Source organism: Myxocyprinus asiaticus, chromosome 16, assembly GCF_019703515.2.
Source record: "Myxocyprinus asiaticus isolate MX2 ecotype Aquarium Trade chromosome 16, UBuf_Myxa_2, whole genome shotgun sequence".
Lineage (NCBI taxonomy): Eukaryota > Metazoa > Chordata > Actinopteri > Cypriniformes > Catostomidae > Myxocyprinus > Myxocyprinus asiaticus.
In genome coordinates this window covers 26,247,877-26,386,912 of record NC_059359.1, presented here as the reverse complement: position 1 = coordinate 26,386,912, position 139,036 = coordinate 26,247,877, and the positions used below count along the sequence as shown (strand labels likewise).

At 38.5% G+C, this 139,036-nt stretch overlaps 1 protein-coding gene and 1 long non-coding RNA gene across 2 annotated transcripts; both read left to right on the top strand.

The window, feature by feature from the left end:
- The first annotated feature begins 8,813 nt into the window (after window positions 1-8,813).
- Window positions 8,814-16,154, top strand: LOC127453864 (uncharacterized). The gene is made up of 4 exons (XR_007899460.1): window positions 8,814-8,854; window positions 13,111-13,371; window positions 14,124-14,159; window positions 15,194-16,154. It is a non-coding gene; the product is annotated as an uncharacterized LOC127453864 (long non-coding RNA).
- A 9,669-nt stretch (window positions 16,155-25,823) lies between these two features.
- LOC127453858 (ephrin-A3-like) lies at window positions 25,824-92,532 on the top strand. The gene is made up of 5 exons (XM_051720598.1): window positions 25,824-26,522; window positions 79,395-79,681; window positions 81,823-81,888; window positions 83,553-83,630; window positions 88,566-92,532. Exons 1-5 carry the CDS (start codon window positions 26,416-26,418, stop codon window positions 88,685-88,687), a joined length of 660 nt encoding a protein of 219 aa, XP_051576558.1. The 5' UTR covers window positions 25,824-26,415; the 3' UTR covers window positions 88,688-92,532.
- The last annotated feature ends 46,504 nt before the right edge of the window (window positions 92,533-139,036 follow it).

Here is a 139,036-nt window from a genome sequence, read left to right as displayed (position 1 = left end):
GTCCAGCATCAAGATTGGTTCGCGGTGGTAGACCTGAAGGACACGTACTTTCACGTCTCGATTCCACCTCGACACAGACCCTTCCTGTGGTTTGTATTCGAGGGTCGGGCATATCAGTACAAGCTCCTCCCTTTCGGTCTGTCCTTGTCCCCTCGCGTCTTCACGAAGGTCGCAGAGGCAGCTCTTGCCACTGACCAATAAGTCAGATACACGGCAGCTTCACCTCGTAACTTACAGGACTTGAAGGATCTGCTGCCAATTTCTTGGTGCCAGATACCACAGCACACCTTCAGGGGTCTTGTAGAGTCCATGCCTCAGCAGGTCGGCACTGCTTTGTTGGCACGCAGAGGACCAACAGCATATAAGGCCGGTGGTCATAATGTTTTGGCTCATCAGTGTATATCTGTAGATATCTGAATATTTTGGAGTAAACCTAAATTATATTGTTTCTGTACTTATAATCATCAACTTAAAATCAATAGTTTTATATATGTCCATTGTTTTTTTTATTCGATAACTTCATTTGCAAGGCTTCATGGGATTGTAGTTTGCTTCAAATACACTTTTGCAAATTTGTAATGTTGTGATTCACCTCAGAGCTGGTTGGTTTGGTTCTTGTCTTAGAACTCTTTTATGATGGATTTTATGAAAAGCCTATGGAAAAAATGAATAGGAAAAATATTTCTAGAACCCAGACGACTGAAAAACTGGGCAGGCACTTTTGCACACACTATAGAGAATCACAACAGTACAAACTTTGAAGTAAAAAAAAGCATTGTCTATACCATCGATTAACAGCCTCTGAGCTCATGGTATGTCGGACTTTAAAAGTTTATAAGTTATCGTTGAAAATCAATTAATCTGTGGAAAAAAATAATGGGATGCTGCAATCTATTGCATGGCTAAAACAAATATAATCCTCAAAATAATACAATAATCCACAATAATATTTCAGTATTATAAAAATCAACTGGGTTCAAAACATTTGTAAAGTTAGTAAAGTTCACACCTTGTTTATTCACAGAAAATATGTTTTAGTAAAAAATATATGTTGGTAAATAATGCATTTTGTTACTGTATTGTTGTACTGTATATTTGTGCATTTAAAAGAAAATGATTAAATACGATCACTACTTGTGTTAAAAACAGTCAAAAACAGTGGAAAGAATGCCTTCATTATATTTAACTAGATTTTTTATTTAATGCATTTAACATTTTGAATCTACTTGTCTGGAATGTCTGTTTGGTTGAAATGATGGTTCCTCTTAAGTAATTTCAGAACAAATACATAATTATCCAAATAAATATAGAGTAGGCAAATTTTTGTATACTAATTTTGTACCAATATCGCCAAGCCCTACTTTGTTTTGTTTTCATTTAAAAAAGTTGGTTTGTTTTTCAAAGCCCATAGAATGGTTTTCCATGATTTTTGTTCCAGCTTTTTCAATTGCTAAGCTGTGAAGTCTTCAATTCCTCAGGATTTGTCACTGACAAGAATTTCTTACAGTAATGAGATACACTGCCAATTCTCTTTATAGGGTCCAGCAGCATCTGAATTTGCTTTGAGTGTTGTTTTCATTTTCCCAATGTTTCACATGCAGTTTAAATGATGATGTGGATAATGTTTATGTTTGTATCAGTCAATGGTGCTTCTATAGGAGACAAGTATTTGTTTAGAGCTGGGTTAGGGAGTTTTATTGCTTGCTGTCATGAGAGTTTTTTTAGGGTCTAGTTTGTTTATATGCTGCACTTTCCATTGAAATTTTGTTTTATGTGGGATGTTTCCAAAAGTTGAGGGATCCTTTTTTTATTTTATTGTATTCAGTGCTTCAGTTATTTTGAATTTTCTAATCTGAATAATGAAGGTGAAGTGTGTAATTTGTATGTCATGAATGGCACAAAATTGAATAGCACAAATACTGTTTTTTTTAAACACTCCTACCACCCATTCTGCCCAGCCACCCTTCTGCCATTGTTTAGGCAAAGCCACTATAGGTGAATGACACCTTCAGTTAAATTATACCACACTGAATTGTTTTTATTTTTATTATTTTATTGTATTTTTCGGTTATTTTTATTTCGTATAGAGCCCCTATGGCTTTTTGTACAGTCCTATCGAAACCTCTCAGTGCCATAATGAGAAGGCTTTGTTACAGCAGAAATGTTGTGTTGTGTGATAGGGATGCATCGGCTAGGTTAAACTGGAATCAGTGTTCCTGAAATCTGGGCTTTTTATAATATATCTCTCTATCTCTGATATCATACATTACGCCAGCTTGAGAACAACAGTCGGTACAAGGCTTTGCCACACTACTTCAAAATTCTTAAGGACTCACAGTGTATGGGTGTTAAATATGTTTGTTAGAACAATAAAATAACACTAGATCTATTTACTTAGAACACTAGAACTATTTACTTTCCTTCTTAGACACTAAAATGTGTGTTGAATTCAAAAAATCTAAGTTCTGTTATAATTTACTCACCCTCATGTTATTCAGAGATGCGAACCCATCTAATTTTCATTCTTCTGTGTAAAACAAAAGGAGATGTTAGGCAGAATGTTAGCCTTAGTCACCATTCACTTTCATTGCATCTTTTTCTATACATTGAAAGTTAACCGTTACTACTGAATATAAAATAATTAAACAAACTGTGCTTGGTCACTTTACATGTTGGTCAGATGGTCTCCTCTTGAACAAATGGATGATTTTTGGCCGGAATAAGCTGCAATGTGGACCAGACCGAATACCTTTAGTCAAATCTGATTTGTAAACCTTGGAAGTCAGAGTAAACCGTCTTGGTTACTTGTGTAACCTCCGTTCCCTGATGGAGGGAATGAGAGGTTGTGTCGATGTAGTGACACTAGGGGTCACTCTTGGGAGCCCGAGACACCTCTGGTCTTTGATAAAAGGCCAATGAAATTGGCGAGTGGTATTTGCATGCCATTGCCCCGGACATACGGGTATAAAAGGAGCTGGTATGCAACCGCTCATTCAGGTTTTATGCTGAGGAGCCGATATAAGGTCCGGCCATTTCAGCGGGTAGTTCAGCGTTGTGGCAGGAGGGACACAACGTCTCGTTCCCTCCATCAGGGAACGGAGGTTACACAAGTAACCATGACGTTCCCTATCTGTCACTCACTCAACGTTGTGTCGATGTAGTGACACTAGGGGTCCCTATACGAAACGCCACAACTGGCTGAACTGTGTTACGTGAACTGGCGGTGTGTGGTGGGCAGACTACTGTGTGCCTCATAGCCAGCACACCAGGTCGACACATAACCTCCCCCAACATAATTATGAGTGTCGAATGGCCCTTTTTGGGGACAAGTCGACTACCCAAAAGACAGAGACAGGCTTAACCCATTCATGGCCTCTTTTCCCCTTCTTTTTTTCCACTCCCTAAAAAGGAAGGGGGATTATCCGACTGGGCCGCCAGGTCTAGTCGGGGGGTGTCCCTCCCAAGGGGAAGACACCGCGGAGACCACACCTCGCCCAAAGAGAGGGGGGGGATATTTAAGTGGAAGAATACGTCACATGGTCTTTCCAACCATGTGGAAAGTCTTCAAGGTAGATCCTGCCCAATGGGGGAGGAGTTACTACAAACATGGAGACTGGGTCAGAGGGGCTCTGCCCAAGGAATACGCAGTTTGCCAACAGGGAAACAAACTAGCGGAAGATATATATCGCATGGGGTTAGCCTTACAGGGAACCGCCACATGCGGAACACCTACCCCAGAACAGGCCTCTTAATTAGCACGTGTACTGGGCCGGCAGCGAGTCTCTCCAAAAACTCGACTGCCACAGGGCTTGGAGGAAGTCAACCAGGGAACAAAGTTTGTGAACACTACTGGGAATTAATGGCGCATGTCTTCAGCTCCAAGGGAGGTGGAAGGCGCTATGTGCAAGCGATACACCCGGCCAGCTATCCCGGGCTTATCCGCTTGTGTTGTGTGCCACTACCTGGGACAAAACCGGTTCCACCCGGAGGTTGTAGAACCTTGCAAAGGTGTTGGGTGTTGCCCAGCCCGCTGCTCTGCAAATGTCTGTTAGAGAGGCACCTCTGGCCAGGGCCCAGGAAGCTGCTACACCTCTGGAAGAATGGGCTCGTGGCCCTACCGGGGGCGGCATGTTCTGGGCGAGATATGCCATATTTATGGCGTCAATGAGCCAGTGGGCAATCCTCTGCTTGGAGACAGCACTTCCTTTCCGCTATGCACCAAAGCAGACAAAGAGCTGTTCAGAGATTCTAAAGCTCTGCATGCGATCCAAATAAATGTGTAAAGTGCGCACCGGACACAGCGACGACAGGGCTGGGTCTGCCTCCTCCTGGGGCAGCACTTGCAGGTTCACCACCTGGTCCCAAAAAGGGGTGGTGGGAACCTTGGGCACATAGCCCGGTCGGGGTCTCAGGATCATGTGAGAGTAACCCGGACTGAACTCCAGGCACGTTTCGCTGACAGAGAACGCTTGCAGGTCACCTACCCTCTTGATGGAAGTGAGCGCAGTCAGGAGGGCAGTCTTCAAAGAGAGTGCCTTAAGCTCGGCACTGCAAAGGCTCAAAGGGGGCTCTCTGTAGACCCTGAAGAACTACGGAGAGGTCCCATGAGGGAACGAGGCACGGTCTGGAGGGATTCAGCCTCCTGGTGCCTCTTAGGAACCTGATGATCAGGTCGTGCTTCCCTAAAAACTTATCATCGACTGTGTCGTGGTGTGCTGCTATGGCGGCAACGTACATCTTCAAGGTGGAAGGGGACAGCCTCCCTTCCAGCCTCTCCTGCAGGAAGGAAAGCACTGATCTGACTGCGCATCTCTGGGGGTCTTTGCGTCGGGAAGAACACCACTTAGCAAACAGACGCCACTTAAAGGCATACAGGCGCCTTGTAGAGGGGGCCCTAGCCTGAGTGATTGTGTCTACCACCGCGGGTGTTCCGTGTCCCGTCCAGGGCCCAGACATGGAGATTCCAGAGGTCTGGGCGCGGGTGCCAGAGGGTGCCCCGTCCCTGAGAAAGAAGGTCCTTCCTCAGGGGAATTCGCCAGGGGGAGCTGTCGCAAGGAGCGTGAGGTCCGAGAACCACGTCTGGGTGGGCCAGTAGGGTGCTACCAGGACGACCTGCTCCTCGTCCTCCCTGACCTTGCACAGGGTCTGTGCAAGCAGGCTCACTGGGGGAAACAAATATTTGCGTAGGCCTGGGGGCCAGCTGTGTGCCAGCATGTCTATGCCGAGGGGAGCCTCGGTGAGGGCGTACCAGAGCGGGCAGTGGGAGGATTCTTGGGAGGAGAACAGGTACACCTGTGCCCGTCCGAATCGACTCCAGATCAGCTGGACCACCTGAGGGTGGAGTCTCCACTCTCCCCTGAGGGTAACCTGCCGTGACAGTGCATCTGCTGTAGCTTTGAGGTTGCCCGGGATGTGAGTGGCTTGCAGCGACTTGAAGTGCTGCTGACTCCAGAGGGGGAGACGGCGGGCAAGTTGTGACATATACCGAGAGCGCAGACCGCCTTGGCAGTTGACATATGCTACCGTTGCCGTGCTGTCTGTCCGAACTAACACGTGCTTGCCCTGGATCAACGGCCGGAACCTCCGCAGGGCGAGCAGAATTGTCAACAACTCGAGGCAGTTGATGTGCCAATGCAGTCGTGGGTCCGTCCAGAGGCCGGCAGCTGCGTGCCCATTGCAAACAGTGCCCCAGCCCATTTTGGAGGGCATCTGTCATGACCACGACGTGCCTGGAGACCAGTTCTAAAGGAACACCTGCTCATAGAAACGAGAGGTCGGTCCAAGGGCTGAAAAGATGGTGACAGACCGATGTGATGACCACGCGATGTGTCCCGTGGCGCCATGCCCATCTCGGGACTCGAGTCTGGAGCCAGTGCTGAAGCGGCCTCATATGCATCAACCCGATCGGGGTGGCCACCGCCGAGGGTGCCATATGCCCCAGGAGCCTCTGAAAAAGTTTCAGTGGAACCGCTGTTCCCTGTTTGAACGCCTTCAAACAGGCCAGCACCGACTGGGCGCACTCGTTCGTAAGGTGCGCCGTCAAGGAGAATGAGTCCAACTCCAATCCGAGAAAAGAGATGCTCTGAACTGGGAGGAGCTTGCTCTTTTCCCAGTTGACCCGAAGCCCTAGTTGGCTGAGGTGTGAGAGCACCAGGTCCCTGTGTGCGCACAACATGTCTCAAGAGTGAGCTAGGATTAGCCAGTCATCGAGATAGTTGAGAATGCGAATGCCCACCTCCCTTAACGGGGCAAGGGCAGCCTCTGCGACCCTCGTGAAGAAGCGAGGGGACAAGGACAGGCCGAAAAGGAGGACCTTGTACTGATACGCCTGACCCTCAAATGCAAACCACAGGAAGGGTCTGTGTCAAGGTAGAATCGAGACGCGTCCTTCATATCTAAACTAGACGGGGTGCGGGATCTTGAGCTGCGCCGGGGCAGGATATGCCGGATAGCCTCCATCTGTTGCTCCACCGTCGAGAACTGCTGGGCAAAGTCCTTGACAGTGTCGCCGAATAGGCCAGCCTGGGAGATGGGGGCAGCAAGGAACTGTGTACTGTCGGCCTCACCCATCTCGACCAGGTTGAGCCAAAGGTGGCGCTCCTGGACCACTAATGTGGACATCGTCCGCCTGAGAGACCGCTCGGCGACCGACCTCGCTCTCCGAGTGACGGAGGGCAGAACTACCCTCGTGCAGTTCCTTTAGCGCCTTGGTGGACTTGCAGGAGAGCCATGGCGTGCAGGGCAGAGGTGGCTTGTCCAGCGGCACCATAGGCCTTGGTCGTCAGAGACGACGTAAACCTACAGACCTTGGATGGGGGCTTTGGGCACCCGCGCCAGGTGGCGGCGTTCTGCGGGCATAGGTGCACCGCGAGCGCCTTTATCCACCGGGGGATTGCCGAATAGCCCTTGGCTGCCCCATCATCGAGGGTAGTGAGGGTGGGGAAGCTGAAAAGATCGGGACCAGGCAGTAAAAAGTGCCTCCCATGACTTTGTCAGCTCTTCATACACTTCCAGGAAGAAAGGAACGGGGGCGGGTCGTGGCTTTGAGCGGCACCGCGAGCCCAGGAACCAATCATCGAGTCGCAAGGGTTCAGGGGAGAGCGGAGGTTTCCACTCTAGCCCGACACTCGCGCCGACCCGGGAAAGCATGTCGTTATCTCCGCGTCAGCCTGTGACCGGGCGACTGCACCCGAAGGGAGGAGCCCAGCTGAGGCTTCCGAGTCCGACTGGACGAGCTCACTCTCCGATGCTGCGCTCGAGAGCTCATCACTTTCGCGGGCTCCAAATAAGAGGTCGAACTCACCGTGAGACGAGTCGGGGACTTATCCGGAAGCCCGATCGGGGCAGACGAGCGTGCTGGGGAATGGGAGGTCTGCGGGGGGATACCCGGCGGAGGCGGTCCCATTGGGGTCCCCAAATCGCCCCCAGTGCTAGCCGCGCTGGCCTCATACCCGTGGGTAAAAGGACCAAGGCGGGGAGCCTCTGGGGTGGCTTGCTTTCTTACGAAGGCAAGTCGCGATAGCACCGTTGCCATGGACATGTCCTCGCAATGAGTACATGACCCATCCACGAACGCTGTCTCCACGTGAGCAGTGCCCAGACACGAAAGACAGTGATCATGACCATCAGAAGGCGAGAGATAATGAGCGCAACCAGGTATAACACACAAGGAAAGACATCTTTAAAAAAACGCGTTTTTAAAAAGATGTTCCATGTGTGCCGCTCTTTTAGAGAAATATATTATCTTTTAGAGAAATATACTCTTATTTCTGCCGAAGCGCCCAGGGGCATTCTCTGCAGTGCACCAGTGCAGAGGAGGGAGAAGCTGCTGAAATACACCGTCAGATCCAGCAGAGGTGAATGAACAGTCGTGGGAATTCAGCTCAGAAAGCATGACTGTTCGGCTCCGAAGAGAAAATCTGAATGAGTGGTTGCATACCAGCTCCTTTTATACCCGTATGTCCGGGGGAATGGCATGCAAATACCACTCGCCAATTTTCATTGGCCTTTTATCAAAGACCGGAGGTGTCTCGGGCTCCCAAGGGTGAACCCTAGTGTCACTACATCGACACAACGTCGAGTGAGTGACAGATAGGGAACAATGTATTCATAAGGCAAGTTACATAACGCAAGTTACGCCTATTACGATTAACGCATAACTTAGTTCAAGTTTACCTGTTCATTTGCTTCACTGTCTGTGCAAATGTAAATTGTAATATTACATATATGCTGTGGATATAGCGATTAATCTAATAAATATAAATACGATGCGTTTGAGTGAGGTAATTTACCCGTTTTATATGGAGACAGAATGATCTCAAAAATATTATATATACAAAATACAATTCATAAATGCACAGCACAATTCACATTCTCAAAATCTGATTCATATATTCAAAGTACAATTCATAAATACAAAGTAAGAGCACAGATATTTCCCCGATTGCCCACACAAATACATCTCACTTTAATAAATTCAAATTTATATTTTTACAAATATGTATCTATCAAGTTCTTGAATTAATTTGCGTCAAATATGTGTGAATGTTGTTACATTTATTAATGGATTGTTGAATCTGCATTTGCAAATTGTCACATGTGTGTTGATCTCTTTGAATTTGTGTGTGGCTATTTTTGAGACCATCATGCCAGGTTGTGATTCACAAATAGTGTTTTTTTGGGAGAAGTTCTCTTTAGCCAATCACACTGAGCTTTTAATCCACCAATCATAACACGCTGAGCTAATCTGATTTAAGAAGTATAATGTTATGTTGTTTTGAGCAATGTGACTGCATTAGTGCACAGAGAGGGACATTTTCAGTGTTTCATCATTGCAGCAGACAACACTCCACGAGTAAGTAAAACAGTCTTTCTATTGTATGTCTCATGGCATTTTATAACTCATAATATATTATGAGGTTTGTTTTTAATAAGTTTGGCATTTGCAGAGCTGCAAAGCTAATGCTAATGACTGGTAGCCGCACTTTCTGAAGAGAAGCCAGCTATCTTTAAAATGAAAAGAAACATATTTTAACTCTAGCATTTGTAGGAAGGTCGTAGTAATCACAGGTAACACAAGAGTGGGGAAAACTGTGAATAACTTGGGCTGCCTCTGAAATGTGTTGCCAAACTACTGGGAGTCTCTTGAATAACATTGTTTAGGAAGTTGGCAAACAACATGTCAGTAAGAGCATTGTATAGCACCTGTACAGATGATGAGCTGTCGACAGAGGTGAAGAACTCTATACCAAATGCTGGATAACGGATGGTCCATGGGGCTGTTTTGACACCAACCACAAACTAATCAGGTATGTCTGCATGCCATTCTTTATATCACAATTGTAATGTGTATTCACATTGTGGGAATGAATGCAAAGTACTTTCAGAATGTAGATGGTAAAAAATAAAAAATCTCTCATTTTCAGGTACAACAAATACACACTACTGCTGTTTACACTGGCTTTCTGACTCAACACCCTGAGATGCTATGAACTCAACAGTGTGTTCTCAGGGAAAATGTGTGTCATGTTTGTGAGCAATTTATTTCTTGGCACTTTCAATGTTTCAAGGGATGTCATGTTTTATTAGGTACAACATTATAATCTTTGGGGGAATAGATAGTTATTTGTGAAAGGTAAGATTTTTCTTGTTTGTGCTATTTGCACTATCTGTCTTTAAAGAAGTATTCTCTTACATGAATTTACATCCACACCTGTTAATATTTATTCTACAGATAATGTACCTAAAGGTAGCAAACAACAGTCATTCTGACACCAACTTGGATTGAGGCTGTGAGTGAACATGGGTTTTCACTGAGGTAACAGTATGTATTAAAATAGAAACTTATATATTTGCCAACCTTTACTTTTGTCACACAATACTGCTGTTATCTCTGCTTAACCTGCTAGTCTATAATCAATTGTGTGTAACTGTAATACAACGTAATGTTTGATGCTTTGTTTGTAGACTGAGAGGTGATCATGGAGGTGAAAATGTAGAAGCAGCACAGCTAAAGTTTTCAGTTCGTAGAACTGACAACAACAGCTTCATTGCTAGTAAAAGTGTTCATTATCAGAGGTGATTTAATTTATATGTTGGTGTGCTAACAGCATAAGTTGTGTTTTTGTTTGTCCTTTCATTGTCATAAGGGCAGCTGATCTAAGATGTGTGTGGAATGTCAGAGCTTTACTATTGAAATAAGTATATCTCCTTTTCCATATCGTTATTTCCATAGTAAAGATACATTTTCACCTCCATGATCACCTCTCAATCTACAAACATAGCAAAAAGAAAAAAAAAAAAAAAAAAAAAAAAATCAGAATTAAAACATTGGTTGTTTTAATGAAACCAATAAAATTGTTACATTTATTAAACCATGGCAAAGAGGAATTATTCACAGTTTTCCCCACTCTTGTGTTACCTGTGATTACTACGACCTTCCTACAAATGCTAGAGTTAAAAATATGTTTCTCTTCATTTTAAAGATAGCTGGCTTCTCTTCAGAAAGTGCGGCTACCAGTCATTAGCATTAGCTTTGCAGCTCTGCAAATGCCAAACTTATTAAAAACAAACCTCATAATATATTATGAGCAGGGTTGGGAGGGTTACTTTTGAAATGTATTCCACTACAGATTATAGAATACATGCTGTAAAATGTCATTTGTAACATATGTTAGATTACTCAAGGTCAGTAACATATTCTAAATACTTTGGATTACTTCTTCAGCACTGGCAGATTTTTTTAACTTGTTTTGACTATAAAAACTCTGCCAGTACAGTAAGACACAATACACATGTTAAAAATACATTCTCTGAAAAACCTAAATATCTTATGCAGTGTTGTTTCTAAAACAAGATGAATCAAATTGATCTTGTTTTAAGGATTTTTAGATAATTTTACAGGAAAACAATAAAAAAATTATTATCAAGAATATGATTTTTGCCCTAATATCAAAGGTCTTACTAGAAAAAAAGAAATTATGATCCAACGTGAATTTTCTTGATAAAAATATGATCGTGCCTGGTAACTTGTGCATGTAAATGGCTAGAAATAGCATTTTAGCTTAGCGTGAAGCTGACAATTTACACAAGGTTTATTTCTATTTCTTCTGCTCCAAACTTACTTCAAACTTAGTTCTCTGTCTGCTTGTATGAATGTAACACATCATAAGAAAGTGTTTCACCGCTGTTCAAATGCACTTTTGATCACATCATTTATATGTATAAATGTTTTCCATCTGAAAGGACTAAATATTAAATGAAACAAATGACAATAAAATGCAAAGTAATCTCTTCAGTAATCAAAATACTTTTTGAATGTAACTGTATTCTAAATACCAATGATTTAAATTGTAACTGTAGTGGAATACAGTTACTTATATTTTGTATTTTAAATACGTAATCCCGTTACATGTATTTTGTTACTCTCCAACACTGATTATGAGTTATAAAATGCCATGAGACATACAATAGAAAGACTGTTTTACTTACTCGTGGAGTGTTGTCTGCTACAATGATGAAACGCTGAAAATGTCCCTCTCTGTGCACTAATGCAGTCACATTGCTCAAAACAACATCACATTATACTTCTTAAATCAGATTAGCTCAGCGTGTTATGATTGGTGGATTAAAAGCTCAGTGTGATTGGCTAAAGAGGACTTCTCCCAAAACAAAACACTATTTGTGAATCACAACCTGGCATGAAGGTCTCAAAAATAGCCACACACAAATTCAAAGCGATCAACACACATGTGACAATTTGCAAATGCAGATTCAACAATCCATTAATAAATGTAACAACATTCACACATATTTGATGCATATTAATTCAAGAACTTGATAGATACATATTTGTAAAAACATTTTGAATTTATTAAAGTGAGATGTATTTGTGTGGGCAATCGGGGAAATATCTGTGCTCTCACTTTGTATTTATGAATTGTGCTGTGCATTTATGAATCGGATTTTGTATATATAATATTTTTGAGATCATTCTGGCTCCATAGTTTTAAAGTGGTTAATTTACCCGGTGTTCAGCACGTTTAACTCACAGCTCGAGTGGGGGAATCCTCAACAGAACCTTTCTATCCAGGGAAGCCTACAAGCCTGGCATAAAATAGCATAATGGACATTCTAGGGGCTGTACACTGGCGAGGAAACAAGAGGCCGTTTTTGCCTGTCTGCCAGTTTTTAACAAGTTTACACTAAACAATCCTTTTGGAACTATTTGTGAAGTTTACTAAGATAAAATTTCAGTTTTATTAAAGACACAGAGAATTTTGCGACAAGTAGGTGTCAGTTTATGTCTCTCCACATTCATTTGTATGGTATCCACAAATGGTGACTTGCTGTCGTAACAAGCTACTTGACCGTTACGCTTTCTCTCATGGTAAAAGCGCTGAGGTTGTTATCTCAATAAATAAAAGAATCTCTGACCCTCATCATACTGGATTAGAATAATATCTTCTATAAACAGATGTTTCTCTAGATGTTTCTTCTTCTGTTTATATTTTGCACTGTTAATACCTTGAAGTGTTATTTTTCTCTCATCATATTTCCGTCAACAGTAGGACTATGCTTTAATAAAAATTGTTTAATTATTGTCTTGATGCGTCTTTTTAATCTAGTATTCGTTATCAGCGTACATTTTCGTTTGTGATATTGTTTTGAGGAGATTAACACTGGCCCCTAGTCAACAAAGCTCATCTCTATGTCCCTGTGGTCCTTAGATGTGTGTGACTGCTATTCAGTGTAAGTCTATTGGATTTTTTTAAACCCATTTTATCATCTGTGAGGTGAAAACTGTACGTCCAATTGTTTAGAAAAGTAGCACACAAAAACATGTTGATTGATCAGACAGAAAATATCAAATCACAACACATTTTGAGTGAAAAACTGAATCATAATCTATTTCCAGTTTAAGAAATGTATTTTTAAATCAGAAGGGCAGAAAGTTTGTGTTTGACTAATAAGTAACTAATTTCAGGTGAGAACATACAGTGCATACAAATTATTTTGATTCAGAAGTACTAATGGAAAAGTATTATTTTGTCCCCTAACTAAAAGCATTTGAGCAACTCTTAGTGATCCACTTTGTTTTTGGCTTTACAGCCGTGATGTTTTACAGATGAAGTGGATCTCACCACCGGCCACTTGCCCTATGATGCAATGGCCCAGTGAGACCAGCACACTCAACACAACAGCTGGGAGATGATGCTATAAACTGCCTTACAAATCTCAAGCTGTACTGCAGCATGCAATTATAATCAGGATCATTGTCACACATCCATTGCATTTTTCTTTCTGTTTTTCCATCCATCCATCCATCCATCCATCCCCATGATGTCAAGCAAAGAGGCACTGAGTTTGAAGGTAGGCCTTAAAATACATCCACAAGTACACCTATCAGAAGCTAATTGTCTAAAGGCTTGACATCATTTTCTGGAATTTTCCAAGCTGCTTAAAAGCACAGTTAACTTAGTGTATGGAAACTTCTGACCCACTGGAATTGTGATAGTCAATTAAAAGTGAAACAATCTGTCTGTAAACAATTGTTGGAAAAATAACATGTGTCATGCACAAAGTAGATGTCCTAAACGACTTGCCATAACTATAGTTTGCTAATATTAAATCTGTGGAGTGATTAAAAAATTAGTTTTAATGACTTAAACCTATGTGTATTTAAACTTCTGACTTCAGCTGTATTTATATATATATATATATATATATATACAAATATCAAGCTGATTATCACTGAAAATGAGAACTCAGAAGCCATTCAAAGGGATAAAAAGAGAGTGCGTGAGAGAGAGAGTGAGTGTGAGCAGAGTCATTGTCTCATATTGGCCAATCAACCTGTTATTACATTAAGCAGCCAAACAGATTGCTCAGGCTCTTTGAACACTGACACAGCTAGTGAAAAGTGCAGACCGGAGACATACTGGAGAAAATTATTTTTATTTGTGTACTGAGAACCCAACTACAATGCTTAATCATGTCAAAAGCAAATCACCTTTCTCTGTTATAAGGACAAATGTAAAAAAATAAAATAAAATAAAAAACAGGAAAGTGAAGGGTGACTGATGCTAACATTCTGCCTAACATTGTCCTCTTATGTTCCACAGATGAAAGACAACCATGCAGGTTTAGGAAAACATGAGGTGAGTAAATGGTGACAGAATTTTCATTTTTGGGGGGAACTATCCCTTCAAGTTTGAATTCAACTTTGGTTTAACACTTTTAAGGAAACAACACCACATGCAAACAAAATAGTTTGTTACCAGAGTAGCTGCTCTTACAGTCACATGATAATATCATCATTGTAGTACATCAAGCTAATGAGTTTCATAGCAGCTTAAGTAATAAAAAGATTTATGATCAGTTCTGCTTTTACACACACACACACACACACTTAGAAGCTTGCGTGACAACCTAGCTGTTGCCTGAAGCTATCTGGTCTCTTAAGGGTACATGAACGTCAAATACTGTGCTGCTTTCTCCCCCTGCTCTTCACACACAGACACACATGCAGACATGGTCAATTCACATGTGTCATTATGGTGTGAACTGCTGACCCAGGCTTTTAGAGAGTAAGGAAAGGATGCTATTGCAGTAAAGGGCATGACTTCTCAGAGTGATGTTTCAGCAAGAGTAGTAGTACACTGTAGTTCACTTTTCACACACTGACTGAACACACTAACCCTATATGGCACAGTGTAGCCATGTAGCAACAATTTATTTTCTTTTATGTCCTCACCTTTTAGAAAAAGCTAAAACTTAACTCTAATACATTAAGCCACATGGCATTTGATTTAGTCACTAAGACTGTTTTTCCAGGGGTCACCAGCTAAAGTGCTCCACAATAACAACACATTTAGGTGTTTTTCTTTTACTTCATTATTTTGTATGCATCTTTGATAAATTAATTAGATGTTGATGTTAAATGATCAACTTCATATAACATAGTTTTACAGAAAATTGAATAAATATTCAAACGCTATATCACAATGAAGAAATTGTTGTGTTGCCATATGGCAACTGTACGACAATCTAATTGCACTAATGCATTTTCCCATTAGGAATTTTTTAGGTAGTGGCATCTATTATATTATTGCATTTATTTGGAAATATTGACCTATAAATATATAATTGCATTTATGCATAAATAACACAATCCTGGTTTTCTTCTTTTCAGATGAAAATTGAACACATCAATGTTTTATGGAAAGGGTTAAAAGAGTGCACAGTGTTCACGTCTGATTAACTAAAGTGAAGATGTGCAAGGATTTAATGACAGTGAAATGAATCGACAATACTGAAGAACCCATGATAATGATTCACTCAATTTTAGTTTGTAGGATTGACAAGTGTATAAATACATCAAATGATTCAAGAAATATTATTTTAATTTAAGGAGAAATTGATCATTTTTAGGGAACCTAGTTTTTTGGCCATTGTCCATTGTGGTTCAGAGTTGTCATATGGCAACATTTCCTTTTTTGTTTTTTCTCTCTTCTTTTTAAAAATAATTTTCCTTTTCAAAACGAATGAAACAAACTTGTTAATTCATTCACAACATTCATAAGCACATTCCAAATCATCTACAGAAGTAATTTGCCTTTTCTCAGTAAACTGAAATGATTCTAATGAAGTATAGATAAAATTGTATTAATAATATACATTTCTGGTCAAGTTTTGAAACACTTGACTGAAATGTTTCACAGGATCTTAAAAATCTTTTGATCTAAAGGTCATATGCTTAAATGTTTGAAATTAGTTTTGTAGACAAAAATATAATTGTGCCAACATATTAATTTATTTCATTATAAAACTAAACTGTAATTAAAAAAAATTTGTTTTGAAATTGATTACTTGGATTAAATAATAAAGAAAAGCAGCCAATAAGTGCCCAACATAGATGGGAACTCCTTCAATACTGTTTAAAAAGCATCCCAGGGTGATACCTCAAGAAGTTGGTTGAGAAAATGTCAAGAGTACATGTCTGCAAATTCTAGGCGAAGGGTGACTACTTTGAAGATGCTAAAATATAACACAGTTTTGATTTATTTTGGATTTTGTTTAGTCACAACATAATTCCCATAGTCCCATTTATGTTATTCCATAGTTTTGATGACTTTACTATTATTCTAAAATGTGAAAAAAATTCTAATAAAGAATGAGTAAGTGTTTCAAAATTTTTGACCAGTAGTGTATGTATATTTTTTACGCCATGGGCATATAAATGTTTTAAAAGTGTTTTAAAGACTATAAATGTAGAGAAAGTGTGGAACCATGACATTGCAAAGATCTGGATGTCCTACAAAATTGAGGGGTGGGCAAAGAGAAAGCTTGTTAGGAAGGCCAAAGGCAACCTCAAAAAGCTGTAAAAAATTATTGCATTGATTGGACACTCCCTGCATTTTACAAGAGTTGTGGGGGAGGAATTCAGGACTGAAGCCATTTCGTCTAACAAATAGCACACAGGCTCATATAAATTCTACAAAAGGGAACAGCTCAAAACCATGGCAGAAAATCCCAAAGAAATATACGCAAAACCATCACAACTCATTTGAATATTGTCCCCACTCTCAAGCACGGAGGTGGCAGCATGTTTTGAGTTTCGTCTCATTGGCAGAGACGGGAACTAACCTAAAGGCAGCTGTGCACAAGAGACCTATAGGCTGTCAGACTGAGCTGTATGAACAATGAGAGAAAACTGTCCAGGTGTCTTGGCTTAACAGAGACTTGCACTGTAAAAAGTGTAAAAACGTACCTTAAAAATTCTTACATCAGACTTTCATTGGTGGAACTTAATGTAGACAGGTTTAGTCATTTTAAATCAGATTTTTTTACTTGAATAAATTTAGATGTTAACCCATTAAACACAAGTAACATGACCAAACATTGTACAGTGTATCCAAATGGACTGGCTGCACATGACCAAAACTTAATGAAATGACCAATTTATATACTCAAAGCAGGGGCATAGATTCTGTGGGGATGGGGGAGATAACCCCCCAAAAATCAAGACTAGCAAGGACAACACCCCCCATTTTAATGAAAGTCATTTTAGATTAAACATGATTCATTAATTTTTAATTCAGATTTTTTTAATTCATGATTAATTTATATATTTTATACATACACTGTAAAACATGTTTTGTCAAGTAAACATGTGCTTCATGTTGTAACATCTAAATTAACTGGTTTTATTAAAGTCAAAAATGTTATTTAATCTGACTAGGGATGTCCCGATACCATTTGTTTTGAGAATGAGTGCAAGTACCAATACTTTCTTTCTGATACTCGCCGATACCAAGCCGATACCTGTTTTTATTTATTTATTTTTTTGTATTTTTGTATTTTTTTGTATTTTTCATTTTTTGCTTAACTCCATATCAACAGATTATTTCAATTTTATAATCAAAATAATATTTAAATACATTAATCAAATTAAAATATAATTTTTTTTTAACATTTGTATCTTTTTTTTTTTTTTTTTTTAATCTAATCAAATTAAGTGCTTATATACTGAACCCCACAGCACAATCCAAAATACAGCATTGGGGATATATTTTGTCAGATGAAGTGCTGCATAACAGAGCATCACTAATGTGAAATAGTGGTTAAATATAATACAATTAACTTTGATTTATTATTATTATTTGTAGTAGTAATAGTAGTAGTAATACAGTGAATATTACATAACTTTACAATAGTGAAATATGTCATACTTTTTTCATTTAAATTAAGCTTTTATTTTGACTGAGCTTTTATTTTGAAGTGTTTCTGTGTGATGACGGTAGCTTTTCAGTCCGAAAAAGCCGGTAGCTATGTGTCTCAAAGTGATTATTAAACTGCAAAAGTCTGCTATTTAATTAAATAAGTGTGTACTCTTTATGTGCCTCATGCTACAAAGTGAATTTGCACTCTGTTCATTGTCATCTGCTACAAACAGAGCACCTGATGCTCATGACGGTGTTTTCCCATTATGAGCCAATGATGCGCTTTAAAGGTACATGCGGTGGAGCCGGCGTCAGCACAACAATGTCTCCACACATTCACTAGAGCTCTGCTCACATTTGAAGCACGCTATATAAACGCTATATTTATCTCATTAAATTGCAGCTTTTGTGGTTAAATAATCTCACTAGGACCTAAGGTGATTCTAATTTTTGTTATCTGAGCATTTTTACCAGCATGAGTACGAGTACATGAGTGTGGTATCGGACCCGATTCCGATACCAGTGTCTGTATCAGCACATCCCTATATCTGACTAAAAGTAAAAATGGATCTTTTTTTTATTATTTATCCCATTTTCTCCTAATATGGAATGCCCAATTCCCTTTTCTTAGTAGGTCCTCGTGGTGGCACGGTTACTCGCCTCAATCCAGGTGGCGGAGGACAAGTCTCAGTTGCCTCCACTCCTGAGACAGTCAATCCGTGCATCTTATCATGTGGCTTGTTGTGCATGACACCGCGGAGACTCCACGTGTGGAGGCTCATGCTACTTACCATGCGCCCCATTGAGAGTGAGAACCACTAATCGCAACCACGAGGAGGTTACCCCATGTGACTCTACCCTCTTTAGCAACCGGGTCAATTTGGTAGCTTAGGAGACCTGGCTGGAGTCACTCAGCACACCCTGGATCTGAACTCGTGACTCCAAGGGTGGTAGTCAGCGTCAGTACCCACTGAGCTACCCAGGCCCTGTAGAAATGGATCCTTGAGGTAAAAATTGCAGGTTACCATTTTTTCAGTGTATGTTTCTCATAAAGCAAGTGCAAATGTGTTGCCTTACCTACTCTTCGCAATCTCTCTGTCTCATAAACACACAAACAGGAAGGAGAGTATATTCCTGTTGGGCAATAAGGTTGTGTTGGACAGAGGAACACTTAGAAATCCAGCGCCCAGTCCATCAACTGATCACTTATCAGCACTGCATCAGCAGCAGGCCAGATCAGCTGCTCTCCCCTGTTAACATCCACAATCCTAGATTTATCTCCACTGATCGCAGTCAATAATTCACTTTCTCACCAGCTCTTTGTGCTGATTTGGTTATCCAGCCAGAAGTTTCTTCAACACTAAAGAAGCTTGGTAAAAGTCAATAAAGAGTCTGGCAGGGGAATTAAAACCCAATTTGAAGGTGTCAGTTTAAGCAGCAAGTCAAAAACATTCAGATGATTATGGGAAGCAGATCTACCATTCTTTCATGGAATTCTGAGAGGAAGTCAAGTATTATAAATGAATAATGTCTTAAAATATTGTGTCTATGAAATGTTAGCCTTTAGCTCACTGCTGGAAGCAGTGCTGAATTTCAGGAGAAGCTTGGAAGACACAAGCAGATCTGTACTGTAATCTGAACAAAACCTGCCAAACATTTCAAATTTGATGGGAGAGAGAGGAGAAGATCAGTAAGGAAAGAGAGTTCAAAGCAAAAAGAGAGTGGAAAATTGAAGGGGAGAGAGAGAGATTGGAGGGGGAGGACTGTTGGGAGAGAAGAAAGATGATGAAACACTTTTTGCAGAGTAGTATTTTCAACAAACTCACACCATTCATCCACATATATCAGTCATCAGAATCCAAACAAATGTTTCACTCTTTTTCTTTTTCTCCAACTCTCCTCACGGCCCCCAGTCTACCTCTGCAGGCAGGACTTTCTCATTAATCCATCATTTCCAAAGTGCTCTCATTCTCATTCTTCCATCTCTTTTCCTCCCTCCATCTCGCACTCTCCCTCAGCGAGCACTAAACAACGATTGTATTTGTCTCTATCAGTCTCTCCATTTTCCTTTACTCTCTCTTGTTTTCTTGCTCCCTCGTTCAATATTTCATGTGGATGAGAGCGTATCTATTCTAAGCTTGCTCTCTGCCTCCTCCCTTTCCTCTCTGTCGTTTAAAAAAATCATTTTTCTCTAAACATCATTCTTTCTTTTATAAATGTTTCTCACTCTCCCATTTCATCCCTGATGTTCTATGTCCCATTTTGTTCACTTTCTCTACCCCTTTTCTATGACTGGACAATTTCCATTTATACAGAAAGGTTCTTAGCTAGCGTACCTTCTCTGTCTTGCCATTGTTTGGTATAACACACACACACACACACACACAGGCTTTTCTCTTTTTGTACCTTTTATGCTATTTTTTCTCCTCTGCCTCTCTGGTCTTACAAGACCTCTCCTCCTACTTTATTCTTGATCTCCTCTCTCTCTCTCTCTCTGACTCTCCCTCTCTCATGTGCGCTCTATCTATGTCAGTGTTGTTTTAGGCACAGCAGTGGAAGGTAAACAGTGAGATTGAAAATTCATGTCAGACAGATGAGTGAGAGGGAGGGAGGGTGGGAAGGAGAGTGACAGAAAGAAAGTGTGTGCAGTATGTGTTTATATGGGGGCCCTTTTTGATTTTTAATTTTGACACAAAAAGATAGAATATGTGCTGCAAAACCACAAATGTTGGACATAAAATAAATAGAATTTACTCAACCTCTGTTGACAGCATATGTGGCCTGCTGTTGTTTACTGCAGAAAATAAATTGTTCCTATAGTTTATTAAAAAGAATTTCAATACATTAACAAATCTGAAATATGGAAGTATTTGTGAACATTTCCAGATGAGACATGAAGCTTGTGTTTTTTTTGTGTTTTTTTTTTTTGGGGGGGGGTTATTTTTTAAAGCACATGAATACTTCAGTAAAATTTGATGTAAAATGATCTCAATTGTCCTGTTTGGTGGGACAACTTTTCTAGGTGGATGAACTTTTAAACAACATAATTCCTGTGGGTGTGTTCCTTTATAGGGGTCGTTGTTAAATAAGGTTTATACATTTTCTAAATATATTTAGATATTTTTATATATATATATATATATATATATATATGTATATATATACTGTAAATATATATATATAAAATTATGAATAACATGAATTTCTTCTTCTTTTAAGGTTACTCCATTTGAGTTGATCAAAGTGTGTCTTTTTATAGAAATGTCAAACTATATGATATTTTTTTAAATAAAAAAAAAAAAAAAATTAAATAAATAAATAAAAAAAACTTCTAAAGGGGCCCTCTTCACTGTAAAACATTATAGCCCCATTAAGTTATGTTACCTTATCTTTAACTCCAATTGTCATGACCAGTTTTGGATATTGAACTCAAGTTTATACGTTTTTTAAAAATGAACTTAAAGTAATCCATTGTCTTGACTACTTGTGAGTTTTGTCTGGTTTTCAATGTTCATTTAACTCATGTTTATAAGTTAGAAGTTGAAAAAGGGGGAGGAGGAGGGGTGATACTGAATGGGAAATAAAGAGAAGTTGCCGCCTTTTTGAGTGAGCTGAAGTAGCTGAATTTCTGTTGAGTAACACAAAGGCGGCAAGAAGGTTTGTATTGTTTTATTTGTGTTGATAAAATGTAATAACCTTGCCAATTTCTTGCGTGGTGAAAAGTTCAGCACATTGACGTGCTCTGCGAATGTGACTGCACCAGTTCTGTAAAACATTGGAGAAACCTGGATATTATTTTGATGAATTGGATGTTTTTACAACCAGTCTTTATTAGAACCATTTGTCCAACTAGGAATGAATTCCCAAGCCAATGTTAAAGCTTGCGTAACATTGTTCTTGTTAAAATAAATTTTATATTTTTGAGCAGGTAAGTTGTAAGTTCATTCAGTGTAAATAAGGAAACTGGCAAACTTGCCGTTATTAGTCAAGATGAGAAATACATTTAAGAAACAATTTAAAAACATTAGTGCTCTTAACATAATGATGTTCATGAGCGTGTGAGCTGAAATAGTGAGGAATTGTATGTTTATTTGTGAGAGTGTTTTCTTGAATTGATAATGTAACAGTAAGTTGTTTTAACTCGGAGTATCAAGTTGAAACAACAAATGAACATTAATTAAACAACTTGTAAAACGTACCTATTTGAGTTGAAACAAAGGTTATCTTCAAGATGAGTTTACTCGCGTTTTTAAGGCAGCAGGTGAACTTTCATTTATCAGTTGAACCAACTTGAAATGTTTTACAGTGTGTGTGTGTGTGTGTGTGTGTGTGTGTGTGTGTTTTCAGATGCAATAAAATGTTGGTTACACCACCTGACATTGGTTTAGTAACAAATATTTTTCAAATGTTCTGAATATTTTTATATATATATATATCTTTTTTTAGGAAAATTATTTTAAAAGATTATTCCAAGCTATTTATGTGAACATTTATTTTTTCAAGAATTTCAGCTTTTAATGTTTCTTTTATTTATTTTTAATAGATTCTGACTAAAAATAAGCATCATGTCACTGGCCCATCACTTGACTGAAATGTTTCTCATGATCAAAAAATTTTTTTTATCTGAAGGCGTATGCTTAAATGTTTGAAATTAGTTTTGTAGACAAAAATATAATTGTGCCAACATATTAATTTATTTCACTATAATACTAAAATTTTATTTAAATAAAAAAAGTTTTTGAAATTGATGACTTGGACCAAATAATAAAGAAAAGCAGCCAATAAGTGCCCAACATAGATGGGAACTCCTTCAATACTGTTTAAAAAGCATCCCAGGGTGATACCTCAAGAAGTTGGTTGAGAAAATGTCAAGAGTACATGTCTGCAAATTCTAGGCGAAGGGTGACTACTTTGAAGATATTAAAATATAACACAGTTTTGATTTATTTTGGATTTTGTTTAGTCACAACATAATTCCCATAGTTCCATTTATTTTATTCCATAGTTTTGATGAAGTTACTATTATTCTAAAATGTAAAAAAAAATTATAATAAAGAATGAGTAAGTGTTTCAAAACTTTTGACCGGTAGTGTATATCACATGCGTTTCATAAGCCAATTATCCAAACATTTTATTGAAACACTTCCTGAGCTTTACAGCAGTAACCATTAAGGAAGACCATAAAGTAGTACTATAATTTATTCCTAAAAAAAAGAAAGAAAAAAAAGAGTTCTCTAATTTTTCGTAGCAGACTCCAAAATGTCATCCCAAACATCTTGAAGATAAGCGACAATTCTGGAATACCTATTGGGATCCTGCCATATTACGCATTTTTAAGTAGAGTTTGAAGGCTCCCTCTGATGGAGGCGCACCACACAAAGCGGGGTGCTTGGATGGCAAAATGTTCAAGAGGGACCTTCTTTAATTAGCATTCAGCAAAATAGGTTTAAATTACATTTTGAGATTTGGGAACATAGGCAGATGCAGGCAAAAATGAGACTATATGCGTATATTACAGTCAACAGAGCCTATTCCAGTTTGCCCTGGTACTTTCAGCATGTTGGTGATGCGTGTCACCTCCCAGTCCCAGGGTGAGAATGTCTTGTGTCACAGGATCACCCAAGCAGCCTGGTGTGTTTGTGTTACAATTTGATAGTTTATATCTGAAGCAAATCAAAGTTGGACAAGAGCTGACTGTTCTATTAGATTGAAGGCTATGAGTGTGTGGAGATTGGATTTGAGAGAGAGAACTGGGCATGTGACAAATAGAGCCGAGCACGAACTCCCTGAGCTAAATGTCATAAGGGCCATGGAGTCACGGGTCTGAAAATGATAAACTACCATTTTTCATCATCTGCTCCTGAGACAGAAGGGCACAATTGAATTGGGAGGCAGTATTGCAAATGAAAGATGTTTTATGAAAACTGACAATGGCCCGTCACAGTTATATAAAATGGTTTGAATCATTGTAAATAAAGAAATGGAAAAAGGATGGAACAGAAAGGATATGCAAATCTCTCACTCTAGGGGGACCACACAACTGACTTGTGTGAATATGACAATTTAGAAGCTATTTATGATTGCAAATTTTAAACTCAACTAGTGTGTGTGTGTTGAAAAGAAGAGTGAAATATTTTGTTGCAGCCATAGAAACTGGCAGAGAGAAAGATGGCAGGCCGATGAGAATGAGGCACACAAAGAGATGACAGAGGTAGATCACGAGAGAGTGAGTGAACAAAAGCAGTAAAGAAATAGACTTTGAAAGAGTCAATGTAGCTTGACACAATGGGTGTAGGGGGAAGACAGGAGGAGCTGGCAAATGTAGAGTGGTGGTGGTGGGGTTCTATGCTTTACAAATGGGCAGAGGGATAAAGACAGGTGAGAGACAGTAAAAAACAAAAAGAGTGAAAAGACAGAGGGATTCCCCAATGATAACTAATCTCTTCCTCTCTTTCTCACTGTCCTCTTTCCCTCTATTCTCTTCCTTTTCTCCCAATAAATCATTTTGACTTCTCCTTAACCAACTCATTCCCAGCAGACGGGAGGCAAACTGCAACTATCCCTCCTGCTCTCTCTCTCTTTCTTTTTCTCATCTCATTCTCCAAAAGAAAAATAATAACAAAAAGATAACTATCACCAAGGCAACGTGTCTTAAGGCATCATGACATTGAACTTCATGTAATAAATATTGCATTGCACTTTCCTTGTAACTAATCTATAAATTGATCTATAACTAATTCGGTAACACTTTATTTTACAGGGTCCTTGTTACAAATATTACATGTATTGACTACATTAATAACAGTCAATTATGCATAATTACAAACAACTAACCCTAAGCCAAACCCTTACCCTAACCCTAAACCTATAGTAAGTACATGTTGATTAGTATTAATCAGTAATTACTTGTGTAATTACACTATAACAAGGACACTGTAAAATAAAGTGTAACCACTAATTCTGTACCTTATCTGTATCAATATTTTCATATACTGCCCTGCAAAGGAAAAATGACAATAAACCTGACTTTGACTTTGAGATTGTACAATTGTTTGAGATGGACCTCCTCCACCCTTAATACACAAATCAACAAACCTCATTAAGTTAAAAAAGATGAGCTCTTAACATCACTACACAACAACTGACTAACAGTGATAACCAGGGCCGTTTCTTACTATTTTTGCCCCCTAGGTGAGATCGCTTATTGTATGTATGCGGGGAACTCACAAATCAGCAACTCTGTTAGACTAGTTGGGGCAACACTTGGGGAAATATTGTTAGTCTAACATGTCTTTATATAGATGCAAAGTAATTTATATTTTGAGTTTCTATGACCCCAAAACCCCCATAGGCTTGATAAAATGAAATTTAAAATTTTCTACCATATATAATATATTCACAACCGTATGTGTGACATGAGAAGATGAGTAAAGTGGAGGACGGAGACACAGATGAGCCGATCCATCAATGCATTCACCCTCCTAAGAGGATTTCCCATAATTATTCTATATTAGAAAAGGCTTAGTGCCTGAAGAGAGTGAGTATATGAGAGAGAGCAGGTGTGCAGAGAAGGATGGAGGTTTGCGGATAATAGGGTAGAAAGCACTGCACTCTGACAGACAGTAAGAGGATTGTGGTGATAGGTAATTAAAACTGCACTGGCAACTGTCCCAGTCGTAATTGTTTAGTGATATTTTTCGCTAAAATAAAGTTTTTTCGTCCGTCATGAGAGCTGCGGTGCAAGTAAACCTCCCTGAAAAGCATCTCTGAGAATGAGACCTGGAGCTGACAGAGGCGCGCTTTCGCATCCTGGGCATGAGGCGGAGCTGGTGACTGAACGAGCACAGCCTACCAAACATTTTGTTGTGGGTGGGTGGGAGAGAGAGAGAGAGAGAGAGAGAGAGAGAGAGAGAGAGAGAGAGAGAGAGAGAGAGAGAGAGAGAGAGAGAGAGAGAGAGAGAGAGAGAGAGAGAGAGAGAGAGAGAGAGAGAGAGAGAGAGAGAGAGAGAGAGAGAGAGAGAGAGAGAGAGAGAGAGAGAGAGAGCTGTGAATAGGAACAAAAAGAGCGAATAAAACTTGCTCCGGCACTTGCTCGTCACACATCTGTAAGTGTGAAACATCCCGCAGTAGCGCGCGGGATTCTCCACGCGCATCCAACCAGATACAATAACACACAAAACCATCACAAACAAAAGAGAGTATAGTTTAACATTCAAGGAGCATGTAAGGTCAGAGCGAGGAGTCTCGAGGCGGTCTTCCGTTATTTTTGTTGCAGGCGCTCAGCCGTGCGTCTTTCTTCAGCGCGGAGCCTCTGATCGGCGCTACGGGGAGGACACACTTCCCCTCTCCCGCATTTCTACCTTTATCTCCCCGCTCCATCCACGGACATCCGTCAGCAGCACCCGAAGAGCGGGGGTCTCGTATCCTCTGTATAGGACCATTGGATTTAGGTTGGGGACAGAGGGAGGGGGTCTTCACCATGGATTCTGACTTTTTAAACACTTAAAATCCTACACTTTTAGAAAGCCTGTGTTTAATTAGTTAGTCGCGTGCTTCGGTTAAGGTGTTATCTTTTCCGATTCTTCTTTACAAAACGGGATGGTTCCAGTGCAACACTGCGTGGGGTGAGAGTGTCTTGAAAGACTGGGAAGAAACGCAAAGGGAAGGGGAGAGAAATAGAGATCGAGGGATTATGGCTCTCGTCGCGCTGTATCTCTTTATTCTGACGCTCACTTGTACGAACTTTGACCTGATGAATGCGGCTAGGCACGCGGTACACTGGAACAGCTCAAACATACTGTAAGTCGCCTTTACATTTTCAGTTCTCTTTAAATAAAGATTAAACAAAGACCTAATTTAGGGAATTTATATCGTAGTAATTCATGCTGCTGTACAAATTACCCATATGAATACATATATTGGCTTCATGACCAACAGTAAACCAAATGTCATTAGTAGTTATTTCAGCTTATCCAGATTCATTGAGCTTTTCTTGTGGGGCTGGTGCCACAGTAGTTGGCCAGGACAGGAGAAAATGTGTTGTATTAAGATGTTTTTGTGTGTGTTTTGTGTACTTGTCTGTCTGATAATATTCATGTGAGTGTATTTGTTTGTAGCAGTTTATTTCTGTATATCCATTTTCTAATGGTCTGCAGGGATAGGCTCACTTTTTACTCTTGGAAAGCAACCACATGAACCATATTAGGTGACCTTTCAAACACATCACCTAATGACCTACACTTTTAACAAAAGTAATCGACAAAATGCAGCTTTACAGAGTTTTACACATAAAGTCCCCATTATAGCGTCAAAGTCACCGAAATGACAAAGGAGGCATGATCACTTGAAAGCCACGATCTTTAATCCTGACCTGACTTAAACTAAAAATATGACTCCAGTATAGTTACATATCTGTCGTACGTTGTAGTAATGTTTTGTCCTCATAGAACCTCTGGCTCTCTTTCTCTCTCTCCGAATGTCTCTCGTTCATCTTCTGCATATTTCTCCAGGAAGTCTCAGTCTGTCTCTCCCCCTCTTTCCTTTTCTTCTCCTCCCGCTCTCTGCATCTACATGGAACCCAGTCTAGTCCCCTGATTCTTTTCATTCCATCTGCTGTAATTAGCAGCACTTTTTCATAATGACCTCAATATGCCTGCATTGTGTCACCGGTCAATCTTAGCCACACACACACACACACACACACACATACATGTTGGTGCGGCTATCCTTATGAGGACTCTCCATAGACATAATAATTTTTATACTGTACGAACTATAGATTCTATCCCCTAACACTGCCCCTCACAAAAAACTTTCTGCATTTTTACATTTTCGATAAAACATTGTTTAGTATGTTTTTTAAGCAATTTGAATTATGGGGACACTAGAAATGTCCTTATAAACCACATTTATAGCATAATACCCTTGTAATTACCAGTTTGTAACCTAAAAAAATGTATGCTGTTTTTTCCTTTCTAAAGCTCAGTCACTCACACTTCATACACTTACCAGAGCTTATCTGTGATTATATGAAGATCTTAAACTTTTTTAAGGCATAGGAGTCATAGATTACACATACTGTACTTACACCTTAGATGTTTGGTGGACGTCCTCATATCTGTGCTGCCATGTGTGTTTTCATTCACACTGGAGTTCATACTGAGCAGTGAAGGGAAAACTGTCTCTTCCATGCAGCTTAAACGTACAGAGAGAGCTGCCTAACTGCATTAGCATCGTTAAAAGCACAGGGAAGATATGCTATGTGATAAAACCAAATTAAACTGGATTATTTTCATGGATTGAGTTTAATAGGACATCTACAGCAAATGCTGTTACACTCTGTTGGTTCACTGCACAGAAGAAAGTGTGCTCTCTGGAAAACACTGGAAGGAATTTGGGAATAAACCCCATATTTTTTAATTCTGCTTGTGTTCCCCATAATGTTTGGAAGATGTGTTCCAGGAAGTGTGTTTGTTTTGGTAAAAAGTGTGTGGGAGTTAGCCTGTGAGCCAGCATTATATGTATGTGTGTAGACTTCCCTCGCTCTCCATTACTGCTCTTTCAACACTGATGACACTCTGTTACCTCATCTTGGCCTAGTTACACAGCACAGAGAAATATAAAGAGAGAGAGAAAGAACGATTTAGAGCTGTGTCGTGATATTTAAGCATTGTATGGCTGAATGTCATTCTTTATTCTTGCAGTATAAGTGTGCTTATTCTCTAGAGTCAGAGCCCGAATGTAGCACAACAGGCTAATAGCAGTGATGGTTTTGGTCAGTGTGGTGTAACACGACGCATGTGTGTGAGTGTTCTACAACTAAATGTCTTTGTTTTGAGCTGAGCACATTTGGTGTAAACAGTAAGAGAGGCCCTGTCGGCTACGAAATAAAAAACGAAAACAAAGCAACCAGACCACAGCCTCCTCATTCATCTTCTGTGAGAGTTATAGCTGAGAGTGTACCTTTACATCTCACACACACATATACACACACGGACAATTACTGAGTGCGGAGTGGGCAGTGATCCTAATGCCCCTACACTCACGCTCCAGTAATGCGAATCCCGGAAAAAATACTGAACTCTCTTAGATGCATAATTGAGGAACAGGGTTGAATAAATACATACGAACCACCCGTTTTCTCTGGCATACGCATGCACACACACGCACAAACACACATATCTTAGCTGAACAAAAGCACATATTCTGTTTTCATTTTCTCAGCAAATCCTTTATTCAGTTATTCATTATAGTCATACTGGGGAAGTTTCATAGTGCTTTGGTTTGTAAGTAATGGAGAAAATGCACTGTAAACATGTGAAAGGTTATGCGTTTGTACTACAGGGGAGATTGACTCTGCACTGTTAGAAAACAATTGCAGAGCAAGTGAGTAAGAGACAGCATTCTAACTGCACTGAACAGTAAAGGTTGGGGTATACTTTGTTTTTCTGCTTTCTGGATCGGGACTGTCTTCGTGTTGAGAAAATCTGGACTGCTTACGTACAGTCTGCATAGACTGTGCTGATGACGAAATTTGCATCACACATACTGTGCAGGAAGCGATCAGCAATGCCAACAACCAAAGTATACTTTGGCCTTAAGACTGTAAAAAGACCACAAATTACTGTTGTATGAATCTGTGTGGTCATGAAAGTAAACAATTATAAAAGACCCTAGTCTGCAAGTGCACTTCATTAAATGGCACATTTAAAAGGTGATTCATGGGGTTATGTTACTCAAGTTCCCGCAGTGAAGTGGTGTTGGATCACTGTCGAACCACTAGAACCAGAGTGGGGGACCAAGCACCAGTGAGTGCATTTAGATGCACAGTCATACACAGATTATACTTAATAAGCCGACAGCCTGTAGGGTCATGTGAACGCCTTAAACGGCATTCCGTCATCGAGTTCAGTGTTAATCTCGTCCATGATATTACTGACAAAAATATTTGTTAATGAAGGGTTTTTTTATTTAGTCAGTGATGAAAAGACGCATCATGACAAAAATCTAATTATTTTAATTTGAACATACTGTTGACGAAAAATAAGTTGCAGTGAGCTAACAGTGTATTTTTTCGTCTTCTTTATTTTCAAAGAAAAAACTAGAAAGAATTTTGTAATGGGGTTCACAGGACGGGCAAGGAGGAGGCAGGAACCGGCAGAACAGTCAACATAATTTTAATGACATAACTGAACTTAAACAAACATAAACACACACACACACACAGCGGCCACGTGTGTCTCTTTCTCTCTAACTGGCACCTTCGGCTCGTCTTTATCCCCCGGGAGGGGGACAATTCAGCACCAGGCGTGTGTCCACATGGTCTGACCACGCCCTCCTCCTCGTCACACTCCTCCACCACCCGATTCAGGCCGGGGAAACACGCGGCTTGACGTACTCCCCTCCCTTCCTGGAGGGGAGGTGTTGCCCTTCCTGCCATCCTTCAGCCGCTGGTCTTCCCTGCCTCTCTGGAGCCCTGGGAGAGATGAGGGGAGGGAGAGGGAAAGAGCGAGGGGGAGAGACAGAGAGAGACGAGAGAGAGAGAGAAAAACTTGCTTGCCGGACACGCCGTCGCCTGGTCTTCAGCCACTTCTCCACCCTCTGGTGGACGAGAGCTGCTCCTTCCCTGGTGGACAGTAGCGAGTCATCTGACCCCTGGCAGACGGTAATGGTTCCTTCGCTTCCTGGCAGATGGCAGCGGTTCCTCCGTCTCCCGGTGGCTGACAGCGACTCCTCCGTCCCCAGGCAGATGGCCGCGGCTCCTCCGCTTCCTGGCAGACGGCAGCACCGAGGACTTCACGACAGTGCCTCCCTCCTCCTTCCCAAGTTTCGGCACCAATGTAACAGGGTTCACAGGACTGACAAGGAGGAGGCGGGAACCGGCAGAACAGTCAACATAATTTTAATGACATTAATCAACTTACAACAAACATAAACACACACACAGTGGCTGTGTGTCTCTCTCTCTCTCGAACTGGCGCCTCCGGCTCATCTTTATCCCCCTCCTGGTTGATTAGGACAATTCAGCGCCGGTCGTGCGTCCTCACGGGCCAGCCACACCATCCTCCTCATCACAAATTTATTTAAATAATCAACTCATAGAATGTTGGGGATGTCCTCTCTTGAACACCAGTAAATCTGAACTGCTTCACAAAAAAAAAAACTCTCTATCATTTGGTCTTTTACAGTATGACACATTTTTGTTTTTTACATTATTGTCAAGTAAAATGTTATTTTTGTTGAAAAATTATATGCCATTTTAGTCAGAGTAAAATTGACTAAAATGAGTGAATATGACTTGACGATATATTGACTAAATTTAAAGGAAATTTCCATCAAAAAACAAAAATTATGACTAAAATATAGTGTTTAAAAATTAACACTGATCGAGGCAAGGCCATATATGGTTTCAACAAAAAACTACTGACACTGGTAGATTTTTTAACCATTTCCCCTGATTTCGCTCCGCATGTTAACACTTTTACCATGTTTTTATCGCCATATTCAATGTCGGCAAATATTGTGTGCATGACTGTTTACATCTTGTCATCAAAGCAGAGAATAATCTGATGATTCCTTGTCTCATGTAAATGTGGTTTTCTGTCATTGTAAATTTTTTAAAGATGATTTTTGGTAGTTATGGATCACCGCACTGATGTGCATGTAAACGCACTCGGTGTTAAATACACACTCTGGCTATGTGATTTGTGTGCAAGGCTTAAAAATAAAAAAAATATTTTGTGCTTTACATTTTTTTTATAATAGCCCCAAATAAATAATTATACCACCCTAAATACATAATGAAGAATTAATTACTGTTGGATTTGAAATGTAACAGGGTAAAACCTTCAGAGTGTATGCCATATGTAATTTGAGGTGAATAAAAAGAAGGCTATGAGGAACGGAAGTACAGTCCATTTGATATGTTGAACTATTGTGTACCTTGTTATTGATATTTCAGCTGACACAACATTGAACACTTTTAGTGGACAAAAAACTCATTCAGCATTAGTTGTTAAAATGAGATAGGACCTTAAGATATATTGCACAGACTGTACGTCTATCCCTCATGGTCTCATTTTCATTTGCATCAAATTAAATATGGTGTCTGCTCTAACTAAGGTATATTGCTTATTGCTTTGGGCATCACTGGTGTTTAGCTCGTATGTGAGTATGTGTGTGCAAGAGGTAGCACAGATGTGTCCAGGTGTTGTGCAGATGGCCCTCAGACTTGCAGGTTGGTTCAGGTAAGGTAAGCTTATTGCATGCTGTATGCAGGTTAAAATGTCTGGGATAAGCAGCTACATTGCTTATTTCCTTTACTGTCAGTATGAATGCATAAACAGGGGATTTGATTGGTTGGTGGATGGAGAGACTGAAGCGCAAAACCCATAAATCAGATAACAGTCTGAGGTTTACATATGCAAATTGCCCTGTGCATATTCATGAGTATACAGAAAATCTATCTAAGTGACAGTGAAGACCCGGTTCTCGTTCATCAGCATTGTGTTATCATTGAGGTGGTCCATCTGCCAGCCTGGTCTCTGTGTGTGTGTTTGTGGGTGTGTGTGTTTGTGCTTTACGATGTTAGTATCTATTTGGAGAACAGCAGTCTTAATAAATAACACCAGTTGAACTGAGTCTGATGAATGGAGCAGTTGTGCATATTAACCACACTTATCACAGAAGTCACTTTTGTTTATTTATGCTTCATCATGGTGAGAGGTTGCAATGAATACAGTGAAGGGAATACAATGTCATAGAATGTTCTGCATTCTCTTCTCTTTTCTATAGCCTAGCGCCAGTTACGTACTCAGTAGTTCATAATCACACCATTTTTTCATTTAATGTTTTTGAATACACACCCTCTCCCACCTTCATGGCCTGCTTGCTCTCTCTCCCTTTTATTTATCTCCTCTCTTCTCTTCTGCTATCTTTTTTAGTAATTTAATTCTTATTACAAGCCCCCTCCTTCCCTTCATTTATTACCTCCATACATATTATTATCTCCAAAAAGTGTGACACTCCAGCTCTCCCAGCGCATGATGGAGTGGTAGGAGGGTGTTCATTTTGTATTTTGGAGAGAATTTGAGGATGTAAATGTAAATGTTGTGTATTTCTGGCTCGCTTCAGTTTCTGATTATTCACTTCAAAAGCAGGTCAGATTTGACACAAGTTTCATTACGACGACTCAAGATGATGAACGAACAATGCCTCTCGACTCCTACTGCTTTGTTTCACGATAAATAAATGTTTTACATAGAAACAGCCATCTCTGTGGTCTGTTTTGATCTTCATCCCTCTTTCTGAGAAATGGCTACAATTCAGTTCTCACATAAGTGTTACTTTTCTTAAAGGAATGGTTCACCCAAAAATTAAAATTCACGTCCTTCCAAACCAATATGACTTTCTTATGTGGAACACCATAGGACAAAATAGAATGAATATCCCGGTACAACTTTTCAATACAATTGACTCACTTTAAAGCTGAAAACTGCTGCCTTCGGAGGCTGTATATGGAGGTAGGTAGGTATAAAGTATCATGGCACATCTGAATCCAGTGTATCCTGTCTACTGAGATACCTTCTTCTGTTTTGTTTTTGAGCATAGATCTAGCCTCTGCTGCCTTTGATATCCTAAAATCCTGCATTGGTTGGTTGAAAGAATAAACATGCTGTCTGATGGAGCAGATAAAAGCAGTATTAATTTATCAAAGAAATAGTTCACCCAAAAATGGAAATTCTCTCATTATTCACTAATCCTGATGTCATCCCAGATGTGTATGACTGTCTTTCATCAGCAGAACACAAATTAAGATTTTTAGAAAAAGATAGATCTCTGTCAGGTCCTTATAATGGAAGTACATGGGTGCCAGCACTTTGACAGTCCATAAGTCATATTTAGGCAGCAATAAAGTAATCCATGCAACTCTAGTCGATCAATGAATGTCTTCTGAAGCAAATCGATTATTTTGTGTTTTGTGGTTTGCGAGTTACATATTGTTTGAGTGATATATTGTTCGATGGGGGGGGGGGTTTATATCTTTATATATAACAGGGTGCAGTTGAGTGTTGTCCAACCTTGGGGGTGCGAGTGTTATATTGTTATATCGATCGAACCACCCCTGTGTTTGAAACCAGCATCCTTTCGAGGTGCCTTCATATGCAATTCGCTACCTGTGAAGTTGTTGACTAACTGGGCACCAAGGCAGCTGCCTAAGCTTTTGGACACAGCCAAAGAGAGTGACATGCATGTTCACGTGAGAACATACATTGTTTTTATCTCTAAACAAGTCATATACTTGTGTGAACATGCAAGCAAATGTGAACAAGCTTCTCTCATAAGGCTCATGAATGTGCAACGCAAGTCAAGATTTTCACTGAAAAATTATTTTAGTTCTGAGTAGGTTCTCACCCAAAACTTTGTATACCTACAGAAGACTAGGAATATGACACTAGAGCCATATGGACTACTTATTTGAATTTATTTTTACATTTCTTTGTCTTTTTTTAAGCTTTAAAGTGAGTAGCTATCAACAGCAAACAGCTATATTGAACAGATGGTCAAGGATATTCGTAAATATTTCTCCTTTTGTGTTCCGCTAAAGAAAGGCACACAGGATTGAAATGACATGAGTGTGAGTAAATTATAAATAACATTACAGGTGAACTATCACTTTAATTTTTTGATATCGTCCTCTAACTTCCTCAGTGAGTGCTTTTGTCTCCCCTTGGTAGGGAAATTTTCCCTTACAGTTTGAGAAAGACATTAAAAAGCCAGATCAAATGGCTTGACAAGCACAGCTTTCTTTCCTGTGTTGATGCATTTATTTCTGAAACATTGAACATCCTGATTTGCTACTTGTTATTGGTAGGTGGTGACAGGTGGTATTAGGGGGAAGGACAGGCTATAGAAAGCATTTCTATTATACAATTTGTATACACTTGTGGATGTAAGATGAGACCAATATTTTTGGTCTGTTTTCTGGAAGAGAAAGACATTATATTTTAAATGTGTATATTTGTTTAAAGTTTATTTTTTTTTTTTCAACTTTTAGGAGTACACTAGCATATAGATGACCTCAAAAATAACAGACATGGACTAAAAGTCACAAAATTCCTGTTTTGATTTTATGGGATCTTTAATGTATTTCAAATCACACATGCAGGCATGTACACGTGAACATACTCTACACTAATGGGAAAGTACTAATTGTCCTCCACAAAGGGTGTGTATAGGTGTGTGTGGTCTCCCTGAGACTATGCGTGTGGTCTCTCTATCTGTGTGTGTGTTTGTCCTCTGCAGGAGGGGAAGTGAGCAGTGTTAGTATCTGTGATTTGAACAGGAAGAGCTATGACTCCTGTTCATTTAACTCCAGCAGGCTGATGGAGGTGACCGCTCGATACAGAAGTCATCTCATCTTAATGAATAGAAGAGAAAAAGATCGTCTCTCTCTCTCTCTCTCTCTCTCTCTCTCTCACTGATTCTCCTGTTACTCTGCTCGTTTAAGCTTTGGCACAGAAACACAAGTTATCTAACACACAGACAGGCTTCAAAGCAAACACACATGCACACACACATAGAGTGAAATGCTGCCTGGGACTTATGAACACAGTGATATACAGACACATGTTCTTTCCTGTGTGTGTTCTGTAAATTAGTTGGTTGGAGGCTTTCATTCCATGTCAACAAATAACACAACTGGCTCATGTGATCCTTTTGCACATACACACACATTTGCTCTGCTATCTAAATGTGGACATACCATAGACTTCTATTGTTTTATATAAAGCTATCTATAATTACTATAAACTAGAGCTGTCAGAATTAATGCGTTAACACATGCGACTAATTAAAAAAGTTTAACGCGTTAATACAGCATAAACCAGCATAAACACTTGTTGGAAGGGCGAAACCTTTGTAATGTGTCTGCCCGGTCTGCTCGGAGTCATTACCCTGATGGACACACCACAAACAAATGCATGCACACCAGAGTCCTTCTACCAGGGTTAGCCTATGAGCTTAGCATAACGCGGCAGTCACATAGACATTCTATTGCGGAAGGCTACTCTTGTAACACGCTAGTTGACCATTATGCTCTCTCCTATGACAGAGGTTGTTATCTCAGTAAATAAAAGGATCTCTGCACACACACACAACAGCGCTTCCATGATAAAATGATGGAGAAAAGACCTCTTAATGCTATTTGATGTAAAAAAACAAGCCCAGATGGGACTTGTGACAGAAATCAAGTAAGGCTTTGAGATTAATTGCGATTAAAAAATAATTGCGACTGACAGTACTACTATAAACTAACCCTAACCCACACCCTAACACTAACCAAAAACTTTTTGCATTATTCGAATTTTGAAAATTGTATGGATCCAAATGAGGACATCCCAAAACGCCCCAAAGGCAAGTTTTGTCTGATTTAGCTCACTTCTGGGTACGAATTTGTTCCCAAACTATAGCAAAGTACATACATGCACGCACGCACAGACAAACACACATGTAAAGAGGGTGAAAAGCAGAGGCTTTCAAACTGGTCATAATCACACTTACTGCTGTGTCATGTTAGCTTAGTGTGACCTCTGTGTGATCTGTGTTTTTGATACTGGTTAAAGGTGAAGTGTGTAATGTCTGTGCCACTAGTATCGCTAAACTAAATTCCACACTCCCCGTTTGCAATTGGTCAGAAAAAAACTCTCCATTGGTTGAGCCAATGTTGCTGTATCAGGCTGGTTGGGATACTCCAACAAATGGAGCAATGTGCTTTTAGTAACCTAAAAAAACCTAAAAGATATGCTTCGCCTAAATTAAGTGGTTTTAATGGAGTCCAGCTTATTATTAAATAAGACTGACTCAACATAGCTACATTAGGTTACACCAAAGAAAGTAAATTCATGATAATTTCTACAGCGGTCTTTCAGTATACGCGCATAAAGCTAATTTTACTGCCAAGAATAAGGGTTCAGCATTAGTTCTCATTTAAGAAAATGAAGGAACCCATTGCACAGTTTTCTCATATTTCTCTCCACATATAATTTTTGATGGAGAATTTTATGTGTGTGTGTTTGCGTGCATGTGTGAGTGTGTAGAATGGGGTTTTTAATGGGGATTTTTAGCCATTAAAGCCATCATTAGCCAGGCCAAGAGTGCGCCCTGTTCACCATAATCATGAACATAATTAGAGAATTAGCGGGAGTTGGAGAGTGTGTGTGTGTATTTGTGTTTGAGTGCTTTTGTGTGTGGGTGCACATCATGGATTTAATGGAGAGATTTTAAATGGACAAGCTAAATTATGACCTTGTATAATGGCCTTTTTTATCAGCCAATGTCAGACAGTGCTTCTGGAATGGTTCTCCATGTCACACTGATGAGTGTATGCTTTTGTGTGTATGAGCTTGAGTGTGCTTGTTTGTGTGTGTGCTTGTGTATTATTGTGTCTAATGAAAGTTTTGTCCATATATGGCGTGTTTTTCCCCAAAATCCATCTCATTGTGTTTAAATCAGTTTATCTCTTGCAGCAGTCCCCCTCTCTCTCTGTCACTCTTTTTTTCCCCTCTCTCTTTGACAACCATCCCCCCACCCCCACCACCCGACCTGCTCTGTCACTCAGTAAGTCCTTCCTCCTCTGTGCACATGTAATCCATAAAATACAGAATGTACAACATATATAGTGTAATAAACCAGTTTCTATGAGTACTGTCTGAAATGTGTGTGTGTGTGTGTGCAGTTGTTAGCATTGCAGGCTTATGGTAATAAATGCATTTTCACAACAGTTAACTGAATTCTGTGTCACATCCCTGGAGTAAGACAGAGAAAGGAAAGGATATGTCTCGAAAAGAGGGACTGAGTGTAACACATGTAGGTATTTATAAAGAGAGAGATGAGGAAAGGAGCAAAGAGAGCGTGAGAGAGCTGGAGTAATTCTCGATACGATACCTTTTCTTTCACCCTGGTTTTTCTCACTCGCATTAGTAACATAGCCAGAAAACTTTGGGTGGGTGGGCCAAGAGAAATTATCTGTTCACTTATTTATTTATTTTATTTAATGCAAGTTTTTAACATTAAGCTAATTGTTTCCAGGGAGGTATTTATATATTTGGCAGATTTACCCTAGAATTCTTTTTTATATTTGACAACAGAATGGACATTTTAACCATAGAAATAAAAATGTTTGGTCATTTTTCTTCCCAGCACAATTTGCTGGTGTTTTTTGACAGATGAAAATGACAGAAATGGGTTATAGTCACTATGTGTCTGCTATGGTTTACTGTCAATAAAACTTTTGTTTTCTCTGATCATGTCACTGCGTCGCAACTCTACTCTCATTAAAGTGTGGGAGAAATGATGCCACTGCTCTAGGTAAGAAAGAAAAAGCATAAAGGAATCAGGTTCGGAGGTAGAGAAATTCAGAGCAATCAGAGCAAAGTTATGAAAAATAAAATTCATAGCAATAAATTCACTCATATGATATTTGGACATAATTTTGTACATTTTATTTTAGACAGATGGGAGTTTTAGGAGTTTTAACAACATCTTTTATCATCCAAAATAATGTATTTCTGTGTTGCTTATGAATGCTGTTACAAGCCTTTGATGTGATTGATAGTAGACTGAAGTAATAACGAATACATTTCGTAATCATATATAATATTTGTAACTAACATTATTTTATCTTAGAATATAAAGTGGATGGAGTTTAGAGTCGGGAGTATGAGAAGTTATTTAAATACTTAATGAATTAAGTAATAGCAATCACTTCAGTTCAGAGTAATCCATAAGACTGCAGTGGTTTACCAATGTCTTCTAAAGCAATCCAGTTTGTTTTGGGTGAGAACAGACCAGCTCGGTTACACTTCCTATAGCGCCATCTAGCGTTCCGCACATCCGGCAAGCACTAGGAAGTGTAATCAAACTTGAAATCATGATCGTGCCTAGAGACTGCAATGACAACATGTACAGTGAAAAAGTAGTTATATTTTGGTCTGTTCTCACCCAAAACCAGCTGAATCGCTTCAAAAGACATTTTTTAAACAACTGGAGTCTTATGGATTACTTTTATGCTGACTTTATCTACGTTTTGGAGCTTTTGGAGTTCTGGTCACCATTCACTTGCATTGTATGGACCAACAGAGCTGAAATATTCTTCTATAAGCTTCATTTGTGTTCAGCAGAAGAAAGAAACTCAAACACATTTGGGATGGCATGAGGGTGAGTAAATTATGAGAGAATTTAATTTTTGGGGGGTGAACAATTTTTGACAGTTGGAGTTTGAATTCATGAACATTCCATTTCAGATTCATTTGAACATTACATCAGTGTAAGTCTTTGGTAATTTTGGCCACTTTGAATGTCCGCTACGAGGACAGTAAGTCCAGTCAGTTAGAAAAGTCATCGCAACCTGAGTCAGAACAGTCTAAATGGAGTTGCTACCTATGTAGAACATTACAAATCAGTCACATATGAGGTTCCATCTCAGTTAGAATGCCTAGAGACACTAGACAGGAGGTGGCACAACCACTCGCTTCGTTTTGGAGCAACACCTTATACTGTGTAAACAGCAGCCTGTTCCACACGGTCAAAAATAAAATGAACAGATAAGCCATAAACCTGTAGAATCGTGCATGCATTTCTGAGCAGGTAAACTAAACTAAAAAGTTGAATATACAGTTTCCTCAGTATTGCAGTTGTCACGTGTCTGAAGAGATAATTCTAACAGCTGTCATGAGATAAACATAATTGAGAGAGCAAGATGAGATACTCAGGAGAGGGAGAGAGGCTTCATTAGAGGAAGGGGTGTAGAGAAAGAGAGAAAATAGGAGATAAAAAAAATAGATGGGAGAGAGAAGTGAAGACTGAGATGGGTAGAAAGAGAGATGGATAGTGATGGTATGTTGTTGCTATGAGATCAGGTCTTATCTGAAGCTCCAAATGACAGCAGGCTGACAACACTGCAGAGCTATGACATGAACAAAGACTTCTCAAAAATACACAACTGCACACATTGAGCAACAAGCTCACATGCACAATACAGTTGATACACAGTTGATCATTATGCGCGTGCACACCTGCACTTACGCTCCATCACATGCATGCAATCTCACATGGTTATAAATGTAATGTGCATGTACACGTGTGTATTGTGAATAATCATGCACATTACAGCTCATATACATAATTATGCAGCAAACACACGTGCACGACCAGGCTCACACATGCAGCTCCTGGAGCCTGGGGTCATTATTTTTGATGTTATGTACAGCAGGTGGAACATGCAGTGGTCTTATATTCTTCCGCTGGGACTGCAGCGGGCCAGCGAGAAGCATGTGTATGAGGCAGCGCGTAAATTACTTGATCATAATTTTTCAGCATTTTCATATATTTCATCTACATAATATCTTTCTGCTTCATTTTCTTTTTCTGGAGCTATGTGAGTGTGTACAGGTTTGGCTATACTTGTGAGTGCCAAATGTTTGAAAATGTGTGTACGTGTATGAGTTTTTGTGGGTGAAAATAGCTCATGGTGTGTTGCATGTCCGCATTATTGTATTTGAATGGGAAAGGTAGTGTTCAGACTGCCTGGCCTATATGAATTTGAATCAAACTTAGAAATGATAGAGACGAGAGTGGAAAAGGAAGGAAAAAAGGGAAAAGATGGGGTGGGGTGGGAGGAGGGTGGTTAGTCTGGAGTCAGGACAAGGCGAGATGAGAGCGAGAGCGAGAGACCAGACTGCTAATCAATTGTAATTAAAATGTGGGTCAATTGTAATTAGATTGAACTCTCATGTGACACTGTCACATTGATACACAGTGAGCATTGCAGACCATATGCTTGCCTGTGTTTGTGCCTGTCCAAGTGTTTGTGTGCGTCTGTTGTGCTTAGTCACATGAAGGTGGTCGGAGACAAAGTAGATGTGAATGCTGCAGAGATTTGACTGGGTACTTCACCCAGTTTGGGGGCCGGCAGATTTAAATACATTACCATGTCAAAAACGGGTTTGGACCTTCCCAGTGTTGCATTTGAATTGACCAATTCTGTTTATTTTCTCTGTTAATGTGCTGGCACAGCAGAACCAGCTGAAATGTGGTTCCATAATGTGGCGATTCTGGTTCCGATTCCAACACCACTGGTAACACTTTACAATAAGGTTGTATTCATGAACATTATTTAACATGAACTAACAATGAAAACTTTTAAAGCACTTATTAATCTTGGATAATGTTGATTTCAACATTTATTAATATATATTTTTTTATTTAATTTGTATACATTAACAAGTTAATGCACTATAAACCATAATGAATGAACTACTAATGAACAATTGTGTTTTTTTATATATTTAATTTTATATATTTAATTATATTTAAACGAATAAATTGTTAGTTCATGATAACAGTGCATTTACTAATGTTAACAAATAGAGCCATATTGTAAAGTGTAACCATTTCACATAACGATTCTGGCTCCTTAATAATTCTATTAAAATGTTTGAGTACCTTTGAGGATGCACCAAATAATTGATTCTAGCTATATTATACTTTATACTATATAAAGTTTATATATAATCAATGACGTGATGCTAATTGTTTTGTCCAGATCTATTAAATTGTTCCAAAACACATTACAAAATTTAATTCAATCAAACAATTACTTGAATACACCTCTTCTATTATTTCAAAAAAAAAAAAAAAAGCATTTAAAAAAAATGTTTTAAACAATTTTATTTTAAAATATATTTGAAAAACTTTTGAAAAACACAAAACAGAGAGGAAGACTGCTTTTGAAGTTAAAAAAAAAATCATTATTTTGTCATATTATTGCATATCAAAGTTTTGACATTTTTGTGAAAAGGCATTTTAGTCAGGAACATTTCCATCAAAGGAATACTTGATCTGAATTCTTGAATACTTTATTCACTTACAGACAATTGCAATCTGTTGGCGGTATGGTTCTATTCTGGTTAAACTCTCTGCCCAAAACAACTAAACTGCAATTTGCCACATATCTTTTTGTCTATAAATAAATATTAAAATAACAAATCGTTAGGTTATGTCATATAATTTTTTACCTTGGCTAATTTCTTTGGCTCTTTATTTGCCTGGTGTCCTTCCTTCCAGAAGACAGCAATGCAAGGCTGTTTTAATGTGGTTCTGAAGCGAGAAACTTCTCACTCCGGGCACGTGAAATGAGAATAACACAGTCTGCTTTTGCCTGTGTGCGGGATACAACCCACTATAGTCGCAGATTAGGCAAGCTTCGGGAAAGTTTAAACCTCCGTGGCAGCGAAGTCACAGTGTACACTTATGGCATCAATAAAAGGTGTTGTTGATACATTGTATTAATATTTTCACCGGACATTGTGTCCGACAATGTTTGAATATTTTGGACATTAGGACATTTTAACAGTCAAAACCCAGTAATTACCGGCTAACAGAAACCCTGATGTATACAACATCATTGTCTTGCAATGCTCTCCATGTCCAATTTACATGGTTTGCACTGCTCTATCTTTCAATATAAGTTTCTTTGCAAAGTCTGATCTCTTACTGTGGAGGCGGTCATGCATTAATGAAGTCCCCCAAGTAACGTAGGGAAGTCCCGAGAATGAGCAGTTTTTGCAACTTAGTTTCAATAAATTCTCTTTTTGAGCCAGGGAGGAAGCTTTTGAGTTATGATACTTACTTTATGTTTTTATAGTACAATAAACTCTTAAGGCCAAAACATACTCTACACAAGTACGTGGACGCAGATGCAAGTGCTTGGCTACTGCATTGACAACTCGTAGTCCAGGTGAACATGCTTAACGTGCATACTTGCGTTACCGTGTTGGGAACAAATCTCAGTACTAAAGGGGGCGATAGAGCTACCTTCAAATGTCTGTGCCATTAAACTGGATGTGTTATTATTCAGGGAAGTTGCTATAAATATATTGACTTTAACTTATTTGCTCAGCTTATTCTCTTCAAACTGTTGCTCCGCCATGACAGTAGTCGAGTTGAAAGAGAAAACTCACCGTAGAACTGGACAGTTCACAATAATCTTGCTATAGCACGCCTTGCGGCAACATTGAGAATGCAATGCGTAGTTGCGTCAAGTTATAAATTGCTGTCTGACACATTTCAGAAAGCAACAACACGTGAAGTCGAGTTTGCGTTGCAAGATGCATTCACGTACTTGCGTATAGTATGTTTCGGCCCTTATATGTCAAAAGATCAAGGAAAAGTTTATTCCTCATGACATGACCCCTTTATTAGCTCCATTTTCTACTACAAGTAGCCGGTGGAATATGTTTGTTATGGTCTGATTCTTCCAGTGTTAATAAGTCAGGCCATTTCACAGCTCCAGATAGACATATAATAAAAGCCTCTCTCAAGTTTCAACCATTACCAGTTTCACTTGGCTGCCTGCATGATGGCTGTGTATGTGTGTGTCTTTTAGACAAGTTAACGGAGTGTGGAGCAGCAAGAACTTTCACTAGCAGAGACCTCGGCATCACTGGGTAACTGAATGGAGCGTATCGGAAGAGAGGGCTTATTTTTCTGTTTTGACACGGCACTCTGACATAATTATTCACCAGCCTGCAGTCAAACATAGTGCTAATGTTGGAATGAGGGGTTGGAGGTGAGCTTTGTCACTTGTAATTAGTTATAAAATTTTTCAGAGTCTGACTGGGTTTTGGCGTGTTGTTTTGAAGGAAGAGCTCACTGGAATCAATTGACAGTGTAGTGACGCCCCATCAGGGAGGTGAGTTTCCCACCAGCAGCTTTGTCATTTGCAATTAGAAGTGAATTTCTAATTTGTTGTTTGGTGTTTTCTTTGTTGCAGATTCCTTCCTCCTCCCCTTTCCGTCTATCAGGCCTGTCTTAGACTATCAATAAGATGTTGGGGTCCCTTCAGAGACTTGGCTCGAAAGCATTTTAGCAGTCAGAATGGGGATGAATGCTGAACAGTGGAGAAGTAGATAAGCTGAGCAAGAACATCTTTTAAATCAACAGAGAAAGTTCTGGTCACATAGAGCTGCACAGTTCTTTGATATGTATCTGTTTAAGTCAGCATTACAGCTGTCTCCCACCGGAACAATTAAGACAACACACAGCAGAACACGTTTTCTGGTGAAACTTCTCAGGGGCTCTATGTGCCTAAATGCTGTTAGCTCGACAACAAATTATTTAACAAAGTAGCAGGGTTCCCACTGTTATGAAAAAGCTGGGCATATCAGTGATTTTCAGACCTGGTAAAGTCATGGAAATGAATAAAATCTTAAACCTGATGTATTTTTTATGTTAAAATTATTTCTCGTATCCCAGCTTAAAGGAATATTCTGGATTCACTACAAGTTAAGCTCAATCGACAGCATTTGTGGCATAATATTGATTACCACAAAAATACATTTTGACTTGCCCCTCCTTTTCTTAAAAATAAAAAGCAAAAATCTGGGTTTCGGTGAGGTTCTTACAATGGAAGTGAATGGGGCCAATCAGTAAATGTTAAAATACTCACTGTTTCAAAAGAATAGCCACAAGATGTAAACAATATGAATGTTAACATGATGTTAGTGTGATAAAATCACTTACTAACCTTTTCTGTTTAAAGTTATATTACATTTTACAACTTTGTTGCCATGACGAAGTAATGATTTAAACAACTTTACCGCTCAAATAATACATGAGTTTTAATATAAGAATTAATGTATGTGTTTTTATAAAAATTATAAGCTTTGCATTTCTTTTTTATAAGCTTTGCTGGATGACAGCGGGAGTTGTTTGGAATCTGTTAAAAAACAGTAATTATTTGTGCAGTTCTGCTTGGTGTCACTGGTGGTGCAGAAATTGCTCTTCAGCTTTAAAAAGTAATGAATATTTCTATAGTGAATAATATACTTTTTGTAGTTTTGTAGCCTGATCTCATTAATATACGTAGCTATTTGTACGTTAATATTTATAACATTAAACGTACATGTTTTTACATTTGAATAGACACTAAAACCTACAATATGGACGTTTGAAAGCATCTAAAACGTAAACATTTTTACGTATTTACAGCTTTAGAAATATAAAATATTGACAAATCCATGACAAATATATTTGAATATGCGAATCGATTATAAATATATTTGTAAATTTTTGCTGTTTTATAGATATTTTAGATCCCTTAACCCTACCCCAACCTCTAAACATAACCACATTTCAACAATATAAAAACATGTAACAAATAGATTAATGTACAGTAGCAATTGTTTTTGTTAAAATATATTCATTTATATATATTTTACAGCCGCTAATCCCACACCTACTCCTAAACCTAACCGTAACCATTTATTAAGCATATAAAACACATAACAGGCAGATAAATTTAATCACAATAATTTATTCAGAAAAATTGCAAAATTCAGTGCAAAAGTAGTCCAAAGTGTGATGCGCTGCATCAGATGTGCTCCCTAACGGCAGGCGCCGCCCGTGCATTTTAAATCCTTCAGTGCGATTCATGCCATTCAGAAAACACAGTTTCACAATGAATAAGACACCGTATGCCTATCATACATTACGTGGCAGTCAAGTAATAATACCAATTTACATTTTAAAAACACGTCCACGCACGAAAGCCAGAACCAAGGAGGTCTAATACCAAGAAAAAGATCTCTAATAATATTTGCCATTTAAATTTTCCTTGCAATAAATTTTGTTTCGTCAGGGTACACGGTTACTTTTCAAAACTTGATCTGACACTGAATGCTCAAGCAGCCTAATTTACACTTAGAAAACTGCTGATGTTGCTATAACAATGCAAAAAGCACTTACCAATTTGCTTGAAGTGAAAATCAGTCCTCCTTTCCTGTTTAATTAATCAATCGCAAGATCATGCAGAACATCTCTTTCTCAACGGCAAGAACAGCAGTGATGACAGCCGATTCGTCAGCATCTCGCGCTCTTCGCTTTCAAATTACGTACCCCACTTAAAGTGTGATTGCGTCACTCAAGGCCAGCTAGAAGGCCTGGACTGGGACATATCTTAAAGACCACACCCACAAGAACAAATAAATCAATCTGATTGGCTGATGAATCTGACAGTCTGACTTTAGATGCCTATTCACTGCAGTGTTGGGGGATTCTGTGGAAATTCTGAAGGCCTGACGGGGTGGAGCTCAGACTCACGCGCTGCTTTGGCTAGAAGCATCGAGGAATAAATTCTGATTGGATAAACTTTTTGTTTTTTACTATTTGTTTGTAGATGAATTAGGAGTGGAAAGCGATCGAAAATACTTAGGCAAAAAGGTCAATGAGAATGAAATGATGAATTTTTTAAATGTATTTAGTAGGCATGTTACGCAAGCAGAGAAGGCTTTGCTGGCCCTGAGAAACTGCCACTGCCTAACAGCATACAATAACTTTGTGTTAGGTAGAGAGTAGAATTTAAATGCTTAATCGCTGTAAATCTTCTTCTGATGCACTCTAGAACGGTGCTATCATTTCTAATTCAAACATATACATCGCAGAATACGTCAGTCCAAACAGTCACGAGACACTTGAGAGCATTCGACATCACTTCCGTAAAACCGCTGGTCGTAATGCTTGAGGCGGCAGTTTTTGAATTTTGAAAACAAAACCAACACGGGTTGACGGTTACAGCGTCGCGACGGTGGATGGAGACGATCGTTGAATAAAAGGCTTGAATTTGGGTCTGTTCTTCATAGAGAGCAGTCTGAAGGTTTGGATTATAGCTAACAAATGTATGGATTAATTTTATTGTTGTTTTATGATGCTTTGTGTGGTTTATTTTGTTTTTTGCCATATTCTGAAAACTCCTTTTTTGTCCCATGGCAAACAAAAATTAAATTAAATGTTTAATAAACGATTAAATGATTACAGAGTTTTTATTCATTTTAACATTTTAAAGTTTAGTCTTGGTTAAAGTGAAATAATCCTTTAAAACATTGTATAGGGCAGCAGAACTGAATGAAACCGTTAAAATGTCATATTAAAATGTAAACTGCATTAAATAAATGTGATGGCATTTACCTAATCTCATTGATTATAAATTAAATGTATTTAACTGATTCATTCTATGAATTATTCAATATTAATAAATTGAAACAGTACACGTAAACATTTGTACATTTCTATAGGTGTTAATACGTAAAATGATGACGTTTACATGCTGTTAATACGACAATATTGTACGTTTCAGTGTCTGTGCAAACGTAAGAGAATGTGTGTTTGCTAGAACCAAACTTTATGTAAGAATACATACGAGTTCTCATGAGATCACGTTGAGTTTTGCTCTGCTCTAAAATATTAAATCATCTAAAAAAGGCTAATAACCCTCAATGGACAGACTGATATTATTCCGCTGGTTCAAGTTTTATTCTACACAAACACTCGGTGCTTGTGTTGAGTAAAACTTGCCTGCAAACCAGCGTGATAACATCAGTCAGATCTGTTGAGGATCATTTGTATACTATAAAGAATAGTTTAAATCTATTATGATTATTCAGAAGATTGATATCTGATATAAAAATGGAAATCTGCCCAGCAAACTTTATATAATGGTTTCTAAAAAAAAATCTGTATCCAGTAATCATGAATGACTGGAAAGGTCATGGAAAAGTCATGGAAATTCATTGGCGAGAATGTGTGGGAACCTTTAAGAAGGGTCCGGCTTCATTGTGGTGTCACACAAGGATGTAGTAAATAGGAGATAGTACGTCTTTGAAATGAGGCGGGCTTGTTATTCTGAGAAGATCCTTAAGTGTTTTTTGTCACCAGCTAACCACCTAACAGAAAAGGCTCACATGGGATTTTTCACCTGTTCTCTATTTATAGCAAGTCTAAGGTCGAAGATTGGCAGCTGCAAGCTGTGACTCGTAGCATTTTCCAGTGCAAACTGTCTGCCAGGCTACTTAAAGGAACGTTGAATTGTAGATCTAACCACTTGGTAGCAAAGGACTCCTGAAAACAACCTCATTACATAAATTTAGATTCACCGTTCTACCAAATTTGATTGCTTTTATATGCTTGGTGCATGTCATTTTTACCAAATTAAAGGGATAGTTCAAAAGTGAAAATTCTGTCATCATTTACAGTGCTCTCATATTGTTCCTAACCCATATGATTTTCTTTCTTCCGTGGAACACAAAAGGAGATGTTAGGCAGAATGATTGGTAATGGCTTGTCAACACACGCCTCTGCAATAAATCCAGTATCTAAGCCCAGCAAGATCTAGCCTGGGGCGAAAGTGATGCCATGTCCCTTCGGATAGGAGACTAGGCTTAAAGCCCTCAGAGCATATTGAAATGCCATGTTCAGCAGATCCCTCATTTGTGAAGCAGAAAACACCAACTAACTGTGCAGAAAGAGATTTTTGATTGGGATTTCTCACACTTTAACCTTGTAGTGCTGGAATTTCAAATGAGATTTTACCACCTGCTAGCATGCTAGCATATGTGAGGGAATTCGCTAGCTGTGTGGGGGACAGGGTTTATCAGCCATTAACCACCTTTCACACCAGCACAGTTTCCTGCCAAACACTTATCTCTGCGCACCCACCCGCATTTCCTCTTCGAATTTCTCAGTGAAACCTCAGTTATAGCAGATATTTGCAGTGCAACATAGCATGCCTCACCTGTTAATCGCACAACTGTGTTAAATGGGGCTTTACCACACTGCCAAACTCTTATATACCTGTCACACTATATGCTTTATGTGCAGGCTGTGCTATCTCCCGTAGGATTAACCTGCTCTTCAGATGGTTGTCAGATTAGTTGTACGGAGCTATGGATATGCTATCCCCACAAGCAGAGGTGTTTTTTATTTGTCGTTCTGCTGTTAACTATGCTGGTGTGCCTGTGTTTTTTTTTTTTTTTTTTTTTTTTTTGTGAACCTTTGTTTTCCTTTATTTAGAAAAAAGATTGGTCACTGGTTTGGTGTGCCTGTTTTGAACTGTTGTCTTGAGTTGGATAACTAAGGAAAAAATCTCATTGCTATTGGTCTCTATTGTCAGTTTTATTGGGGAGGTGCCTACGATGTTGGGAGTTCTAACAAAACCGATAAATCTCTAATTCACACACTTTTTGACCAATGAATTTGTATGATTTTTCTTTGACCTTTCCAGTCCATCCCTATTGCTGGATAAGCAATGTTATTTTAGAAAGCATTTTAAAGAGATTGCAGGGCAGATTTGCATTTGTATGTCAGGTACCATCTTTTGAGTTTGACTTATAAATTGAAACAGTTATACTTATTTGCATACAAATGTCTCTCTCCAATAAGACATACTGTCAACAGACATACTGATGTTATCACGCTTAATTGTGGGCAGGTTTTACTCTACACAAGCACTCACTAAGAGCAATTTCTAGCCAATTAAATATTTCAGAGAAGAGTAAAACAATTCTGACATTTACATGACTTTACTTTTATCCATTACTTTTCTAGATATGACTAATATATAATCACAATATTTAAATTCCAAGATATTTCCAGGTTTTCCGTGACTGTCTAATGCTTTTTTAAACACTCTTTTGTCATTTGCCAAAGAACTTTATTAAGCTAAAAAAAAAAAAAATTATTCTCTAGTTCATTAGAAATCCATCTATGATTGGGTGCTTTAAACAACCCAGAAACGAACAAACTGATCTGAAGAATCTATATGACATCAAGTCACATTTCCCCTTAAGAATCATATAGCAAATTCTTGATAAGAGGATTAAGCACTATTGAAGAAACGTTATTTTTAAGAGCTAATACATGTAAGGAACACCCTTTGATCTCATATTGTTTGGTATGTTTATGTATATATATGGGAGCAAGGAATCTGATATTGTCCTACTGACTGAGGTATGTAAGGTTTCACATTTTGCCAAAATTGTATGTGGATTTTAGAGTGGATGTTTAGTGTAACATTGAGATGTCTGCTTTGAGGACTCTGTAGTGGTGTCTGAGCATGTGAAAGAACTTCTACAACTCACCTCTAAGCCTGTTACCACAAGCAGAACATGCACACATCCAGACAAAGACAGTGGTTAAACATCAGAATCTAGGGATAGTCCACTAAACAAAAAAAAAAATAAAAAATCATCATCATTTCATAATTGTATTGAAAATTCATTATTTTATGTCATCATTTACTCACCCTCATGTGTTCCAAACCCATGTCACTTTTTTCCTCCTCAGTCACCATTGACTTTCAATGAATATTTTTTACCGAACAATGAAAGTGAATGGTGACTCAGGCTGTCATTCTGCCTGACATCTCCTCTTGTGTTCCATGAAACAACATAAATGTGAGTAAATTATGACATATTTTCATTTTTGGATAAACTATTCCTTGTTTATCGCTTGTTTTTGTTTTGTTTTTGTTTTTGCTTTCTTCCAGTTTAATGTAACAGTGAGACTTCTACAACTCACATCTCAGCCTCTGAATCAGCAGAAACAGAACACGCACACATGCACCCAAACAGACAATGTAAATAAATCTACACTTCTGTTCAATAGACAGACATTATTGGGACAGATAGATAAATATCATCTGTAGCCAAAAAAACAGGAGGCAAGGCAGTGAGTGCCAGAGGATAGATGAGTGTTGGATATCTGAGAGACTAGTTGACAGCATGTAGAGGGCTAGAGTAAATCCTGGCTCTGAGGAGCCGCAGTGAAATAGGCCAGCTTACACTCACACAGGGGGACTTTGGGACATCACATTCCTGCTTTCATCCATCCCTTTCTCTCCTTCCCTCTCAGTTTTGCTCTTTCCTCACTCCCTCCCTTTCTCTCTGGGGCCGTGCTGTGTCTCCTCTGATGCCCCATAAGAAGAGCAGTCACGGTCCATTGAGCTGCGTGGACAGCAATTTGGTTGAGCCTCACTCAAATCTCAGCTCACAAGTTTCTTTAGGAATAGTGTGACAAGGGTTTGTGTGCGCGTGTGTGTGTGTGTGTGTGTGTGTGTGTGTGTGTGTTGAAAGGGTGTTAAGGTTGATGGTGGAATTTCAAACAATTTATTCCAGAGATTTTGGTGTATTTTAATACTAAATTGCTAAAGCAGTGGGTTTGATACTTCCCGATCAGACTAAAGAAAGCTTTGCGAGACAGACGCGGCCCATGGCTAAAAGGGCTCCCCAACTTTGCATTCAAATGGATATGTGTGTGTTTGAAGCTGTGTGTGTGTGAGTTTGGGAAGTGCTGGGTTTTTCATATGTATGTGTCGTTTCAGTGGGCTGTGCTCTGGCATTGTAACTTTAGCGGCGCTGCTATTTGGCCCATTAGCATGTCAGTTTGGCAGATTCCCTCAGCCTAGTTTTGGATTCCAACTTTCAGTCTGAAATTAATCACAAATCACTCCCAGGGAGAGCTTCACAGAGCACCTCGCACCCGCAGAGGAGGACTAAAGACGGGAGAGCCCACCATGACTGAATCTTTGTTTTGAGGAAAATAACTAAATTTGCTATGAGAATTTTGTATCTTTTGTTCTATAGCTTTGGCAGTTTTGTTAAAACTGTTCGCTTTCCTTTGATTACGATTTGTTTGGAAAAAATATCAGAGCATTACTTGACTCATTTACTACTTTTTCCTGCTATTCCCAAAGGGTGGGAATTAGCAAAGACCTGGCGATCCGATATTATAACGTTATCTTGGTTGCAATACAATAATATTGTGATAATATTACTTTTTTGCTCTTTCATCTGCATTGGGCTTTTATGCTTTGTGCAACAAGTACTGAACTTCCTGGTTTACCTCATTGAAGAACAGGGGCGCCGTATCATGGCTGACCCTGCACTCTGACCCCAGCCTAGCTGGGATATGTGAAAAAGAAGAATTTCACTGTATATGTGCAAATGTATAATGTGTGATAAATAAAGAAAATTAATTAAATTAATTAATTAATTAGAAGTATCGTAGAGAATAGACATATACACTGGCAGCCAAAAGTCTGGAATAATGTACAGATTTTGCTCTTATGGAAAGAAATTGGTACTTTTATTCACCAAAGTGGCATTCAACTGATCACACTGTATAGTAATAATGTGAAAAATTACTACTTCAATTTGAAAAAAAATTCAGAACTTAACCTACTTCAAAGAGTTCTCACCCAAAAAATCCTCCATGTGCAGCAATGACAGCTTTGTCCAGATACTCAGGTGACATTTCACCCCACGCTTCCTGTAGCACTTGCCAAAGATGTGGCTGTCTTGTCGGGCACTTCACACGCACCTTACAGTCTAGCTGATCCCACACAAGCTCAATGGGGTTAAGATCCATAACATTCTTTTCTGATTATCTGTTGTCCAATGTCTGTGTTTCTTTGCCCAATCTAACCTTTTCTTTTTGTTTTTCTGTTTCAATAGTGGCTTTTTCTTTCCAATTCTTCCCATAAGACCTGCACCCCTGAGTCTTCTCTTTACTGTTGTACATTAAACTGGTGTTGAGCGGGTAGAATTCAATGAAGCTGTCAGCTGAGGACATGTGAGGTGTCTATTTCTCAAACTAGAGACTCTGATGTACTTATCCTCTTGTTTAGTTGTACATCTGGCCTTCCACATCTCTTTCTGTCCTTGTTAGAGCCAGTTGTCCTTTGTCTTTGAAGACTGTAGTGTACACCTTTGTATGAAATCTTCAGTTTTTTGGCAATTTTAGCATTGTATAGCCATCATTCCTCAAAACAATGATTGAGTGACGAGTTTCTAGAGAAAGTTTCGTTTCTTTTTTGCCATTTTTGACCTAATATTGACCTTAAGACATGCCAGTCTATTGCATACTGTGGCAACTCAAAAACAAACACAAAGACAATGTTAAGCTTCATTTAACAAACCAAATAGCTTTCAACTGTGCTTGATATAATGGCACATGATTTTCTAGTACCAAATTAGCAATTTAGCATGATTACTCAAGGATAAGGTGTTGGAGTGATGGCTGCTGGAAATGGGGCCTGTCTAGATTTGATCAAAAATGACTTTTTTCAAATAGTGATGGTGCTGTTTTTTACATCAGTAATGTCCTGACTATACTTTGTGATCAGTTGAATGGCACTATGGTAATTAAAGTACCGATTTCTTTCCGAAACAGCAAAATCTGTACATTATCCCAAACTTTTGGCCGCCAGTGTACGTGTCAGTAAAAAAACTGTTATAGGGAAGTAGCATACCTTAGTTCCAGCGTGTTTATCATTACATGAAAATCCTTGAAACTCCACCTGCAATTGTAATGGGTTAATTGTTTAAAGGGATAGTTCTCCCAAAAATGAAAATTCTCTCATCATTTACTCACCCTCATTCCATCCCAGATGTGTATGACTTTTTTTCTTTTGCAGAACAACAAACAAAGATTTTTAGGAGAATATCGCTCTGTAGGTCCATACAATGCAAATTAATGGTGACCAGACATTTCAAGCACCAAAAATCACATAAAGGCAGCATAAAAGTAATCCATAAGATTCCAGTGGTTAAATCTATATAATCAGATGAGATATGATAGGTATGGTGAGAAACAGATCAATATTTATTTCCTTTTTTTCTATAAATCTCCACTTTCACTATCACATTCTGAAATAAAAGACATAGAGAGAGAGAAAGTCAGAGGAAAGAGAGATAGCTGGGGTTAAGATTGAGGCAAAGGCGATTCCATTAAACTTGCAAGGCTTGGATTCACTTCTTTAGTTTATGTATTTAGCCATTTAGTGAGTGATCTGATGAGTATTGATTCAGCTGAGTAGAATCATTGCTGCTTGGGGCGGACGGCCTGTTCACACAGCTAATCTTTCCATTTAAATTATACATCTCTTTTAGACAGAGAAATGCAAGGAGAGAGAGAGAGAGAGAGAGAGAGAGAGAGAGAGAGAGAGAGAGAGAGAGAGAGAGAGAGACGCTGTATATCTGTGTGTCCTTCCTTTCAGAATTTTGACCAGTATTTATATGCATAATGAAAGAAGAAATGGGGACAAAAATTGTATTAGGTAATCAAATATTTAGAAAGATTATGGCAAAACTAACCTTGAGGTGTGCACTGAATGAGACCTGTCTATAGTGAATAATGTTTTTTCTCCTTTATTTCCCTGTTCCTGAAACCAGGGTGTTTGTGGGCTCACTGAATAGGTGAGAACATTTGTAATTTTTTACAGGTTGTACTGTAAAAATATAAATATTTAAATCTCACCCTTTAGCGCCGTGGGATATTTTTCACATACGGTTGCTTGCAACTCAGGATACACTTCATTGCAGCAAATTCTGGGCATTATTTTTACCAAGCCAAGCCTGTGTTTGGGTTTAATAAGTGAGGCATATCCTTGCTTCTAGTTCACACACACACATACACACACACACACACACACGCACACACACTCTGCAGAGTTGATTGGCAGTCATTGTGCTGGAGGGTGAAATATGATTCTAATGTGTTTATCTGTAAACTGTGCAGTATGCGTCATGAAGTGACATTTTCACTCCATACGTCACAGCTGATTACAACGGCCTTGCTTAGTTTAGCCCTCAAGATGGAGAGAAATACGGGCAAGACAAGAAATTCCATCACTCCTCTTTCGGGCCGACAGCATCAAACCGTATCCATTCGATCGCCTGCTTCGCATCGGCACTACAGCCACATAACTATTTGAGAATGCTCTGACTATTAAGAACAGAGCTCGGTGGCATAATAAAAAAATGAAACAATTAAAGTGTGTATACATGTGCAGGAATTGCTTTTAAACAGGTTTTTCATGGTTTGGCGGACTGGGAAAGTGATTCTATTCCACATCATTGCCACATGTCTTACGAGAATAATCATATTACTGACTAATCACTCACTCTCACACACACACACACACACACACACACACACACACACACACACACACACACACAAACACAAACACTGTTGCAAAGCATATGCTTGACCAATCAAATTAACAAGTCATCAAAGCAATGACATCAACTTCACAGTAATTTGCTTTTCTGGTCCACTAAGTCAGACTCCGTATCTGAGACACACACACACACACACACACACACACACACACACAGTGGGACAGAGGGATACACTCCTGGGAGAGCAGGTTGGAATCAGTACCATCAGTAGCATGTGGAGTCTCAGTGGTGATACACACACACACACACACACTTATAAAGACCACACAGCCATGAAAACAGTTCAGCTGTACAACTATGCAGAGCAATGATTTCCCTCGTGTCTTTGTGTGTGTGTGTGTGTGTGTGCGTGTGTGGGGGGCATGTGTGTGGGTGTGTGGGTGTGTGTGTGTCTCATAGAGGGAATTCTTGTTGGAGTGTTTAAAGCTGGATTTGTTGGTCGGAGGGCACTGAATGTACACATCTGTTGAGAATTAGAAATCGAAACCTATTTACAGAGCTTATGTACGTAAACTATATGTCTGACGTGAAATCGAAACCTTTTTTCACCGACAATCTCTGAAAAGCATCTACTACAGCTACTACATACTTTACTACTACAGCTCTCATCAGAAAAACTCAAACCAGACAGTAAGGCTGAGACAAGGAAAGTGGGAAAGAATGTGTGCAGGAGAGGGAGAGAGAAAGAGGGATAGAAAAAGGGAGATGGAAAAAGAGATTGGATATCATGCTCAAAGTGTGATTATACTCTCTCACTCTCTCTCTCTCTTTTTATATGTCTCCCCCCTCCCCACTGTTCATGATTAGAATGAAATTGAATTATTACAGGCACAAATGTAACTGGGCCTTCTGGCATTGCCAGATAGATGGATGGAGGGATGATTAGCAGTTAGACATTGGGGTCAAAGAGAGAGATGGATTTAGAATAAATGAAATGTGGTTATTGCTTAGCCAATAATGCACATGGATCGCTTTGGTGGTCATATAAATGTGAATTTGAGATTTAATTGAATGGAGAGAAATAGAAGTGACAAACATTTGGAAGAGCAAGAGATAGATGGAGGGAAAGACAAAATGAGCTCATAAGCTGTCAAACGGGTCTGATATATGAATATTGTCACACATCATTCTCTTTCTCGCTTTCTCTGTCTTTCTGTTTGTCTCTCATGGTTCACATTATTCCATCTCTCTATTTCCTTTTCATTTTGTACTCTCCCTCCCCGGGCCCTACTGTGCTGAGTATCTGTTTTTGCAATGAGCTGTACATATTTATCTATCTAACCTTTAACCTTTTTCAGGTTCTCTATCTTTCGCACACATTATACATTCTGCATCTATATAGCTGTATTAGAAGGATGCTTCCCTTTGACCATAAGTTAATTACCAGCTCATAACATGAGTGACATTTTCACGCTGAAAGCAATGTGCCTTGAACATCTTATGATTTATAGCTATGTATTGTGCACGTATTACTGCACTGGGAGATGTACTGTCAACATTAGCATTAACACACTGGAGAAAGTTCTCATTTAAATATGTCACTCATGAATATTTGATTAGATCCATGCACACCTCTTAGTTTCCCTCTTACGAGTGTTAATTCAGACGACTGTGGCATTCAGGAGCCGGAATGGCCTCGTCTGAATATTACTGTGACTGGAGGATGGAAAGCCAGTGTGCTAGGATTCAAGCTTCAGTGCTTCTGGTTCATTTCTCAAGGAGGCTCAAATTATAGTGCGAAGAGATAGAGATGGCAGTGATGACATATCCTGCTTCGTCAGTGCTGGAGATCTCAGCCAGCACTTAACTGTGAGAGCTTTGAGGCACAAATGGAAACCTGCAGTCATAATCACAGCGATGGACACAGATCATCGTTTTGGTGCTGCTAATGTTTCAGTAGAGCTTTTGAGCCTGATGGAATGGATGCGCTTTTTCTGAAAATGTGTAAAAGAGAAGATAATATCTTTGTTCCAAAACCTAGTGAGCTGTCTTTCTGTCTACATAGGCAGTTGCCTTCCAAGGCAGCATTCTAACAAGAATGGGACCTTATAAGTGACTGATTAAGTGAGTTTGGGGTTGAAATGTTGCTAAGATAACACCATGATATTCTAATAAGCATAATAATACATAGAACACACACATATATTGGGTAAAATAATCAACTTTTTATTACTCTGAACTACTTGTATTGCTATTTTTTCAGTATTGAATGAAAAATAATTACTATATAGTATTAGGCTTGGGATCGATGCCTTTTTCATGCATCAATAATCAGAACATTTTCCTGATGATTATAAATATATAGCAGCATTTTTTCAGATATAAATAGGACTGCTCGTTGCACAATAGTCTTTGTCTCTTCAAACATATTTTTCAACACAACTTTGGTAAAGTGTGAACGGCAGGGTAAATTAAAAGGGGTCACACAGTGGACGTGCCTGTGGGAAGACAAGGCGCATTCTAAAATTAGAAACAATTATTTTCTATGATGTTACACACACACCGCTGCTCGCCGCCTCCGAAGTCTGCTCAAAATTCTGCAGCGCCACAAAGCTCAACTCGCATAGTTTTCCAATAAATTCGACCCAAATCATTATCAAAAGACATAGACCTAGCCATCACTGGATGATATATTGTGTATATGTATCTTTTATATAGCCTACACAATGTATTCAAGGCTAAATACAGAGAACTTGCATAATAATTTCTGACTGTACAGTTTGCTCAGTTACACCAGTTTCATACACTAACCTGCAAACTCACCAGTGTCACTTTGCATTCTTGAAGAAGTACAAAAACTTTCGTAAAGTTTCTGTGTATTATGATGACTAGATCCACAACTTGGTTTGGACTGTGCCTTGTCCTACTCATGACATGCCCTTGTGGTCTCCCAAAGCTATTACGCCGGACTACATTTAACAGTCAGCAAACTGAGAGAGAAGCACGCAAATTAGACTTCTAATTTAAATTTCGGCTAATGTTAATATATCGATGCCTGGGGTTGCGAGTGTTATAATGTCCAACCAGCCCCCCCTCTAGAACCACCCCTGCTACTATGACACTTTTGACTCACATGTCGACTCGCATATGCATGCAAAATGATCGTGCTCAAACAAGCTTGTAAATGTAATTGGTTATGTAATGCAAACGTTAAATGTATCGCCTTACAAGTCATGCACTATAGGAAAAGTGTTTTGATAGCGTTGTGTGACAGAGTGAAAAGTGCTTTTGAAAAGATAATCTGTTTTACTTGTTGCGGCGCCCTACAGTGCTTATTTTACTAGCAAACTGCTGCAATTGATGTAGAGCCATAATTTTGCGAAAATGTGGGTATAACATGATTCTATGAGGCCAAGTTGCTTCTGTGTGAAGGATACTTCCTTAAGCAATGTCTTCACTAATGCGTTTTGGTACGTTTACACCTCACATCCACACTGGAAAGGCGTTTTTCTCCACCAAAAAGGGACACTTTGGAAAACTGTGATGTTAGGGAATACAAATTTGGCCAAATTGTAAGTTTCTTTAGGATGCCGCATATATGAAGCACGTCTATGATGCCTTTCAATGCTTCCTCTGTAGGCAGCTCACTAGGTTTTGGAACAGAGTAAATGTCTGCTCATGCTTACAGTTTAAGGCAGTGTATGTGTGTTTATGTGTCCACTGATAAATTATTAATCACCTCGACACATGTTGTTCTTTTGAATTGTGAGGTCTTTACAAAACCCAGTAGCTCCTATGTTTGTGTGTGTACACATTTGTGTATGTATTGGTGTGTGCTTGGAAGCTCCCAAGCCACATGACTGCAATAAAACTGCACATACAATATAAATGAGGGCACAATGTGCCAAAGAGGTGACTCAACCTGGGCCATAGAGGTCACACACACACTTATACACACATCATACGTTATTGTGTGGAGAGTAGAGAGAAAGGAAAAAAAAAGATAGAAAAAGGGAGAGAACCCGACCTTGTTGCCGTTCAGTGTCTCCTTTCCTCCACCCACTTCTAAGTGAGAGTCCTCTGTTGCAGCAAATCTATTTATGATAGATTGCAGCACTGAATTATTTCTGACAAAGGAAGTCTGGACATTGGAGAGAATTTGTCCTCCAGACAAACACGGAGGCCGCATCCCACCTCAGGAGAGCCACCGAATGAAGTTTTGTATGACCTCACAATGGACACACGTAAACTGCTGCCCCTTTTTTCCTGCCCAGAGCACACATTAACACACACACAGGCAGACAGTCACTGTTTCTTTCAAAGGGAACTGAATTGTTAGGGGAGCTATTCTAATTAGATTTAATTACAGCAGACTCTCTCCTCTCTGTGGTAAAGTGAGCATTCTGTCATGCCTCTGTAATAGAGATATAAAGAGAGATGGCAGACTGTGAGACAGAATGTTTGAAGGGGATTTAGAAAGTGAGTCTGTGTGTGTCAGGGTCATAGACTAATAAGTGACAAAATGCCTTGGATTTTTTAAAAGTGGTGCAAAAATGCCCTTGTAGTACATTCCTTTGTATTAATTTTTTATCTTTTATCTAACATTTTGTATTTTTCATGAAATCCTATTCTATTAGGCCATTGTTTTAATAAGAATTTAATACCTTTGTAGACACTGTTGTTGTCATATTTGTTCTGTATTACTGTTTTAGGTGTTGCTAAATGTGTCCATTTAATGTGCTCATACGAATTGGTTTGTGATAAAAGAACTAAAATCAGCCTACAACCTCAAAAACTGAATGGCAATTACTGTACAATTATATCAAAATCTATTGTGATGGTACACGATATAGAGCTGTAGAATCTAACACAGGGACCAGCCAATTACTGAAAATGTATTCAAGCAGATTTGTTTTATTTTGTTATGACTTACTGTGCACAATTTGCATATGCTTTTATATTTTATTTTATAGGTAACAGTCATAATAGCTCAGGTTGAGAATTTATTTAAATTATTGATTCAGTTTGACATAAATGGACAACACACACTGTTTTTATTTGGTTAGAAAACAAATTACCAAAATAAAAGTAAGAAATCCCCCAGAAAATCAATTCCAGAGGGGAAAAATTTTCTCTTAATAAAAATGCTAATTTCTGACACTGGCGTGTATAAGTAAGTCTGAGGTACATGGTTTGGTTTGTCACATTGAGAATGGTTGGAATGTTTTTGCAGAAGTTTCTACAAATGGGCCTTTGAAATGGACAGAGTTAGAAAGGGAGGGTGTTGAGAGAAACAGATTGAGGGAAACTGAGAGGCTGGGAGAGATGAAGCGGTCAGTCCAAGGATATATACAGGACCTTAAATGAGAAATGCATGGAAGAATGACAGCTCAGCAGGAAAGATAGAGAGAAAGAAAGCGAAGACAAAATAGAGAAAGAACTGCAAAGATAAGTAGGTTCACATGGGCACCAGTGCAAAAATATGTTTAAATTTTTTTTTTACAGCAAGATACTAGACTTGACTAGTATATGTATATATATTTTAAGAGTTCTTAGAATTTAAAGATGTGTCCACCATGCAGATGCAGAGGTCCACAGGCCCCAGTGTGGTTGCCTGCCTGTGCTGCTGGTGGTTAAGCCACTAGTAAGAAATATACAACTTAAAATGAACATGCCCTCCCAGATGTGTATGACTTTCTTTCTTCTGAAGAACACAAACAAAGATTTTTATAAAAATATCTCCACTCTGATGGTCCATTAAATGCAAGTGAATGGTGACCAGAACTTTGAAGCTCCAAAAAGCATATAAAGGCAGTATAAAAGTATTCCATAAATCTCCAGTGTTTAAATCCATCTCTTTAAAAGTGATATGATAGGTGTGGGTGAGAAACAGATCAACATTTAAGTCAGTTTTTACTATAAATGTCCACTTTCACTCTCTTCTCTCCTAAGAGTTCTTCTTTTGTTTTTGGTGATTTACATTACTTGTGCATATTGCTACCGACTGGGCAGGGAGGAGAATTTATAGTAAAAAAGGACTTAAAAGTAGAGCTGTCAGAATTAACGTGTTAACGCAGGGGATTAATTAAAATTTTTAACGCGTTCATTTTTCTTAATCGCGATTAATGCATTTACCGTTAATGCGGCATAAACACTGGTGTGAAGGGCGGAACCTTTGTAATGTGTCCGCCCGGAGTCATTACACTGACGCACACTTCGCAAATAGACGAAGCTGTGTCTCGTTTCGAAGGCTGCATGCTAGGTAGGACGTGTATACTGAGCATCCTCCTTTAACGCTTTAAAGGAGACGCTCGTTTAAACGAGACGGCCTTCGTAGGACAAACAGAAACGGAACGTAACATGGTTGCTTTGACAGCCCGCCACACTTTAACAAGCGCGAGCGCTTTAAGGGAGAAGGGAACAAAGTCCCTTTAGAATGTATGAGGTAAAGTTTAGGAGAGTTATAATGATGTAAAGAGAAAAGAAAATAGATTTTACAGGTGTACTTTTAGTCTAATACTTTATTTTAATGATATATTAATATAATTATACATATTATATACTCTGCACCCATCTACTGAGGTACTTCAACTTGGGAATTAACATTCCTTGTGTTTGAACATCATATGTACGGGCAAATTGGCATCAGTTTTTTTTAGACATTTCCGTTGAAGCAAAGAATTGTGGGTTGTGAGTGCCCACAAAGGATACACCTCATGCATCCTCCGAATTCCCGTGAAAGAAGGTCGCATTCAAAGGCTGCATTCGAAGTGTCCTACACGCTTTTCTGAAACGAGACAGCCTCGATGACGTGTGTGGCCGACAAATGCGACCTCCGGAGGATGCATCCTTCCAAACGAGACACAGTCACAATGCCAGAGCTCTTCTAACAAGATGAGCCTACAAGCTTAACATAAAAGAAAAGCATAATGCATTCTATGGGTGGTACTGTTGTACTCTCTCCTATAATAAAGCCTCGGAGGTTGTTATTTCTTTAAATAATATAATCTCTGACAGCGCTTCCCTGTCAGAGATAAAATGATGGAGAAAGGACCTCTGAAAATATATTTGATGTACAAAACAAGCCCAGATGGGACTTGTGATAGAAATCAAGTATTTTCAGCCTATGTAAGGCACGTTTTAATTACCACAGAAACACACCAAATCTTAACAATCACCAAAACGCTAAATGAGACATTTTTGTTTGTAAGTGCTTTTCATGATGATTTCAAAGCGGCACTCAGCGCTGGTGTTGCCGCCCTGACGGAATCATGAACGCAGCTTCATGATTGATATAACAAAGCGGATAACCACAGTCTACCCGCAGATTAATATTGTGAAGGATGAGAGTTTAAGGGATTTAATGCCCATTGCAATGAATATGCAACCTATGTGAAGACTAGTTCTTTCAATTAGTCAACCACCCACTTAGACTTTGGGAAACATTTAATGTTACCTGAATTGGTGATATTTTAGTGCATTGTCTATATATTGTGGATAGCTTTGTTTGGAAATTTTTTTATAAAGCATTATATTGCTACATATTGTTTTGTTTTCTTTCCTAAGATGGAAATAAATGAATTTTGACAAGAAAAGTAGTATATATTCTGTCAAATTTCAGCATTTTTCAAACCTGTGATTAATCATGATTAACTACAAAAAAAAATTATGTGATTAATCGCGAATAAAACTTTTAATCGACCAACAGCACTACTTAAAATGTATCTGGTTCTCTATCATATCACTTCTGAAGACATGGATGTAACCACTGGAGTCGCAGTGATTACTTTTATGCTGCCTTTATGTGCTTTTCAGAGCTTCAGTGTTCTGGTCACCATTCACTTGTATTGTTTGGAACTACAGAGCTGAGATATTCTCCTAAAAATCTTTGTTAGTGTGCAGCAAAAAAAAAAAAAAAAAAAAAAATCATACACATCTGGGATGGCATGAGGGTGAGTAAATGATGAAAGAACTTTCATTTTTGGGTGAATTATTCCTTTAAGCCCTATATATATATATATATTGGGACATGGGGTAATGTAATAATTTCCAGAGCTTCTATAAAAAATATTTTTTGGCTTCTTGGCATATTATAAAGAAATTGCTTATTCTGTGCAAATTGATGGTATACATTACAGATGTTTGCAGTAACAATTAATTTACATATACAGTATATGTCCAGGAAAATAATGCTTAATGAATAGGCCTAAAGAGTTATCATGGCTGGGCAAGCAAAGAAATAAAGAGACAAAATTTACAAGAGTAATTGACAAAGAAAGGTAAAAGTGATGACTAATGAAAAAAAATAATAATTTAATTAAAATAAAATAAGTAATTAATAAAATATAAATTTATAAATAAAGGTTAACAAGAAAAAATATTAACTAATGAAAACATCCTTTTCCATCTCTCTCTCTCTCTCTCTCTCTCTCTCTCTGTCTCTCTGTATTGCAGTCTCTATAGTACTCTTCAGAAATGTAACATTGTAATAAGATGAAGTTTCTCATCTTTCATTTGGTTGTGTACCCCATTATCTCTCAATATTTCCTTCCTTTTTTCCTTTGGTCTGTCTCCATTTTTCTTATTTTTACCCTTTTTCCATAATCAGTGTTTCATTACTTTGTTTCAGAATCACTTATTTATCTTTAGCATCTATATAATTCTCTTTCTCTCACACACACCTTCTTCTTAGTGTTACTACAGATATGCTGTGTATTTGACACTGGCTTTGTTCATTTTGTCTTGTTTTTCTCTTCACATGAATGTTAACTTGTACATGGGAAGAAGGGATTTTTTTGAATGCATTGGTCAATAAAGGGGCCCTAAAAAAGTCTCCCTCTCTCCCACTCACTCTCTTGTTTTCTGATGATATTACATTTTCATCCCCTTTAGCTGAGAGAAAAAGAAAGGTTGGCAGCTGACAAAGGAGAGTGAGGAAAATAAATAAAGAGGGAACTATATGTGTGTATGCGTATGGGTTCAGTTTTTTGTATGAATAAGCGCTTTTCTGTATTTTCAACCTTGTTATCTGCATGGGTCATAAATCATACCTCAGTTAGCGATGTAATAAACATGAGACAATTCTCAGTGAGTGTATTGCCACAACATACACTCACACACAGAATTACTGTCAGATGTCAACAACATCTGGAGCGGTGTATTGACTTGGCATGGCAACAGTAATCATGAGAGAATGAAAGAGATAAAGGAGAGAGAGGGTGAGAAAGAGAATGACAGCGAGTAGAGAGAGACAGAAAGATGTATGAAAGAGTGTGCTCAAAATAAATTAAAAAAATAGAGAAACCAAGACAGATGAAGGACAGTGATACTGAAAGAGACAGATGAGGAAATGAGAAAGTAATAGAGTAACTGAAAACAAGTGTTTGTTTGAACATCCCAGTCAGGGTAACATTTTGGGTATGGGGTGGGACTATCCATTTGCCGACCAATGGAAGATGAGGAGAGTGTTCGGGAAAACTTGTTTAAAAACAATAGGGCTTGGAAATTGAACGTGTTAAATTATGCTATTAATAGTTTGCCTGTTTCATTTGTTAATTTTATTTACGCAGTTAATGCAATATCCATTTTTTCACTTCCTGAAACTTCACTAATATTTTTCCCCACTTCCTGTGGCTAAAAGTGGCATATATAAATTCCAGGAGGTACTCACTTGACTTGACTGCACATCCTAGCACAGAAACGGTTATGTGAAGCAGTGCATGCTGATTCATTACGCATGATGCATAATAAACACGGGATCGGATTTACTGTTTGGAGAATGGAGACTTCACCACAAGCAGTGAGCCAGGTGTGGGAGAGATACGGCAATCTGCTGTATTAAATTTAAATAAATGATGACAAACCAATTTCTTGCAAGTTCTTTGAGCAAAGTATGAAGTAAATATATTTATGATTATATTTTAATGTTTGTTTATGTTGTTAATGTATCATGTACCATAAATAATTGCAATTAATCAAAGAAAATGGTGCGATTAATTAATTAAAATATATATATATATATATAATCGATATACACAGCCCTAAAAAAACAATCATTAATTTTTCAGTTCCATTTGGTGATGCTAGAGACATAAATTACAAACTTCAACTTAAAATCATTATTTAGTATATTTATTAAGCCGTTTTCCCAATGGATACAGTTGGCTGTCCCCCACAATGTAGATGATTTCAGGTTTTACTCTCTCTATGGGGATATTTGGTCCCCATAATGCAGGCAAACCTGCAAAACAATTGTTTTTTTTTTCACACACATCCACATCTTTCATGTGAGGAGATGGCAACATTAGACGTGTGGGAGAAGACAGGGAGCAGGAAGGTTAATGGAAACATACACACTTACAACTGAGCCATACATCCCATTTACTCAGGCTCACATGTCGTTGGACTCACTGTGCTCTGACTAGAAGAGAGAGATCATGAAATAGACTCTGACACAGTGAACTGGACACACATTTCTTACTGCACGTACTGTTGGACTGAGAGCCGCCCATGGAAAGTGCAGGCTGAGACCTCTGTAAACAGACCCATCCACCCCAGTGTGAGTGTGAGTGTAAATGTAGTTTAATGATGATCCTGCATTTCTGAGTGTGTGTGTGTGTGTGTGTGTGTGTGTGTGTACGTGGGCTTGGATTCAGAGAAAGCACTTTCAGAATGAGTACTTGAGACCATTACACTGCTCCAATCTGCTCCTCTCTTAACCGCCGTATTGATTCTCCGTAAGAGCCTCCAAACTACCAATATCCAGGGCTGTAAACATGCCACACAGTGTGTGTGCGCGAGTGTGTGTGTACATGTGATGAAGTAGTAGGGTTCGGTTGGGATCAATGTGAAGGTCAACGGTTATTGTTTTGAAAATACAGCTCGATTAAGGTTTGCAGGTTTGCTGTTTTTTACTAGAGAACGGAGAATTGAGAATATTGGAGATGAGCTAAAACTCTGAAGTTTAAAATGAAACGAGTATCTTTATTTACTCTGTCTTTAATTTGTCTGCTTTGGCCCTCCAGCACCTGGATCACACAAGTAAGAGCATCTACAGACACACTAGAGAAATCATTGACAGAACTTTTGGAATAGGAATGCATAAAATTCATTTTCAGGGTGTGGAAAATGGGGCAGTTTAAATTAAGTGGAAATAACACTGGATTTTCAGAAACAAAACTGTATGTCACTATAAGGTTTTTGAAAGTGAAAGTTCTTATTAACTTGACACGGCATCTAAAAATAACTGACGCTCCTTCATAAAGCACTTAATAAACTGCACAATGCCCAAAGGTCAAAGATGTCCATCCAGCACATGTTTACAGAGCATCACTTTCGGAGACCTTTGCGTTTTGTTTTGTTTTTTGCTCCGTGTCTATTGAAATCTATGGAGTTACAGCATTCTTTAATACCCTAAGGCTGGAAACATTCTCTATGCAAATATGTTAGCGGTTTTAGCTATCCAAAGTTGCATTTTTGCCATTCAAAATGTGTCATACTTCATTTCATAACCCAATGCAAGTACATTTTATAACCTAACGTGACATTACCATAAGGGGCGGTTCAGACCGAACATGTTCTTGCGCTAAAAAAAAGCAAGACACAAATGAGTTTCGAGACTTTTTTTAACTTGAAGTTCTTTTTAACTTGACATGGTGTCTAAAAAAACCCTTTGAAGTAAAACAAAAAAAGAACAGCGTGACATGGTGCAATGGCAAAGTCTTTCTAGCAAGTCAGTCCACTGGTGGCCATCTTTGAAATGCTCCCTCGAAGCTATTTTCAGTCATGAAAGTGCAGCTCCTATCTACTTGAATGGGGGAACACTGAAATCTCCAAAACGGTTGGTCAAGATTACGTTCAAAGAACATATTTCAAATCAGCAGTAAAATCTGACAACACCGGTATCATAAATTGTGCTTCTTTACCTCAGATTAGACTAAAAAACACATTATCGCATTCCTGAAATAATTGACAGGAGATGTCTGTATCTAAATGGTGATTGGCACTTTTACCTGTAAGGCGGGACGTCCTTTCTACATCCACTGACCACTGGCCGTTCCAGTTTCTCCCAGTCCCGTTCATTTTAATACAAGTGGCCCGTCTCTGCTAAATATTCTCTGGCAATGGTCAAAGATGTCTGCCTAGCATATGTTTACAAAGAAAAACAATAAAAAAACAGCTCAGATGGACAAAAAAACATGTTTGTGTGAATGGCCCTTAAATCATCATCTTCTACAGACAGTTTTCTCTGTCATGTCAGAGCAGCAGTTTGAAGAGAATCTTGCAAAGTTAGTTTAAGTGAAATGATTATAGCAAGCTACCTGAATAAACACACATTCAGTTTAATGGCCTGGACATTTGTAGGTAACTCTAACGTCCTGGCCTGTTGAGTACTAAGAGTTAGTTACCACCAGAGCAACACGAGAGATGGCTAAGCATACTTGTGTAAAGTATGTTTCTGGTCTAACATTCTCATATTATCACTCTTAATCCTTATATCAGTCATGCTTTTTTCATTGTCACCAATATCGTTGCTATCCCTTTCACTCCATTTCACACGACTCGTGTGTCCAAGCCTCTTTTCTGTAGTTCAGCATCCTGTGTCACCTTCTCTTTCTCTGTGCCTCTTCCTCACTTCTGTTCCTGTCGACTGTTGCTTCATTTGCATTTCTCCTCTTCCTCATCCCTTCATTTCTCCCCTTCACTTCCCTGAATGTGCCCATCCATCTCTGTCTTTTATCATCCCTCTTCTTGAGACATGCACACAGTCAATGCTAATTCAATTTTAATTCACGACACATGGCATGTACTGAAGTCAAAAGCTTTTAGAATGGAACCCCCGACTCTGATCACTGCTTACTCTTTTTCTCTCACTCTTTCTGTCTCTCACTCTCTCTTTCTATCTCTCTCTGTCTTTCTTTCTTTCCCCTTCTGTATCAGCTCTCTCATTAAAATTCATCATCTGACCTTGTAGAGCTTCATTTAGAGCACCAGACTAGTACAACAAACAAACTGCAACTGTACAAACAAAACTGCGCAAAGGAATGGAGTGAAGATGTTGCTGTTCATAGGTTTCTCTTTCATAGGATTAAAGCTTTCTCTTTTCTCAGGAAACATAATGCCCTCAGTTTTGTTTCATTTAAATATCTACTTTGTCTCAGATGTTTGTTCTAACATTTCTGAAGAAATTTTAATTGATAGTTCACCCCAAATTGAAAATTAATTTACTCACCCTCAAAGATGTTCCAAACCCATATGACTTTCTTTCTTCTGTGGAACACAAAAGGAGGTATTTCATATAGTGTTAGGGACTGACAGCTTCAGTTACTATTCACTTTCATTGTATGGAAAAAAAGATTACATTTAAATGAATACAGGTTTGAAACAACATGACTGTGAGTAAACAATTACAGAATTTTAATTTTTAAGTTAACCATCAGTTTAAAAACACAAATGAGACAATTGTTGACATACAGTGACTATAAGGAGGTATAGATGAAGCTCCTGTTTACAAACAAACACCCTGCTCTGGCACTTTCGGGTTCTTTTGGGAGCGCAGAAAAAAAGAAACCGGATTTAAACCAGTGCGTATCCTTAAGGTTATCAGAGATTTGGGCTTCTTTAAGTTTCCATCAGGATCGGTGGATCAGGATTTGGCATAATTTATGATATTTCACAGATCACCATTTTTGTTATAACGTCTGCTCTATTAAGACCCATTTGCCCCGCAGCTGCTTTTTGGTCTATTTGAACTTTTCACGAATTAATTGCACAAACTCTAATCGCAAAAGGCTGTTTTTAATTTTCAAAGTGCAGTCGTTGTGGCAGATATGAGGACAAATATAACCCAATGATGATTTTATTTGAACAAGACAGCTATATAAGAGCTAATGGATGAACAAGACCCTGTCTCCACCAGCCCATGGTGCTACTGTTTGTGAAAGTTAGTATGTGATATGTGAATAAAAATAATGTAATACTTCTATTATTATATCTTTGCCTTTATTTTGATGGCTTAAATACTTCACTTAAATACTTAAATCAAAACAAGCTGTTATTAAGTTTCAATATAATGATATTGAAGTAAAATATTATTATTTAACGTATGTAAACTGATAATTACATTTCTTAACTGCATACGATAGATATAACTTTATAATGAATTTTAAATATGAAAAAGTTTCTTAACTTTTAACAATTATAAAAATATTACATTATATAATGCTTAAAAGATTAGTAAAACTGCAGCGCTGTCTATATCCAACATTAAAATCTGCTGCTTAAAAGAAGCCGGAAGCTCACTTGCCTGCATTGTGACGTCACGGTAATTTCATCTATAGCGCTATAATATTAATGTTAATAGCATAGCCTATAATTTAGATAATTTAGTCTTTGAGCTGTTTGATGAGAAATGTTTGAGTTTACATTGAAATATGTCAATTGCAAAATGTTTGGCAAACAGTTACACACACACACACACACACACACACACACACACACACACACACACACACACACACACACACAAAGACACATATTGTTTCCTCTTCATTGCTCAGAGGGGAGCTGTGTTCTCTAAATTATTTCAACTTGCAGTAAAGAAAGCGAGGGAGTAAGAGAAAGATGCAAAGAGAGATAGTGTGTGTGAGAGAGAGAGAGAGAGAGAGAGAGAGTCATATCTTCATTCTTGTTCAGTAGAGACAGTAATAAACAGCAGTGTGTGTGTGTGTGTGTATGTGTGTTTGTGTGTGTGTGTGTGTGTGTGTGTGTGTTTGTGGTTCATTGGTCTCTGTGCAGAGGTGACTGAAAAGGAAATCGGAAAAGGCCAGACTGAATTGATATATTGGAGGGGATGAAATATTGTGTGTTCTGAAAATCATATCCGCACCCTCTGTTTAATAAACAAACTCTTCAGGCTTGAGTTAAAGTTAAATCTTTACATGCTATCGACAAATGCCAGAAAGTGGCACTGTGAGTGAGTGTGATTTTATCTGCAACATTAGTACAGTTTAAAAGGCTAAAACTCACCATCAGAGTGGTGACTTTGAGCAACTGCATAGATATGGAGAGAGAGAGAGCAGAAGAGGAGGAGAGAACAGAATGGAGAGATGTGAGATCTGTAGAGAATGAGCCACAGAGGGAGTGAAGGCGAGAAGGAAGACGAAGTAGAGAGATTGGTTGGTTTCTAATTTCCTGTAGCAAATGGGCTTTGAAACGAGGGGAAGTGAGTGGAGGTGTGTGATTTACACTCTCTCTCACACACACACACACACACACATACTGGTGATGTGAGTTGAGCAGTGATGAGGTCGGCCTTGAGAGCAGGTAACAGCAGCTGCCGAACGCTCCCCCACATACACATATCAATTCCTTAGCAGGTTTAAAACCAGACAAACTCAGCCACGTCTCTCTCACTCTCTCTTGTTCTTACAGTTGAAACAAAAACACAGGTGCTAGATAAAGTTTGATTAATTAAAGATCTGCAGCTGGTTGCAAGAAACCTCTTAAGTTAAGAATTCCTTTAGTGACAATAGCCTAAGGGTTTTCTTAACTTAAGGGATTTCTTGCAACTGGGCCTTGTTTTGAACTTCAAGAACACTGTTTGGCTGCAAGAGAACAACTGCCTTCAGTAAATTTGTGAGTGGGACAGAGGGTTACTGTTGCTTTGAATATTTCACTGTTTTTCTCATTTTTATTTCACTTTGTAATTTTCTTTTATTTTTCAGTTTAGTTTTAGTTTTAAAATAAGTTTTTATAGTTATTTGTTGTTGTTGTTGTTTTTCTTTCATTTGTATCTTTGGAAAATGACTTGTTTAGCTTTTTTTTTGTTTTGTTTCAGTAGTTTTTAGCTTTTATAACAGAGCACCATAAATTGTTTCATGGTGCTCTGTTATAAGAGCATCACAAATCTGCTTACTGGAATACACAGAAGTCTTTATTAGAAAATACAACAGGCAAACTGTGATTGAATGTTTTATATGTCAATCAGACGACAGCAAATTGTCTAATTGGGTGGTTCTTTTTTATTTAATTCGAAGATAGTCTAAAATAAGGCTTGCGAGATTAATTAATTAAATCAGGCCATCTTACACTGATTGAAAATCTATAATTATATTGGTTTTCTTTTGTAATTTATTGCACATTTATAGACCGTATTAAAGGGATAGTTCACTAATAAATGAAAACTCTCTCATCATTTACTCATCCTCATACCATCCCAGATGTGTATGACTTTCTATTCTTCTGCTGAACACAAATTAAGATTTTTAGAAGAATGTCTGAGCTGTAGGTCTTTACAGTGCAAGTGAATAGTGACCAGGCTTTTGAAGCTCCAAAAATCACATAAAGGCCACATAAAGGTTGTCCATAAGACTCCAGTGGTTAATTCCATATCTTTAAAAGCGATATGATAGGCTTGGGTGAGAAACAGATTCATGTTTAAGTCCTTGTGGTGCTGGGGGCGTGGTTGAGTGCCGGTTTGTGAATGGAGAGCGAGATCAGGAGATGAGAACGGTAAGGATCATCTCCTGGCAATGATTGTCTCTAACAGCTGTTTGTCATTGCAGTGAGAGTGGAGACGGGTTTTTAAGAGTGAGCCAGATGCCAGTGAGATGGAGAGAGTTACTAGACACAAGCTGAAAGACACTGTGTTAATTTGTGTCCTCTAAAAAGCATGTTCTGAAGTGTGTCTGAGTGTAAAAAATAAACAGACCATTTGAGTTGGATTCGCTGTCTCCCGCTTCCTCCTTTTCCCTAACTATGAACATTGTTACAGTCCTTTTTTATGATAAATCTCCATACTCACTCTCACATTCATTTACATTTTAAAAGTGAAAGTGGAGATTCATTGTAAAATAACTTAAATATTGATCTGTTTGTCACTTGCATTATATGGACCTACAGAGCTGAGATGTTCTTCTAAAAGTCTTTGTTTGTGTTCTGCAGAAGAAAGAAAGTCATACACATCTGGGATGGCATGAGGGTGAGTAAATGATGAGAGAATAAGAGCAGCGTCACATTTAAAGGCAACTTGTCTAGTGATTTATTTTTTTGTGAAATATGTTTTGTCAGCTTAACGATCAATACAACCCTTTGAAGAGATTGTAAGCCTATTCCTCACAGCATTGTTTTCATTCCCTTCAAAAAATTAAATATGGCTCAACTCTGAAATAATGTCCATAGTTTCAGTTTACATTTTTTTCTTTTGCTAACTCTCGTTTCTATTTTTGAGTTCATATGCTGATAGATTTTGTCCTTATAATAGTTTTTGTTAATTATAAAAACCTTTGGTGTGGCATATTTGCAATTGCGATTGTGTGTGAGCCAGTGCCAGAGGCTGAATGATGTCACTGAATTTAATAACCTTTCAATAATTTACCTCTGTTGTGAAGGAAAGATTGGACGAGTGAAGAGAAAAATAGAGAGAGGGACGAGATGAGGAAGAATAGAAGGATTTGACCAAATAATTAGCAGAGAGAACAAAGAAAACAAGAAAGACTAAATACTATTGCTACCTGTTGTAACGTCTCTAATTTCATTTGCCCATAAACAAGCGATTTGATGAGTCAGAGAGAGAGAGAGAGAGAGAGAGAGAGCATCATCTAGATTCATTATGGTGCAGCCTTGTGGCCTGTGTTCTCATAAATGACAATTGAATTAGGAGGAAAAATGGCCTCACAGGCTCATACACACACACTCACACCCACACACAAAAACACACATTTGTTTTTCTATCATAGTGGGAATTTTCCATTGACTTCTGTTGATTTCGTACAAAGCTAATGATATTTTATATCCCCTACTCCAAATCCTAACCCTCACATTAACCTTTCTGCATTTTTACGTTTTCATTAAGACATTAATTTGTATGCACTGTATATTAAGCCATTTCCCCCATGGTGACTGTTAGCTAGTCTTCAGAATGAAGAGATTTCAGGTTTTACTATCCTTTTGGATACTTTTGATCTCCACAATATAGGCAAAACCTGACCCACACATATACTTATTAAAATGAAGACATACAATAGACTTATATTGTTTTCTACTGTATAAAGCTAATTATACTGTAATTAATATAGATTCTCTAACTAACCCTAATCCTACCCCTAAAGAAAACAGATTGTTTTGAATCCTTCCAAATCAGGATGCCCTCAAATGTGCCCACGGGGAGGTTTTGTCAGATTTAGCTCAGTTCTGGGAACAGTTTTTTCCCCAAACCATAGCTAAGCATATACAAACACACACAAACAGACACAGATGTGTATATGAGGGGACAGTGGTGGCTTAGTGGTTAAGGCTCTGTGTTACTGATCAGAAGGTTGGGGGTTCAAGCCCCAGTACTGCTAAGATGTCACTGTTGGGCCCTTGACCTTATCTGCTCCAGGGGTGCCGTATCATGGCTGATCCTGCATGATCCTGTATGTGGGGAGAAAAAAGAATTTCATTGTATATGTGCAAATGTGTGATAAATAATTAATTAAAGGTGATCCGTATGCAACTAAACTTACTTTTAGACCACAGTCATCAGTAAATCTGCAGGTGTCCTTTATGCAACACAGCATGTGTGTGTTTGTGTGTGTTCATGCAAACCTCACATGTTTTGTCAACTGTTCACAGGACAGATGCTCTCCTTTAATTAAACGGATTGAGGGGGTCAATTAGAAGAACAGAAAAGAACAGCAAGGGAAGAAAACAGAGCTGCTGTTTCTCCTGTGGTGCTGATTCAGCTATGCCATCTCTCTCTCGCTCTTTCTCTCTCTCATTACAGATATGCTCTGTAGGCACAATCATTCAGCACGTATGTTACTGTAAGGAAAGTGCATCTTACTCAAGTTCTGCGTGGAGAGGATGAGAGCTGAAATTAATATGTGTCAACAATAAGAAGTGTTCTGTTAGGTGCATTGTAATATTAGGATTTCTTTGTGTACTTGCAGCATTTGATTAATGAAGTGAACTAAAATGCTTATATGAGCAAGTTGTGTTTGAAATATTATTATTGCTTGGTTTTTCTTATTTTATGTTTCTTGCAGGCGCTTGGCCTCTCTCTCTCTCTCTCTCTCTCTCTCGTAGTACTCTAGTGACATTGATCTGAGCCTTGATCTTGCTTTAACCTGCTGTCCCAAAATCAATTGCTGCCCAGCTCTGCAGCTTGCATCCTGAACCCACACACCCTTGCAGCCTGTAGTATACACATACAAATACATTATCATGTGAATCTTATAGACTCTCCCAGAAATTATTAGTTTTTAAAGATAGAGAGGTAATAACTCTCAGCTGAGAAGAAAATGTGTCCCAGTCTATTTGAAATACTCCAGGATAATTTTGTAATAATTTGAAATCTCCTACTGTGGTGTTAACATTTCTTCATCGCTCCCTAGTGGACATTAACACAACTGCAGAACTTCAACTACCTACTGTAATCCCTTACCTGTGCGAGTAAAAGAGAGTTTTCTTAGAGAGATTTTTTTCTTTCTTGTTTGCTCATTTTGTAGTCTATTTTTAAAAATACTAAACTGATAGATAGATAGACATTTTTACAGAAACCAGTTACATGATAAATGTTTGTAAGGGTCTCTCTTGTTAAATACCTCATTATTACAGTAACACTTTGAAAGTAGAGGGGTGTGGTGTGAAATACAAGAAAGCAAACATTTTAAGCATCTCTTACACACCGCCATTTGCATAAAAGTGAGAACTGACTGATATAGAGAGGAATAGAATGAGAGAAGAGAGTGAGCGAGGATCAGAAGGGAGTGTGAAAGGGGAGAGGCGTTAAAGCAGCGTTATTATTCATTTAATAATTGAATAATAATCTCCCAAGAGAAGTGACCTAGAACTGAGCAGAAGAAATTGATGTTCAGTTGAACATCTATATACTGACACCTGCTGGTCTGTCATGATGATTTCAGCATAGACAGTGTGTTTCACTCCATCCTTTCCCTCGCTGTGCTTCTCTTTTACTGGCGTGACATTGACAAATGAGTGCAGTGAAAAGGCGACAGTGGCTGGATGTTGAATTCAGACACTTGGAACTTTTGGAGCAGTGGAACTTTTTTAGCTGTGCAGTCTGACACTCCCCCTGAGAGCTACATTTACACTCCTGACAGTTTATGTACATTACTTGTACATTCAGCAGACGTTACACACATTTTCCTCAGACGCTGTCTTAAAATGGTAAGACTCACTATCAATACAGCTGTGCACTGGAGCATTATAACAGTATATTACTACAGGTCCCAACACAGCCCTCTCCCGACAATCCCTTCTACATTCTGTTTCTCTCAGGCCTGAGGGAGCTTCCCCAATATGCAAATGACCGATTCAAGCTTGTACTGATTCTGCCTGAATCTCAGCCCAAACAACATACTCCTACCAGAAAGACTTAGAGAATTTAAGAATTAATGTTAATAAACTAAAAGAATATAGTTTCCTATCCTACATTTAAGCACTGAGATTCTCTGAGATGATGAGGGTAGGGAAGAGGAGCTTACTCCTTTCAGCCAGATGGGACCTAAACTGGATTATGATTGGATAAGATTTGTGAATTGAATGAATGATGTAATGCTTACCACGAGTGTTCCTGATAGAACTATCACTTAGGCTTCCAATTCCAATTCCAATACACTCCAATTTCTGTGTTACCCAAACATACTCCCTATCTTTCATTGTTTGAACAAACAATTAGTTAACATCCCAAACTCACGGCATTTTTTAAGCCAGTGTAGTTATGTTGGGCCACTCAAACAAACGTCTCGGTTACGTATGTAATCTTGGTTCCCTGAGAGGAAGGGAACGAGACACTGACGCTAAAGGGAGTGTCCTTCTACACAACCTAGTTGAAACCTTTATACAATAACGGCAGGATTGGCTATGGTGTTTAAGCCCCACCTTTTAGGCGCGAAGCTGTCTGGTGTAAAAGTGGGTGTGCAAACACCATTCCTCAGAATTGTCTGACTGAGGGAAAAAGAGTGCATTGCGCTCACCTCAAAAATCCCTGAGTCCGTAGTGCAGCCATCTTATGCAATGTCTTGTTCCCTTCATCTCAGGGAACCGAGGTTACATATGTAACTGAGACGTTCCCTTACAATTCAGAACACTTGACATTGTGTCACTGATACTATGGGGAACAGATTTCCATCACGCCGCACTACACGACATAACCTTCCCAGAGAGGAAACATGATGCCGCAGTCCTGCGACCGACATGAGTATGCCACAAGTGAATGACCCTCATGGTGAGCCAGGAGGGAAACACTCTGAATATATACAGTATATGAATTAACCCCTTCACAACTCAGTTGGGAAGGACGTTTTGTTTATAATGAAAGTGCTTGTGACTTTGGGGGATACAATGGCTTGAAAATAGGCAGTTGTGTAAAATGACAGGGAGCCCGTACTTGAAAAGAGGGGCATAAATGTATGTTTGGCCAACGAAATAGCAAGCACTCTAGACAGAGATGACTTTCGATGAGAGAGATGTCACATCTAGGTTGTAAAACCTAGTGAATGTGTTTTGAGAAGACCATCCTGCTGTAGAACATATGCTTTGAAAGGACACACCGTTCGTCCATGCCCATGAAGAGGCAATGCCTCTAGTTAAGTGTGCTTTAACACCAATTGGGCAATTTGCACCCTGCGACTCATAAGCATGAGCGATTGCATGAACAATCTAGTGAAAAAGTCTTTGCTTGGAGACGGACATTCCTTTCATGCATCCTCCATAGCACACAAAGATCTGGTCAGACAGTCTGAACTGGCGAGTACGCTCAGCATTTTTGTTTAGTGCTCGCACAGGTCATAACAAATGCAAGGACTGTCCCTCATCCGAATTAAATGGATTGCATGAAGGTGAACATCCTGCTTGACCTCGTGGCCCCACCGTGCCTCCTATATATATATATATATATATATATATATATATATATATATATATATATATATATATACAGTGCATCCGGAAAGTATTCACAGCGCTTCACTTTTTCCACATTTTGTTATGTTACAGCCTTATTCCAAAATGGATTAAATTCATTATTTTCCTCAAAATTCTACAAACAATACCCCATAATGACAACGTGAAAGAAGTTTGTTTGAAATCTTTGCAAATTTATTACAAATAAAAAACGAAAAAAAAAAATCACATGTACATAAGTATTCACAGCCTTTGCCATGACACTCAAAATTGAGCTCAGGTGCATCCTGTTTCCACTGATCATCCTTGAGATGTTTCTACAACTTGATTGGAGTCCACCTGTTGTAAATTCAGTTGACTGAACATGATTTGGAAAGGCACACACCTGTATATATAAGGTCCCACAGTTAACAGTGCATGTCAGAGCACAAACCAAGCCATGAAGTCCAAGGAATTGTCTGTAGACCTCCAAGATAGGATTGTAAATTTCTGCAGCATTGAAGGTCCCAATGAGCACAGTAGCCTCCATCATCCGTAAATGGAAGAAGTTTGGAACCACCAGGACTCTTCCTAGAGCTGGCCGCCTGGCCAAACTGAGCGATCGGGGAAGAAGGGCCTTAGTCAGAGAGGTGACCAAGAACCCGATGGTCACTCTGACAGAGCTCCAGCATTTCTCTGTGGAGAGAGGAGAACCTTCCAGAAGAACAACCATCTCTGCAGCACTCCACCAATCAGGCCTGTATGGTAGAGTGGCCAGACGGAAGCCACTCCTCAGTAAAAGGCACATGACAGCCTGCCTGGAGTTTGCCAAAAGGCACCTGAAGGACTCTCAGACCATGAGAAACAAAGACTGAACTCTCTGGCCTGAATGGCAAGCATCATGTCTGGAGGAAACCAGGCACCGCTCATCACCTGGCCAATACCATCCCTACAGTGAAGCACGGTGGTGGCAGCATCATGCTGTGGGGATGTTTTTCAGCGGCAGGAACTGGGAGACTAGTCAGGATCGAGGGAAAGATGAATACAGCAATGTACAGAGACATCCTTGATGAAAACCTGCTCCAGAGTGCTCTGGACCTCAGACTGGGGGCGAAGGTTCATCTTTCAACAGGACAATGACCCAAAGCACACAGCCAAGATAACAAAGGAGTGGCTCCGGGACAACTCTGTGAATGTCCTTGAGTGGCCCAGCCAGAGCCCAGACTTGAATCCGATTGAACATCTCTGGAGAGATCTGAAAATGGCTGTGTACCGACGCTCCCCATCCAACCTGATGGAGCTTGAGAGGTCCTGCAAAGAAAATAGGAGAAACTGCCCAAAAATAGGTGTGCCAAGCTTGTAGCATCATACTCAAAAAGACTTGAGGCTGTAATTGGTGCCAAAGGTGCTTCAACAAAGTATTGAGCAAAGGCTGTGAATACTTATGTACGTGATTTTTTTTTTTTTTTAATTTTTAATAAATTTGCAAAGATTTCAAACAAACTTCTTTCACGTTGTCATTATGGGGTATTGTTTGTAGAATTTTGAGGAAAATAATGAATTTAATCCATTTTGGAATAAGGCTGTAACATAACAAAATGTGGAAAAAGTGAAGCGCTGTGAATACTTTCCAGATACACTCTATATATATATATATATATATATACACACACACACAATATCAATAATAGCTTATAAGGTTACAAAACTCCTGCCGAAGCGCTGCGGGAAATCAGGATGCTGAAGTGGCCCGTTCACCAGCGAAGCGTCAAGCGGCAAGGTGGAGTAAATATCTGCCGGAACACTGCAGGGTAATGGAGATGAAAGATGAATCGCTGTCTTGAAGGAAGAAAATTCTGAGGAATGGTGTTTGTGCGCCCGCTTTTATACCAGTCAGCTTCACGCCTAAAAGAGCGGGGCTTAAACACCTTAGCCAATCCTGCCGTTATTGTAGAAAGGTTTCAACTAGATCGTGTAGAAGGACATTCCCCTTAGCGTCAGTGATGCAATGTCATGTGTATTGAATTGTAAGGGAACAAAATATTATAGCATTGACAACAATGCACACTTTATCTAACCTTGAAATAAGAGAAAAGAACTGTGTGTGCTGCTATATAATGTTTTATATAAAAACTACCTGCTTTGCCCTTTGTAATGGTTATACTGTAAAAGTAGAGTGCATGAGCTCCACTTGGATCATTGGAGTATTTCCTTTAAAACTGTATAAGAAAAGGCAGGAGGGTCTGTAAACTGAAAGGATTTTTTTTTTTTTTTTTTTTTGGAGGAGGAGGAATGTGAAATCACTTGCACCTGACCTTTTGCCATTTAAAATCAGATTGCTTGACTGATTTTAAATGTGAGGGCATTTGTATTTGCTCTCACATTCAGCTTTTCTGTTGGAGGAATGATTGTTCTGCTCAGCTGTATCCTGTTCTCTGGTGCCAAAACTGTGTGGTTTCACTGGCTATTCAGCTCAGATTTAAGTGGATTTTGCAGCACTCCAAAGCTAGGAGATTAGTGGTATTGGGGAGTTGACGTGAAATGTGATAAGCAGTGACAGCAGTATTCTGTAGTGTGACATGCTATACATTATCTAAAACTATTTTAATTATTATAATACATGCAGAATTTATGACCTTATTGATTAATAATTAATGGACCTGCATGGAATATTTGTACTTTTTAACATTCTTAAATTAATTTGTCACACTGCAGGAACATAACTAAAGTATACATTAAAAAAATGGTGAAAAGCTTCAAAGAAAAAGTGACCACTTACCTGAAATATACACTTTCACTTATACATTTATTTACATCGAAAGCTTAAATCTCGATGCTGATGCATATTTGTCAGCTTATTGTTCTATTTGAATGGTAGGTGGATGTTTATGCATAAAAAATATGCTCCATTTGGCATCTGATATTAGATTTAACAATCTCTGAGGAATAACTGATCATCTTGTATATTTGTGTCTCTCTCTGTCTCCAGACTTCGTAAGGAGGGCTACACATTGCAGGTGAATGTGAACGACTATCTGGATATTTACTGTCCTCACTACAACAGTAGTCAGAGGGGCGTGGTTGAGCAGTATGTGCTCTACATGGTCAGTTATCGTGGCTACCGCACGTGTGACCCACAGCTGGGCTTCAAACGCTGGGAGTGTAACCGCCCCCACGCACCCCATGCACCAATCAAATTCTCTGAAAAATTCCAGCGCTACAGCGCCTTCTCGCTTGGCTACGAGTTCCATGTTGGCCAGGAATATTATTACATCTGTGAGTAAAAATGTTTTTTAACTCTGCTATACACACTATGAAGTATTTATGATGATTTGTACATTACACAGCAGTACATTACTGTATTTGGATGAATCTCATGAAAACTTTCAAAAACATGTCCATCAAAAGAGAGAGATAATATATATATATATATATATATATATATATATATATATATATATATATATATATATATATATTTGTTTTTCATTTTTTTTTATGTTTTAATAATTTTGGATTATATTTTATTTTGATTTGGGGATGAAATGTGTCTTGGACATGTTTTCGTGAGTTACACCCATTTGTGAATACGTGATGGTTTATTACACAACTATTATAGATATGACTGTATCTTACTGTATACTCAGGGTTGGGAGGGTTACTTCTGAAATGTATTACACTACAGATTACAGAATATATGCTGTAAAATGTGATTTGTAACGTATTCCATTAGATTACTCAAGATCAGTAACGTATTCTAAATACTTTGGATTACTTCTTCAGCACTGGTAGATTTTTTCACTTGTTTTGACTATAAAAACTCTGCCAGTACAGTAAGACAAAATACACATGTTAAAAATACATTCTTTGAAAAATTTAAATATCTTATGCAGTGTTGTTTCTAAAACAAGGTAATCAAATTGATCTTGTTTTAAGGATTTTGAGATATTTTTGCAGGAAAACAATAAAAAAATTATTATCAAGAATAAGATTTTTGCCCTAATATCAAAGGTCTTACTAGATAAAAATAAATTATGATCCAATGTGAATTTTCTTGATAAAAAAATATGATCGTGCATGTGCATTTAACATGTGCATGTAAATGGCTAGAAATAGCATTTTAGCTTAGCGTGAAGCTGATAATTTACACAAGGTTTATTTCTGTTTCTTCTGCTCCAAACTTACTTCAAACTTACTTCTCTGTCTGCTCGTATGAATGTAACACATCATAAGAAAGTGTTTCACCGCTGTTCAAATGCACTTTGGATTGCATCATTTATAAGGACTAAATATTAAATGAAACAAATCACAATAAAATGCAAAGTAATCTCTTCAGTAATCAAAATACTTTTTGAATGTAACTGTATTCTAAATTCCAATGATTTAAACTGTAACTGTAGTGGAATACAGTTACTTATATTTTGTATTTTAAATAAGTAATCCCGTTACATGTATTCCGTTACTCCCAAACCCTGTGTATACTGTATACCAACAAGTAATGTTTCTAGCTAGAATTCTTAATGTCATTAAAAAAGAAATATTCCAGGTTCAATACAAGTTAAGTTCAATCAACAGCATTTGTAGTATAATGTTGATTGCCACAAAAATTCATTTCAGCTTGCCCCTTTTTCTTTAAACAAAGCAAAAATCAGGGTTACAGTGAGGCACTAACAATGGAAGAGAATGGGGACAATCCATAAACATTAAATCCTCACTGTTTTGAAATGTATAGCCATAAAACGTAAACAAAATGCATGTTAACATGATTTTAGTATGATAAAATCAGTTGCTAACCTTTTCTGTGTAAAGTTTTATCCAATTTTGCAACTTAATTGCTATGACAACATAACAGTGTGAACCCTAAAACGACTGTATAAACAGTCGTAATTAAATTATAAGCTTCATATTTCTGCCTTTAAACCCTTCAACAACTGGCCCCATTCACTTCCATTGTAAGTGCCTCACTGTAACTCCAATTTCTGCTTTGATTTTTTTTTTAAATTTAAAAGGAGGGGCTAGTCAGTTTTAATTATTGTTTTTCTGTTAATCAACATAATTCCACAAATGCTGTCAACTGAGCTAAACTTGTATATAACTGGAATATTGTTTATTTAATGACATAATGAATTGTAACTGTACACATTACATCTGTTGGTACATTATGCATAATAATCCACCTGTACATACTACAATAAATGTCCATACACAATACTGTCAGAACTTTACCCAATACTGTATCTGTGGATACCTTATCCATCAATTATCAAATAAGAGACCATAATCCAACAGGACACATTTCTTTCAAGAGACTACAAACTTGTATTATGACTTAAGCTTTTCTGTGGGGTGGAAAATTACAGTTCAATCTAAGCAATATTTCTGATGAACAATGACTGACATTACCTGTTTTGTTGTAGCCACGCCCACTCACCACCATGGCCGCAGCTGCCTGAGACTGAGAGTGTATGTGTGCTGCTCAACAGGTATCGATCTTTATTCATCTATCCATCCATCATTCCATCCATCCATAATTTCTTCCATCCATCCATCCATGCATCGAACCATCCTATTTTACAGCCAATTGATCCACCTTTCAGCCTATTTATGAAGTGTACTCAGTCCATGTTTCTTATAATCTTACAATCTGTCTTTTTCTAAATCAATCTGTTTACACGTGTTTGTATGTTCACAGAAAACACATTCTCTACCTCTCTTTCCCCAACAGGCTTCATGTCTTAATGTTGCTATTTGCCATTCTCTAGCTCATACACTTTTTTTATTTCTCCTCTCTCTCCTCGTTTTTTCTAGGTGCTGTCAGGATTTGTGTATTGTAACTGTCAGTTTGCTGGCACTGAGTGTTATTTTAACCCTTCACCCTCATCTGTCTCTCTCTCTATCTCTGACTAATTATTATTAATGAACATGTATGTGTGTGTGTGTGTGTGTGTGTGTGTGTGTGTGTGTGTGTGTGTGTGTGTGTGTGTGCATGCAAGTGAGCATATTGTGTGTTATCTTAACCTCTGCCCTCTGTCTTGGAGTCTTAGAGTTCTTGTGTCAAAATGAATATGATAGTCCTGCTCAGTCAGGTCTGAAATCCAGTGCCTTGAGTGCACAGAGCTAGTCAGTGCTGTTGTATGTGGCCTTAACTGAACTGGGAACAGTGACTACACACTCCTGCTGGGCATGACATGGAGGAGCTTACAAATTAATTCCCAAGGCCTTTGAGTACATCTATAAGATCCTACAAACAGAGAGAAAGACCGTGGGAGAATTTACCAAAAATGAATTGTGGCCTCTTATAGCGTCATTTCTTTCCACATGCTGCATTGTCTTTGCAATAATGAATTATGCAGAACAAGGTAATGGCCCCAAAATTTAGTGCTTAATGCAATTTGCATGACACAATTCTTGAGCTTGTGGTCAGTTCTAAGCACTAGGTTGTGGAGGATGCAGCAGACTACCGCGATCTGGCATATTTTACTGGGACTGTACAGCATCACTCTACCACTATGATCTAGACACCTGAATCGGCTCTTTAAAATCTTTAAAACGAAAGTGCGCTCGACTACACTGCACATCTCGATATATGCCTATATCCCTCATTTATTCATGATTTACTACTGCCATCATCAACAGACAATTTACACAGACATCTCTTTTTAATAAAAATCTATTTACCGCCTGTTATCTGTGGGTGGTTATAGTGTAAAATTACTTGCACCAGCCAGGTTTAGCTGAGTTTTTTTAATAAGGCACAATCTATAATAAGGCAAATTACATAAAAAAAGAAGGCGTGTTTGTACTTAAAAGAATGACAATGATTTACTTTAAATACTCACAATGCAGTGCTGTCACACCAAACTGAAATTTTCACAGTGATGTCTTGCGCCACCTACTGTACAGGAGTAAAATTGATTTTCAATTAGCGGTACCTATTGCAAAGGATTCGCACTATTGTGAAGTATTCGCATCACCTTTGGTGTGAAGGGGTAATCTATCAGCAGTTCATCTCGCTATTTTGTGCTGCATTCTGTGTGAAAGGGCCTTAAGACGCAGGTGTTTGCACTGAAATACAGCTTGCAAAAGTGTTGCAACTTTTAATTCAGTCATTTGTGTCTTTTTTTATTCTTCTTTCATGTTTTTACAGCATCTGATTCAGATGAGGAGACCCAGCCCACAGAGCCAGACTACACTCTAAGACCTAACATCAAAATGGATGACCTCGGTGAGTTACACACAAAACCCAGCTTGTCCAACCAGTAGGACCACACATATACAAATAGTCACTTATACATATGCATATTAATCACTGTCTATGCTGACATTTACACCCAAGGTTTCTGCACCCAGAACAGTAACATCCACACGCCTCAGTCGTAGTTATGCAGCAATCTCATAAATCGTGTGTGCACATGTGAGTGTATGTGTATTATCATAACTCAAATTTGATTTGCAGCAAAGAATCTAATTCCACTTAGGGTCACGTCATTTGAATTTGTAATTAAAATGCATATGAGACATCGACATATGATCTCAGTGAATTTCATTTCATTTCATCTCCGCTTCCTGAAAAGACGTGTACACATGATCCATGCTACACTAACAGAGCAAACAAACACAGGCAATAAATACAGCAGTTATCTGTAAACACGCATGTTATAGCCGATGACTGGCACTAATGAAGCCATAAGCTAGTTAGCTCAGTGTTAATAAGCACTGTGGCTAGTGTTAGCGCTGATTAACAGTGGCAGAACTAGCCCTCCAGTTCTTAGTCATCCTCCAGGCTTAGTGGCATCCTGCTCGGCAGTGTTGTCCTCTTACTATAAATTACTTTGGGCCTGTTTTCCACTTCTAAATATGGATGTACAGTGTTTTTCTGGGGGCTTATTTTTTTGAATACAGACGTGTATTCGGGCTTGCTAATTGACTGACCACTACTGTAATTGCTGCTGTCAAATATCCTCAACTACTGTTCGAGCTGTACTCTACATACACTTAGCACTTTATTAGGAACACTATGTTTTTTGTTTTTGGTACCATTCTGAGTAAACTGTTGTGCGTGACAATCCCAGGAGATCAGCAGTTACAGAAATACTCATCTGGCACCAACAATCATGCCACAGTTGAAATCACTGAGATAAAATTTTTTCCCCATTCTGATTTTCCCCAGGTTGATGTGAACATTAACTGAAGCTCCTGACCTGTATCTGATTGATTTTATCACCAGATTTTATGCATTGCACTGCTGCCACACAATTGGCTGATTAGATAATCGCATGAATAAGAAGGTGTACAGGTGTTCCTAATAAAGTTCTCAGTGTGTGAAAATGTCCTTATTAATTGTGAACAATAGTTCATTCTTTTGTGAAAGGATATAATTATTGACAAGACAATTTCTTTGCTGCAGTGAGATTTCATTCCCTGGCCCTCTTTCTTGTTTATTTGGGGCTTGTTTTGTTAGACCTGGTTGACTGCTTTTCTAGTGAGATCTGGCAACACTGCTGCTCATCCTCGCCACGACAGTGACCTGACTCAAGGACAGCAGCGACCGCACCATTTACATGAAAGAAATGTTTTTATTTGACTTCGTGTTCTTAAGGAATAAAGAGGCATTGATTTCTTTGTGTTTTTTCTAAGCGTTTGTTTTGAGACAGATGGATGTGGATGTGTTTTGGGTCGTCTCTGGGCCGGAGCCACCCAACGATTTCCAATAATGGAATCTGAGTACCAGCTCCCTCCCACTTGCTCCGATCAGAGGTTCAGTTTTCAAACAGGCCAGAGAGGGGAAGAGAACAACCACAAGAGGCCAGCCAGGTCTCAGGAAGCCACACATCTCAGTACTGTTCCATATATCTCTGTCCAATAGACAGTAAAAAAAAACAAAAAACTTTGTCCTTGCTCAGAGCTCACTGCTGTTCCATTAGTATTGACAACCTTAAAGAGCCAATAAATACGATTTTGCAAATGATACATTTCTAAAGTGTACACAGAACTTTAGATGAATAAAAAGTTACCTACGACGTTGCCACACACTGCAAAAATAATTTTCTTAATCTGTATTTTTGTCTTGTTTTCTTGTAAAAAATTGTTTAAAACATCCTTAAAACCAGATTCTTTTTTCATTTAAATTGAAAGATCAAGCTATATCCTTTTTATTATCTTGCACTGTTTTGCTTCCCAAGTCAAATCATTTTGTTTAAATGATGTTTACATGTTTTTACTGGAAGACAAAAATGCTGATTAAGAAAATGATTTTTTGCAGTGCATCAGTTGAATCTGTTCTAGTGCATTGAAACGCTTAAGAATGCTGCAAGTGTTTTTAAATTGATGGTTAAGGATAAACATAATAAACGCACATTCCCCTCAAGGCACTTCAATACATTTGGATTTAGACATCAATAAGAACATAAGTGTGTAAATTCTCATTTGTAGTTCTCTTTGGACTTTTAACATATTCTATAAATCTACTGGAGCATTTAGCCCCATTAATGGCAGTTCGTTTCACGCTACCGTCAGAGTTTGTATTAGTTTTTGTATAGAGCAACTCACACAAACACTCTTGCAATCACAAATACAAACGCAATAATGCAAATTTCATTTGGCCCTTGGGAAATAACATGAAAGAGGAAAAAGAGTTGTGTGGCAATGTGCTCATACCAGTCTGTCTATGTGGTTTTCATACGAGTGAAGAAAAACAAATAATTTCCTGCTTGTGTTAAGCAATATTATATCAGATACAAAAGTCTGAATGCACTGTAATGCAAGATTTGACTTCCTGTTCAGGACACTGAGAGGACAAGCTCAGTAGATATTTTGGTCATCTTGATATGCGGATACTATTATCAAATAAACAACTCACAAAAGCATTATTTGAAACACCTTCATCTGATCAGATAATCAATGATGAATCGGCAATACTAGTTCAGCCAGGTCATGTGATAGTATTTCTGGCCTGAGTTGTGCATATTGGCACAGAGTGTTGAATTCCAACATGTATTCATCCCACACAGCTCCTCTCTCCCACCTTGCGTTCAAGCCATCTAGTCAATCAAACATTGTCATGCCATAGTAATAATAAACTTTATTTGTGCAATGCATTTTAAATGTTTAGTCTGGCAAATAAAAAATATGCAAAACGTGAATAGAGTCCAACAATATAAAGTCAAGTCTTTATTACAAGGAAGATAAACAAAAAATAGTATCTTTAATTTTCCAGTTATTTTAGGAAATAATGAGCATTTACATTCACAATCTTAAACCGATTATGCTTAGTAAGCCAACAACGTGTGTGTGGTCATGTAAATGCCTTAAGGTTCCAATATACTTCTGAAAAAGTTCTTCTTCGTTCTTCGTTCAGGGGTAAAAAGAAATTCTAAACAGCCAAGCAACGGTATACTGTTTGCGAACATTCAGACACCCGCCACACCACTGTGGGAGGCGTTTAGAAGTACATTTAAATATGAGGACGATACATGTAAAACCTTAAAAATGTGTTATTGAATTGTATTGAACCCGGAACATTCCTTAAATTACTTTATCCCTAATTCTATGAATAGAATTCACATGAGGTCAGTAAAAGATGCCATTTTAACCACTCGATGGTGATTTAAAGTAATATATATGCAGTAGAAAATGTATGTCGTTTACATACTGAATTCATGGCACTAATGCACTAACATGCTATATGTCCATAATATGCACATAAATATTGTAATTTATGATGACACTGATACTATTGCAAAGATGGATGTATAAAAGACTGTTAATGTTCAGAATACAGACAAACAAATGGTGATAGAGGCATATCGTACTTTGGGCAGATGTGTGAATGGGATTTGATTAGATTTGATTCCTTTTGTAGACTAATTATACAAACAAAGTCGCATGACATGGTCTTGGATAATGTCTGTATGCGAGCGATCGTACAAATGTAGGTACATTTGCACCAGCTCGCTAATAACTCTGCATGTTGAATACTGACTAAACAACATAAACAAATTATTAGTTGAAGCTTAAGGTCACAACTACTGATGACGCAGACCAATGGCAGTAAGAAGGTGTTTAGCAGCCGATTATAAGTTTTCCAAAACGTTCGCCCAGACAAGCTGTTACGAACAACTGAAACTAACACAAAAACACCTTCTTTTGGCATATCCATTCATTCCTCCATTTCGTATGAAGTATATTGGGGCCATAAATGGCTTTCTTTTATCTGGGTAAGGTCATAAGGTCATTTTCTGTAAAGCTGCTTTGAAACAATGTTTGTTGTGAAAAGCGCTATACAAATAAAAATGACTGTACATAAATGTTTTAAGCAAAAACTGATCTGCACATGTACATTTTTGCCCATTACCCAGATTTTGCTCTGAATGTAAACACCTTTACCGGTGTTCTTACCAGCTTATCCAATGTCCGCAAGTCTTGTGCGCATGCCTGTTTACGTTTTGAAGTCAAAAGCAGAGAAAACCCTGATTTAAAATCTCATGTAAATGTGGTTTTCAACCCATTTTTGGTAGTTATGAGTGTACTGCTGTGCATGTAATCGTACTCAGTGATAAAAAAAGAAAAGAAAAAAAGATTAAAACGAAACTCCTTAACTCATTATTAAATCATGTGTTATTCTGATAAGTGGTGTTGCGGTAAAAAGTTGGCACAAGAAAATTAGCACCCCAGACATAAAAAAATGTAACATCTTTTGTCTGTGTCCTGTAACATCACATTATTCTGTCAAAAACAATCCCATATCGCATGTCTGGAGATGTTTCATGTCAGCCAATTTGCGTAACACACTGTTCCCTGTCAAGATGTGTTTATGAACTTGTCTATCACTAGACACCTGGTCACACACATGCAGACATAAACATACTGGTTTTGCTATTTGTCCATCTCCGGTGATGACGTAACAGAATTCCGTAAATTTCTTCAACGCATTTGGGCACTCCTCTCATAGCTGACTTCTGCACCTACATCACACACTTACACAAACAAAAACACAGACACCAACTATACATACATGACTGAGTCACTGCGTTTTATTTTTTACTTCTTCCCTCAGGTCAGAGTTGGTCAGAGATCAACTATACTAAGCGAGTCACGCCAACAATGCTGTCTAGACGTCAGCTGTTAATTTTGTTTTCATTTTCTCTGTCGCTCTTTCTAGATGACTATGATAATCATGAGGTTACCAAACTGGAGAAGAGCATCAGTGGTAGCAGTCCATCCAGGGATCGCCTTCTCTTGACCATTGCGTCAATTTTCTTCATTGCCCTCTTCGTATCCTAGCATCCAACTCCTAACTGTCGCCACACCAACGAGGCCTTGGGGGAAGGAAGGGTCCAGGGCCAGCAGGTTTGCGAATAAAAACAGGGGAGAAAGCTGGAACACTTCAAAAGCAATGGTAGTCAAAGAAAAGGAGACGGAACACTTGTTTGGAATGATGCTACAGCAGCTTGCTGAGTGTCAAGCACCAGCCCACAATTCAACAGTGCTATTCATGTCTTACAAAAACACAAACAATACTATTACAGATTTCAATACAATAATGAGAACTGTGCCATTTGGGTTACAATAGTGGGGATGTACTTTATGCGTGCATGTGTGTTTAGGCGTTTGTGTGGGTTTGCTGGTGCCTTCGGTGCTTGGGGCGGGGCACATCTTTCCTTCACTCTGAAGGTTTGATCGCTCCATTATCTGTGGATTGGCAGGTTAAAAGTTTAAGAGCTTCTCAGATTCTGTTTGATGAGAACTGATACCAAGATGTTGTTAACAGTTTAGAAGCTCAGATTACTCTTTAGCTAAACTCGGCAGAAAAACAAAGCCACTTTTCATTTAATGTACTTCCAAAAGTATTTGTTTCTCTCTCTCTCTCTGGGTTACTGTTACTACAGAGATGTACAAACCACTGGATGATCATGTAATTGCTGTCAGGGATGGAACAACGATATTCATTTGATGAGTTTAAACAAGTCTGTAATAGTAACAGAACTCGATTCTAAATCAACTAAAAAAGAAAACAAGTCACACTGTTTTTGACTTGTGCACTGTCAAGGCTACAATTTATAAAGCATTAAAATCCAGTTACAACTGATTCTTATTTGAACCTAGTGTGTTCGCACATAAAGGTAGGGCCAGTAAAAGGTGATTTGTTCTTTGATGCAGAAAATTGAGAGAGCGAAGTGATTTTGCAAACACAAGCGCCAACGCAGACGCATTAAACCCATCAAGACAAACAGAAGCCAAATAGCTTTTATTGTTTTGTTTCCTTCTGCCTTTTGATAAAAGGTGCTTGCTTGAGTGAGTGAGCGAGCATGTGTGTGCATGTAAGTGTGTGTGCATTAGCTCAGTGATGCTGGAATAATCTCCTCTGGACATTCTGTGGATTTAAAGACTAATACCTTAAACTGGAGATACTCTGGACAACACAAACAGAGACACTGTACATAAAATACATGCATTTATTTATGTTTGGAACAAATGGACATTGTGGACGGCCTTATGTCCACTCATTAGTTTGGACAATGCTGATTCTCGCTGGATTCAGAGAACTCTGAGATGCCAAACCAACTTCGGCTGGTTCATTCCAGTTCAAACCAGTTCCACTTGTCGCTGCTTGCATCAGACTTCTTTTGGTGGTGATCAGCAAGACCAAATGAAAATTGAGGGGTCCAGTTTCTAAGGCAACAGTTATTCAGTGGTGGTTTTCTATAATGCCACACACACCTAAAGGTACTAGGAGTTCAGCTGGAAATCAGAAAGAGTAATACAAACAAACAAGTGCTTTAGGCCAGGTAGTTATTGTGTTCTTATGATCTTTTCAATGGATAAACGGCAGCAAATATCATTTTACGACAAGGTCCCAAATTAAGACTCTAACATTTTTTTTACATAGTAAGCACCTTATCACGATGATAACAAAACCCTTCCACAGCCCATGATAGCAACCAGTGCTGCTTTTTGCCCTAGAACTGAACACATGCAAATAAATACTGCTTAAACTAGCAATGGAATGTGATTTAGGAAAAGTGATGTATGGTAGAGGATTTTTTTTAACATAGAGTCATAATGGAAGTTTAATGTTTTTATATGGACACCTTCTCTCTCACACCTGCAGGCTGTCTCTAACATACTGACATATATGAAGCCGTTTATTGTATCGTTCTGCTTTTGCTCTGCAAATAATTTCAATTCATGTCTGCTTTATATTCCATTATATGGTTGCTGTGGTAGCACTGTTCTAGAGCAACTTCAGAACAAATAATGGAACACTAACTTGAATGCTCAGAATGATGTGATGTAAGTATTTATACATTTTATTTGTTTCTTGACTTTCATGTTGTCTTTAAAGGTGTTGGGTTGAGGTAGCTTTTGTGTTTAGAAGGGTTTTCTCATTGAGTTTGGCTTTTTTAGGGGTTGTTAATATTTTGATGGCATAATGTAATATTTCAGAAGAGTTGATCAGGTAAATGGAAGGAAAAGTATCACTCTTAAAATGTGCACTTACAAAAACTTGGACACGAGAATAATGTGTGTGTGTGTGTGTGTGTGTGTGTGGGAGTGAGTGAGAGATTGCAACTGTTAGAAGTTGTCATTTGTATTAAAACTAGCCTAAATATCTGTTTTCTCTTTTAAGTGTGTGTGAGAGAATGAGAGATAATACTATAGATAGAGGGCGGTGTGTGCGTGTGTGTGTGCGCATATGTTTGAGTATTGTTTCTATTGTTTAGTCTGAGCATATTCTGTGTGAATGTGTGAGCGGGTGTGAGGAACTATTGTTTTGGGGGAAAAAACTAAAACATTTATTAGTGTTGGAAACAACCAATTACAATCATGTTTACCTTCAACTGGAATGAAATAAAAGATCCTGAAAAAATAAACTGTAAACTGAAGAAAAAAATAACAAAGCTTATAATAATAATCATGAAACAAAACATTGTGCCTTTGATTCAGATTTGTTACAGACACAATGACGTTAATTATGCACTCATATGTTTGTGTTAGATATTGGAAAATCCATCTGAATGTGCTCAGTCTCTGATTAAACCAATAAGTGTACACAAAACACACACGCACGCTGCAGTGCAGGGTGCTTGCTGCCATACACATCAACATATGCACTCATCTGCTGTTCTTATAATTTAGTTCAGGTCTACTCTGCCCCACTACTATCATAAAAACCATACTTTACAAATTTTTCTCACTCTCCATGTGTCATTTTTGCTCTCCATCTTCCGTGCACTCTTTCAAATCTATTAAAGTAGCGTAGAAAATCTTCACGCAGTGTGTGAGTATCAAGCAGCCCGAAGATGAAAGGATGACTATCAGAGGTCTAACTGATCCTGGGAGTCCTTATCTAATTATTTCAACTCAACACCACGTAAAGATATTTCTACATATCAAACGGCATTAAGGCATATGGGGCTTGCAATGTCACTTTTAAAAAATGATATATATCCAATTCGTTTTTACGTTTTGAGCAAACTTTGGGCTCTATCTCAGGCGTACATGCACAGATAACTTTGTAATTGCATTTAGTTAAGTCAGAAGTGTTAAAGGCACAGTTAACTCAAAAAAAAAAAAAAAAAAAAAAAATAAATAAATTCTGTCATTATTTACTCACCTTGAAGGGATAGTTCACCCAAAAGTGAAAATTCTCTCATTATTTACTCACCCACATGGCATCCCAGCTGTGTATGACTTTCTTTCTTCTGCTAAACACAAATTTTAGAATTTAGAGTTCAATGCAAGTGAATGGTGGCCAGAATTTTACCACTCACCAATAGTATTTTGACACCGTCATGTTGCCAGATTTGAACAAGTTTGCAGGCAAACAACACTGCGTGCTGCGTGCATGAAAGCCAGCAAATGAACTGGATCAGAAATAACAGATTCCACCCGACCTAAAAAGCCTCGCCATCCATCTAAAAACCACCATGACCAGAGGCGTAGTAAAACAAGGATAAATATTGGAGATACCTTTGGAAGATGGAGACGGTTAATTTGCGTGTCAACATTCTGGCAACCCGCATGAGCTTCAAGTCTGGACAGACATGGCAGACAACTCTCCAATATTTTGAATTTGGACTGCAGTACCCATTTCAAATGCTTGTTGTCAATCTTACATATAGCACCTTTAATAAAGTGCTGAAATCAAGTATGGCGACTACATTGTTAACGAGAAACCTCTTAAAAAGTTTTGATGTTATCGATGATATATGAATTCAGCGCTTTGTAAATAATTAGCTTTAAGAGTTAATTACAAATTACATTTTATTCTGTCCATCACACAAAGTGATCGTATCACTTCAGAAGACTTGGAATAACGGAATGTAGAGCATGAGAGCAGAAGTGTAGTCTAGGGCATACGCAGGCATACGACATATGTCCACCTATCTTTCATAGGATTTTGCGTATGCCCACCTGAAATAAGTGATGATAGGTATGGTCGCCAGAACAACGAGTAGGCTTTTGACCTTGAACTTTCAATCTACTAACGCAATGCCGCAGCACCGTTGAGTGAATTGTGTATATATAAAGTGTACAGAAATTCTCTCTAAACACGCATGGATGGCACTGGCAAGACAGACAGTCAGACTAAGCTGATCCACCAATCAGAATGTTCATTTCAGAAGCAATTGGATATTTGCTAACCAATCATATTTTCCATTTCAGTAAGGGGCGGGACATTTCCAGCATCTGATGCACAAGCATCCCTGGAGTAACCATAATTTGCACTGTAAATGTATTTCCCAGTTAAACGTATATATATATACACACACACACACACACACATTTAAATTTAACTTATGCAATCAAACTGTGAAAGTACTGCATGTTATTGCACCCCTGCTAGTTTTTGATGCTCTTTTTTTTTCTTTTTTTTTTTGCCTTTTACTGCTGTCGGTGGTGCCGTTTCGCGTGATATCAAATCTTTTCAGTTTATATTTCTAAATAGGGAAAAAAAGCACATAATATTACACAAATAAAACAAATAACCACTCATTTTTATGCAGGCTATATATGGTAATACAAGATAACGTGTTAATGTGAACATTACTACACTCATATTAGCTGCAAAGCTGAACAGTTTATTGCGTATTATGAATTAGTTTATTAGTTAGAGTAATTATAAAGTATTAACAATTTTCATAGTAGCCTAATAAAAGGAGCATTAATAAGATCTATAAATTTAAATACACATTTAATATCAAGTTACCATACCATGATTCTACACCATGCCAGCAAGAAACTTACCCTGATATACATTTTGTAAGTTTATGTGGGACTATAATTACAAGTCTTTTTTTTTTTAATGGAAAAAAAAACAACATTCTTACACATTTTACATATGTACTGTATATAAATGTAAATTAATTTTAGAGATCGGGTGCATGTGTTTTTTGTTTAGTTTTTTATGGGGGGTCTTTCATAAATTCACAGTATGCCCACCTCTTCAGACACTACTACACCACTACATGAGAGGTAGAGATTACATTTACTGTGGTTAGTGTTTTGTTTTCTTTTGTTTTGTTTTTTTAGCTTGGCTGGAGACACTATATTCAGAAGAAAATCCTGTGGATTTGGAGCGACACTAAGGTGAAAAAATTACTAGTCTACTGTGCGCGAGATTAAATCCGAACATGCCCTTCTGCCAGATTTTAAGTTCTTTTACTCTCTCTAATAGTTACTGTGGAGAACAAAGCAGAACAGATGTTGCTGAATTGAATTATAAGCAGTTGATTTTCCTCATCTTAGAGCTGCGCTTGATTCAGTGTGACGTGTCAAGACATACTCATCTACATGACTGACTTTCCACTAATGACTCGGAGCCACGGTGCGTGAGTAAACCGTCTGAACACACTGCAACAATAACGGCGATAGATGGATCCCTCCAGACTCCAACTGCCTTCTGCTACCGGCCATACCGAGCAAACGCTGACTCCGTCCGCTGTGGGGAAAAATGACAAAGACGTCTCGTCAAATAAAAGGATAGAGGTAATGAGTAAAATGCTCTCATGTTAACCAAAGCAGACCCGTATAATGCTGCAGACAGGCCAAATATCTGCACACATGTGTTTATGAGTTCATCTAAACCAGAATTAAATCTAAATCTACAATAGTACAAAATTATATAGAAGGAAATACACTTGTGTTGTTATTTAAGGAAGTAGGTGCCTACTGTATTTCTATAAATGGGTATAGCAGGCTTTCAGTATATGCTTTGCTCCAGCTCAGGCACTTTCATTTTATTAACTATAACCTAACCTGATTACTTACTCAATGACAAGAAAATGAACAGGTCCTGAAGTTAGCCATTGGTCTGAAAGGGACTGAGAGTTTTTAAATCATTGATAATCAGGGCCATAGCTAGTGGGGTGAAAGGTGGTAACGATTCTGTGGGCCCAAAGATCCAGGGGGGCCCACAACTAATACAAAACTGTATTTTTCTATAGGTATGGGCCCCAGAGCAATATATTGTCAGAGGGCCCAGAATTCCTTGCTACGGCCCTGTTGATAATATCACATTTTTGAGAGTGAGCAAAACAACTAAACCAGAAAACATCACAGAACTTATGAAGTCCATCACTAATGCTTACTGATGTCTGTTTTTCCTACCAAAAATGATGTCACTTCCGGGAGGATGATGTCATTAAAGGTGCAATATGTAACATTTTTCATGTAATATTTGCCTTTTTTTTTGCCAATGTGTGAACGGCTTGTAACGCAACTTAAAAAATTAGCCCTTCCCGGACTTCCTAGGTTGCCTATTAAAGCATGTAGACTGATTTTCATGCAAAGGGAGCGGGTCGCTTTTGTCAGGAAAATCCAAAGGATGTGACGTTTATGCATGCTCCCGAGAGCCTTGCCTCAGTGCTTCCTTATTTAACAGTGTCAACAGACAGTCTGCAACACTAGGTAACGTTACCTTAGAGATGGAATCCAGCAAACGGCCGGCTCCAAACACAACACAGACTCCTACACAAACTCAGAGTAAGCCAAAAAAACAAAAACAAAAAACATTTACTGAATCCCATCTGGCTAAGCGGGAACGTGATCGTGGTTGAGCGAAAACTAGAGTGAACTTCGGCAGGACATTTGATTAATTTGTTCGGTTTTGGGGATCAAATCCGACCCTGAATTGGCATTCTTCTTATTGGACAGGTAAGCTTACATAACTGCAAAGCATGTCTGTGTAATTTTAGCTAACTTGATCTTGCCTGCTAACGCTGACGAGTTGCAAGCTACCTTGCTTCGTAACTTTCAAAATATTCAACGATCTTCTCTTTATACTAACAGTCAGGTTAATGTCAATGTTATTCTGTAATTATTCAGCAAGGTAAACTACAATAACACATGAAATGAATGCTAGACAATGTTCGAGATTATGCAAAAAGCTCCATTCATTAGTGTAACATAACTTGGTTATACAGAAAATATATACATTCTATTATTATTAAACAATAGTGCAACGATATATCAAAATGACAGTTTTGATGGAATCACATCAGTACTGAATTGTGTCAACATATTTATAATGTACAGTCTATTTTATAAACAGCTACTGTCATCATCCACCAAATTTAGCTAACAGCTTTTGATAAAGCTGGCTAGCTAGCTAACGCCGACATAGGCTATCGTATAAATGCAGTTAATGTATCATGCAAAGAAAAGTGATTACTTTAATCTACAGTCTTGCATAATCAGACCTACACTATATTGCCAAAAGTATTCGCGCACCCATCCAAATAATTGAATTCAGGTGTTCCAATCACTTCCATGGCCACAGGTGTATAAAATGAAGCACCTAGGCATGCAGACTGCTTCTACAAATATTTGTGAAAGAATGGGCTGCTCTCAGGAGCTCAGTGAATTCCAGCGTGGTACTGTGATAGGATGCCACCTGTGCAACAAGTCCAGTCGTGAAATTTCCTCGCTACTAAATATTCCACAGTCAACTGTCGGTGGTATTATAACAAAGTGGAAGCAATTGGGAATGACAGCAACTCAGCCACGAAGTGGTAGGCCACGTAAAATGACAGAGTGGGGTCAGCGGATGCTGAGGCGCATAGTGCGCAGAGCTCGCCAACTTTCCTCCAAAGTTCATGTGGCCTTCAGATTAGCTCAAGAACAGTGCGTAGAGAGCTTCATAGAATGGGTTTCCATGGCCAAGCAGCTGCATCCAAGCCATACGTCACCAAGTGCAATGCAAAGCGTCGGATGCAGTGGTGTAAAGCACGCCGCCACTGGACTCTAGAGCAGTGGAGACGCGTTCTCTGGAGTGACGAATCACGCTTCTCCATCTGGCAATCTGATGGACGAGTCTGGGTTTGGCGGTTGCCAGGAGAACGGTACTTGTCTGACTGCATTGTGCCAACTGTGAAGTTTGGTGGAGGGGGGATTATGGTGTGGGGTTGTTTTTCAGGAGCTGGGCTTGGCCCCTTAGTTCCAGTGAAAGGAACTCTGAATGCTTCAGCATACCAAGAGATTTTGGACAATTCCATGCTCCCAACTTTGTGGGAACAGTTTGGGGATGGCCCCTTCCTGTTCCAACAAGACTGCGCACCAGTGCACAAAGCAAGGTCCATAAAGACATGGATGAGCGAGTTTGGTGTGGAAGAACTTGACTGGCCTGCACAGAGTCCTGACCTCAACCCGATAGAGCACCTTTGGGATGAATTAGAGTGAAGAGTGCGAGCCAGGCCTTCTCGTCCAACATCAGTGTCTGACCTCACAAATGCGCTTCTGGAAGAATGGTCAAAAATTCCCATAAACACACTCCTAAACCTTGTGGAAAGCCTTCCCAGAAGAGTTGAAGCTGTTATAGCTGCAAAGGGTGGGCCGACGTCATATTAAACCCTATGGATTAAGAATGGGATGTCACTTAAGTTCATATGCGTATAAAGGCAGATGAGCGAATACTTTTGGCAATATAGTGTATATCCACACTTTGTTTTAGCCCTGTTCCAGCATTGGAGAGTCAAATATAATATACAGTCTCAAAGTTTGTAGTAAAACAATCATAACTGTGTAATTTTAATTATGCTACCTTATCTGTCAACTGAATCATGTTCAGTCTCTTTAGAGTCCCTATAGTGTGTGCACGCGCGATCACGAGTTACAGGCTGCTGCAGTTCACTTAAAGGCCACGGGTGTCATTAAAAACAAGGGTTTCTGAATCTTACATACTGCACCTTTAAGGAATTGGCATTGATTTGTTAATAATAGTGGATATTACAAAAGACCAACAGGATGGAAAGTAATGTTAAAAATGAAGAAATACCTGTAATATTTCTTAATAAACTGCCAGTTTTTAAATGTTAGAAGTTAGAGCACCCAGTGAAATGGCAAATATGTCAACATCTGCTCAAACCAAAGTTGTGGTTTTTGCTTAATTGTGATTACAGAAAACAAATTAATATGATTTCCATTTTTTAAATTGTGTTTAATATTTTATACAGTGTATTGAGACATACATGATGGAAGCATAAAAATGCACTGCATTGAAGGAATAACATACATTTACTACTTTAAAACCATAATAAATAGGCTAAATATTGGATCCCCTTCAAATAGTGTAAGAAGCTTTCAGAATATTTATGCCACTTTGTTTGGTTTCTTTTTTATTTAGTGGTGGCAAATATCAAGTTACCACAGCTTTATTATAGTAACTAGACTAACTGCGGTATTTTGGGAGAAATATGGTTACAGTGGTACATGTGTTAAAAATTATAGTAGTCCACATAAGGTGTCATGATGACATTATTTTCTCTTTAACATTTAAAATTGGGATTAGATTACATAAAACTGCCTTTACCCTCAGACCATGTACCACTCCAGTTTGTAATTTAATTAGCCGAGCATGGTTGAGTTCAGAACTGCAATGAAAACCACTTCAAGTTTCAATCTTTTAAATCACCCTTTAAGGTGGCACTTTAGTAGTTAATTTAGTTCATTTCAAAGATACTTTGACTTTATCAGAACGCCTATATGTTACCTGATTTTGGAGTTGAAGCTGATTAGAATAATGATCCTTATCAAATGACCAGCATAGCTTACAAGACTGTTAAGATTCCTTGATACTGTAGATATGAAGAAACGACAAGGACATTTGACAGAGTAATTGCATACAAAAGTGCTGTGAATTTTAAAATACTTATACATTCATTTTAGTTCAAATAAAGTAACAGTTTTGTTGCAATTCCTTTTATCACACAGGCCTCAAAGATGCTTACTTAGAAACATTAAAGTGCATTTTGACTTTATGAACACCAGATGTCTCTGTTTTGTCAGTGGTCCATTCAGAATAATAACACTACAGACATAGACTAAATAAATGAATAAATCCAACTGTGTCTATTGTATAAGAGGGCGTGTAGGGTTCTGGGGTTACACCATTTGGATTGAGGTTATTATACTATGGTATATGGTATAATCTCCATGTGAAACAAGTACAATGATGATTTAACACAGAAACAGTTTTTGCAGAAGTGTTGTCTTCTGCATGTCTGGGCACACTAAAATCTGCCACTTTTTAAAATAATTATTACATTTACAATTATTCTGTATATAGATTATATAGAATAAATTCATATTAATGTATTGTAAAGACAAAACAAATATACACTCACTATAGTAATCATTTTATTCAGTCTTTGATTAATACTGTTTGTGAACTGTCCAGATGACTAGTCCACTTGAACAAATAAATACTTATCTCATTTTATACAGTTGCTAAGAACAGAGTATGTTTAAATTGCCATTAAGAGAAATAAGTTTCTCTCTGGAGAAATACAGAGTGACACTTTGTACTGAGTGATCTGTATATTGCATGTTTAAGAGGAGCTTCTTTGTGCATGGGGTCTGTTTGCAAGTCTAATGTAAATGCCATTGCATTTGAGAACAAGTACAAGAAGCTTTCCACTAGATATTCCCTGATCTTTCAAAGGAAGCCTCTCCACCCACTTCCTATTGCTCAGTGCTATAACTGTTGGTTTCCGTGGTACCAGGATTGCCGTGGTTTCCGTCTTGACTCAGTGAAATGAGGGGAATCTGTTATGAGAATTTAAAGTGTGTGATAAGACCCACCCACTCACCCATATGGCCCAATCAGAAATAATCTTTGAGTGTAACCAAGTTAGCATAAATTAGCATTCATTAGTTCACCCAGAGTGATTAGTCATGGAGGCAACATGCTGCGTGAGACTTAAAATACTTCTCAGAAAATGTTAATTTATTCACCTCAGAGCATAATGAATTTTTCATTTTTGCCTTCATTAGCCTCATTACTCTGTGTAAGTGCTTCCACCAAAAGCCCCAATCGTGCCAGTTTTCACACAGAGAATTAACCTCGCCTTTGCTGCCTGCTCCCAACGATTTAGTTTTTCCCTGTAATTTTTTAAATGAGTGTAAACACTAGACTTAAATGTGTTATTACTGGGGGAGATGAGATTAGCAGTGTAATGCTTTACACTGGCTGTGCACTAGCAATTGGCAAGAGACGAACTGAAGCAGGGAAAAACCAAGGAGCTAATCCAGCACTAATGATATTAATAACTGTCCAATGACATTCATCGCCAATGGCCACTTCATATTTCTACGCGACATCATCACCATTCTTGTCTCCGCTATTCCAGGCTAAATACGGGCCAGCATGTGAGCTGTCAGTCATTTGACTGGTCTATATACGGCAAAGGGTGTTTCACTAGTCAGTGTGTATCGAGGCAAAATTGACTAAAATGTTTCACTTGCCAACTGCTGAGACATTTTGTCACCCTCTGGTTTCCCTCATTTTCTGTTTTTAACCCTCTTAGTCATTTTACCCATCTCCCACTCTCTCTTTCCCCCTCCCCTCTATCTTTATGGATAATCCTCTTTTTTATTTCTGCATCCATACAGCTCTTAACAGATAGAAACACTTGCTCTACCATCAAACGTCATAGTGAGCACTCATTTACGGAGTTCAAGACACAGGTTTTTGGCCAAGATGTAATAACCTCATTTAAACATACAGAGTGACTATTTGCATTAGGTGTAAATGGCAAGTGCCCACACAGTACAGCTATTTGCACTCCAATTGTCTAGTAGAAACAAACTGAACCCCTAGTGTTGCTAGACAACTGTGTGGATGTGCTTTTCTCGTGCAGACGACCTAGGTTCGATTCTGCCTTTTTTCCCCCATCCTGTTTCCTGTCTCAACTCTTAACATTTCCTTTAACACTAATAATATATACAAATTTATATAAAGGTTGATTTCACGGTGAAGGTTGGGGAGTTGAGAGAAATGTTTGATCCGGATCAAATTTACCATGGTTTTACTATAGTAATATTGTAGTAACCATGTTTTCTTTTTTTTTTTTTAGGCAGAAGCCATTGTTTTTAAGCAGTTCACCATGGAATTACCAAATGTTTAATTTTTTGGTTACTACAAAATACCATGGTGATACTATGGTTACTGTAGTAACACCATGGTTAATTTTGATAAGGTAAAGTTAGGTTTAGGGGTAGGGGTTGGTGTAGTGTGTCTGTGGGACTCTAAATAAACACAATAAACACGTAGCATTATATAAATTAAAAACAACAGTGCAGTATATGAAGCACAAATGCTGCATTAGCACATTATAAGTGCCTGCTTCTCGAGCTTAACTGGATTAATACCAAACCATTAATGTTTTCAGAGTCCCCAGAATAGCAGTCCACTGAGAAATTTTTTTAGAGTATTTCCAATTATATATGCTTTTACTGTCATCACTGGGAAGCATTGCAAAACTTCAACACATTAAGGAGTTCTGGTGAATTTATGGAATTTTAATTGAAATGGAAATCTCATAATCTGTTCTGGTGTTTATTTTTTTTTTTATTTTATTTATTTTTTTAAACAACTCATACCAAAAGAAAATATGGATTTTACACTAATAGATAAATGCCTTCTAAATCCCTTTCCTGTCATTTCTGTATTCCAGTTAATCAAAGGAATTTACAGAAGACAAGCAATAAAAATACATGAACAGTTGAATATAATCATTTTGTTTTAAATTTAAGTTTTAATTTTGAGGTTGAAATTTGTGCTTTATATACAGTAGTTTGATAAGAAAGATTTAAAGTAATTATCATTATTTATAAATAATGTGTTCAGACAATGACTATGTTAATATTTTGGTGATATTTACATGAGTTTAATCAAAATTGCAACAAGTCAGAAATCATGTTGCCATTAATTATTTTATACATTTACATGAGATAGTAATGTTTAAGCTAGTAATGTTTCAATACATATTTTGTTTGGAAGTTGATTTGGTTTGGTTTTAAGTTGGTCTGTTTGTATTGTGATCTACCATAAAACTCCTTTAGCTCTTGGGTCATTGGCTTGCAATGGATATCAGATGTCTTGACCTAAATTATTAATTAGACAAACCAATGGACATGGATTATTTGTAACTAAGGCCAGACCTTGTCCTTAAGTCACCCAACACACACTAAGATGCATGTATTTAAACAAATATGCACCAATACAAGCTCAAATACACAGTGCTTTTCTTAAGGCATATCACAACTATAGAAAACATTAAATGTTTCATATATTTAGCAGAGTCATGGTAAGAAGATATGATGTGTGCGCTATAACTGTCCTGTATTTTCCATAAGTAGGAACTGATCTACATTTATGTACATGTATGCATGTGTGTGTTTTCATGTTAGTGTTTACAGACATTTACATATGTGCTTATGAAAAGATTGGTTGACTCACTGCTGTTGTCATGGTGATGGAGCTGGAGGGGATAAGAGCTGAGTTCCACCTGAGCTCTTAAGAGTATACAGACTAATTGAATTACACTGTTGTTTGACTGGACGATAACAGTGTTCCACCCGTGAATGTCATCCCTCCTGAATGACCAGAGAACAGGCTGAAAAAACAATTACACCGCCTGATTTTACTTTCTTTCTGTCTGTCATTGCCATGTAGATTTTTAGTTTGTAGATTTTGTTTCTACAGAATAAAAATTCAAATATGGGTAGAACAAAATCACTTGATTCCAAAAAACGAGAAACTAGTCCTCCTTAATGTTTGCCTAGTTGAAATGTATCTTTATACCTATTTATAATTATCATGTTTGCTTTTTGCTTATAGAACTGTTGCATAAAAACAATATCATCTACTGCTGATCACATCAGCAACCACAGCCATGCTGATATAAAGTACAACGGCACTCTTGCTTGTGTGCTATTGCTTAAACATACACTGTCTACATGCATACTCATTTATAGACTTTTGAAATGTGCACATCACTGTGTAACTGATTAATGATAAATGTTATTTAACTCTTGAATTTACTGTGAATATTCAATATATCGCCCAGGTCTAGACAGAGTATGGCTTCTGTACAGTTAGCCTACCACCAAAGATATTCATTTCACAGTACAAGTGGTCTTAGTCATGGCCATTTGTCCTTGGGTTGACAAAGGCATCTTAAACAATGATATGCCATTTGTTGTCAGTCAACACGTATTGCAGCTGTTCAAGAAAGAAAATAATAGAATGTGTCAGCGTCTTGGAATCTTGCAGAGTCATAGCGCAGAGAGAGGGAATAGAACACAAGTGTCTCGAAAATGCTTTCAAAAGTTGAACTCTTTGACACAGTGTCTTAAAAACTTGCAAGATGCCGTCACGACAGTCAGAGATGTCCATTTAGCACACGTTTACATAGAAAAACAATGAAACATCTTCTCATTCTACCGTAGAGTCAACATGGGATGGCACATTCATGGCACTTTTTAATTCAGTCAGTATCAGTTCTATTGTTAAAAGATTTAGCGATGAGTATTTCAATATTCATTTGGAAGCAGAATAATACTTGGTTTGGCCCATTAGGCACACATTACAATTCCATTGCAGCTTCAGGAGCTAACTTCTCAATTTACTGGACCTGAAACTTGTACCCTGATTAGTGAACATATTTCTTTTCCACCTTGACAGTTTTTCAACAGGTTTCTCCTCATTTGCAATGTGAGCATCTGGATGTAATTACACACTCTGTCATTCAAATCTATAAGTTTGCTGAGGATTCCAACAAAATATCACAATAAATATCCAACTATGCCATCTCTTCCCCTGATTTTCCTTCTCTTCAGAATGAGGTACACATTCAAAACTGCAATTTCCTTGAACCAAACAAAAACGAATGACTGTTTGATCTCTGCCAGCTCTTTCCAAGGAACAGTGAATTATGATTTTGAGTGCTAAGATTTGGTGGGCAGGTTTCTTTAAGGTCATATCAGGACACGTGTGATGCCCTAGCTTTGCTGAAATAAAAGAACACTCTATTACACAACCATTTAAAAAAAAAAAAAAAAACTCACAACAACATCATACTGATTTAAAGCTGGTAAGTCTTGTATGTAACTGTGTGTGTCAATCACTTACTCCATGCAGCCCTTCCTTGCTAATTATTTTAGTAAACTCCGTGACATTCTGATGTAATCCCCTGAAGGTCAGGAAATCAGCTCAATGAAGTGGTCAGTCTGTCCTTATGTGACACTAAATGGCCAGTGCCTTTGGGTCAGCTTCGGCTACAGCTCAGTAACCTTTTACTGTGTCTAATGAGTGATGCTGATGATTCAGGTTTGCATGATTGGGGCCAAATGAGGTCTGGATGAGCAGTGCACTCGTGGGCAAGGGATTTTAAGCTTGCCATTTTATGGGCAGAATGTCAACCCCATTACCGCAAACGGTGACACCAATGACCTTTACGGCCCCTCTACTTCCACATATTGCTGTCTTGTCCCCAAATGACCCTAAGATGCAACTTTGGAAACAAACACTGATTCCAACTGATCCTTGACATTAGTAAACTTCAGAGCTCAAATCCAGCCTAGTGGGAGTGAGTTAAGAGTCTTTTCATTTTGCATCTGAAGGACTGATGCAAGGACTGAGTCATCTGAGGACAGCACCAGAAAAACAAATGCGCTGTCTCACACCTACCAACGCACAAACAAAATATTATAATGACAATTAAATCATCAAACACAGTTTCTGTGACATGATCTTGGAAAGGCAGTGAATTTATTTTTTAATTTAATTTTTTTGTATAAAACAGTTCTCATTCTACCAGTATTCAGAGGAAAGCTGACATCAGATTAATCAGTCAAAGATTTACTAATGTAAAACACAATTATCAGAGGGCTCAGAAGCCCCAGTGTCCTTTAAAGACTGATGAAACTGTAGGTAATGAAAATGCAAAAATACACACATGCAATGCGCATACACACCATTGGCACACAAACATAGATGCATATTCCAAATCCAAGACCCTAAATGTTCTAACTGAGAACCAAACAGATTTTAAACCCTTTGGAATTTCATTTGATGAGGTAATCACACAACTACATGTCCTTGGATTACACTGACCATTTCTTAACAGAGCTAAATGGAAACAGAATTTGAAGTGCTCAATCATCTGCACTTCATTGTGATCTAATCAATTGGATGGACTCTACAGACTAAAAACAGCACTTATATAACCTTGATATAAAAGAGCATTTTAATTCCGTTGAGTTAGGAGACACAGCGTGTTAGAGAGATGGACAAATCAACAGAAAGATAGAGTATGGCAAAGAGGGGGAACAAGGTCAAGGTTCGGATCACAGGTTCTCAGGCTATCTTGCATTTCTGTTCTTCTTAGCTCCCCCTTGCATTACATTTTTATATACACATACAACATGTTATTGGTCAAAATATATAACTCAGATAACCACTCTGTACAATTGTAGTGAGCAGAATAGCATCTCAGAATGCACAACACATCGAACCTTGTGGCGGATGGGCTACAACAGCAGAAGACAAAGTTGGGCACTTTATTAGTACCATAGAGTTTTTAGCTAGTGAACATAGCTAAAAGAAATGTATTTTCCAAAGGGAATTTTGTTTTTAAAAACCTTTACATTTTTACATATATTAAAATGTACTACAGGGGCAAGAAAAAACATTTACCAAAAAACATTTTATAATAAATAGTGTGTTTATAGTAAACCTTTTATATATATTGGAAAATATATTCAATATTTTGATTTTAAAATATGCCAAAAATTAAATATTACAAAAAAATATATTTTTATTATTTATTTTGCAATATGTATTTGCAATGTATTTTTCTAATATATTTCTAATAATATATTTTGTATATTTCAAACTACATATTTCTTTAAATAATTTTTCATTTATTTTTTGGGGTGTAAATATGGACAGTATTTTTTTTTAAAAATGAGATGGGGGTCACAAACAAAACGAGAGAGAAAAGAGACGGACATGGGAGAATAGCGGCTTAAATGCACTTAGACAGTGGAACATCCTAATGTCTGAACATTTAGACCCTTCAAGTCACTTACACATCATTCAAATTTCCTCAAAGGGACAGACACACTTGTTCACTCTGACAGCTGTATTTCCTCCCAACCAAATCCCCTTTTATTCATCCATGGGTCATCTCCCCTGTTTCTGCCCTTGAGTTCTTACAGGCACAGAGCCTGATTGTCTGTTTGATATTCATGTTGTTTAGCCAGAGGGGATCTGGCCCTCACAGTGAAGCTGGTTTCCCCCAAGTTTATTTTTCTCCTTTAACCAATATCTTATGGAGTTTTGTGTTCCTTGCGACAGTCGCCTTAAGCTTGCTCACTGGGGGTCTAAATATAAATATAATTATTTTCTATTATTTATTTTAAGGCACAATTTACAATCATGTCTTTTTTTTTTAACCACACTATTATGGCTCGAAGACATTACTATATTACAGGTTTTTCTGTTGAAGCGTAATTAATGGTAAAGCTGCTTTGAAATGATGTGTGTTGTGAAAAGTGCTATACAAATAAAAATGACTTGACTTGATTGTTACAAATGCACATACACACGTTCCTTTGTCAGTGATGTCACATTGCAAAGAGTTCACAAACATCACACTATCCTTCAAAAGACTCGGGAAACAGAGAAACTACTGTGTAGGGAAAGAGCGAGAGAAAGAGAGAGAGAGAGAGAGAGAGAGAGAGAGAGAGAGAGAGCTGATACTAGTAAGCATGTGGAACTTGAAAAAAGGTTTTATTTGCTTTTAACGAGATTACTGGGAAGTGAAGCAAACTTGACCTCTTGCAGGCAGATTTCTAAAATTATTTAGAAACATTGACTCAGGTCTGTAAAGAAACAGCTTCGTGTCTAATATAGATTTGAGAAGCTTTGCAATCAAAACATGAGTTATACATAGTAACGTGTCAATCATGGAATTCAACAAAACAGCTCACACCTGGTAAACAATGGAGGCTTAAGTGTGTTTACTTCTTTTTATGTTCATGTATTTGTGTGCGTGAGCACATTATGGAGAAAATTAGAACAATGCAGCCCTACATTGATCATGAAAACAAACAATTCAATGACATAAACAATTTGTGGTATTTAAAAGGCAGTTCGTGTGTTTGATGAATTACCAAGCATTGACAAAAGACTGCGTTCATGTAGAAATCAATGAACGTGTTGCTTAAGCCAAGACTATGATATGACGCTCTACGTGTTCAAAATATTGTGCGTTGCTAACATTGCATTGTATACAGTAACAGGGCATTTCCTTCGAAATAACTTAAGTTGCTAGTGGCTATTTATGGAGGGTATTCCAATGTTTAGTCACTCTAAGTAAGCAGAGGTTTTTGTGGCTAAAGATAATAATAAAATGCAAGGGCAATTGTATCTCAGACGTATTACAATGTGTTAACAGGTGTGTATGGAGAAAACATACATGACTTGCCTTTGTCATTAAATATTAAAAGTGACGTCATTGCTCTAACTGTGAGTTCTTGCCTCACTGTTTTCCAAAGATTACCTGAGAGAGGTTTTTGATAGTATGAAAATGTTTTAAGGCACTTGCCCATAGTGAGGTCTTGTGGAACGGCATTTTGTAAATCTGTTCAATGAGTCTCCAAAAGAATTCAGAGTGAATTAAAATATAGCTTTTCATGTCTTGTTCTCACTGTATTTTCTTATTTTCTTTTTGTATTTTCCTTTTCTTTGTAAGTTTAGTTTTGTCTTTGCTTTATGTAACCATAGTGATCCCTCTTGTACCTCCTCTCAGTTTTTCCACTGGTGGTATTTAATTGATACTCAATGGCATATGCTGAAATATATTTACTGTCTGGTTTAAATTTGAGAGTCCTATTGTTTTATATTGCAGAAGAGCATGACTAAAACCCACAATACAAATTCAGTGACATCACTATAAACATACATTCACATGGCATCTCTTTTGTAGAGATGAACAAAGAACTGCAAGTGTGTAAATACACTGTCTGTGTGAATTTGTATAATAGATTGAAATTAATGAGGTTTATGGAGAGAGTGTGAAATTGTTACATGTCATTCACCTGTCAAATCAACACGATCACATAGGATGCAGCTTCTGAATGTTTATGTACCCTGAAATCAACCTCATTCTGCCAAATTACTGACAAGTGCCATCCCCAATCTCCCGAATTACTGGTTACAGGAGCAATCTCCCATTCACAGGTTCTGGTCTCATGGAAACCAGGAAGTAATCGTGTTCACGTAAACAATGGTAAGTGCGATTCAGACTTTGCATTTTTACTCCAAAATTTAATTTTTAATCCATTGACAGTAAGGTTTGGGACATGGGTTAGGGTGTAGAGTTAATAAAATATGCATTTCTGTTGACTGAATTGTGTGAGGAACAATTAAAAAATACAACTTGCTTTTGGCACCACCCTGTGGACATTTCACCTCAACAAAACTTCCAGCTTCGGCCACTGGGGGTAGTGGTTCGAATTTTGCTGAGCACAGACCGATTTCAGCAGCAGAATTCACAGTATGATCAGTTCTCCACAGTTCCTCACGCATAACATTTTGGACTTCATTCAAATTCGTCCTCAAAATGTAGTCATTATCTTCTTCACTCGCTTTGTTTGACAAATCTTTTACAAAAGTAATTTCCTTCATGGACGTAACAATATACAATCCCCAAAACTGCTATTTGCATACATTTTCAGAAACAAATTAGTCTTCAAATCTCATGCTGAAGCAAACAAAAATCATTGATCTGAAGAGATGCTCTGGAAATCACCAATCTTACTGAAATAATTGACAACCAAAAAGTTTTGTGTGACCAATAAGAAAGTTGTGAATGTTATTTTATCATGTGGTAAAAATTATGTTTACGTGTTAATGTTATGTTTACGAAAGAAAAAAAGAACAATAAACAGCAGCCCGCTGAGGGAGAGAGGAACTCTGGAGGAATGAGCACAAATTTATGAGATATCGTAACACCCTTCCTGGAGTTTATAGTTTTCAAAGTGTAACACTCTGTGCTCTGGTATAACTTTGACCAAATCATTTCAAGGGCAGCCTCACTAAAAGGATTCACCAAAAGTTTTCACTTTTCCTTTGTGTGCTATAATGGCTGAACAACTCTCGGCCCATCCCTGTATTAATAAAGGAAAGACTGAATTCATCAGGGGCACAAACAGAATGGGACAAGCTGGGGAGCTCTGCAGTGACAGATAAAATAAAAAGAGAGGCCTCAAGCATGCAGGTTTGTGTCTGGCCCCGTGATTCCTATGAGTCTCACTGCCACATCATCAAACGGGTGTAAGAAACTATGTTTGATACGTGATCTCACGTCAAGTGCAGATGAGCAGCTGAGTCTGATGCAGCATGGCCGTTTATGGTTCGTTTTGGCTCTTGGCTCCCTGCAGGAGCTCTCAAGAGTTTTACAATGGGCTAAAAGTCTTTCCTGTGTAAATACTGAAGTGCACCTCAGGCCGTAAACACATGGAATACATCATTAGATTAAGATAAGAAATCTTAATTTAAATCTAAATTTTTTTTCTTAGTCAACTACCCTTTACACTGAAAAGAGTGTGATCAAAAGCACTCGTTAAAAGATCTCCTAGATGCACGTAGACACTGAGATTTGCACAAGACAAGATCCCACTGGTTGTTTTGAGACTGCATTTTCCTTTTAGATTGGCGAATAAGGCACAGTTGCAGTGGTCCCCATACGTTAAATTCAATGTGTGCATTTACATGCACAACAATATTCTGATAGCTATATCAAAATTATACATATACAAATAACCTGGCAATGCAAAAAAAACAGTATTTACATGAAACTTGTAATCATCATGTTTTTCTCTGGTTTTGACGTCAAAACATAAAGAGGTATGCACACACTTGTACATATTAAATAAGCCACCAGAACACGGTAAAGGTGCTGAGTGTATTTACATGTATGATCTTACACCGATTGTGAGAGAAGCTCATTAACAGTGACACATGTGTTCACACGTGAACTTTCGTTGTTTTTAGCGCTAAACAACACAAGTCCTCGCAGTGTTGCCAAATAAGTGACTTTGTTGCTAGATTTAGCGTCTTTTCAGACCCCTTTAGTGACTTCTTTTCAAAAAAGCACTTAGCGACAAATCTAGTGACTTTTTGGACAAACCACCTTTCCGTAGAAGAGAGTCACCAGTACTGCCCCGTGAGTGCGAGGTCTTGCTTTCCGCCACAGGCACACTTCTGTCTGCATCTACTCTGTTCAGTGAGTGGCAGAGAGGAGCAGCACATTCAGTTGACTGCACGGCAGCTGACATAGATGTGAATAAGCTGCGCATGTGCAAATAGTGTTGCCAAGGACCAATCTCTAATATGTATTTTTTGTTCCTCCTTTGTTTTAATTTAAACAATTCAATTTGACTGTTTAATAGAACTTTTTCACAGACTGTGAAGAAGCATTTCCACCTTATTTATCAACGTAATTTTTTTTTTTTATATTATACATTTTTTAAATATTGAGTGTAAATTTATAACATTATGCTTTGTGTTATATTACCCTGGAATTAGTTTTAAAAAATGAATTACCACAGCTGTGAGTGGGTTTCTATTACAGCTGTTGAGAGAGTGACAGTAAATTTGGCATCTTCTCCCATCTTACTGTCTTAATCCACCACATTCTATTTTTCCTCTTCTGGAAAGACATTCAAATGTAATAGTGGATTTTTTCTTTTGGTCTTGAAACAAATGGGTAAGTGAAAATAATATTTGCTGTTATCTCCCATTCACTCCCATTCACCGCTGTCAATGTTTACTTCTGCATTCCAAAACCCAGAGTGCAAAAAAGGTCTATTTGATTTTTATTCTTTTCATGCGCTTATCTCTGTCTTATCACACACTATGGCCGAATTCCAATCGAAAGTGATCCTCCCTGTGCCCTACTCACTACAAAAGACAGAGTTCTTGGTGTGGGCACTCTGAAGGGAGCATGGCATCATAGTTTAAATGTAGCCTTCACTAAAAGTCTTGTGAAAGGGCCCTTTGTGAAATAATTAACTTTCTTACTTTTGTTTGGAAGAACTTTCCAAGTGGCATCCCCTTCCCGAAGTGCCCTTCAAGGGCACATAAATGCCGTTTTGAAAATGCCCTATCACAGGTGTTTAGTTCATTCCCGTTTCTGAACTCTCTGATTTCAGATCATTTATTTAGACAAGTATGTACATTGTAATTTATTCAAACACATAATAATAAACTTTAAACTTTATTAAACGTATATACACATAATACAAATACAAATACACACAGCCTTGGACATTACACACATTCCAAAAAACTGCTAATAGGAGGCTGTGCGCTGTGTGAGAGAGAAAAAAAAAGACATTCTGTCACTTCTAACTTTCTCTCTGAGTGATTATTTTACATGTAAATATAGCTGAAATCACTACACAGCTGTTGTCTTTAACTTATGTGTATGGTGATTTTGTCAAACGACGTTGCGGTTATAAAATCAGGATTTTAGCAGTGCAGAGCAGCAGCTTGGAAATGACTTGGAAGTGACTGCTGGTTAACGTAGTCTTAATGGGCTGCGTTTCAGTCAATATTTCATATTCGTTACATTTTCTGACAACAGAAACAGAAAAATATGTAAATGAGAACAGCTTTATTGGGAATTCGGCTGTATTAAAATACAGTATGTGAGCACAAAGAGTAGGAAAGAAGCAAACAGATGTAAAGGGCTGACAGGGGTGTCAAACTCAGTTCCTGGAGGACCACAGTCCAGCAGAGTTTAGCTCCAACCCTAATTAAACACACCTGAAGCAGCTAATCAAGGTCTTCAGGAGTGCTTGAAGATTACAAGGAGGCATTTTGGAGCAGCGCTGGAACCAAACTCTGCAGGGATGCGGCCCTCCAGGGTGGGGGTGCACCAGCTGTGCTTAAGGTCTCACTTAAGTTGGGACGTAAAGTTCACACTAAGGGCTTAGTACTATTAGTTAATGTGTAACTAAGTCAGTGCTTAATTTGGTTGCACCACCTGTTCTTAAGGCAAGACTTAACTAGTAGGTCGTAAGCGCTCCGTAAGGTACTGTGTAGTCGCATAATATGACGTTTACAGTATTGATCCAATAAGCAGCCTTCAAATTTGTACACAGAAGTGTTAAACAGCTGTGAATTTCAGTTTGATCTTGTTCAAACCTTGTTTGCTCATAACTGTCGTAACTGTCAGCTGTAATAAATTATATCCCCACTGAAATATGATACGTAATAAAACGATTTCATTAATGATATATTTAGCTTATATCTATTAATAACAATAACAATATTCAATAACTGTATCTAAAATGAATAAGGGACAATAAATAAATAAATAAATACTAATACAACAGGCTGGAAAAATAGACATAAATTCATTTTAATATCTATTTCGTATATGTTGAAACTTGACACCGGGCCGAGTACAGAGGTAAGTGCACTGTTAGATCGGTTTCATGCTGAAGAGGTACGTTTTTTTACATAATGTTTTCTCCCGTAAATGTAAACGAGTGCCAACATCATATTTGTCGAAAGGATTGAAGCCTGTCATGCAAAACATGAGCTCATTGATGTCATTAAGTGAGTCTGCTTTTTAAATATTTAGTTTATACGTAGGGTTAAGTCCTACCTAAATTTAATGGTGCAACGCTCAAATATTTAGTAATGTGTAAATTGTGACTTAGTGCCCATTTACACCACAACTAGGCTAAGTTGTAACATATAGCTGGTGCAACCGGCCCATGAAACCGAGTTTGACTAGACAGAATGCAAATACTATGCGATGACGTCATGAATATGCTAATTAGCGCATGACGTCATCTAGTGACATTTAGCGACTTTTCCAGCAGGCTTTAGCTACTTTCCATTGAAAGTAGTTGGCAACAGTCGAACACACACGTGATCCACTGCGAACAAGCTTCTCATATAGCACTCATGAACGCGCAACGGACATAAAGGTTTTTAATGAAAAAGCATTTTAATTTTGGGTCATTTGATGCCTTGATGCTCAAGACGCATGGACTTTTTCATGATACGTTTGGGTCCATACAGGTTTTTGGGTGAACTGTTCCTTTAAGCAAATACCAGTATGCACATTAAGATTCTTGCTAATTGCCCTGATTTTGCTCTGCATGTAAAAACACCTTTATGGCCATTCTGGCGGGTTATGCAATGTGTGCATGTATGTTTGCGTTTTAACATCAAAGCATCAGAAATCCCAATTAATTTGAAATCTCATGTAAAGATGATCTGGCATTGTCTGGTTTTTAGAATGAGCTGATTTCACACGAATGAGCATGTAAATAGACACCATATAAATACTTTTACATTTTCTTATTTGTGCTTCTAGTAATAAAAGGGGGTTGGTTTTCCGTAATGTAACCCAGCTGTTGTGGATATGTCGCAGCAAACCAGACTGCTAGGAGCCGGTAACGAGCTGGACTTAATTAATGCCCAACACCCTGTGGCCTGAACCTCGACCTGCTAGTTTTCTCTTTCAGGCTCGCACCCGCTGAGCGTTCTCCACATGCAGTAAAATAATGAATGTAAGAATAAGAGTAATAGAGTTCTTAATGTGAATCTTTAAATGAGGGACTCATTTGAACAAATGATCTTTAGAAACCCAGCTGCAAATGATCTTTAGAAACCATGCTGACACAGATCACACACACACAAATGACACACACTGTAAAAAATATGTTCATCATTATGCGGTTGCAACATCTTTGCTTTTATCCATTAAACTTGTCAAAACAATTTCTGTCATTTCTACTTGGTTTTATGAGTTTTCAGAGTTTCACTCAAATGTCTTTGTCATTAAATTCAAAGTGGTTGAAAAAGTGCAATAAGCTGACCACTGCATGTTGTACCTTTGGCAATACATTACTTTAAAATAAATCAGCAATTAAACTATTTTTTTATTATTATTCTGTCATCGTGTACTCACCCTTATGTCATTCCAAACCTGTATAAATGTTTTCTTCTGTGGAACACAAAAGGAGATGTTTGGCAGAATGTCAGCCTCAGTCACCTTTAACTTTCATTGTATGGAAAAAGATGCAATTAATGTGAATGATGACTGGGGCTGACATATGTAATTTTCATAAGATCAGGCTGAATAAATGTGTGTGTACATGTAGTCCTGTTTGTGTTTGTGTGTTAAAGATGTTTTGAGACTGTCATAATTCTGCAGGGATTGGGTGGAGATCTGGGTTGGACTGACAGGAGGAGAGACTGATTCATCACTGGACAAGACTATGAAAACAAGGCCAGTGTTTGGGATGTTTGATTTGTATATTCAGGGTGGAATTGGGTGTGCAGGCCAGACAGAGGATTACACACTGAGGATCGAAGCATTTCTGAATGATAAGCACATGTTAGGGTCAGAAGCGTGTTTTGGATTTAACGTGGCACGGTTAAGGGGTTGCTATTTGTTGTATGGTATAAATTAGTCTGGTTGGTCAGAGATAGAGTCAGTCTGGGTTAGTCTCAGAAGATCAAGGCTAAATGTCACACCAGAACAACATATGCTGCACACAAGACAAGCCTGTCTGTACAGAAAATTGTCCCCAAAAGTAGGCTAAATCTGACAAAATCTTTTCAAGGGGACTTTAAGAGATGTGCCCAATTGAAAAATACAGTTATAAATAGAGCAAATACAGTTTAAGTTTTCTTTTAGGGGTAGGGTTGTGGTGTGGATTAGGGGTTGGTCTATAGTAATTATAATTAGCTTGATATAAAAACAAGAGGAGTCTATGGTATGTCTTCATTTAGATATAGCCAAGTAATCACTTGATCTTGATTAATTACCTGCAGAAGTGTTATGATTGTGCATGTTTGTGTTTTTTGTATGTGAATGTTTGAGTTGTGTTGGTCAGAGTGTGACCTAGTTGAGTTGCAGCTCCAGACATGTTAAGCTACAGTGATCACTGATTACTTTTTCAGCACTCAGTCACATACTGTAATTTGCTGATACACTGCAGTAAACAGCCCAGGCCTCTGAGCATGGAACATATACAAGTATGATTCTGTTATTGTTGTATTCACATCATTCTTTATATTTTGTTTGGCTTGTTTGTGCATATCTGACTGTGCCAGTAGACCTACACTCACAAAATGGAATGATGACATCACCCATTTAAATAAATTCAAAACTCAATGTGTGTGTTTGCACACATAACATGCCATTTATTATATATTGTGGAAATTTATTATCAATAACTAGATTTACAATATTTTCAGATTTAACTAAGGGGAAAGTCATGCTTGCTCGTGCAAAAGGCACTTCCATGATGCTAGGGTGGTGCGTGGGGTTGCCAGGGCATTGCTGTGCAGTTGCTAAGGTGTTCTGAGTGGTATTTAACACATTGCTATGCAGTTGCTTAGGCGTTATGTATGGTTGTTTTCTGGCTCAAGTCAAAAGAGCCAAACAACAAGTCTCTATGATACCCCGGTCCTTAGATATGGCACAGGTTCCGCCTTCAAAATGAGTCTATGGGATTACTTTTTGACCTGTTTTATTATCCGCCAGGCAAAAATCATGAGTCTGATAATTAGAAAAGTAAAAGCACACCTCTCTTCAAGAATCCACACAAATCATGTCCATAGTACAAATGGTGTGGGGGCGAGTTTTGTGCCAAGGTTTAATGCTAAGGGTCAGGGGTTCGTTCCTATGAGCATTAGTAATAGTGATGCTGGCCTCTAATAATACTGCAGGCTGTGTAAAAGCATTTAGGTCTGTTCTAAACAAACATTAACAATGCTCAATTTAAAATGGGGTCTCCAATCCTTCCAGTGCAGGTGCTGAGTTATGCAGGGAGTGCTGATAATTATTAACACACTGATAACTGTAATACTTGCTCAGAATAAACAAAAGCAGCTGCAGAAGCAGCAAATGCCTGTTAATGTCAGGTTTATGTGGGTGGAAGGGGTGGTGAAACTGAACAAACTCAATGAACAGAGAGAGAGTGGAAAGAAATCAGGAGTAATGGGATGTGAATGGATGTAAATCAGAAAAATATAGGAGTGACATAATGAAAGGTTGTTGGAAATGGGAAAGAGAGAGGACATGTAAGCGGGTGAGTCAGTGAGAGCGAGTGAGAGGCCTCTCAGTACTGCCACAAAGTCCAGCCACACATAGGAGGACTGTAATTAGGACCATCCCAGAATAGAGGAAAAACTGGAAGTAAAAAAAATGCAGGACAAATTAAAGAAAACAACATGTCAAAAGTACATCTCCAGCAGCAAGCAAAACTACAATCTGGAAAACAAACAAGAAACTTATGAACTATATTTTTTTCATTGTGTGCCATCTACAAATCAAGTTCTTTGTGCTAATTAAGCAATACAACTGTTAGATTTGGGCCTCAAATCTGATTGGATGAGAGGCGTTACCAAGAGTGCTGATAGCTCAGACCATCTGCACTGTGACACTTTACAGTTTGTATCACTCCGCTTGTGTTCGTGTTGTTCCATACGTATGTGTAAGAGCAATGCAGATGTGTAGGAGCAGCTAGATGTGTGAATTTTAATGAATCCCTGTGACATTAAAGAGTCAGTAGTTGGCGATAAAATACTGTCTTGTGTGTGCTATAAGCGAGTTGATCTGATAAAACTGTGTTGTCAGTCATTGTGCGAGTTTCTTTGAAGTCATCCGGAATTGTCTCTCACTCCATGATCGCTCACATTACTTCTACACTATAGCTGATAAATAGAGATAAACATGTATGGCAGTATCACTGCATGATCAGAGCAGATTACAATGACATTACAGCTGAGGAATAGTGATAAACTAACAGCTGCAACATTCCTGTTCATAACTGCAACAGACGCAGGTAATCACACACTCAGTCTCTCTCTCTCTCTCTCTCTCTCTCTCTCTCTCATACACACACACACACATCCTTGTTTATCCAGTAATTTGTTGGAAACAACCTAAGCTTTAATTACTAGTTCTAAAGGTTTTTTGGGACAGTCCTTGGTTTTTCCCTATTTATTTATTTACTTGTTCATTGAACATTTGAATGAAGGCAATTTTGTACTCTGACAAAACAGCACGGTTGTGATTACCTGCAGCCTTGTGCCTATGGCTGAATCACAGCCATGCTGATGGATGGACATACAGCACTCTTACTTGTGAGATGTTGTTCTTAATAACAGTACGACTGATTCAGAGGGAAGCATGAGGCTGAAGGTATTCACAGCAGTGCTGATAGTTCAACAGCACTATTGCAAGTTTGATATTGCTCTTGTACAACAGTGTTATAGACAAGAGGTTAATATTAAGTAACACGAGAGTTGTGTGGCACGATGCGAGGGTTGGACGTGTGAATGGCAAGCTCTGTGCACTTTGCTAGTTTTTAATACTTTTTGTGTCATAAACCGATGAAATTCTATACACCCTGTTCCATAACTGTTCTATGAAGACAATATGTCCCAAAGAAATCCTCAGGCTCTGGAGACATTAAAAGACACTTACGTGCTCAAGCAATTTCCTAATTACTTCTTGAATATTCAGTCAACTATTAACATTTCCCTTGGTGAAGTTTTGCTTTCTTCCACACCCCAAGAAGGTTGCTGTTGTACCATACTTAAAAAAATTTATGAATGGTGCTTCCAACTTTGTCTATTGGAAATTGAAGTGCCTTGGAAATGTACTTTTAGCCATGACCTTTCTTGTGTAATCTCCTCTATTAGCTTTTGAGACAGCTTATTTTTAATTGCATTTTTTGCACAGAAATTCATTTTTGCTTACAACGCTAAACTTAAATTTTAAAACTTAAGTGCCATTGCAGATTGATGACTTAATTTTGTTTTAAAACAATTACTTGTGTAGCCTTACATATTTAAGAAACAGCTACATGCAATAGGGGCTGAATAATTATGACATGGCTGTATTTTTTAAAAATCCTGCTATTTACAAATATTAGGTTATATATTCACACTATGACTTTGAATGTGTCACTCAACTGATATATATGTAAAGTTTAAAAATTCTGGGTCATCAGAAAAGCTTACCTTTGTAAATCGTTACTGTCTTGGGGGGTTGAATAATTTCGATTGCAACTGTAACAGGCCATAACCTGGAAATCGATTGAGCTCACAGAGTTCCGGCTCAGAGATCTGCTGAGGGAGACAGGCCCGGATCAATTCTGGCCAAATTTCTGAGATCATCTGATAAAGATCTTGTGTTACGCGAGGCGAGGAGCAAAGGAAGGCTTTCTTGGAAGAACCATGGCATTTTCTTGTTCCCAGACTTCGCGAATTCGACAAGAGAGAAACGTGATCGATTCAAGGAATGCAAGAAACTCTTACATCAATGGAAGGTTGCTTTTGCACTGATGATCCCGGCCAAATTGAGAATAGATACTAAGGATGGCCGCAAAATATTAACATGCCCACAGCAAGCAATGTCCTTCATAAAGTCAATGGAATGAGTAAGTTATTGTGTGATACTGTCTATACAACCGAGTGGATCTGACTCACTGAACATGCACTTGTTCATCTGAGGAAATGAGCACCTTCTTTGTTCCTTTTTGTGTTGGTTCTGCCTAGCAGCTGGAGTATGTTTTATGGAGTAACACTCCTTCAGAACAGTTTGTGGATGAATCTACACGTCTTTCTGTTTATCCCAGATATTGGCTGTAGTTTGTTTTATCGATTATCTTCTGTTGTGTAATTTTGTCTCACAAAATTTGTATAGAAGCAATGGACTTGAGCAATCCGATGGCAAAGTTGTCGCGGGGGCTCTCGTAGGCGTACATGGACTGTTTGAGTTTGGAGGGATGGACACTGGTTGGAGCTGTTGTACGCGGGGTTAATGCCCATGTTTTTCTTTTTTCTGTTTGTTTGGTTCTGGGGGAAGTTTGGGGTTTGATTGTTGCACTAATGTTGAAATATGGTCTTTATAATTTTATTTTTGACACACAATCAATATTTTCTAATATGTCAAAATGTCAAATGTTAATATGAGTGGTTTGTCTCTCTTCACGTGGAATGTGAATAGGTTGGGGCACCCCATAAAAAGAAGGAAGGTTATTTCTTTTCTTAAACGTAAGAAATATGATATTGTGTTTCTTAAAGAAACGCATCTTCCCCAGCAGGATGCTGAAAAATTTGGGAAAATATAGGGTGGATATGTTTTCTTTAGTGCTGGCTCAAGTGAGAGCAGGGATAAGTAAGCATCTACAATTCAAATGGCTCAAACAGATTAATGATAAATTAGGAAGAGTCATCATTGTTTTAGCAGAAATTCAGTTTTAGCAGATTTTGGCTAATATTTACGCACCTAATGTTGATGATCAGGACTTTTTTATAGATCTTGAAGGGATGTTACAAGCTGCTGGCACCCCTCATGATATAATATTGGGAGGAGACTTTAATCTTTTGATGGACTCAGTCCTTGATCATAGTTAAGTAGAAGTGTGCAAGCCCCCTAGAGCAACATCGACGCTTTACAGGATATGTAAAAATTTTGTCTTAGATATTAGGAGACTTTTGAACCCATCTGGTAGGGACTATACATTTTTTTCATCAGTCCATAAGATTTATTCTAGAATAGACTTTTTTTATATATCTAAGTCCCTCATTTCATCTGTTGTGGATTGCTCAATTGGAAACATCTTAGTCTCAGATCACACCCTGGTGAGTTTAGAGGTGTTGCCACATATGGAGAAAAAGAAATCATATAGTTGGCACTTTAATGTATCCCTTTAGCAAAATCCTGAATTCCAACAAATGTTAAAGGCTGAAATCAATGTGTGTATGGAGACCAACTGGTCCTCGGTGTCCTCTGTAGGCGTGGCTCGGGAGGCACTTAAGGCGGTTCTTAGGGGTCGGATCATACAGTATGCCTCATTTATCAAAAAGTCCAAAGCACGAGAACTCGTGGAGTTGGAAGGGAATATTAAAAGTGCCGAGGCAGAGCTGACGTGCCGAATGTTGTCTGATGGCCTCAGATTGAAATACAGATATAATACTATTTTGTTGCGAAAGGTGGAGTTTTGGCTATTCAGAGCAAGACAGTCATACTTTGAGTCGGGGTACAAAGCAGGGAAGCTTTTGGCTATATATATAGCAGAGAGTCTTTTTCTACCATCTGCTGGTGGTGAAATTTTTACCACGGCCATTGATATTAATAATACTTTTAAAGAATTCTATTTGATCTTTATAGTTCCATTTCTTCGTCTACTGATGAAGATATTAGAAACTTAGTAAAACCATTAGAACTCCCTAAACTAACGACTGAGCAAAAAAATTCTCTTGATTCTGAGATTACCTTGGAGGAGCTTGGCGAGGTATTTAAGGCCATGCCTACAGGCAAGGCTCCGGGGTCAGATGGCTTTGCCGCTGAAATTTTTAGATCTTATGCTACAGAATTGGCTCCGCTTTTGCTAGAAGTTTATACAGAATCATTAAAGAATGGAAAGCTTCCGCCAACCATGATACAAGCCCGGATCGCTCTGATACTTAAAAAGGACAAATATCCAAGAGAGTGTAAGAGTTACCGTCCAATTTCCCTGATCCAGCTAGACTTTAAAGTATTGTAAAAAATTCTGGCTAACCGATTAAGTAAAGTTATGACATCACTTATACATATAGATCAGGTGGGGTTTATTCAGGGCCGCAGCTCTTCTGATAACATTAGGCGTTTTGTCAATATCATGTGGTCAGTAGAAAATGATCAGACTCCGGTCGCTGCCATCTCACTTGATGCCGAAAAGACGTTTGATATGGTTTGATATCTTTTTACAATTTTGGAAATATACAGGTTTGGTAATACTTTTATTTGATGGATTAAGTTACTTTATAGACACCCAGTAGCGGCGGTACAAACAAATGGATTAATTTCAGATTATTTTACTCTAGATAGGGGCACCTGGCAGGGTTGCCCTCTTTCCCCATTATTATTCTGTCTTGCCCTGGAACCATTAGCAGCTGCAATAAGAAAGGAAGATGATTTTCCAGGGGTGGTGGTGGGAGGTATGGCGCATAAGCTTTTGCTTTACGCAGATTATATTTTACTATTCATCTCTGACCCCACTAGATCTATGCCTTGCCTCCACAGAATTATTAATTCCTTTTCTAAGTTCTCAGGATACGGAGACAATTGGTCTAAATCCAAAGCTTTGGCTCTGACAGCGTACTGGCCAGTAACGGCTTTTCAGCCAGGCACCTTCCAGTGGTCCAAATAGGGCATTAAGTATTTGGGCATTTTATTCCCAGCAAATTTGTCTGATTTAGTTAATTTTGTACCCTAAAAAGGTTTTCGAGCGATGTGGGCAGGTGGGCCTCATTACATTTATCTATGATTGGGAAAGTTAATGTTCTTAAAATGAATTGTATTCCAAAATTTAACTATCAGTTACAACCTCTCTCTGTAGATGTCCCCCTCTCTTATTCCAAGCAATTTGATAGCATAGCGAAGTCCTTCATTTGGAATGGTAAGCGTCCTAGATTACATTTTAATAAGTTACATAGGCTGATTGACTAAGGTGGGCTAGGCCTACCAAAGATTTTGTTTTATTATTATACAATCAGTCTCAGACATTTGGCTTATTGGTCGCTTCCACCTGAGAGAGCCCCTCCCTGGTTTTGTATTGAACAGGAAGTTATTGCCCCTATTTTGCCATTGCAAAGCCTTTCTATCAAACTAATCGGAGAAGTTTTGTTAAAACCCGTTATCTTGCATTTGCACTCGGTATGGACAAAAATGTCCAGAGTGTTTAATTCGGACATTTACTTAAATGTTGCCTCAACCATATGGCTGGACCCTAAATTATGTATTAATAAGTCACCTTTCTGCTGGTCAGAGTGGATTGTGAGGGGGGTTGCTACACTCGGTGACCTATATGAGAGTGGAGTGTTGAGATCCTTTGAAAATTTGGTTCAACATTTTGGGATTCCCAGATCTCAGTTTTTTAGGTCTTTACAGCTGCACCACCTGCTCTGTATAATTTTTGGGAGTAGCATACACCCCCCTAAAGAGGCAGATACTTGATTACTGCTTCTGGAAAAGGTTGTGAGGCATCAGTGTATTACTCCCTGCTAATTCAGAGTCTGGGGGACGGAGCTTTAACTTCGATCAAAAGATTATGGGAGAAAGATATCAATTCTAAAAAATGTCAAGTCTGCATCTAGAGATGCAAGGGTGTGCCATATGCATTTTAAAGAGCAACTATAATGGTGTTTAAAGTGCCTAATTTTATTTTAAAGGTCTCATACAATAGATTTACATGCATCTAAGGTCAAAAAACACTTTAATTTGCTCATAATTTAAATTGCAGCATTACCTTTTTTCCCCAGTGTCAAAAACAACTCGTTCAATGATCTGTTCTAAAGGATTCATTCTAAATTTCTCCTTTCAGAGAGCCTACTCTGCTCTGATTGGTCAGATGTCCCAGTCTGTTGTGATTGGTCTACCGCTTAGTGTAGTGTTTGAGGGCGGGTCAAAGCTGTTCGCGAGCAGCCAATGAAGACCAGAGGCGGGTTTTTTGTTACCAAATTACGTAGGTTAGTACAGGAAGTAAGTCTGGAATTACTAACGATTCGTTTCAGGTGTTCGGAATTGGTTCTTTCTTTTGGGAGTCAATAACTCCATTTGTATTGCACTTTGATTTTTGAAACTTTGCAGAGTTTTTTACATTCACAAACTGCTATATAACACACTGCATAAAAGGTAATATTTGAAAAACCATAATAGGTGCTCTTTAAGATTTTACATAGATTCTATTGGACCCCCTCTAGATTGTATAGGCTTGGTCTTAAAGACACACCAACCTACTGGCGATGCCAATGAGAAGATGGAGACACAACCCATGCTTTTTTGGGGGGTTGTTAAGATCCAGGAATTTTTTTTTTTTTGTGTGTGTGTGTGACATTTTGGGCACTCGAATTTCATTCTGCCCCAGACTCTGTATTTTGGGTGATGGGGCGGTCATACATTTTGGGGATAAACACATAAAAAATTGGGTTCTGACCAGCATTATGGTTAGCAGGCAATTTGTTTTAAGGGGATGGAAGTCAGATAGAACGCCCTCATTTCCGGAGTGGTGTGTGGAGATAGGGAGGGTGGCTGCTTTTGAGGAGATGTCAAGCAGAAGGCTGGGGGTTCAGAATTTGTTTGACAGGAAGTAGGGCAATTACTTGGTGTTTTGGGGGGACTCTTGAGGAGGGGCTGTGTAGAGAAATGTTTAGTTTAATTATAAATGATTATTATGTTGTTTTTGAGTGTGTGTGTGTGTGTGTGTGAGTGTGTGTGTGTGTGTGTTTATCTATTTGTGACCACAGGGGTGTTCGTTGGGGGTTAGGTTGGGGTTAGTGATTGGGAAGGGGGAGGGGTATTAGTGAGGTTTAAATGTTGATTCAATATATATATATGTTATGTTTTTTATTTTGTTTTATGTTTATGAATCAATAAAAATGTTAATTGGAAAATATTGAGTAACACAATATAGCCAGTTATTTTGTCTATTTTTACCCTTCCAACAAAAATATTTCCAAACAAAGAAAAAACAGAATGAATTGTTGTGTGCCTTCAAGCAACACAAATATTGACAACTTGTCTGGAATGCCACAAATGCAGACAAGTGGAGTGATATAAACAGTGAAGCATCCCAGTGCTGTTATAAAAAATATCAGCACTCTTGGAACACCGCTTGTCCAATTGGATTAGAGGACCGGAACTAACAGTTGTATAATAACAAACATACACTGCCTGGCCAAAAAAAAAGAAAAAGAAAAAAAGTAACTGTTTGGATTTAAATAAGCAGATACTTAAGGGCCTAAGATTGGATCATTATTGCAGTGATTAATATATTTCAGCTGGCAAAAATTATTTTAACCCTAACTGTTGCAGTGTGTAGCTTCTCATTTCTTAACCATGTCAGAAGATGTATCCCGTGGTCGTGGAAAAGATGTTACTGTATTTCAGAAGGGGCTGTGGAAGGGTCCACAGCAGAATTAAAGGATGATACAGGGAAACGGGCTTCTCCTGGCACAGTTAAGACTTTTAATTGGCAACTTCAACGCTTACAGCTTCACAAAACTCATTAGCTTATAAACTCGTCAGCTTCACAGACACCATGGACTTCCTTGTGCCAGGCTCTCTCTCCCTCTCTGCTGGTGGCTAGGCTGCTTATATGCCACTCTCCCCATGCTCACTGGAATTAGAGACAGGTGTTAAACATAATCTAGCTCAGGTGCAAGCGCCCTTACCACTTTCTCGGATGGATGCTTGACCATGCCCCTGCTGCCAAATATCCCCACCACCTGACTCAGGCCTGGGAGACATTCAGCCTGTCTACCACTACCCCCCCCCCATTTCTGGAAAGGAAGTTGGCGGCAGCCATCTGCGCTGCATGTCTGTGGACCACCTTGAACTTAAACGGCTGAAGAGCCAGATACCAACGGGTGATCTGCGCGTGGAGTGAGCCATGATCCGAGCAGAGGGTGAAGGCCCACCCCAACAGGTAGTACCGGAGAGTGAGGACAGCCCACTTGATGGCGAGACACTCCTTTTCTATGATGCTGTACTTAGTCTCCCTCAGCGAGAGCTTGCGGCTAATGTACAGCACCGGGCGCTTCTCCCCCTCCACCACCTACGAGAGTACAGCCCCCAGCCCTCTGTCTGAAGTGTCCGTCTTCACCCAGAGAAATGGGGTGAATGTAAAAGCGGCCCCCCGCAAAGCGCGGCTTTAAGCTGCATAAATGCCTGTTGACACTGCTCCATCCACTGGAGCTCCCTTTTTAGTGAGATCAGTCAGTGGGTTGGTGACATCCAAATAATTAGGCACGAATCTCCTATAATAGCAAGCCAGCCTCAGGAACTGTCTCACCCCCTTTTTGGTCTTGGGCCTCGGCCCAAGCGGAACCCCAGATACCATACCTCCACTTCCCCAATCGCGCACTTCTTGGGGTTTGCTGTGAGTCCCGCTCGTCGCAGCGACCTCAGAACCGCCCTCAGATGCTGCATGTGCCGCTGCCAATCATTGCTGTATATGATGATGTCATCTAAATAGGCAGTGGCGTAAGCCAAATGCGGTCTGAGGATTCGGTCGATGAGATGCTGAAACGTACCAGGGGCCCCAAACAAACTGAACGGAAGTGTCACAAATAGGTGTAATCCAAACGGTGTGGAGAAGGCTGTTTTTTTCATGGGAAATTGGTGTTAAGGGGATCTGCCAATAACCCTTTGTCAAATCCAGTGTCGAATAAAATTGAGCAGAGCCCAACCGATCGAGCAACTCATCAACACGAGACATTGGGTACGCATCAAATTTAGATACTGCATTGACTTTTCTATAATCCACACAGAACTGTACAGACTCGTCGCTCTTAGGAACTAGAACAACCAGGCTGGACCAATCGCTGTGGGATTCCTCTGTTACCCCCATATCGAGCATTGCATCCAATTCTTCCCGGACTATTTTCTTTTTGTACTCGGGCAATCGGTAGGGATGGTTACATACCACCACCCCCGGCTCGGTCTCGATGTGGTGCTGGATGTAGAGGGGAAAACACGCCTGCAAATTCCTGTTGCAACTTGGCAACCTCTTCGAGTTGATACGGTGAGAGGTGGTCTCCACAAGTGACTGGGGTGATATGATTGTGTTTTGTATTCACCTCTGGCCCGAGCTCCACCCTCTCCAGAACTACCGTAGCCAACATCACAGGGACTGCCTCACTCCATCATTTCAGGAGGTTGAGGTGATATATTTGACGTGCGCCCCTCTATTGGTTCGCTTTACCTCATAATCGAGATCCCCCACTCATCATGTGACCTCAAAGGGTCCTTGCCACAATGTGGGGAGTAATACGAGTACCTTATCTCCCGGTGAAAATTCCTGTAGCCAAGTTCCCCTGTTATATAGGCGGCTCTGTCGTTCTTGAGCTTGGAGCAAATTCTCCTGTGTTAGTTTCCCCAAGGTGTGGAGTTTTGCTCTAAGATCAAGAATGTATTGAATTTCATTCTTTCTGTTTGATGGCCCCTCCTCCCAAGCTTCGCATATGACATCAAGCACGCCGCGTGGGCGCCACCAGTACAGCAGCTCGAATGGTGAAAACCCAGTGGAGGCTTGCGGGACCTCTCGTAATGCGAATAACAGGGGATTGAGCCATTTGTCCCAATTTCTAGCATCCTCGTTCACGAACATAATAAGGGTTTTATTAAATCGCTCCACCAGGCCATCTGTTTGTGGATGGTAAACGCTGGTGCGAATTGACTTAATGCCCAATAATTCGCAAAGCTCGCGTAGTGTCCGTGACATAAATGTTGTGCCCTGATCGGTGAGGATCTCTTTCGGCATCCCAGATTATTTTGAAGAGTGCCTCCGCAACACTGTGTGCTGAGATGTTGCGCAGGGGCACTGCTTCCAGATATCGCGTCGCATAGTCCACTAGGACCAATACAAAGCGATGTCCATGTGCTGACCATTCTAATTGCCCGACGAGGTCCATGCCAATTCTCTCGAAGGGGACCTTGATCAGCAGAAGGGGGAACAGTGGTGCTTTGGTGGCCGACGTGTTCACCAGGTGACATTTATGGCAAGCCACACACCACATGTGGATATCGCTGCCAATGCCCGGCCAATAAAAACGGGCTATTAGACGGTTCAGTGTTTTTCTTTCCCCTAGATGACCCGCCATGGGATTATAATGAGCCGCCTGGAACACCATTTCCCGAAGGCTCCATGGTATTAAGAGCTGGGTGGTATCTTCCTTTGTTTGAGCGTCCTGCGTCACTCTATACAACCACTCGTTTATAATTGCGAAATAGGGATATAAAAGTGCGACATTCAGCCGGAGTTGTTGACCATCAATCACTCTCACTTGGTCTAAGGCATGCTTGAGGGTTTCGTCTCGCAACTTCTCCAAAGGGAAATCACCTTCGGGAAATCCCCTGAGGATGGGCGGGGCTGCAGCCTCACCCCCCCCCATGTCATCCTGACGTGGAGCTGACGAAGATGGCCCCGGCTCCACCTCCCTTGCCAGAGCATCGCACATTTCACATGAAGGTGAACCATCAGCTTCGCAGAAGAAATGTGGTCGGAAAAAAAATCTAGAATGATCGTGATCAGAGATCACTAAAACGCTTGAAGTCACATCGCAATAAATCTACAGTAGAACTCATGGCTTTGTTTAATAGTGAGCATTTCCACATGCACAATGCAACAAGAACTCACAGGATTGGGACTAAACAGCTGTATGACCACAAGAAAGCCACTTATTAGTGAGGCTAATCTGAAAAAACTACTTCAGTTTGCTAGGGAGCATAAAGATTGGACTGTGGTGCAATGCAAATAGGTCATGTGGTCTGATGAGTCCAGATTTACCCTATTCCAAAGCGATAGGTGTTTCAGGGTAAGAAGGGAAGCGCATGAAGCGATTCACCCGTCATGCATAGTGCCCACTGTACAAGCCTCTGTAGGCAGTGTTATGATCTGGGGTTGCTTCAGTTGGTCAGGTCTAAGCTCAGCAACATTATGCACCAATAAAATGAAGTCAGCTGACTACCTGAATGTACTGAATGACCAGTTTATCCCTGATGGCACGGGCATATTCCAGGACAACAATGCCAAGATTCATTAGGCTCAAATTTGGAAAAAGTGGTTGAGGGAGCATGAGGAATCATTTTCACACATGAATTGGCCACCACAGAGTCCTGACCTTAACCCCATTGAAAGTCTTTGGGATGTGCTGGAGAAGACTTTACGGAGTGGTTGGACTCTCCTGTTATCAACACAAGATCTCAGCCAAAAATTAATGCAATTCTGAACAGAATTAAATGTTGTGATGTTGCATAAGGTTTTTGAAACAATGCCACGACGAATGCGTGCCGTAATCAAAGCTAGTCCAACGTAATATTAGAGTATGCAACTTCTTTTTTTTTTTTTTTTTGGCTAGGCAGCATATGATATAACTGACATGTAAGAAGAATTCTGCCTGAATGGTTGCTGGGGATTTGTTATGCTAAAGGCATTTGAAAAACTGGAGGCCTGTCATTAGTGTATGTAGCTGCTATACAACATGTATGCTGTGAGTTGGATATACAGTTTACAATATTTTTGCCTTTGAGCTCTCACATTAATTTGTTTATACCCTCTGCTCCTTTCATGAAAAAATGTAAAAAAACAAACAAACAAAAAACTCTGCTTGACAAATAAATGCATCTAGATATTTATTAGCTACATTTGATACATATTCAGTATTTGAGTCTAAAGCTTTGACGTTGAGGTAATTTTTTTTCCATTTCACGGTGTTTTTATTCTCTCTCAATTTATATTTTGGTTCTATATACTTCAAACATTATGTAAAATACCTCTGAAGCAAATCTAACTCTAATAAATGTGGTCATGTGGTGTTGGGGACAAAAATGTGCTCTTAAAATGTATAGATTCATAATCTGATAATAAAGAGTAATTGAATTGTAGCTATACAGAAAATGACTTTATTTCTATGATTTAATATGGGGGAAAAAAACTAAATCTAGACCTAACACACACGCACATATGCAGGCTCACACCTATTATGTTGCCACTGATGTGGCTAGTCAGAGAAGCTCTGCTGTGGTCATTGGAAGTGCTCTTTGTTCTAAACCTAAAATTGCTTCATGGTTTCCGGTGTGAGTGTTAACAATGGCTAGTGCGTAGACAGGCTAATCCTTTAATTGGGTTAAATAAACAACAATCCCCCCAGGCAAATGTCACACTGTGTGTTCTTTCATTCTGAACCTAATATACTCAATCATGCCAACCCACACACACATATGCTTCCATAAAACTGACCAATTCAGCCACTGAAGGCTGATCATACTGGCTTTGACCTTTGTCCCCAGGAGAATAACCCAGCTAATTTGACAATAACATTGGCAAAAGAACCCTTTGAAAGAGATTGCTAAATTAAATTGTTAAATTAAATAAATTAAATAGTATTGTCAAACATGTGGCTTTGGTATCTGACAAAATCCTTTGTTATAATTTACAGTTATTTATATAAAGATATCATGACTGTTCACTGTACCACAGTGTCCCTTCAAATCTAGATCCATCTGTCCAGAAATGTGGCCATGCTGCACAGAGCAGCAAGCTGACACATAAAAATGTAAATTAGGATCAGAAATATTTATCTTGATGTGAAGGTTTCTTATCCACTGATCAAGTCTGTTTTCAGTCTAATTCCATCCTCGCAACTATTTGTTCTCTCAAAAACATGTATCTCTTTGTACCCATTTATGCAGCAAATATCAATCATCTGTGATTCTGGTTTATGTTCTGTGGGAAGATCCATAATACAGAACAGACTGTCCCAAATATCCAACACCAGGTGTGTGTGTGTGTGTGTGTGTGTGTGTGTGTGTGTGCGTGTGTGCGTGTGCGTGTGTGTGCATGAGTGTGCATACGTGCATGAGTGTGCATGCGCGCGTGCGTGTGCGTGTGTGTGCATGAGTGTGCATACGTGCATGAGTGTGCATGCGCGCGTGTGTGTGTGTGTGTGTGCATGTGTGCGTGCAAGCGTGCTGCTGCTTAAGTGTGTATGGGTAGAGGGAGAGCCCTCACATGCAGAGTAAGTGTTAGATGCTGAGTTCTTGTTAATTACGTGTCACTTATGCAACAAGTTTCACACAGTTCCTCCTGCCAATAACACAGAATGTCCCAAAAACCCCGCCAAACAGAAAAATAACAACACAACCACATAGCACATCCTACCACACATACCTTCAACATAACACAACCATACAACACAGCCTGTCACATAACCACATAACACAGTCTTTCAAATAGAAATATAACACAATCACATAACACATTTTTCCAGAGAGATTCTTTAACACTGTAAAAAGTGGTAACGCACTTGTTAACCTACGCCCTGGGCGGATGTTTTCTATAAAATCCTTAATGTTTTTATCATCTTGTAGTGATGTCAGAAGATCCAGTGCTTCGGCATCAAGTTGATACTAAAACAAATTATTTTAATATTTTAACAATATATTTTATTTTTAAGTAATATATATATATATATATATATATATACAGTTGTGCTCAAAAGTTTGCATACCCTTGGAGAATTGCTAATATATGTACCATTTTTCAAGAAAACATGATTGAGCAGGCAAAACATATTTCTTTTATTTCTTATGGGATTCGTATTCAACTGCAGGTTATAACAGAATGGCACAATCATAAAACAAAACATGGCAACAAAGAAAAAAATGAAATGACCCCTGTTCAAAATTCTGCATACCCTTAGTTCTTAATACTGTGTATTGCCCCCTTTAGTATCAATGACAGCGTGCAGTCTTTTGTAATAGTTGTCTATGAGGCCCCAAAATGCAAAATGCCTCCAGGTCATGCAAAGTCTTAGGTCGTCTTGCATGAACCGCACGTTTGAGATCTCCCCAGAGTGGCTTAATGATATTAAGGTCAGGAGACTGTGATGGCCACTCCAGAACCGTCACCTTTTTCTGCTGTTACCACTGGAGGGTCAACTTGGCCTTGTGCTTAGGGTCATTGTCGTGCTGGAACGTCCAAGAGCGTCCCATGCGAGCTTTCGTGCAGAAGAATGCAAATTGTCTGCCAGTATTTTCTGATAACATGCTGCATTCATCTTGCCATCAATTTTCACAAGATTCCCCGTGCCTTTAGAGCTCACACAACCCCAAAACATCAGTGAGCCACCACCATGCTTCACAGTGGGGATGGTATTCTTTTCACTATAGGCCTTGTTGACCACTCTCCAAACTTAGCGTTTATGGTTATGACCATAAAGCTCTATTTTTGTCTCGTCACTCCAAATTACAGTGTGCCAGAAGCTGTGAGGCGTGTCAAGGTGTTGTCGGGCATATTGTAACCGGGCTTTTTTGTGGCATTGGCGCAGTAAAGGCTTCTTTCTGGCAACTCGACCATGCAGCTCATTTTGTATCGTCGTACTGTGCTCCTTGAAACAACCACACCGTCTTTTTCCAGAGCAGCCTGTATTTCTCCTGAGGTTGCCTGTGGGTTTTTCTTTGTATCCCGAACAATTCTTCTGTCATTGATGCTAAAGGGGGCAATACACAGTATTAAGAACTAAGGGTATGCAGACTTTTGAACAGGGGTCATTTCATTTTTTTCTTTGTTGCCATGTTTTGTTTTATGATTGTGCCGTTCTGTTATAACCTACAGCTGAATATGAATCCCATAAGAAATAAAAGAAATATGTTTTGCCTGCTCATAAATTAATGATACCTGTCTTTCTACAGTATAGATAACAACAAATACAACTCAATTCAGTACACACGTGCTGTCTTTCTGGCAGCTGCTTTCCAGCACTCGTGCGTAGAACATGCAAGAATTGTTTGTGTAACCTAATGTATTCAGGTTGATTCAGTGTTGTTAAATAATATTTTTGAATAAATCCAGTTAATTTAGATTTTACCACATGAAGTATCTTTTTAGGTTAACATTTCTTTCAGTGCATACTATCATATAAAATCACGACTGCAGAATGCAGTCTGCAACACAAGAATCAATTCAACCACATACATTTTTTTCATGAAGAATAAACAGCTTGATAAATCATCAACAGCAATGAGTCAAAATTAATGCAAAGCAATAAAATATTCATTTGCAAAAAATAAATAAAAAATGTTGTTGGGAAAATTAAAAGGGGGGAGAGAGAAAGGTGAAAAAGTGAAAGAGAAGAAGGGAGAGAGTAGAAATCATGACTAGACCACTGAGGTGAGTGTGGTCAAGACCTGGTGAGCAATACACACTTGTTCTTTACATCTCCCACACACATGCTGTTTATAAATACACAAAGTGGTATACTTATTCTGACACTGCCACTTTAGACTGTATATCCAAATAAACAGTTTGATATACAATGACAGACTTTTTGGTTGGACTGAGAGACAAAAAGTGGGAGAGCATGTGTGTGTTCACGCACACAGTAGTAATCTTATATGCATGTGTGCAAATGTGTTGCATAAGGTAAGCATTCTTTAGCATGTATTTACAGAATATAGTCTCATGTTACAAGTGTTATGGAATGAATGTATTTTTATGATACACATGTTCATGGGTACACCAGTAACTTACACATCCCTGTAAGTGACTATAGCATGTTTGATGCGTAAAGCCTTATGTGACGAAGTCTCTGACTTTGAGTTCTCTCTGAAGGAGGAAGTGGGAGCCAGGTAAACAATCCAACATGAGTTTTATTTGTAATCACTTTCTAGCATTAACAACTTGCTTTTCAGCACAACATAAACTGTATGGAAACAGAGCCACAGCCAACATTGTGCATATCTCTCTCCCTCCTCTGGCGGTCTGGACACCCTTTTTATACCCCTCCAGCTCTCACTGAAACACAGAACAGCTGTTTGAGATAATTTCCCACAGGTGTCAATCCTTACAGTTCTCCTTCTCCCGGCCTCGTTCTCCAAAGACGTCACACGGCCATGACCACATCAACACACCTTACTCTGTAGTGTCATGTCCATTCAAAGATTTTCAAGCCACTTCAAGATTTTGAATGCCACTTCCAAAACAATTATTTTTGCTTTTGATAATTAAGTTGAACAATTATTGTTGGTAAAAAAAGTTTGTCTATGGCAGAAATTCACATCTAAATTTGGTCAGTCCAATCGAGTCGCATCTTCCTCAGATCATTTTCTTATAAACTGAAGATTCATCATCTGCTTGCCCTTATGTTCCTCAGAATTTGTATGTTTTTTCCCCAATGGATCATGAAAGGAGTTATCAAAAGCTGTTCTTTTCCATACAACTTAAATGCACGGTGATCACTGGATGTCAAATTCATCTGCAATTTTGCTTGGTTTAAAAAATACATTTTAAGGATTTGAACATCACGTGATTGCTAATCAGAATCACTTCCACTAGACAGGCCCGGTTCCAGATCAAAATCACTGAGGGTGCTTCTTAAAATAGTGGGGGTGCTCTGTATAAAGTGGAGATGTATCGTAATTACAATTTTTTTAAATAGATTAAATCGTGTTTAAATTCTACCAAAACAACGTAAAGAACAATGTTTCATGTACAAAACATTTATTGCTTCATTTTTTTTTTTTTTTTTTTTCTCTCACATGATCTGTCGCTGAAAATGACACCAAAATGCTGCACCTGCAGTTTAGGACATACATTGGTGCAGCATTTTGTGTGTTCACAAAATGCAGACATTTTTGTGTTTGCTGGGATTCAAGGAAATCTGCTTGCCAATTTACAGTATTAGTCTTACATATTCAATTGAGCAGGTGTGTGCAGTTATTTTGATACAGGGGCCACATCAGCTGTTAAGTAGAACATGGAAGAGAGAAGATAAAAAGTTCTGCACAGTTGTATCTTTTAAGCTCAGAAGTATGAATGATGCACAATTTTCTGAAGTGTATGCAGTCCCATGATGGGGCCATTCTGTGATTGCTTGAAGTTTTGCTGCTACGTTTCTATCATGCATTAGTAAAACTGAATAAAGACTGAGTAAAATTATTAATTGTTTATTTTACCATACTGTCACAGTGTGTCTCCATCATGTTCTTCAAGGACTCTTATTTTGAAGTTTTCCCCTGAACTACATCTCCCAGTATCCACTGCCCTCTTTACTTCCATCCGTTCCTTATTATCCTCACCTGTTTTCCATTCCCTCATTTAGTTCTTTGTGTATAAATACCCTCTAGTTTTGTTCATTGATTTGTCAGTCCTTGAAGTGTTATGTAGTGTTTTGTTATTTTGTGAAGTTCGCTCTATCATTTGTTCCACTCCTGAATTTATAATTAAAAGATTTAAAGATTCCACTCCTGCGTCTTCCACTCCTAGACAGCAACATTACACATACTTCAAGCAGTGGTAATTTAGTATTAAATTTAACACACTACATCAGGAGTCTGGTTTAATAGTAAAATAAAATATTGATAAATAAAAGCTCTAATAAAAAACGTTCATGATAAATCAACCCGCAGGCAGTAGTTTGCCCTGGTCTTTAATTGAGGGTGCTCTAAGGTTCATTTGAGGGTGCTAAGCACCTCAAGCACCCCGTAGAACTGGGCCTGCCACTAGACCAACTGGCTTTATACATATTCAATGACCAGTGAAATTGAACTTATTATTTTATTTATTTTTTTGGTTATGCATCATTTTGCTTTGGGCACTGAGTGAGCCAGCACTGCCAAAAAAAAAAAAAAAAAAAAGGTGCATGATGACCCTGGCCTGACCAGAACTAATTATTATTCCATTTTATGGCAAGATATAGCCTATTAAAGTTGCCGGAAAACACAAAGCCTTATAAAATGGCAGATATGGCAGGAATAACAAACAAACAACACCGTGATCTTTTTTTTTTATTATTCAACATATTTGCATGCTTGTCCTTGTACATATGCTTCCCAGTATGCTGGCAACATCCTAACCATATGACAATGCTACTTCTATTTTAGAGCGTACACAGTAATCACAGAAATGTATTTGTGCATAGTATAAAATCTGATTAATTGTGCATACAGTCGTATTTGTCTGAGTCAGGGTGAGGAATCTCTGAACAATGGCTGCACTTCAGCCCAGAGGATGATCCAGTATCCCACTGTTTGCCTCTTTGTTGCTGTTTACACTACCTGTTCTCCATGCGTTGATCCTCTCTCAATCTATGACACCCAGTCATAAAAATACAGAATTATACTACCTGTTTCATGGTTGTCGTGTGTCGTGTGTGTGTAAGTGTGAATGTGTGTGTGTGTGTGTGTGTGTGTGTGTGTGTGTGTGTGTGATTGTGAGTGTGTATAAACTGTCACCCGGCATGCCTCACTTCCAAAATATACAAGTCAGCTCATCTGGGATTCTTGAAAATGTGTGTCACTGCTGATGAATAAAGTGTAAATACGTGGAGAGAAGCTGAGATGGGGGACCTGTTCTTCTGTGTCTGGTCAGGACAGAAGACCAAAAGAGATCAAAGGAGATGGTGTGTGCGTAATGGCTCTGTTTAGGTGTGTGTTTCTTCAATTATGGATACTATTGTCCCTTAAAACTCAATGTTCACACTCTGTTCACACAAGTCTGTCATTTTTTTTTCTTTTTTTTTTTTCTGAAAGTTTATTTCCACTACAATGCCTTTTTCATCACATCTCAAATTATTTACATCATTTAATGGCATACTGTGAACTAAATGACATTTTAAACATTTTTAAAATAAAATGGCAGACTCCTTTATCTTGCATTTATTTACCCTAAATACACACACTTTAATAATTTGTTCACCCTCTCTGCATAATAAAATATATATATATATATATATATATATATATATATATATATTATTTTTATTTATTTTTTTAAATTGATTGGAAAGAATGCACAATAAAATATTTTGTTCTCAAGTGATAGTTACCTTGATTTTTCTTTGTTTTCTAGACATGTCTCATTCACCTTAAGCATGCTCTTGAATGATACTCTGGTGGTAACTTTTGATAAGAAATTAATCAGACTCAAAATTGTTTGTTGTGATGCCACAACAGAGGGACATAATTTGTGTAAAAATTTTAGATTATAATCTTTTTTTTGTTATTTTATAATTACAATTTTAATGATAGATTTTTATAAAACATTTGCAAAAGTAGTAAAAATAAACTTTATTAGGAACACACCAACATATTCATGTGATTATCTAATCAGCAGTGCAATGCATAAAATCATCAGATACTGGTCAGGAGCTTAATTTAATGTTCACATCAACCAACAGAATGGGGATAAATGTGATCTCATTGATTTAGACCGTGGCATTATTGTTGGTGCCAGACGGGCTGGTTTGAGTATTTCTGTAACTGCTGATCTCCTGTGATTTTCATGCACAAAAGTTTTTAGAAAATGGTGCCTAAAACAAAAAACATCGAATGAGTGGGGTGTTCTGCGGACCGAAACACCTTGTTGATGAGAGAGGTCAACAGAGAATGGCCACACTGGTTCAAGCTGACAGAAAGGCTACGGTAACTCAGATAACCACTCTGTACAATTTTACTGAGCAGAATAGCATCTCAGAATGCACAACATGTCGAATCTTGAGGTGGATGGACTACAACAGTGCAAATCCACGTCGGGCACTTTATTAGAACCATAGTGTTCTTAAAAAAGTGCTCAGTGACTATAAATGATCAATGCGTGGGAAAACGTTTCCAAGACATTTTAATGAATTTTCATAAAAGAAAAAATATTATTAAAATGTGTAAATTGTACTGTTGTTGCTAAAAATCAACCCCTGGGGGAAAAATGTGCCCAAAGTTGAAGAAACACCCAAGTGGTGCTATACAGGAAACAAAAGTACAATGGCAGGTGGATCATCAACTTTAAAATCTAAGATTTACAAATCAGAAGTTCAGCATGATCTTTTTAGTAGATGAATTTGGACCAACCCCACACACAGTGAAAAGTCTGCATAAGTGTGATTAGTCTGAGAGTGTATGTGAGTGTAACTGAGAAATAAGAGGTAACAAAGAAAGAAATGTACTAATTGCTTGTTGAGAAAAAAATGACGAAAGAGAGAGACTCGACAGATGCCACCTGATGAAGCATGGACAAAAACAACAGACAACAGATATGGATGATAATTACTGGTGGTGATGGTTCGTATGTGTTAGAGGAGGTGCTGAAGAAGAGAGAGTGAGAAAAATAAAGAGAAACTGTGGCAGCCGTCTGGCACATTAACCAATCTTTCATCTGCTGTTTTTAATTCTGACATGGTCCATATTCATGATGAAACCTGGGGTTGCATAACCCAAACAAGAAAATTCATAATCATAACACTAAGCCTTCTGACCACTGCTAAATTTAAACTGAGAGAGAGCAAGAGAAAAGGGCTCAAATAGAAAGGAATGTGCCAGAAAAATAGAATAAAGTGAAGATAACACAAAGTATGAAAAAAAATGAACAAGAAATCACAGCTTTGAAAGGAATCAAGTGAAGAAATAAATAAAAAATTAAAATTAGAAAGGTACAGTAGATAAATTAAATTGACATTATGCAATAGTTATTTCCAGGCCTCTAATCTCATTGGACAAATGGGGTTTAAAGAGTGCTGATATTTATGAAGACAGTACTGGGGGGGGGGGGGGGGGGGGTATATATGGTTTATTTCAAGATAGAAAGAGGGAGCAATTATCTAAATAGTTTTTAAAAAAAGTAAGCACATCAAGGTATCATGGGAGGAATGAGATAATGAACATTAGAAGTGTGCTCCAAGAACAAAAGAATGGACACATGGAGAGCAGACAGAGAGAAATGATTGGGAAGAGGCAAAGAAAATTGCCAAACGCCTGTGTAAAGAATACTTCAGTTAATAATTTGCCTGCATTTAAGAGTTAAAACAGGAGTGTGTGAGTGTGTGTGAACATCGGCTTTAGAACACACTCCTGGTCATTCGTTTGCCCCCTGTGGAGTTACTGGAGCCCCATTGAAAAGGAGTGTGCCCTCTATCAGATCCTGCCCCACAATGCAGACCACCTGTATGCTAAAAAGTGATTATACCATTGTATGAGCAAAAAGAGAACAGCTTGTCAGAATGTGCCACAATGAGATAGAATGTGACAAAGCAGAGAGTTATATAGGGCAACAGAAGTGAGAATGTGCACGATGGGGTCAGACCACAGTGTTTCTAATTGATGACCTCAGATGGAGGTCACAGAAAATGGCCTTTGATTTCAATACAGTTGGCCAGATATTTTTATCTCAGTACATTTTATACAGTTATTGTAGCAAAGATTAAGCTGAATGTTCATTTTACATGCTTTGAATGCTTCATACACTGTTAAAAATGGAATATATACAGTTAAAACCTTAAAGAGCTATTGCTTTCTGATAAAGTTACTTTCAATGGTGAAACCTAATGTATTCAAATTGCTTCCGTTCACACTAATCTACAGTATTCAGTTTTCAGTTTCCTAACATAACTATTATCCAAAGTATGTGATCATGGAGAACGTTTTCAAAAGTCTCAGTTTTCGGTGGAAGAAAACGGTGTTCTAGTGTGGATAAGAGGCATAAACGTAGCAAAATCAATGTGTTATCAAGCAAAAACGTATTAGTGTGGGCGTGGCCTTAGTCATAATAAACAATATTTTTGAATATATAGTTATAGTACAAGAACATGGATAGTACACCCCAAAACATAAAAATTCTGTCATCATTTACAGTACTCATTCACATGTTGTTCCAAACCTATATTACTTTCTTTCTTCCAGGGAACACAAAAGGACATATTAGGTTATTTGACCAGTGTTGGGGGTAATGTGTTACAAGTAATCAGATTACTTTTCTGAGTAATGAGTAAAGTAACACAATATTTTTATTTTAGACCATAATAACGGAGTTATTTTTAAATAAAGTAATGCAACGCTTTAGTACACCTCCACTTTCCCTGTATTGCGAGAAATCAGGAGTAAAAGTGTGCGAACTTCGGGGGGAGGAGACGTAGTACATGATGGGCATTGTAGTTCTGTAGCAACTTGAGAGCTTAAATGATAAAACTCGCAATTAACTCAAAACAGCGAGAGGGATAATCCATCGTCATTAAATTATCCTTCTTGTTCCCATTTATCACCATGCTGGCTTTGTTGGGTTAGTATATCTTGCAAGTCGTCAACTCAGTTCCCCTCACTAAATGACCCTTAGAGCCTTCGGGGGGAGGAGACATAGTACATGATGGGCATTGTAGTTCTGTAGAGTGTGAGGCCAGAGACTATTTAGCAGGGACGAGTCACTTCTATTTAAATGAATGGGAGAAATTAGAATGCCCAACCAAGAAGCTCTTGCACCCAACAGTCAATGGATGTAGAAAGGAAGTCCCAACTTTCAGGTAAAAGAGGCAATCACCTTTTAGATACAGACATTTGCCTATCAATCAACTCGCTAACACGCAAGCGCGAACAATTCGGTTGAGTGAAACGCGTTTGATTCGTGTGTTAATACACACTACATTAAAAAAATCTGTAAATTCGTTTAGGCAGAGGGATGATAAGACTTGTCTTCCGCTGGCTACGACATGACACACAGGCTGAAATATTCGCTCAATTCACAGACTTCTGCAGCTGAACTGCTCTGTGTTACAGCTCCCCATAACTGGGAGAATGGGATGAGAAAAACTGACTCTGGATCAGTGGCTCTGAGCAAAGTTCTACATCGATTGTGTATGCAGAGAAAATGTCTTAGTTTCTAAAAATATTCTACATTTTTGTTTCATAATAAACAAGCAGTTTGATTAATGAAATAAATTGTTTTTATGACATTTTGGTTGCATTTAAAACGATTCCATTCAAGTTGTAT

Excerpts from the sequence above, each read along its gene's own strand:
- LOC127453858 (XM_051720598.1), top strand. The coding sequence starts at position 26,416 with ATGGCTCTCGTCGCGCTGTATCTCTTTATTCTGACGCTCACTTGTACG. Across the intron at positions 79,682-81,822 it reads CCAGGAATATTATTACATCT|CCACGCCCACTCACCACCAT; the intron begins GTGAGTAAAAAT and ends GTTTTGTTGTAG. Across the intron at positions 81,889-83,552 it reads GTATGTGTGCTGCTCAACAG|CATCTGATTCAGATGAGGAG; the intron begins GTATCGATCTTT and ends ATGTTTTTACAG.